The sequence below is a fragment of the Aedes aegypti genome, chromosome 1 (assembly GCF_002204515.2).
Source record: "Aedes aegypti strain LVP_AGWG chromosome 1, AaegL5.0 Primary Assembly, whole genome shotgun sequence".
NCBI lineage: Eukaryota > Metazoa > Arthropoda > Insecta > Diptera > Culicidae > Aedes > Aedes aegypti.
Window position 1 is genome coordinate 152,614,212 of NC_035107.1, and position 144,179 is coordinate 152,758,390.

Consider the following 144,179-nt stretch of genomic DNA (forward strand, 5'->3'; position numbering starts at 1 on the left):
TGAATATAAACATTATTGCCTAGTTCTTCAAACATGCATAATAAAAGTGTTAATAATGACAGCGAGTGCATAAAAATGGATCAAAGTGATTTTGTTTTACTGTAACTTTGTTGATAGTGCTAAATTGTAGTTTGAATAGTAATGACTCTACAGCAACAAAAATAACAACATTTAAATTGAATATCTTTTAATTACTTAGTAATGCTAACAGATGGTAAATACTAATAACAATGCATTTATATGAAAATGGTGTGATGTGAAAAGTGATATAATGGAAAGTATATCTGAAGTGTATTATAAAAGTTGATGAGTGATAATCGGTGGAATACGTGATAGTGTCGAAAATAAAAGTGACGATTGTGAGTGATGAAATGAAATGGGGAATGAGGACCTTTTAATAAAACTATTTCGTTCTTCACTTTAACCACTCTAGTAGCATTTCAGGCCTTATCATAGTTTGATAGTAGTCTAAAGTACTAGACTGCAAAACTACGGTAAGGGCTGATTGCTGCTAGGGTATACAGTGACCATTTGAGCAACATTGCTTAGGAACGTCTGTGTGATGAACGCAATAGAGGCTTATAAAAGCAAATGCTGGGAAGGAGCTTAGGGCAGATTAAGAGTGCCAGTACTACCCCTATAGCTACCGAAAAAAAAAAAATCATTTTGCAAATAGTTTTTCATCATAAGATCACTGATTTAATAAAATTTTAATGATTTTTGTGATCAATCCACATTAAATGCTATGATTTTACAGATAGCAACTCTGACATCACTGCGCTCAACGATCGCGATGATTATGCACACACGATTGACGCGTCCCGACGCATCGCACTGTGGAGCTTTTCAATTATTTTGGGTGGTCCAAATTGATAAACACTTGGTATGATTTTATGCTTCGTAGAGATGGTTTCTGTAATTTGAGAGAATCGAAAAACAAACAACTTATGAGTTTCAAGTTTCTATGCTTTGCCCAACCTTTCCGCACTGAAAATTGATACAACAGAAAAAAAGTTGGATATTTTAGACTATAAACACAGGCATGTCTCAGTGTGCGGTGGCGGCGTCTATTCGCAACAAGTGAAAACCATCGCCATAATAGTTTTGAGTGATGCGCTTGATAAAACTTTATAAATATTGAAATCCCGGTGGAAATGTGTTCCTTTAAGGAAAGTGAATAAAAGATTTGTTTAGTGGAAGTGTAGTGAACGCAGTATGGGATCCAAAACACAAATGCTTGCCGCTGAATTACAATCGAAAAGGTAAGCACCTTCTATTTACAGGTGTAGTTGTGTGAGGCAATGAAATGCGGCATGAAATCGGAGATTTTTTTTGAGAATATAAATCTCATGTATACTGTCGCTAAATTGATAATGCTGTATCTGAAAGTGTTGATTAAATATTGAAATACAACCTGAAGCATTTTTCTTCGCATAAATTATCCATTAAATCAGGTGATAAGCAGTTATATTTCATCGACGTTGCAAATACCAATACTATCATAACAATATGTTTATAATTTTGGAAGAAGCCATTTTGTGATGACGCACCAAAAGGCCTTAAACAATTTTGGCTGAAACCTCTGTATATAGGTGTTTATTCATATGCATACAAATTATTCATTAAATATGAAATATATCGAGGTACGTTCAATGTGAGTACAGTGGGAATGTAGTTTACAAACCTTGGAATGATTTTCAGATGATTTTAGTAATCTTTACTGCATTACATTAAACTTTCCTATTATATCATAGTTGCTACTTATGTATCTCTAAGTATCATTTATTTTCTATATGTTACATATTAAACCCGTTCACATCATGGCTAATGTTTGATATGTGCTTCTATGTTTAATTTTGAGTGTTCCAGGCAATTATATGAACACATCTTGTAGTATACATTAAGGGGTTTATTCGAAATCTCACATATAGCGTAATAAGATTAGGTTTTTTGCCATAAAGTTGTCAAATTTCAACTTAAGTATAAAGTTTTTTACATGTTTTCGGGCTAAAATTTTACAAGGAATCCGATTCTGTGCAATTATTAAACATATAAAGCGATTTGAAAAAGTTTATATAAGGAAGTATGGAAAATTTTGAGGTACGTTCAAAACTGAGGTTAGATCCGGAAGGTACGTCGTTTGTACATGCATTTTCCGAAAAAATCGGAACGGTTTGCCTAGATTTTCAAAAAATCGACCATCTATTCAGCAGGATCACAGATTTTGATGAAAACGTGAGGTACGTTCAAAATCCCGCGAGGTACGCTATGGTACGCAGTTGGTACACGCACGATACGGTATTAGTTTTCATTTTTGTGAAAAGTATCCTGCTGGATAGATTGACATTACACGACCTGATGATTTTCTTGATGGGACTGTATTGCGAGTATATATTTTTAGGGCGTATGTACTCAGTCTTAGACAAAAGAAAAACAAATGTGTGTCATATATCACTTTATTAATTTTTAAACACTTTTTTTTCTGGGACAAATCGAACGGAAATTTTATTTCCTTCAAAATTTTCTCCATCCATTATCACTTTAGCAGCATTAGCAGAAGTACGTTTCTTGTAATATATAAAACCATATTGCTTCGAGTTGCCGACTACGTCGCATATCAATGTAATTTTTTGAATGTCGCCAAACCTGGAAAAGCATAAATTAAGCATTAAAGCTCCACTGAAACGGATAAATGATTTTTGTAAATAAATTATTGTGTTTTTATAAATAAATTTAAATCAAATCCTCATAGGATTAAATGAGGCTATGAGCCTAAGCATGCTATAAAACGTTTCACTTCTACTGTGCACGCTGTTTTCGAATTTCTCGTGAGAGAGCAAGGCAGCATCTACACACGGCGCATAGTAAAAGACAAAAGAACAAAATAATGTATGGCTCGTGCAGGAAAAAAAGTTTCCGTCATTGATTTAAAAATTTTTAGAAGCTCTTTTTTTCGTCAAAAATTCAGAAACTCCACATGAAAATGTGTTCAATATATTCTATTCTCCAACCGAAACCAAGTAAACACATTTTCATCGAATAATTTTAAGTTTTGAACAGAAAAAACTACTTTAGAAGTTTAGATAATGATGATCATAATGACGGATTCTTGAACAAACCGAATTTAGTACTATACCATTTAATTCCACTAGAGTTTGACAGATACGCGTATTTCGAGACTCGACTTCGAGTCTAGTACGCGACACTGAAGACGGCCTTACAGTTGAGGTCGAAATACGCATATCTGTCAAAGGATACAAACTCTAGTGGAATTAAATGGTATAGTACTAAATTCGGTTTTTTCATCTACTTATAGATAGTCTACTAAACAGCTCAAAGATTTATTTTCATGGATTCTTGAACGTTAAACCTGGGAGGCGATTAAATATGGTGTAACTCCATTCAAATGCTCAGAAACAAGGAGCTACACACATGGTTACCAATGGCTTTTAGTGCGAGATCATAAGTTATGCCAGATTTGCCAGATTTGTTGGTAAAAGGATCGCATAGAAGCTTTCGTTCGTATGTACAGCGCCTTTACTCAGCATAAAGCCGTATGAAGAGGGAGTAGAGAATGTTTACATTTGCACTAAATGTTAGTTGGGTATCCAGCGCACTACTTCCGACATTAGATTTAACGTACAGGGAAGGCAGCCCTAGTAAAAAAGCGGAAGACGCTATTCGGTTTAGTGCTAGTAGGGGTATACCATCTTGTAAGTATCGGTCAGCCAATCGGGAGCGTCTTAGAGACTCCCCGACTCAACTGCCTCAGGGTCGGCACGCTCACCTAACCCGTATAAAATCTATTGTAATAATAAGGACTGGGCGGATGGGCCAAGAGAAAGACTCATTCTCAAGCAACTCAAAACGGAAAAATATGATTTATGAAATATTTCAGCTAATAACGCACTGAAACAAGCGTTGGAGTAATGAGAACCATGAACAAGTTTTTAAATTTACTATTCCAATCACGATTGAGCTATCAAAAACGCTTTTTATTTGCGTTTTGTTCCATATCGATCCAACCGCATCGATAGCCGAGCGGTAAGCGTTCGCGCTTGACAATCGAGAGATCCTCGGTTCGATACTTGCCTGCTGCAAGTTTTTAACCATGATATAGTAATTTTTACTGTCGATAGGGTGCCATGGTAAAATTGAATGCACAAAATATTTGAAATAAGTGCAAATTTAGTCTACACAAATCAAGTATCGTTGTGTATTTAATTTAATCCTCTAATATAGTATTTTCAACTGCAACGCTGTTCTCAGTGAGCTGATATTACTAAAATTATTATTTCATATTTTAGGGAACATATTATTCCACATAATTCATCACAATATACATTTTTAGAAATATTAATTTTTGTTTAATAAACTTGTATGTTGGACACTAGATAACATTTACAACATTTAATTTCTCCTGTGAAAAGTATCACGCATTTATTTTAACCTCTATCATTATATTAGTAGAAGGTTTAAAGTCTTTTAATTACACTTCACACGTATTTTCCGAACTCTACCGTGCACCCCCGCTAATTTGAAAGGTACCTCATGCAAACCATCGGTGTTTATTTTTAATTTGAACATCTACCCAAGTAACCAAAAGCATTATAACATTGCACGTATTCTACTGCATATCAACAACATTGATGTAACATTGCCTTTATTCGACATATTTCAAGAGCTGTCAAGCGATATAGCATTAACTCTACATTATAAATGTATCAATGCACTAATATCACTTTATAAATTGCACTGCTGCACTAATGTTACTTTACAAACTGCTTCATTGCTTTATCGTCGTTTTTGCATTAGTGCAACTGTAAAAGGGCTCTTTTCCACTTTTAAACTACTTTAATGGTAGGCTTACGGCAACGCAGCTACATTATATATGCAATGATATAATGCTCCATGGTTACTTGGGTAGTCACCCTAAAAACGTGTTTCTGGTTACCTCTTTCACTGTTTTATTTCACTTCACTCCGTTTTATGAGCAAAATGACGTTTGAACCATTTTTAATCTGAACGAAGTGCAAATTAGCGAGGTACAGATTAAAAAGTGTTCAGATTAAATGTGGTCAAACCAACGAGGGTACCCGGTATTTGATTTTTCCACAAACATTTAATTTTTTTTCGGTATGGTGTCTAAAACTTAAAAAATGGGGCTGAGATTGGGTCAAGCAAGACCGATAGTAAATGAAATTGCAAGTTTACTTTTTTGACATTTTACGGTTCCAGATGTTTTATTTTTTCATTAAGATGTGTTTATTCTTTTCAGAAACATCAAACAAGTCTACTTGAGTATTCCGTGCATTGAACAACAATGCAAAGCATTTTGACAACTTCTCAAACCAGCAACTGTGTTTCGTGCGCAGCACATCGTAAAATTTTATCAAATGTATTTTTTTTTATTTAATTATTCATCAGTGTTTTCATATTATAGAAACAAGTACAAATAAGTAGGATCGCTGAAATACTGGGATTATGACGTTAACATCTGCCTGAAATGTATTGATTGTGGAATGTCGCACCGAAATTTAACTATTTGCGAAGGTTTAAAATAATCACTGTTTCACCCAAGTAACCATAAGCACTAATAATAAGCCCTTAATCAGCATCAGTTTCCCCAAAAGTGTACTGCCCAAGTAATCAGTAAGCACGATAATGCGGCACGGTAACAGCATTATATTCGCATATAGGGTAATCATTTGATGCATGTCAGTTTTATATACGCATATAATGCTATTATAATGCCAGAAAAGGCGAAATAGCGTGCCATTATAGTGCCAAGATATAACCGTGCTTCTCTGCACCACTAATGCTGATATAAGACCATGTGAGAAACGTCAGTTGTTTACGCCAGGTTTCCAGGGCGAATATTTTGTGCTTTCGCGTACGCAGCCAGAGAGCTTTCGCGTATGCGGCTAAGCAACTGGTATACGAGGTAAATAAATGAATGAATGAAAACGAAAACCTCGAATAGTATGCAAAAAATGTAATAAAATGATACAGATAGTACTTCTCCGTATCAGACTTATTCATTTTGGTGGTTTTTATTCTTTTGAGGACTTGCAATTGCCACATTTTGATCCTCGTTTGATGATGAAATCCTCATTTTGAGCCTTGAACCTGCGACACCCGTATTGTTGAGTTGTTGAAGTCCTGCTCCTTTGCTCCTACGGCCACATAAGATTTATAGTATTGGAAAGAAAAGTGACCAATTTAAACCATCACTTTTCCCCGTCATAAAACCTGCAATTGTAGTAGTGAGAAGATTTATGTTTATCTCCCTCTTGTTGTGTTTCGGGATCAGCCGAAATAGTGAAAAACGTGGTTTTGACTAACTTAACCAGAGCTAATTTTATTACGTCTTCACTAATCTATGATTAACGGCAAAAGAGACCGAGATATGCTCGGGCAACGCGCAGGTTGCTGTGATTGAAAATTTGGTTGCTAATGGTTACCATTCAAAATTCAAATTTAGCCCGGTGTGCTACGATCACACCTAACATCTCCCCCCTTAGTTCAGGTAGTACGGCTCAAATCTCGCTGGTAGTCGTACGATGCGTCTCGGTCGGTTGTTGTTGTTTACAGTCGGTTGCGGTGCTGGTTCATCTTCGGGATCGGACTCCGAAAAGTATTCGGAATCGCCGGATTCTGGTGCGGATGCTGCGGAAACTGCTGTGCTACCTGGTTCTTGGACTGGACGACGGATCGGAGCGGTGTTGGATAGACCAAACTCATCCACAAAAATGGAAAGCGGCGAAGGACCATCTGTTCGCTCTGGATCACCTGAGCGCTTCTTGAGTTGGTTCGTGTGTGCCCGGATCAATCGTTGCTTGTCCACCAGGTAAACATTATAATTAACGTTCCCGATGCGCTCGATGACAGTGGCTGCTTCCCAATGCCAGGCGTTCCCTTGATGCACCTGTGCATAAACACAGTCACCGGGTTGAAAACTCTTCGCAATTGCACCATGCTTCCTATTAAATGATGCATTTTGTTTTTCAGTTTTCTTCGATGACGGATTGCGGCACTCCGGCTGTGGAAGCAAGAGCGATGAAATCGTTCGGATGGGCCTGCCGAACATTACTTCTGCCGGAGATTTCCCATCGAGGTCACTGGTCGGAGTCGTACGGTATACTTGCAAAAACGTTTGCAGTGCGCTGTCGAGAGTTTCTCCCCCCGAACGGATTTTTCGAAGACTCCTCTTGACCGTGTCAACGAAACGTTCCGCTAATCCGTTTGATTGCGGATGATATGGTGCTGTCCGAAGATGCTGTATTCCTTGACCTTGGCAGAACGTCTGGAATTCGTGACTGACGAACTGGGGACCGTTGTCCGACACGATGGTTTCCGGTATGCCAAAGGTAGCGAAGGATTCGGAAAGCAGTCTCACAGTGGTACTGGCTGTTGTAGTCCTGGTTGCGAAAACCTCCGGCCATTTCGAAAACGGATCCACCACGACCAACAGATACGTTCCATCGACAGGACCGGCGTAGTCGATGTGGATTCTCGACCATGGCTTCGACGGTGCAGGCCACGACTCGAGTGTCGTTTTGATTGGTGCTTTTCCGGCCACGCAACAAGGATTGCAGTTGCGGACGAAATCCTCGATTTGGTCGTCCATACTAGGCCAGTACACGAAACTGCGAGCGATTGCCTTCATGCGAACCACACCAGGGTGGCCCCGATGAAATTGCCTCAGGATTTTCCTCTGGAACTGATGAGGAACTACCACACGGTCGTGTAGCATCACGCAGCCATTAACGATGCTAAGCGAATCTCGCCGATTGAAATACGGCAGGACATCAGGGTTGGTGATCGATTTGGAATCTCGCGGCCAACCTTCATCGATGAACTTTGCCACCGATTGCAAAACGCTGTTCTTCTTCGTTGCGTCTTGTAACTCTGTGAAAGAGACTGGAAGTTTGTCTAGCGAGTCGTTAATTATACTCACCAGATCATCTTCCAGGTTGATTGCTGCTACGACGTATTCCTCTTCCGGCCGTGTGGTCCGATCGATCAGCCGAGACAGCATGTCGGCACAACCGAAATCGTTGGTGGAAATGTGCTGGATGTCGAAATCGCAGTTGAGCATTATCAACGCCCATCGCTGCAGTCGGTTGGCGGTGTGCAATGGAATGCCCTTCTTCGAACCGAAGATTGCCAAGAGCGGTTTGTGATCCGTTTGCAACGTGAAGTGGCGTCCCAAAAGGAATTTATGGAACTTCGTCACCGCGTAGACCAGAGCCAGTGCTTCCTTCTCCGGTTGTCCATAACCTTGCTCGGCGGGTGAGAGCGAACGAGAAGCATGCTGAACTGCCTTGATTTTGCCATCCGGGAATTTGTGCAGTATCACCGCACCAATGCCGGTGTTGGAGGCATCTGCTGCAACGATGATGGGTAGTGTCGGATCGTAGTGCGTCAACAATAGTTCCGACTGCAGAATCGCCTTGAATTTTTCGAACGCTTGCTGGCATTCGACGTTCCACAGCCACTTGACATCCTTCTTCAGTAGCTGGTCCATTGGGTGGCGAAGCTCGTGGATGTTGCGCACAAATCTGCCGTAGAAATTAACGGCACCGAAAAACGAGCGAAGTTCGGTCACGTTGGTTGGAGCTGGGATGTTGGCGATGGCTCGAAGCTTTTCTGGATCCGGACGAATACCATGGCGATCCACGATATGGCCCAGGTAACCAAGCTCGGTTTGGAAAAACTTGCACTTTTCCGCCTTGACGTGGAACCCGTACTGCTCCAGCCGAATCAGCAGTTTGCTGAGTGACTCTGCGTGTGCCTCCCAGGTGGGACCGAAGACTATGACGTCATCGATGAAGGAGCGAATGCCTGGGATGTCGGCAATCATGCCGTCGATCAGCCGTTGGAATGATCCTGGCGCGGATTTCACCCCTGGAGCGAGGCGGTTGAATTGGAACAGCCCCTTGTGCGTGTTGATGGTTAGTAGCTTCTTCGACTCGTCGTCCACTTCAACCTGCAGGTATGCGTCAGACAGGTCGATGATGCTGAAGACGCGACTACCGGCCAGCTGGGCGAAAATTTCCTCCGGCGTCGGCAGAGGGTAGTGATTCGCTTCTAACGCATCGTTGAGACCAGTCGAATAGTCCGCACAGATGCGGACCCGTCCATTTGGCTTGCGGACAGCGACGATCGGAGCGGCCCACTCCGAAAAATCGACTGGAGAGATGATTCCCAACGATTCGAGTCGATTGAGCTCGGTGTCCACCAACGGAATCGTGTTGAATGGTACCGGACGTTTTGGACAAAAAATAGGACGTGCGTTAGATTTAAGGAAAAGTTTTACCTTTGTCTTGGTGCAGTGGCCCAGCGAGTCGTCGAAAACGTTTGGATGTTCGCTTCGAAGCTTCTGGACCTCGTCATCGAACGCTGGCTTGGAAGTCGAAGCGATGCTGTTGCAGATCGAATCGAATGGCAGCGACCACAAATCGAACATATCGATCCAATCGATGCCGAAGACGTTGAGATTGGGGGACGACGTGACAAAACATTTGCCACGTTTCGTTGTTCCGTTGAGCGTGACGTCGCATTGGAACTCGCCTATAAGCCCCAGTGGTTCACCGGACGCGTTGACTGCTTCAATCGATGGTGGCATTGTTTCCGGTCTACCTAGCTGCTGCCAGGTTTGCTCGCAAATCACCGTGATGTCGCTGGCTGAGTCCAATTGCAACGACGTTGTGACGTTGTTGATGGCTGTCGTTACGAAGCGTCGCTTCTTGGAACGGTTTGCGATGTGGTTCACCACGGAGACTCCTCGAGTTTGGGAACTGTAAACACTTGATTTATTCTGCTTCTTCTTTGCAGGCTTCTTACCGGTCGAATGCGTTTGACTGGAATCGCCGGCGGTTGACTTCTTGATGCAGCCGCAGTAACCTTCCTTGTGGCCGACGCGATCGCAGGTTTTGCAACGATGGTCGGAAAATGGACAGTCCCGCACGTAGTGGACCTGACCACATTGCCAACATGGTGTGGATGGTAGCTGCTTACCTTTCGCTTTCGGTGGACGTTGTGACTGATTGTGAAGCCGTGCCCGAATGTCTGCGTAGCGGGATGCTTTGAGACCACAGACGAAAACCAAGCACTTGAAGTGGTCGATTTTAACTTTATCGAACTTGAACTCCTCACATGCCCGATTTACCTTCCCGCCGTAGCTGATGATGTCTTCTGCCTCATTTTTCACCAGCTGTAGGCAATGGAAGCGTTTGTTGAAAACGGACGTCGGTGTGCCGAAAATTTTTTTCAGCGTGGCTACCGTTTCGTCGAACTGGATGTCTCTGGGAAGCTGGGGCAGGATGTAATTCACATAGCGGCTGTGTGAAGCATGATCCAACTTCCGCAGGAGAAGACGTACCTTGGCCGCGTCGTCGAGATTCCGAGCGTCGTTGTCGAAAAGGTCCGAATAACGTGCAAACCACTTTTCAAATGTGATGCCGTTTTCGGGGTCGAACACAAATTCGCTGATGTTGGTGGAGAGATAACATGCAAATTAGCGCCACGTAACGACAAAATTGCAAATTAAACAGGGCTGCCTCAAATTGCTTCGCAGCTTCTGAACTACTTTTCGCAAGACACGAACTGTCTAAATGGTCGGGATCATGGGCTAGAACTTGCTATAATATAATCAAATACATCCACACAACCGCCACGTAGCGGCAAGATTGCAAATTAAACAAGGCTGCCTCAAATTGATTTCAAGGTTTTGAACAACTTTGTTGAAGACACGAACTTTCTAGGTGGTCAGGATCATGAGCTAGAGCATAATAAATTTGACCAAGTTACTTGCACACTATCGCCACGTAGCTGCAAAATTACGCATTAAAAGTTTTTCCAAATAAACGCCATAAAGTTGCTGAATAACTTTTCCGAAGACCGCAACTTTATAGGTAGTTAGGATTCCGAGATATTTATTGGAAGGAGCAACGATCAAGATGCTCTTACCGACAAGGGTGTGCTGTCAACTGTGACGCACATCAGGCAACACGCGAAAGCATCACCTACTGTGATGGCGAAAAGCTTGTTAAGCGCATCGAGCGCGCCATTCATCCCCACTCTCATTCATAAAGTGAAAGCGCCATTCAAGTGTGAACATCGTTCCTGAATTCATTCTCGTTTTATTTCCGTTTAATAAAGTTAGTTTGTTTCTACAGTATTTCCCGTATACTTGTTTCCACTTATTGAAAGACATTTTCCAATAGGTTATGGTCCCGGCAGTATACTGAGAACCAAGATATTTCTAAGAGAGGTACAACAATCTAAGCAGTCAATGGATGCGGGGTGTTAGAAACAGCGGGGTAAGGAAAATGACAGCTAGCGAATCAGCGAGCTGGCGAGTTTGTTGATGCAATTTTCCCCTCAAAGGTTGCTGTCGTTTCCATAGTGCCAAAATGTTTATTATCACGGATTGAAAATTCAAAAGGAATTGAAAATTTCTGGCAGACACTAACGACAGTTTCAGGATACAGGTATGTGCAGCATAAATGTGTGCCTTAAATTAGGTTTGAATCTGAGAGAGACTCGCGAAGAGGAAAAATATCAACGTCATATGCAGCCCAGATTCCCCTCTCACGAAACGTCAAATGCAGCCCACTGTTTTTATGGCTAGAAAAGTGAAAAGTATTGTGTTCAAAGTAAACTGTTATTGAAAACCTCAGTCGGCGGACCAGTTTTTTCCAAAGTTGCTGATAAATCTTAGCCGAAGATTAATTATTTCTGATGTCTGCTACGTTTGCTGGTATGAAATTTCACTCATATGGCTATTTATGATTCGATGTGATGCAAACTCAATCATTTTTTTGCTGAGAGGTTCATCTGAGGGTTTGAACAGCATGCGCATAATTGGTATAAACACAAAGTGGAATAAGAAAAAAACTCAGCAATCACAGAAAAAGAAGACCGTCTTCGCGAGTCTCGTCTCAGGTTTGAATTTAATTTCAGTTTTGTTTCAGGATGCCAATGAGAGCCAACAATGAGAAAACAATACTCAACTCATCAATCCGTAGCGTAGCTCAAGACCGCTGTGCTTTACTTCTTGTCTCGATAAGGACAGCTTCAGCTATCAACTATGTACAGCAGAAAACTAACATTTGTCAATTTCAGACCATTTTCACAATTTACGTTCCGAAGACAAAAAATGGATTAGACGAAATTTTGATGTCATGGAGGATTGTGATATTCCTGCGATATTCCACTGATGTTTCCAACACACATAATTGGGTAGATAATGTAAGAATAAATAATATATTCTGAGAGAATTAAAGCAGAAAATTCCGGAATTTTATGAAAGAGTACTCCTTTATTACATGTTCCCGAAGGCGATGGGTTGATAGAAGATCATTATTCTCTTTATGTTCTTTTTCACAGAAGATACGACGAAGGGACAGCTGTAAGAAGAGAGACAGCTATTGTCACCGTGGCCCATTATTTTTCTTAGTTTTTACGAGTCAACTGGTTCAAAAAAGTTTGGGTTCTTCTTTGGGTAAATATCATCATCGATTTTAAGCAATTGTTTAAATCTATTTGAGAGCATGAAGTTTTACACTTGGTTGTTGAATAACGTTTAAGAAACGAAATAAAAATTTAGGGGAAAAAGTTGCTAGGATCTCAAGGCTTGCTGATCCGATGGAGCAACACAAACTTGCCAGCTGTCAGATCCTTTCTCAATATGGCGGATTGCCCTAAATGACACATTGAATTACCTCCCTTTTAGATACCTTGCTGAGAACTGTAGAAGGGTATTTCCGGTGAAGTTGTGCTTCAATTTCGAAGATATTTTTCGGCTCGGTCGAGGCGTCGCGTGTGTGTGTGTGTGAAAAAAACATGGCGGACGTGAAGGTATCGTTCGAAAAGGTGAATGACAATAATTTCGCGGTGTGGAAATTCAAGATGGAACTTTTCCTGGTGAAAGAAGAGCTATTCGCGGTTGTGTTGGAAGACAAGCCTGACGAGCCGTCGGCCGACTGGATCCTAAAGGATGGAAAAGCTCGTGCTATGATCGGTTTGGCTGTAGAAGACACGCAACTGGTCCACATCATCAAGAAGACGACTGCGAAGGATATGTGGGACTCATTGAAGAAAATTCATGAGGAGTCTTCTCTTTCTTCGACTTTGCACGTGTTGCGGAAGTTGTGCTCGATGCGGTTAGCAGATGAAGACAACCTGCTGGAGCATCTGAATGGCATGACGGCATTGCACAACAAGCTGGAAGTGATGGGAGAGGGATTAAAGGACAGATTGTTCATGGCGTTAATTCTTCCGGCGAGATTGTCCGAAGTTGAAAGAAAAGTCGGACAAAGTGAAGAAAGATACTGGGAAAGTGAACATGGCCGCGGAAATTTCGAGCGGTGTAATGGAAATGTGTCTGGTAGCAGCAAGTCCGTGTGCCCCCGGAAAGTGGTATTTGGATTCCGGAGCGACGTTGCATATGCTTGGCCGATGGTACCCGCGCATCAAGTCCGGTGGTTCCGGAACCGGAAAAGTGGCATCGTTAACGGGAACGCGAATCCAGATGAACGTTACGCTCAACGATGTGTACCACGTGCCGTCCCTCGCTGGTAATCTGCTGTCCGTAGGTAAGATTTGTGATCTTGGATACAGCGTTGTATTCGAGAAATCCGGCTGCCGAGTCCTACGTGGCAAGGAAGTGATGCTGGTAGGCGAGCGAAGTGGGGGGTTATATCGTTTGAAGCAGTTCCCTGAGCAAGCACTGGCAACGACTGAGAACCATCCAGAATTTTGTGAGCATCTGTGGCATCGTCGGCTGGGTCATCGCGATCCGGAAGCAATAGCGAAAATAGTGCGACACGATTTTGGTTTCGGTCTGAAATTACAGAAATGTAATGTAAATTACGTGTGTGGAGTTTGTTTGAAAGGGAAGATGAGTCGGATTTCGTTTCCGAAGCGATCCGAAAGTAATTCGTCAGCGGTTGGCGATTTAGTGCATTCGGACGTTGGTGGACCGATGGAAGTTGCCACACCCAGCGGCAATCGGTTCTATGTGACTCTAGTGGACGATTTCAGTGGTTACACGGTGGTATACCTGCTGAAGGCGAAGTCGGAAGTTGAAAAAAAGTGCGCGAGTATTGTAGTTTAGTGAAGAATCAGTTCGGCCGGTATCCACGAATTATTCGTACGGATGGAGGAGGAGAATATTCGAGCACGGCGTTCAAACGTTTTTTGGCTGAAGGTGATATCGTCTTGCAACAAACGGCACCGTATTCTCCGCAACAAAACGGTAAAGCGGAGAGGAATAATCGGTACGAAGTTGAAATGGTTTGGTGTTTGCTTCTTGAGTCCGGTTTGAGCAAAAAATATTGGGGTGAAGCGTTGAACACGGCGAACTATTTGCAAAATCGTCTTCCGTCGTCGGGTAAGGAAAAGACACCGTACGAACTGTGGCACGGTAAGAAACCGTCGTATGTCCATATCCGTATTTTTGGTTCGGAGGCCTACGTTCATGTGCCGAAGGAGAAACGGAGAAAGTTGGATTCGAAGGCAGTGAAGCTGGTCTTCGTCGGGTACGCGGAAGGAAGGAAAGCATATCATTTCCTGAACCCTGAGAACGATACGATTTTGATAAGCCGTGATGCGAAGTTCGTTGAAGTGCGTGAAGAAGAGGTGCCCCGCGGGCGTCAGGAGGAGTTTCCTGGGGAAGAAAACGAAGCATCGGTAGTTCCTGAAAAGAAGAAAGAAGAAGTCGTTATATCGTTGGGGAAGAAGATTGAAGAAATCGATCCAGTACCTGAAGCAGAAGAAAGTAGCGTTGAAGAAGAAGAAGAAAACGTGGAAGAGTTGGACATTTCGGACTATTCAGTGGCATCAAGTGCAAGTTCGTTCCATGGTTTTCCAATGGAAGAAATCGCAAGAAGGTCTCGAAGGTCAACAAAAGGTGTACCTCCACGGCGGCTCATTGAGGAATGCCGAGGATGGAGCCGAGAACGCTACAGGAGGCTTTGAGCTGTGAAAAGAGTGCTGAGTGGAGAACAGCAATGGTTGAAGAGCTGCGATCTCACGAGGACAACGGAACGTGGGAGCTGGTAGACCCGCCTGCTGGGCGAAAACCAGTAGGCTGCAAGTGGGTGTACAAAATTAAGCGAAACGCTGCTGGAGAAGCAGTGAAATACAAAGCACGTCTGGTCGCCCAAGGATTCAACCAGAAGTATGGGCAAGATTATGATGAGGTGTTTGCGCCGGTTGTAAAGCAAACAACTTTGCGTACACTTCTGGCCATCGCTTCGAAACGGAACCTGGTATTGAAGCATTTCGATGTGACGACCGCATATTTGTACGGAAAGCTGGAAGAGGAGCTCTATATGCGGCAACCAAGTGGCTTCGTGCTTGAAGGCAAGGAGCAGCAGGTGTGTAAGCTGGTAAAAAGCATTTACGGGTTGAAGCAATCTGCTCGTTGTTGGAATCATCGTCTGCACGCTTTCCTCTAAAGTTTGAAGTTCAAACAGAGTCGAGCTGATCCGTGTCTTTACACGAAAGTGGTCAACGGGAAGCGATTGTATTTGCTGGTCTATGTCGACGATATTTTGCTGGGCTGCGAAAGCGAGGAGGAGATCGAAAAGATCTATGCTGCCCTGAGCAAGGAGTTCGAGATGGCCAACCTGGGAAATGCCAACTATTTCCTGGGAATGGAAATCCGGAAAGAAGGTGGTAAGTACGGTATTTCGCTGGAGAACTACATAGACCGCGTTGCTGGGAGATTTGGTTTGGTCGATGCCAAGTGCGCGAAAACCCCGATGGAAGATGGATTCGTCAAGACCAGGGAGGAGAGTCCACCACTGAAATCGAATGGCCAGTACAGGAGTCTAGTGGGAGCGTTGCTGTATATCGCCGTCTGTGCGAGGCCCGATATTGCTGTTGGTGTGTCGATTTTGGGACGATGCGTATGTGCACCGACTGAAGCCGATTGGGTGGCAGCCAAACGTGTGGTGCGCTACCTGAAAGGGACGAAGGATTGGCAGTTAAGATACGGAGACTCTGAAGGTAAGCTTGTTGGATACTCGGATGATTTGAAGTCTCGCAAGTCTACAAGTGGTTTCGTCACACTCTCGTCGATGGAATCGGAATACGTGGCGTTGAGCGAGGCGAGCCAAGAGGCTGTTTGGCTTTTGAATTTGTCCTCAATTCGGTGAGCCAACGTTCAAAACGGTGACACTCTGGGAAGATAACCAGAGCTGCATCAAGTTTGTCAGTTCGGAACGGACAACGAAACGATCGAGGCACATCGAGACTCGTCAGTGTTTCGTGAAGGAGCTGTGCGACGCAAGAGTTTTGGAGCTGCTTTACTGTTCCACAGAGGAGATGGTTGCGGATATACCCACCAAGGCACTTGGGCAAGTAAAGCTTCGGAAGTTCGCTAGTATGCTCGGCTTGGCCGGTGGTGATCGTTGAGGAGGAGTATTGGAAGGAGCAACGATCAAGATGCTCTTACCGGCAAGGTTGTGCTGTCAACTGTGACGCACATCAGGCAACACGCGAAAGCCATCACCTACTGTGATGGCGAAAAGCTTGTTAAGCGCATCGAGCGCACCATTCATCCTCACACTCATTCATAAAGTGAAAGCGCCATTCAAGTGTGAACATCGTTCCTGAATTCATTCTCGTTTTATTTCCGTTTAATAAAGTTAGTTTGTGTTTCTACAGTATTTCTCGTATACTTGTTTCCACTTATTGAAAGATATTTCCAATAATATTATCATCATAAATATTATTGTTTTAAGGTGATGCTGAACTTTTTGGAGGTGCTACAATATTCAACTGGGGTGTTGCAATACTAGGTGATGCGATTCTATACTTATGGCGGGTAGTGTAGTTTGAAGGCTTGATTCTTAATGAACTCCACTAGCGCTTGTCAGTATCTCATGGCTTAAGCCATGAGCTATGGACCGATGCACGAGTTCACTATTTGACGTTCTAGCGGTGCCGTGTTATTTAAGTGGCCATGGAAACCAGTGAATTCGGCACCTCTCAAACGTTTTTAATTTTTTTTATGCTATTGGATGATCTATGCACAGACAAACAGACGTAACAGCTAGAACAATTATCAATTTATAGCATAGTCACGTGAACATTTACGCCCAATGCTAAAAATACTTCATTTGGCCAACCGTGAACTAGGTGGCGGTAGTGAGCAAACGTCAAACTCTAACAAAAGTGATGCGAGCGCCACGAGTGGCCCGTCGGCCAACTACCAAATATTAGAATTGGGTGCTATTCTGCTGAACGATGAAAATAATTAGAGCACAGACAAACAGACGTCACACTCTCATCGCTGTCCATCGACGAACTTTTTAACGATCGATTCGAATATATTATGTATCCGGTAGAAATCAAGACCAACATTTATTTATAATTATTGTTTTCTCGGGCCCCGTGCGTCGCAGCTAATATGTGAATAGTGCGCTGTGTTCATAAAAATCGTAAGAATGCAGCGCCACACTAAAAACCTGATTTCAAAATCGCGCGAGTTGAGGCGCGTCGCGAGTCTCACTGGCGCGATCCGGTTTGGTGGCGGTGCGACAATATGGTAGGTGGTCAATGGACCACTCGTAGCGCTCGCGTCGTTTTTGTTCGTGTTTGACGTTTACACACTACCGCCACCTGTTGGTCCATCGGCCAACTACAGTGTTTTTAGCATTGGGTGTACATGTTTTCGCGACTATGATTTTGATCGCGATTTGTTTTAAGTGTTACGTCTGTTTCTCTGTGATTAAAGTGTTACGTCTGTTTGTCTGTGATCTATGGTTTGGTTGATCGATGTAAAAGATTGTTTTATTGAGCATTTTGCACCTTATTAGACTACTGTGCAGAAAATTTTTGCACAGTGAACATTTGCACACCTCGCACATTCACTCACATTACCGCTTGACAACGTGCTTGGATACTAACTTTTCTATTTTTGTTTTGATTTTGCGCGAACACCCACCTCCACTTTTTGTATTTTTTATAATAGGGCAAGTGTACCATTAGTGGTGCACCTAAGGGAAAACTGCTAAAACACGGTGTTAAGATCATGAAATATATGATTTTAACGTATCATTCGATAGATCTCCAATCCTTCTATCATTCAAATGTATAAAAATCACGATTCATTTGAAATTTTCCTGCAAAAAGCCTTGCACCAATAATGTTCCTTTAGTGGAGGTATATTTTAAGGATGGTTCCTTTAGTGGCGCAAACCATTGATTTCTTATGGGACCCTCCACTATGGGTACTGATGCACCACTATAGGTACAAAGGAGCAAAAAAATTTAGCAAAATAATTGTTGTAAATAGTTTTACGGTTAAATTTCATGAATATTATTCGATTACTTGTATCATTTTCGCATCGTACATAATACAAAAATATCACATAATCATTTATTAGCGCGAAACATGCCAAAACACACTACCTCCACTATTGGAGCTACCTCCACTAAGGGAGCGTTTGCCCTAACTGTAACATTTAGGGACACTTGCCGACCCCCATCACCGTTATGCTATTTGTAAATGGGCCCGAAGATCTTTCGTTAGGAGGAACACCAAATCGCTAATCGATTACGCCCTAAACTTGAAGGAAACAGATCTGATTCCGAAGAAGATTTTGATGATGATCATTCTGGATCCAGCAAACAATAGCTTCCCAAAGGAAAACTTCCCGATGAGCTAAACGGCTGCTGGCTATTGGTTGCCGTTCACGATTTCACGGAGCATTCGTCAGGAAAAGAAATTTTAGCGGGGTGTAGCTGGCAATACGGTGAATATTTTTATTGCTGGGTGCGTTTGAAATGCAAATATTAAATGCGGGAACACCAAACGCGTTAAGATTTTCCACAAGCAACCCGATGTCAAAGATAGCTTTTCATTGCTAGGTTGGCGGTGATATAAGTAATCGTTGCTAGGTGTCCTTTGATTGCTTTGTCTTACCGCATTTGAAGCTCGTTTAGTTGAGATTTGCACCTCAAATGCAAACAGCAATACTAAATGCTGGTCGCTTTCAAATAAACATAACAATAAAAAAGTTATGATGTAATCTGTTTGATTGCTTTGAAATACAGTGCCTTACCGATTTTGGCAACAAGGCATGATTTTTATGTTGCCAAAATGGGGATGTTGCCAAATTCGGGAATTTTGAAAACCTTATGTTTTTTATCATTCTAATCTCTAAAAGTATCAGCAAATGGATGACAACTACTACGAATGATGTGAAACACGTCTGGGAGCTTTCTTCAGTTCAGCTTTTGACTCAAAAGCAGAGACATCATGTACTGATGACATGCACCATTTGAAAAGCACACTTGTTGTACACAGTACACGCGTGGTATTATTTTCAGTGGCCATTTGCGACTGTTCTTCTTCTTCTTTTTGGCATTAACGTCCCCACTGGGACAGAGCCTGCTACTCAGCTTAGTGTTCTTATGAGCACTTCCACAGTTATTAACTGAGAGCTTTCTTTGCCTAAATTTGCCATTTTCGCATTCGTATATCGTGTGGCAGGTACGATGATATTCTTGCCCAGGAAAGTCAAGGAAACTTCCATTACGAAAAGATCCTGGACCGACCGGGAATCGAACCCAGGCACCTTCAGCATGGCTTTGCTTTGTAGCCGCGGACTCTAACCACTTGGCTAAGGAAGGCCCCAATGCGACTGTTCAAGAGAGCTAATAGGCAGCTTTAAAACCAGACCATATCGAAAGTAGCTGATTTCGAATACAGGTTCGGTTGATGATCCTTTCAGGTGGGTTAATTTTTGGGATTTCCTGCATAGAGCGCAATTGTGATTACCACACGTCTTAAAAGTGAACAAGGTTCTAAGTTGGGAACAGTGGCAGTTCTTATAAATTACTACGCTAAAATCAATGCTGATCAGATGTTATGTCAGAAATGAAACTACGATGCTATTTATCCAGACTGACGCCGCCAAGCACACATAAATAGAGTTAATGACGAGATGTAACCAAGCATTACATTCGTTTGCTGAGATTCAGAAATTATATTGCTGATAGTTGCAATTTTAAATCATTAGAAAATTGAAAGGATTTTTTTGAAAAAAAAAAAAATCCTGACAAGTAAGAAATGTGTGTCGGAATTGTTGAAACAACGTGAGGAGTAATATTCGAATTGAAAATGGTTGAAAGTTTTGCATTTGAAATTTGAATGTTCGTTCATTTTATTGCGTTTCTCATTTCACGTGAATACCGTTAGATTTTTTATACGAATTTTTGCAGAAATTGCCTGCAATAACAATACAATTTTCGATTTTATTTCTGCGGGATATTGTGTAACTTCCGAAAGATAAAACTGATAGCAGAAAAAATGTAGTTAAAATTTTGTGTAATCAGCGGAAAAAAATTGTAGTAGCATTGTTTCTTTTTTCTTCCTGTAGAATAATGTGTGAACTTTAAACATTATTTTTGATTACAGTAAACATTTTTTTGGTAAAATTTTCAATTGTGAAGGTGCTTAGAATAAGCAACAAAATATTCTTTTATACCACTCTCCAACTGTCACAAGGTTGTGGTCAGAAAAAATTTTGACTGCTGAAGAAGCAACAATATGGACTTGTTTGCAAGAAATAATTTCCAAATGCTAGAAATAATTTCTTAAGCAAGAGACTACACAAATTTAAAAATGTCCAAAGGATTTTAAACATGGACTCTATTTTTACTCGCTCTTATAATTCCTTCATAAATGTTTTTCAATGACTACGTCAAAACCCATTCTCAACATTTTCCCAAACTGTCATCTAGAGTTATTAACAAAGGTGCTCAATGTTTTCCTCAACAATTGTTACTGAAATGCCCACATTCTTCTTCTTTCTAGCGTTACGTCCCCACTGGGACACAGCCTGCTTCTCAGCTTAGTGTTCTTATGAGCACTTCCACAGTTATTAACTGAGAGCTTACTATGCCAATGACCATTTTTGCATGTGTATATCGTGTGGCAGGTACGAAGATACTCTATGCCCTGGGAAGTCGAGAAAATTTTCAACCCGAAAAGATCCTCGACCGGTGGGATTCGAACCCACGACGTTCAGCTTGGTCATGCTGAATAGCTGCGCGTTTACCGCTCACTTTCTGGGCCCCACATAAATATCTTATAGAAATTACACCAATTATTAAATAAAATCTAATCAATGATCACGAGATAAGCCACACACAATCCGATTGATATGCTAAAAAATGAAATCACAATAACAACAAAACATTTGTGATCAATACAGTAAAACAGATCGTCCTTACATTTGATGCTTTTATTACACTTGCTTTTATTGTCGATTACCATCCTATTCCGCCAACTTATGATGCCTATTGTGCAATTCAGCAATAGTTTATATAGCTTGCCTGATTCATAAGACTTCTCATATACGTTAAACAATAACTTTGAAATACCGTAATCCATGTTGAAAAAAATGTTTTAAGTGATTTTTTTATTTAGCTGATATGGGGTAACATTGATCACCTATGTAAACAACGTTCGGTAATATTGAAAATGTCGTTACCTTCTAAAATCATGGCCCCTGAAGCCGAATATGAAGGCCATATGCTTACAACTCATTTACTCTTTGAGTTATTTTAAAATTAAAAACATCTTGAACCACGGAATACGCCTAAAGGTAGGCAATTTCCTAAGGGAAAGATACATTCTTAACAGTAATTCGGTAATGTTGCCTAATTGAACATACTTATGAGAGTTTTGACAACGGAATCGTTTTCGGCGATGCCGTTTTTAGTTAGAACCGCATTTTCTTTGCTCATATCATTTACATAACTTATGTGAGACATGAATGTTTGGTAGTGTCATCCTTAACCATTGAAATCATTGTTTCGAAAAGTTGCCAAATTTACGCATAAGGTAAACGCAATTTTCGCAAAAATCTTCATTTTTATCAGCTGATGAATATAAGAAAGAGAAGCACCATTCATGATTTGGAAATGTTCCATCAATATATGATAATGCGAACTTTTTATGAGATGGGTCATTCCGATCAATGTTACCCCGCTGATCAATGATACCCCGGATTACGGTATACGATTTCTACTCATAAGAACGTTCCAGATTACCTTTCTTAGCTCACAATGTTCACTATCAGTTTCATTTTCACTCATTGTCACTTTGTTTGAACTCAAAATGTTAGGTTTCAGTGTCTTCTAATCAATTGAAAATATTTTTCAATGTGTTGCCAAAAACGGGAATGAATTGTTGCCAAAAACGGGTGTTGCTAAAATCGGGGGTAGACAAAATCGGGTGTTGCCAAAATCGGGAAGGCACTGTATTTTGAAGCGTCATAAACAGGTTTCAAAGCATACGCCTGCTGATGTCAGTGGGTGTACAAATTGTATCTTACCCTTGAATAATTTCATTAAGGCCGGTTAGCTACTGACAAGAAAAGGAATCGCCTATCTCGATGCGTGGAAAATTTCTCCCAAGAAATGGTCAAGAAAATCACTTTTTTCTGATCGCAGTACGCAGTTGAGAAGAAATGTCACTTCAAAGCGGGCTCTCTGCAGGAAATTTCTTGACACTTTCAGTCAAGGAATTTCTTTACTTTTCTTGAGCGAAACAGCATACTTAGCTTTAGAATCTAAAAATTTTGTGCAACGATCAATAATAGCAGCTCCACTTATTTTGCATCAGGTTGGCGTGTATAATAATATACAATATAGTTAATTTAATTAAAATGATTTGAAGTTATAATTATTACATAAACAAAAGGGGGAGAACGATTGTGCTGCTTGTGCATTACGAAACAATCTCATCTATATAAATAAAAATGGAATGGTGTTTGTATGTCACGAAATGGCTTACGAACGGGTCAACGGATCTGAATGATTCTTTCCCAGTTTTGTTCGTCAAGGGTTCCAACGTGTTTGTGTGTATAAAAATCCCAGGATATACACCGGGAAAGTTGAAAAAACAAGCACGAACGAAACTGTCATTTTATATGGGACGATCAAAAGCGTTTTTCAACAGCCTACTCCATGGCAAGACGAAGTTTGCCGGGTCCACTAGTAACTTAATACAATGCTTGTTGTTGGTTCTTTTCGAAAGATCAATATGTTAGGCTTAACGAATCTTATTTGAAATATTAAATAACAACACATCCAATTAAACAAGTATGTGATTACAGTTACAATTACAACTACATAAAAAAAACTATTTATAGCGAATCAAAATCCTCCTGAGAGAGATGATGTGGTGGACGCTCATTCTAATTAAAATTGTCGTTCAATTATGGGGATAAATTTAAATTGTTATAGTTCCATACATACTTATATATTATAATTATTTGTAAATATTGATACAGCAAGTATTTAAATATCAGATAACAAACATAGCTATATCCTCCAAAACTCACGAGAATGGTCTTTCACTCTTTGAACCGTTATTTAATTTGGATGTGCACCTGGATAAAGTTTTTTTTTTTTCAAAGAACCTTAGATTAGAAACATTCAAAATTATTTCAGGCACTTGTTTTTATCGTGGCTTACGACTATGATCAGCCGAGTGGTATCTCAGACAGATTTCTTGAAACAATAAATCATGATTTCTGTAAGAATATAAGTAGCCCAAGTAACCACAAGCATTATACCATTGCATTAATTTGGTCGAAAGTCAACATTTTTTGCATTAATAATGTTATCTTGCATTTATTCAATAACTGTCAAGCAATGATGCATTGATTAACATTGTAAATGCCTTGTAGCATTATTTTAATATAGCATTACGCTAAGCGTTTAGAGTGAATATACAGTTATGCTGTCATACAAGATTGCATAACCTCATTAAACGCACTCGAATCTGTAATAAATAAGTAAGACGATCGAGCACGTTCGCACGCGCTCATTACGTTTTGTGGGATATGGAAGAATAATGAAATGACTTTCTTTCATCTCGAACCCCCATTTCATGATCTAAGGATAGATGTATTCAATCAGAATTGTTGTATTTTATCTATGAGACTCTTTTACGCATAAGGAGCGAGAAGAAATGTCGATCAATTACTCTCCCCTGAAATCTTTTTAATGCGATAGGGCTTTGTTTTGTGGGTTATGTTCTGTTATTTCCTCTACGAGAAAGAATGATGATCAAATTCTTTCTATTGATGTTTCATTTGGTAAGGAAAGGAAATCAATCGCCGAAGAGAATTCTTCCTATTCGCAATAACTGGGCGAATAGTAATGTTAGCACACACAGTGGCTTCGTTTATAAGGAACTTTTATCCTACCTTATTACATCAACAGCTTTAGCACAGGACACCAACGCGCCAGGCATCCAGCACACCATCATCCTAGTTGTGGGTTCGAATCCTGATTCCAACAAAAAAAAAATCATTAAGCTGGTAAAGAAAACCATTGAAAGGTAGTCAATGGATTCATTGTTTTGTTTATTTTTAATGCAAGCCCTAAACATACATTATTTTAAGCTAATATACATCATACACCCTAAATATACAAACATAAATGCTAAAGTAGGGCTTGTGCATTAAAACTGCTTTACCAAGTATTGCATTAATTTTATTGTTGTGGGGCCCTTTCCCACTTTAATTATGCTTTATAAAGCTCTTAAAGGTTATGTCACTTTAAAACAAAATCTGATAGCACACTATAGAGCAAACATAAAGTATTCATATAGGGCTTCGTGGTTACTTGGGAGGGTTTCTTGAAGAGTGCTAGGAGGTTTTCCAAATAATTTCAGAGGAATTTTCGGATGAATTTGAGAGAAATTTGAAAGAGAAAGTTTCTTAACAGGATATTCGGGAGTATTTCCCAAGAATCCCAAGAATTTGCACGGAAGAAAATGAGGTGAAAGAGTAGATTTTTTTATTATAGTCTCAGGCGTCTTTCCGAGAGTATTCCAGATGAATCGGAATAATCTAAGACCTGTTTCTGGAAGAATCTCAGAGGGATATTCGAAGAAGTTTCATAGAGATTCACGGAAGAACTACTGAAGGATTTCCGGAAAAATATAAAAAGGATTTAAATAACAATTTCGAATGGATTTCCAGAAGAAATACCGAGGAATTTAGTAAGAATCCCCAGAATTATAATGAAATTTTACGGAAGAATCCTGAAAGGATATTGTGAAACCCTAGAGGGTTTTCCGAGATAATCCAATAGGAAGTCTCAAGGAGGTTATTGGAAGAATCACAGAGCGATCAGGTAAATAACTACATATAATAATTTCAGAAGGGTTTTCTGAAAGAATCTCAATAGATTTTCAAGAAGTCCTCTACCACCATAACTAATATATTAACATATTTGTAACCTATAGCATATATACGTTACGTACATGTATGATGAGCAATGCTCAATTCATAATTACAAATTGCGGGGAGCTGAGTGATTTGTACGCCATCCGGTTTGGGGCGGATCGACGGTATGGGGCCGTCCATTAATTACGTAAGGGTTTATGGGAGGAGGGGGGTTTGAGATTTCTTACGCGCCACACAATTTATTTTTTATTTCCATACAAAAAATCTTACCATGGTGGGAGGGGGATTGTAAAACCCCGAAAATTGTCTTACGTAACTAACGGACAGCCCCTATCGAAGTGGATTAAAAACAATTATAGGAGAGCGTGTGGAAAATAAGTATGAACTGCGCAGAGTACATCAGACTGATTTATCATTGCTGCACACTTCTAAAAGCATTTTATTTTTATCTATCTATATAAATAAAAATGGAATGGTGTTTGTATGTCACGCAATGACTTACGAACGGGTTAGCGGATTTGGATGATTCTTTCTCCATTTTGTTCGTCAAGGGTTCCGACGTGTTTGTGTGTATAAAAGTTCCAGGACATTCACCGGGAAAGCCGGAAAAACGACAGTGAACGGAACTGTCATTTTGTATGGGACAATTTGTAGCGGTTTTCATCAGCCTACTTGATGGCAAGACGAAGTTTGCCGGGACCACTAGTTAATAATATTTATTGTTTGCAATAATCAGTTGAGTATCCCCTACTGATTTGTTTTCAATCACAATTGTTATTTCTTTCCGTGCACGCGCTCGGGAAATGAATCTGGACATGGTGCAACAACCGCGCTACATTCAATGAATCCTATGCGACAAAAATTGTCGGCGCTATCCGTCAAATTCACTCACCAAAGCCATGTTGGTGAGTTTAACATCACAGCTATGTAACGTAAATAATTGACAACGCTCAAACGTCAACGACTGAACTCGTGCATTGGCCCATTGCTCAGCAATGCCTACTTCTTCACCCCCTCTCGATTGTGGAGTCCAATGGTTCAGCGTAGATTTTGAAATTTGACAATGTTCAAAGCTTTTGTAAAAATATCTGCTAACCGTCTGTCTGTGCAAACCGGTTTCACCCGAATGCGTCCGGCTGCAATGTGATCGTGAATAAAATGATGTTTATTATCAATATGCATTGCCCGTTTGCACTCCAGGTTTTGGGCCATCCCTATGCAAGATGACGAAGCCGGTAACCATCTATGAGGACAACCGTGGGTCCTCATAGATGGTTACCGGCTTCGTCATCTTTACTCCAAGGTCAGTTAACAGTCGTTTGTTTCTTGCTTGACCAGGAGATCGTATAGCCATAAACCTGGAACAAGAATCCACTCACCGATTTTATGTCCACTGTATCCGTCGCCCAGTCCGCATCAGCAAATCCGGCCAAAGGTTCCGCTTTCTTATTTCAAGAGTAATCTAAACATATGTTCTTGATCCCTTTCATGTATCGTACTACTCGTTTCAAAGCCGTCCAGTGTAGGTGTTCTGGCTGTTGCTGAAAACGTCGAAGAAATTCTCGATCATACCATGTTGAAAACACCAGTTCTCGTTCGATTACTGAAGTTAAGCAATATCGGGCGCGATTAGTACTTAAATAGGTGAACCATTGTCAACATCGATAGTGCGATTGTTTTTATCCGGGTTTTTTTTTAGTGAACAAAAATTGCGCACGGGATCGGCCATTATGTTGAGGAAGACCGCGTTGTGAAACACCCTTCGGTGAAAGCGTACCAGGAGCTTGAGTCAGCCGGCCAACCGGCGTTGAAGTGTTGTCAAGGGACCCGCGAAGGCGGAGGGCCAATCGATGTTCAGAGAGTTGTGAGATTCGTGGAAGACCCAGTCACCCAGTCACGGACTTCTTCTGCTTTACCGACTTGAAAAAAATAATCATTAAGGTTCAAGAACCCATCATTAAATCGTCAGCAATCATCAAAAATGAAAAATCAGTTTTTTTCATTCAAATTTGAAGATTTCTCCATGGGAATCTATCATTGCAATGCAGATAGTAAAAGCAATGCAATGATAGATTTTTATTTACATTGCTTCGGTTTTGAGCAAAAACAACTGGTTTTGGAAATTTGTAAAACGATGATGGTTATTTTCCTCTTAACCAAAAACATTTGTTGGGTTCCATGCGCCTTTTTGATTAGGAATTGAACTCTAATTGTTAGAGGAACAGCAAGCCGAATGACACTTATCAACTATGCCACACTATATCACATCCCTAAGGGTGGCAAGAGGCATTCATAAACAGGCCTCAAGAATGGCCAGCACTCTAGCAGCAGGTATGTTTCTTGCGCATACATATTTGCGATAATATCTACCAAATTAAGAGCATCCTTCTGGTTATGATATCTAAAATGCTTATCAGTAATGTTTCGGATCTGAAAGAAAAGATCGGAAGAATAAAATGCCCATCCAAACACAACGCTTTCTATATATATCCAATTGTTGCAAGTTCACTTTTACTTTGCTTGGAGAAGGTCTTTTCGGAGACAAATAGGTATCCGGACTATGGTGGACCAGAGCGGTATTCAACAGAACGGATCGAATGACTCGCAGTAGATTGCTTGCCAAGAAGTAGGTTTAAAAGAAGTATTGCTTTATTGAAAGGTTCTTACTTATATATGACTCGTACAATGTCTGCCTATCTATATTAACAGTAAGAGAAAAAGAGACGGCTGGAGAACCATTTACAAGACTGCAAAGTCAGAGAAATTTGGATGGCATTGCCCTTACTCGATAGTGCAATTTGAAACCCTTTTGTTCGAGTGCACCCGAGGACGGAGCCTACGCTGGAGGTGACGAGTGAAAGAATAGAACGATAGCTATTGCAGTGTCACATGTTTGTAATTGAGTTGTCTGTTATGCATATTGGATGCGAAGCATATTTTGAGGCGGATGGCCTTTGGGTTAATGTATGATTCTGTTATATATATATATATATATATATATATATATATATATATATATATATATATATATATATATATATATATATATATATATATATATATATATATATATATATATATATATATTTTATAATTTGGATAAAATTTTCAGGTTATAATCATATTTTCCTAATCCTATTTTTATTAACAATTGGATTTTCTTTAGTTATTGTACTTTCAATGGTAACATTTGGATGGTTTACTTCAACAACTGTATACTGCATCAAGCTTTCTACGATTTTCTTTCTTCAACCATATTGTTTCTCCTATCTGAACGTCTATTGGATTGCTTTCTGATACTTGTTTGTTGATGCTGTTTAATTTTGAATTTTATAATAATTCCCTTGTTTTCTTGATAGTTGACTGGATTCTGAATTTTAACTCTGTGAAACAGGAATCGTAATTGTAAATTGGATCTAATTTTGTATTGATTGTGGCATGTTAGGTTTTCTACCGTGTATTAATTCATATGGTGTATATTGATGTGTAGTATGTGGGGTTTTGTTGTAATTGAAAACGTAGTATTTTAACCAGGTATCCCAATCGTCGTGTTGTTCGCTTATAAATTGACGAAGGTATTCGTCGAAACAGCGGTGGTTTCTTTCCAATAAACTTCCCATAGTTTCGGGGTGATATGCTGTTGCAAATTTGTGCTCTATGTGTAAATACTCACACATGTTTGGACATATTTCATTTTTGTACTCGGTTCCCATGTCTGACTTAATTATCAAGGGACACCCATGTAAAAGGATAATATTTTCGACAAATGCTTTCGCAAGTGTTTGCGCTTGCTTATCAATAATAGGTACTACTATTATGAACTTTGTTAATTCGCATTGTGCAGTTAATGCGTAACGATTTCCACTTATGGATTTCGTGAAAGGTCCTATCGTATCGATGGACAAAATGCCGAATGGGTTGGTTGGTGTTGTGGTTTCGATAAACGTTTCTTTAAATTTTAGTGTGTTTTTATTTTGTATACATTTTGTGCATTTTTTAACATAATTGTTCATAGTTGCTTTCATGTTGTTCCAGTAAAATGAACTTCTTAATTTCTTTAGTAATCTTGATGTACCGACGTGTCCTCCCGTAGGGGTATCGTGGTTTTCCGCAATGATTTTATTTATTTCGTTTTTGCACGTAATAATTTGTGCTGGTTTATAAAGTATTATGTCGACATCTCTTGATATTTCGTTGCAAATTATTTTGAACATCTGTCTTTCTATTTGTTAGAATTACTTTTTTGGGCCAGCCTAATGTGGCCTTCTGGAGACTCAGGGTCGTACAAAATGACTCCGGTGAGGAAATTGGGTGATGGCGGAAAACCTTCCCTTTAAAAAAAACTGGCGAGGTGAATTATATACAAAAGATAGCGGACATCAAGGCTCAGCGGTTAGGAAATGATAGACAATAGAGGGCATTCAAATTAAATTTTTATCTATATATTCATAATTACGCCTTCATTGATGGAAAAAGGAAAGGAGAGGAAATTGTGCACTTTACCGGGCTACGAGTTGCGCCATCCGAGCCAAACAGCGGCGGGCATCTCTCATCTGGACCACTGGACTGTGTCTGGCCGGGCTTCTCTCCAATCCAGTGTTACGCCGAAGCCGGACGCTGGCTTCTTCGTCTGGTTGGCACTCCACTTCACTGGGTCTGGTCTGGCACATCGGCAGCTTCTGCTTCACACTTCCCGAAATGCTCTTTACGCGTCACTGCCGGGCCAATCGACTTCTGGAACCACAACGAAGTACACACGGCACTTTGGACTTTTCCGGACTGTCCTTTACACAAGGCGCTCACGATTTAAATTCGCGCACAGTTGCGATCTTGACGGTGTTTCACCTATTAGCTGTTGAAATTATGATGACAACCAGTTTTGTTGGTTCGTCGTCGTCATCTTCGTGCGTCAAACGACGAACGTATTGCCGACACCGATCGTTGGTGTCGTTGTGTGGGTGCGTTACGGTTGTATAGGGTATTGGGTAATAGGAAAGTTCAGGAGGAATGGAAATTCGATATTTTTTTTTTAATTTCATTTTAATTCTGTTTCATTTTTTTTAAATTCATTAATTCATTTATTTAAATACCTTATATTATCAAAACCGTGAGATCATAATAATAAACATAGAAAAAAAAAGTAATAATAAAAAAAAGGAAAATATATGTACAAAAATATATGCTGTTGCAAATTTGTGCTCTATGTGTAAATACTCACACATGTTTGGACATATTTCATTTTTGTACTCGGTTCCCATGTCTGACTTAATTATCAAGGGACACCCATGTAAAAGGATAATATTTTCGACAAATGCTTTCGCAAGTGTTTGCGCTTGCTTATCAATAATAGGTACTACTATTATGAACTTTGTTAATTCGCATTGTGCAGTTAATGCGTAACGATTTCCACTTATGGATTTCGTGAAAGGTCCTATCGTATCGATGGACAAAATGCCGAATGGGTTGGTTGGTGTTGTGGTTTCGATAAACGTTTCTTTAAATTTTAGTGTGTTTTTATTTTGTATACATTTTGTGCATTTTTTAACATAATTGTTCATAGTTGCTTTCATGTTGTTCCAGTAAAATGAACTTCTTAATTTCTTTAGTAATCTTGATGTACCGACGTGTCCTCCCGTAGGGGTATCGTGGTTTTCCGCAATGATTTTATTTATTTCGTTTTTGCACGTAATAATTTGTGCTGGTTTATAAAGTATTATGTCGACATCTCTTGATATTTCGTTGCAAATTATTTTGAACATCTGTCTTTCTATTTGTTAGAATTACTTTTTTGGGCCAGCCTAATGTGGCCTTCTGGAGACTCAGGGTCGTACAAAATGACTCCGGTGAGGAAATTGGGTGATGGCGGAAAACCTTCCCTTTAAAAAAAACTGGCGAGGTGAATTATATACAAAAGATAGCGGACATCAAGGCTCAGCGGTTAGGAAATGATAGACAATAGAGGGCATTCAAATTAAATTTTTATCTATATATTCATAATTACGCCTTCATTGATGGAAAAAGGAAAGGAGAGGAAATTGTGCACTTTACCGGGCTACGAGTTGCGCCATCCGAGCCAAACAGCGGCGGGCATCTCCCATCTGGACCACTGGACTGTGTCTGGCCGGGCTTCTCTCCAATCCAGTGTTACGCCGAAGCCGGACGCTGGCTTCTTCGTCTGGTTGGCACTCCACTTCACTGGGTCTGGTCTGGCACATCGGCAGCTTCTGCTTCACACTTCCCGAAATGCTCTTTACGCGTCACTGCCGGGCCAATCGACTTCTGGAACCACAACGAAGTACACACGGCACTTTGGACTTTTCCGGACTGTCCTTTACACAAGGCGCTCACGATTTAAATTCGCGCACAGTTGCGATCTTGACGGTGTTTCACCTATTAGCTGTTGAAATTATGATGACAACCAGTTTTGTTGGTTCGTCGTCGTCATCTTCGTGCGTCAAACGACGAACGTATTGCCGACACCGATCGTTGGTGTCGTTGTGTGGGTGCGTTACGGTTGTATAGGGTATTGGGTAATAGGAAAGTTCAGGAGGAATGGAAATTCGATATTTTTTTTTTAATTTCATTTTAATTCTGTTTCATTTTTTTTAAATTCATTAATTCATTTATTTAAATACCTTATATTATCAAAACCGTGAGATCATAATAATAAACATAGAAAAAAAAAGTAATAATAAAAAAAAGGAAAATATATGTACAAAAATATATACAAAGATAATGTAAATTTTTGAAGGTTACATTCATCCCTCGCTCCGATAAAAAAAAACCTGGTTTTTTTTTTGGTAGGTGGGATGGGGTTGGGGTTGTAAGGATTTTTGTGGCCCTCCTCTTATTGAATGTTCTTTGATTTAACGGAATGATTTTTCCATACAGAGGATCTCTTTCCCGCTAAATCGATAAACATTCAATAATAGAGACTGTCCACTGGGAAGGAAGTCGTTCAGGAAGTATGGGGTAAGTGTGGCCCTCCTCTTGTTAAGCGTTAGATTGATTTTGTGAAATGATTTTTCCATGGAGAGGAGCTCTATTTCACAAAATTACGTAACACTTAATAATAGAGTCTGTCCACTAGGAGAGGGTCGATTTAGGAGTTCTTGTCTTGGCAGCTCTCTTTCAGCTGACTGTTAATTTGATATAATTGGATGATTTTTCCGTGTAGAGAGGAGCTCTTTCCAACCAAATCACGTAACTTTCAGCCATAGAGTCTGGCTGCCAGTAGATTCCCACATCATATTAGGATAATTAGGTAGCGGTAAACCTTTTTCTTTTGTAGGTGACACCCAATCTGGAAAAGTGATTGTTCCCTCAATGGGAGCTCTTCTTTTCGAGATTAGTTGTCATCTCCAAGATTGAAGGAATTACCGGGAGAGGCTAACTTTCACGATCCATGATCGAACTGAAGAAATGGACGAATCAGTTCTTAAATTCGTGATAGATTCCCTGAAAGTTAGTTCTCCTACAGTGGCTCTCTACCCCTGCAGTTTAAGTTATAATTTCAAGCAATGATTGATCACTAGGGGAGGCTCTTTTCCTTCAAATTACATAAAACTGCAGCGCGAGCCTGACCACTATACTCCCTAATTATCATAAGCGAAAATAGGAGCTAAGTGTTTGAGTTGTATCGAAATAGTATATGAAATAGGAAAATTCAGCCTTATAGAAGAATGGTTCGTCAGAATAAATCGGATCTTGTCCATCCTCTTTCCATCAACATTAGAAATTAAACTTTATTTTTAAAACTAGCTACTACTACCCTTAAAACTAGCTTACAATTAGAAGAGAAAATAAACATTTTGAAACCTTCTTCTTCTTTCTGGCATTACGTCCCCACTGAGACAGAGCCTTTTTCTCAGCTTAGTGTTCTTTATGAGCACTTCCACAGTTATTAACTGAGAGCTTACTATGCCAATGACCATTTTTGCATGCGTATATCGTGTGGCAGGTACGATGATACTTTATGCCCTGGGAAGTCGAGAAAATTTCCAACCGGAAAAGTTTCTCGACCGGTGGGATTCGAACCCACGACCCTCAGCTTGGTCTTGCTGAATAGCTGCGCGTTTACCGCTACGGCTATCTGGGCCCCGATTTTGAAACCTCTTCATTTTGATTTCGAAAATCACCGAAAAATTGATTCGGGAAAAAAATATTCTTCACTCACACATCCATTTATTCCCCCAACATTCATACAAATTCATTCATTCACTCGTTACATTCATACAGTTGTCTGGCTTAAAACAAGATCCACCAGGAATAACATTTTTTTTCACGTACAAACGCAATTTATTATTTACACTACGACACATAATTTGTAATTTTAGGGATCCCTATTCTAATTATTTTTGGGCGTCTAGCTTCGGCGCAATAGACCCCTCGAACGTTACGATTTCGGAGGTAGGAATTTAACTATCTTGGGCAGCTTTTATTTTGCTGGTAAACAACCCCCTGAATTTGACTCTGGTAAAATCTCCCGGAAAATGTAAACAGAGAGTGGGAAAAAGGAGCTGATGAAAATGAGGAGGAGAAATCAAAACAACAGTTTATCTGACTACGACGAGGGCAAGGCAGGCATGAATTGAAACCAATTAACAATGAAATAATGTAAATAAACGGGTAAGCATTGAATGTTCTTCGGTAGTAATTGTCTTTTCAGGTGATTTGATGCAAAAGCGGTGAAGAGAGGGAGCAGTGTAAATGTTCCCCAAGATTTTGTGTTGTCCTTATCACCCGGGTTTCAGGTGAACAGCTGGCCAAATGCCCAAATTTTTCCCGTTTAGCTCCTCCAACTCGTATGAAGAAGAACCTATCTTTGCTTTAATTTTGCACGGTAAGTATTGTCGCCCCAACTTTGCATTGTAGTTGTCGACGGCCGACGATTGTTTCATGTTCTTTCGGTAGACTAGTTGCCCTACCGAGAAAGATTTTGCGAACGTTTGGTTCCGCAAATTGTAACGGTCCCGAGACACGTTATGGGCTTTTTCGAGGTTTCGGCGGACAATTTCGTGAATTTTGGTGAACATTTGCTTCTGCCTTTCTTCCCTCTCTTCCACAGACAGCTCTTTGCCATGACGGGCGAGGCGATGATCGGATCCCTGCTCCGCTAGCTCCGCGCCGTGAGTTATGAAATAGGTTGTGAACCCAGTGGAGGAATGGACACTTGTATTAAGCATCAGCTCAATTTCAGGAATTTTGGTGTCCCAAGCGCGCTGGTCCTCTTGGACGTATGTGCGGATTGCCGCATTTATTGTCCTATTGACACGCTCCACTGGGTTTGATTGGGAATGATAGCGGGAGTTCAACAAGTGTGTGATTTTGAAGTGGTCCAACAGTTCTTTGAACTCTTTGGAAACGAATGTGCTACCATTGTCCGTGATTATCGTTTCAGGGACAGAGTTCCTGTAGAACCACTGATTTTTCAAAATTACACACATGGTTGAACTATCCAGCTTCTTCACCGGATGGATCATTACCCATTTGGTAAAATAATCGCATATTACCAGAATATGCTGGTTTCCCCTCCGACTACGTGGCAGAGGACCCACAAAGTCCAGAGAAATTATCTGCCACGGTCAAGATGCACAGCGCATTTTGCCCATTTCCGAGGTCATCTGCACATACGACGGCTTGACCTCTTTGCAGATGGAGCAAGCCTGTATGTACACTTCAATGTCATTGGCCATTTTTGGCCAAAAGTAGCGTTGACGAACGCGAGCTAGCGTTTTTTCGTAGCCAGGATGAAATTGGTCATCGTGAACCGATTTCAAGATTTCGGGAATCTCGTCGGTGGAAAGGACTTGCTTCCATTCAAACCGCGAGTCAAAAGGTATATTTTTGGCCACTATGAATTTAAAAAGCCTACCATCTTCGACTTTGAAGTCGACGTAGTCGTCGGGGTTGTTCTTTACCTTCTCCATCAGGGAGGTATACCACGGTGAAGTCGATGAACCTTGAACCACAGCAATGTTCCGTGACAGAGCATCCGGGACGACATTTTCTTTGCCTTTTCGATGTACTACTGTCATATCGTATTGCTAAAAGTCCAAGCTCCATCGACTGCATCGTGATCCTACTTTCCACTTTGTTTTGAGGATGTGGGTCAGTGCCGACGAATCCGTCACTAAGGTGAAGTGGTATCCTTCAATATACCCCCGGAAAGCTTCGATTGAGAGCAGTGCGGCTAGGGCCTCCTTCTCAGCGGCGTGGTAATTCTTCTGAGGAGTGGTGAGCTTTCGGGAAAAATAAGAAATAACCCTCTCACCATCCTCTTGTTGCTGCGTGAGAGCTCCAGCAAACGCCACGTCGCTTGCGTCCGTCTGAATGACGAACTCTTTGGAGAAATCAGGGAACCCTAGAATAGGAGTGCTGATCAGCTGCTCCTTTATCAAGCAGAAAGCTCTCTCCGCGGCCTCGTTCCAACCAATTATTTTGGTTTTGGATTTGAGGAGATCCGACAGTGGTTCGCTAGTCTTGCTAAAGTTCGGGATGAACCGCCGGTAATAGTTCGCCATTCCTAGGAATCTTCTTAGCTTGGTAATCGTAGTGGGCCTCTCGTACTCGACTATTGGTCGAATTTTATCGGGATTTCCACGAAGGCCCTCTGGACTAAGAAGATATCCTAGGAAGTGAATTTCCGGCACCCCGAACTGAGACTTGTCAATGTTGATCATCAGGTTGGCTCTGTTCAGTCTACGCGCAATTTCCCGAAGCAACTGTACGTGATGCTCAAACGTCTCCGTCACCACGACGATATCGTCGAGATAGACGAAGACATAGGGTTCCAGTACACCATGGCCAAGTACCCGATCCATTAATCTCGCTAGAGTAGCGGGACTGTTCACTAGACCAAATGGCATCGTTGTGTACTGGAACAACCCCTTGCCCTGCACGCTGAAGGCCGTGTATTTCCGTGATGATTTTTCCAACGGAACTTGTAGGAAGGCTTCCGACAAATCTATTGTCGAAAGATATTTTGCCTTCGGAAGTTGGCCAAGTATACGGCAGGGGTGAGGCAAGGGGTAAGCATCACGAACAGTACGTTCGTTAATCTTACGCGCATCTAAACAGAGCCTAACCTTATGAGGTTTTATAACTGGCACGCAGTTCAACGACCAGTCCGAGTTAGTGGGCTCGATTATCCCAGCATCGAGCAATCTCTGAAGCTCCACCGACACTAATCCTTGCGTTTTAGGGGACATTACATATGGGAATTGTCGCACTGGAGGTTTCTTCCGCCATTCCTCGGCGATTTCTATTTTGTGCTCCGCCACTGGAGTAGTGGACAATTTCCCGGGGCGAGCTGCGACGAACAGTGTTTTAACATGATCGATCGTTTGCTGCTCAGAAGCCGTTAGCACAGAAGATGAGGATGGCAATTCAAGATTTGAATCGTCTCCTATGTTTTCAACCATAGCGCAACCGGTAATGGTAGGTTGGATGTGGAAGGCTTTCCAAAAGACCATTCCACAGATACAGTTGATTGCCAGGTTGGGAACCACTAGAGTGGGGACGATCTTGTTGAAAAACGAAGCAATCGTGAATCCTGTCTCAACAACCCTGCTACGTCCCTGACAACCGTATCCTGGAGTAGGTTGGACCTAGCAACTAAGGGTTGTTACACTTTTTTCTTATTCCTGTTTCAACCACCAATCGCATCAGACGTGTGTTTCAATAAACGTTATTGTTCCTGTTACATTCGTATCTTGTTCTTCGCCTCCAAAGTTCTGCAACATCAACAGGTTATGGGCGACCACCGTAAAGAAGCTGCGGTTCACGGAATTCAGCAATTCGTTGGTAAAGGTTACGATGTATGGCAATTCCGTGTTCAAACCTATTTGGAGTCGGTGAACGTATGGGACGCTATCGTAAAGGATGTACCCGTAACGGCTGCGGAAGCGGCAAAGTTCCACGAGACGGACAGGAAGGCCAAAGCGATTTTGGTGGGCTTCGTAGCAGACGAGTACCTAGGCTGCATTCGGGACAAGGGCACAGCAAAAGCAATGTGGAAAAGTCTCGAGGATACATTCGCGAAGAAATCAGCAGGTAGGCAGACCCTAATCAGGAAGCAAATTGCAAGATTGCACCTGAAAGATGGCGCCTCGGTTCGGACTCATCTGCTGGAGTTTGAAGATCTGATTCGTCAGTTACGCATGGCGGGATCGAAGTTGGAAGAAAGCGATGTTTGCTCGTCTCTGGCGTTAACGCTTCCGGAATCATACGACGCTCTGGTGACGGCTTTAGAGAATTTGCCGGAGAACGAACTTACCTACGAAGTGATGAAGACCCGTTTGATCGATGAAGAATCGAAACGAAACGATCGAAGCTATACTGTAGAAGACAAACCAGCAGCGTTCATTGGCGATAACCAGAAGAAAGGCAACCGGTTCAATGGAAAATGTCATTCCTGCGGAAAAAGAGGGCATATGAAGAAAGATTGCAAGAAAGCAAAAGGAAATGCAAATGTGGCAAATACTTTTAAACCAGTGGTGTTCATGGCGGACCGTGCAGTTACTAAGCGAGACAGCGTCGGGAAGATCGTGTTCAAGTTGGACTCTGGATCGAGTGACCATCTCGTGAACAAGAAAACGTATTTCAAATCCGTCAAATCAGTACAATCGCCAATTATCATCAACGTAGCTAAGGATGGCCAATTTCTTGAAGCCAAGCAGGTAGGAGAGATCTCAGGATCAAGTAATCTTGGAGTTCCGTTGCATGTGAAGGACGTTTTGTACGTGCCAAGTCTACGGGACAATTTGATGTCAGTAAAGAAATTGGCAAAAGCAGGAGTCGAAGTGGCGTTCAACAGCAAGGTGGCAACGTTGAAGCTAAACGGGAAAACCATTGCGACGGCCTATCTGCGAGGCAACTTGTATGAACTTGAAATTGAAGTCCCGGAGAAAGAAGCGAATTTGTGCAGTTCAGAGACAGCAAATCTGTGGCATAGACGACTAGGTCATCTGTCTGAGAATAGTATGAAGATGATGGTGCGGGAAGATTTAGCCAAAGGACTGAACTTTAAGCCTCAGAAGCTCCAATTTTGTGAAGCTTGCGTTCAAGGTAAGATGTGTCGAGAACCATTTGATGGAAAGCGCGAAAGAGCAACGAGACCACTCGGAAGAATCCATTCTGATGTCTGTGGACCTATAGAGCCCGCGTCATGGGATGGTCACCGTTATTTTGTCAGCTTTATCGACGACTATTCACACTTCGCGATGGTGTTCCTACTGAAGAAAAAGTCGCAAGTTTTTGAAAAATTTCAAGAGTACGAAGCGATGGTAACAGCTATGTTTGGAGCATCGATATCGAAGTTGACAGTAGATCAAGGTCGAGAATATTGCTCCGGAAATCAGATGAAATTCTACAAGGCTAAAGGTATTCAAATAGAAGCGACCGTTGCATATTCCCCTCAACAAAACGGGGTAGCGGAGCGGTTCAACCGAACCCTAGTGGAGAAAGTTCGAAGCATGCTTATTGACTCGAGGATGCCTAAATCGATGTGGGGAGAAGCAGTTCTAACAGGTACGTTTTTGATGAATAGGAGTCCCACTTCTGCTCTCCCGAGGAATCTTACCCCGACGGAATGCTGGACCAAACAGAAGCCGAACTTGGAGAAACTGAAAGTTTTTGGTTCTCAAGCATTTGCATGGATCCCCAACCAATATCGCAAGAAGTTAGATGCGAAGAGTCGAGAACTGGTGATGATCGGATACGCTTCAAATGGATATCGCTTATGGGACAGGAATTATCGGAAAATCGTTATTGCACGAGATGTGAAGTTTAATGAAGCTTGTTATCCGTATGCGTCCAATAGTAGCAAATCTGAAGATATTCCTTTGATGATCTTGACATCGTCCGATCAAGAGGGGGAAAGCAAGAATTACCTCGTATCTGGAGAAGAAAACGAAGCGCGAAATTCCGTTGAAATGATTGAAACTGAAGATAGCGAATACGATGATGAACTACCCACCGCGCTCCCTTCGCAACAAGAACGGGACAGCAATTCAGATGAATCGTCCACGAGGCGTAGCGAACGGGAGCGCAAGTTTCCGGGTAAGTTGCTGGAATATTTAACTGGTTTTGAAGCAACTGCTGTTGGCTCTCCACAATTCACAGATATACCTCAGTGTTTCAATGATATCGCAAAGAGTGATGACCGTGACCATTGGATGGAGGCTGTACTCGACGAGCTCAAATCGATGGAGGCCAATCGTGTGTGGCAACTGATGAAACGACCACCAGGTGTTAAGCCTTTGAAATCCAAATGGGTATTCCGATTGAAGGAAAACGAATGTGGACAAGCAATTCGACACAAAGCAAGGTTAGTGGTGAAAGGATTTCTGCAACGTCCTGGCATCGATTATGAAGAAACGTTTGCTCCTGTGGCTCGCTTGGCAACAGTACGTGTGGTGCTCGCTGTGGCCGTACGATATGGTTTCTATTTACACCAAATGGATGTGAAGACGGCCTTTCTCCATGGCAACCTGAAGGAAGAGCTGTACATGGAGGTACCGGATGGAGTGCAGGCAGCGCCAGGAACAGTATGCAAGCTACTGAAGTCTATTTACGGGCTGAAACAGTCTCCACGATGTTGGAATGAAAAACTCAATACGGTGTTGCTGAAGCTAGGTTTTTCAAGATCGAAAAGAGATTATTGCTTGTACACTTCAATAAAAGAGAACGACGAAATCTTTCTGGTGCTGTATGTAGACGATTTACTTATCATTGGCAGAAACATTCGAACCATCGAACACCTGAAGCAACAACTGTCCCGTGAGTTCAAAATGTCGGATTGCGGCGAGGCAAAGTTCTTCCTTGGCATTAAATTGGATTACGATCGTCAGAGAGGTATCCTAAAGTTGTCCCAAGGAAGCAATGCGCAAAAAATCCTGAAGAAATTCGGCATGATAGATTGCAACGCAGTGAAAACGCCTATGGAAAAAGGATTACAGTTGAGTCGAGCCGGAAGCAGAACGAATGAACCCTACAGAGAACTTCTAGGCAGTTTAATGTACCAGATGCTATGTGCTAGACCTGATATTTGTTTTACTGTAAGTTACCTTGGACGTTACCAACAGAATCCGGTGGATCATCATTGGCAGGCCTTGAAGCGCGTTGTGAGATACCTGAAAGGCACTAGCGAGCTTGGTTTGCTCTACAAGCGGAATGAATCTTCAGCTCCGTTGATTGGCTTTGTGGACTCAGATTGGGCATCAGATCAAGAAGATCGAAAATCCGTATCTGGCTTTGTCTTCAAGGTGTTCGGATCAACCGTATCGTGGGCAAGTAGAAAACAAGTAACCGTATCTACTTCATCTAGTGAAGCAGAATACGTTGCTCTCAGCTCTGCAGTAAGTGAAGCGATTTGGTTGGGCGGTCTCCTGGAAGATTTGAAATGCAAATCAAAGGCAGAAGCAATTCCAATATTTGAAGATAATCGTGGCTGTATTGGACTGGCAAGAAACATGGAATCAAAAAGAATCAAGCACATCGATATCAAACATCATTTTCTGAGGGACCATGTTGCTGCTGGAACCGTGACGATTGAGCCTATTGGAACTGCAGATCAAGAAGCCGACATCTTCACGAAATCATTGGATACTGTACGATTCCAAGATCTACGTTCAAGACTGGGAGTCACCGATTGAGAGGGGGTGTTGAAAAACGAAGCAATCGTGAATCCTATCTCAACAACCCTGCTACGTCCCTGACAACCGTATCCTGGAGTAGGTTGGACCTAGCAACTAAGGGTTGTTACACTTTTTTCTTATTCCTGTTTCAACCACCAATCGCATCAGACGTGTGTTTCAATAAACGTTATTGTTCCTGTTACATTCGTATCTTGTTCTTCGCCTCCAAAGTTCTGCAACATCAACAGATCTTGACCATGCCATTCCACAAAAATGGCAAATAAACCTGCCCGAGAACACTGAGTCTCTCTCCGCTCGCAGTGCGCAGATTGATTGGGTTTTGAAGCGGAAATATGCGCTTTGGTTTTATGGAATTGTAAACGGATTCATTGATCAGGGTGAGGTTGCTTCCACTGTCAAGAAGAGCCCGAAAGTTGACACCGTACACTTTCACTGACGTGTAGGGACGATTATCGTTAGGAAATGGATATGAAATCGTAAATGAAGCGGGAGACACCGGATAGAGATTTCTCGTAGCCGGTTCAAAACACGGTTAGGGAAATACGCCTAGAAGTTCGGATTCAGCGGGCGGCGGCTTTGGCTCGCTGCTATTGCGTTTTTTATGCAATAGGGGCAGTTGTTGGTTGGATACCCTCAAAATCCACAGTTCGCGCAAAGGACCCCCTTTGGAAGATCACAACGATCCATTCGATGCCCGAACTTACCGCAATTAAAGCAGTGTCGGCCAGATAGGGGCTGATGGGAATCGATAATTTCTTCCAAAGTGGTTGGTGGACGCGTTGGGACACGAGAGGGATTGGTTCCGGTTTGGGAACTGTTCTGTTGCTGACGAGATTGAGGAGGATTGGTGTTGCTTCTAGGTGGGAACTGCTGTGCTGTCGTCGAAGGTTTATTTTGTTTATCTTTCGAAAACCCCTTCTTCGACTTTGTGTCGGAATCTACTGACTCAACAGCGTTCACCGACCTTTCTGGTCCAAAAACCTTGTTGTAAACCGAGAAATTCACAGCATCGATTTTCTGACCGGCGGACACGAGGGTCGGGAGGTCGGATATCGGGAGAAAGTTGAGCTGTCTCTTATAGTCAAGCCTCATATTTTGCAGCAGAATTTGCACTTTTTCATATTCTGGCAATGGAGCACTCATAGTTCCAAAAAGTTCCTCTATGGCATGGTAGTATTGCAGGAAAGTTTCGTTTCTAGACTGGTGGCGCTGATAAACTTTCATTTTTATCAATGTATCTAAATCAGGAGCTCGAATACTAAATGCTGCCAGCTCATGAGACGATTCGAGGCACGCATGGTCATATACCATTGCATGGCCGACCCTTTAAAAAGATGAATCGCGGATTCGAATAATTCGTAATCTGAAACTTGTTCAGCCACCGACATAGCATGAACCATTCCCAAGAACTGATTCAACTTCAAACCCTGGTCTTCACCATCATACTTCGTTATCATCCACTTAGACACAGGTAAGGTGTGGCGCACCTGATTACCTGGACGAACGGAATTGAAGGGAGTGAATGATGGATTAGAACTAGGATTAGAAAATGGAATCGCAGTTCCGGCCCATGGATGGAACGCCTGTTGAAAGCCTGGAGCTAGGTTTCCTTGCCAAGGATTAGAATTCGGCGCATTGTAAACTGCGGAAGCACCATGCCATTGACCTAGAGGCGGTACACTTCCTGAAGATGGAATTCCCCATCCAGGGTTGCAAGTGTGTGCACTGCTAGACGGTTGAAACGAGGGATTTTTCAAAAAGTGATTTTGAAACGATGAAGAAGTTTGAGGCTGTGACGTTGAGTTGCTCTGCGGTAGTGAAAAAGTCACGCTAGTTACCGGCCTTGAAGGGATACCCATGCTAGCCGAGCTGATCGTTTGAGATTGCAGTGAACTTGAGGGGAGAGAAATGGGAACAAATGAAGAGAACTCATTATAAAGCTGTGAGTTCGCCGGCAACTGTTGGCTTCCACTTGGAAGCACAGATTCTCTATTCTGGGACTCTACATTGGGCTTGTCCCGTTTTGGAAATTCCACCGCAAGCTCGTTTATACGAGACAGCAAAGCTTCCAACACCGAAGTGGTGCTTTCTGGGCGCTCCGTGTTCGCTGCTTGGTTCCCACTTGCCTCATTTTGGTGCATTGGGGCCACAGGATCATCTTCAGGGCGAGACAGATCTAATAAGTCTTGATCCCCCAGTATCTCTCGAAGACCCGCTCCCAATGCCTCAGGTTCTGAATAAAAATAGTTATCTAATAGTCTCACCACGTCAATAAGCATCGCCTTCAAAAAACTTTCTGCTTCCCCTTCTGCACGCTTCAACAAAAGAACAATCCGATGACCGAAATGTAACAATTTTGCTTGACCTCTTGTTTTCAGGTTACGATCATTCTGCTGGAGACCCGCATAAATTTCCTCGTAATTTTGTCGGCAAAACCGAAGTGTGTCCTCCCAATCAACCTCAAGTTCTACCTCAATAATCGCTTTTTGCGATTTTTCAGCCTTTAAATGCTCACGTAGGCTCCTCCGTCTTCGCGAATAGGTTGGATCTTCCCTAATTACAATTGAGCGGATGTTGAGCTCAAAATCAAGCTCATCGGTCGACAAATGGTCCACCCTTAAATGGTGATACCATTCACGAATTCGTTCTACTGCGTGTGTGTACTCATCGCTACGTGCTTCAGCCATTTTCAAACAAAAAGGTTATTAAAATAGAAAAATATCAAGAAAAATATTCAGAAAAATTATCAACAAAAGAAATAAACTGTAATATAAACATAAAATTTAACAAAAACAAATAAATTAAAAAAAATAATAATGAAAGATAAAGATAATTATCTAAAGTATTAACTAAATTATATAAAAGAGCTTTTATTTCTTAAAAATATGCTAAAATAGGAAAAAAAGCATAATAAAAATTTTAAAGTTTACCCAAATAACACCTAATTAAACTAAAAAGTTAATATTCGCTTTAAATTATGCGGAAAAGTAGCCTTAATTAGGTATTCATAAATCAAGATAGCTAATAAATTTACAAAAAAAAAAATAAATGCAAAAAGGAATGGAAAGAGAACAAGAACTAGCTTATTCTAACATCCACTAAATTAAACACTAAATATAAAAAGAAAAAAATCACGAAAAAAAAAATTGTGAAAAAAAAATTATTGAAGCACTGTGTAATGAAAAATGAAACTAAGTCACTAAATATTTGTTTTAATCTGCTAATTCACTAATTTGATTTAGGCACTTTATCTAGAACAAAAGGTTAAAATTCTAAATCGGATTCAAAAGAACGAACTATAATAGCAATACCAGAAATTCTCATCATCCGAACACTTCCAATAGATTTTCACTTTCACTGAAAACAATACTAATTCGATACAATTCAATCTCTTTTCTTTAAAGAACAATTGGAAATAAAGGATTCCAATTCCTCCCGGAGCTTTCTTGAAAAGGGTTCCACTTTAAGAATAAAATGGAAACCTTTTCTTTTTACTTTTTAGTTGGGCGCCAATTGTTAGAATTACTTTTTTTGGGCAAGCCTAATGTGGCCTTCTGGAGACTCAGGGTCGTACAAAATGACTCCGGTGAGGAAATTGGGTGATGGCGGAAAACCTTCCCTTTAAAAAAAAACTGGCGAGGTGAATTATATACAAAAGATAGCGGACATCAAGGCTCAGCGGTTAGGGAATGATAGACAATAGAGGGCATTTAAATTAAATTTTAAAAGATCTGATTCATAATTACGCCTTCATTGATGGAAAAAGGAAAGGAGAGGAAATTGTGCACTTTACCGGGCTACGTGTTGCGCCATCCGAGCCAAACAGCGGCGGGCATCTCCCATCTGGACCACTGGACTGTGTCTGGCCGGGCTTCTCTCCAATCCAGTGTTGCGCCGAAGCCGGACGCTGGCTTCTTCGTCTGGTTGGCACTCCACTTCACTGGGTCTGGTCTGGCACATCGGCAGCTTCTGATTCACACTTCCCGAAATGTTCTTTACGCGTCACTGCCGGGCCAATCGACTTTTCCGGACTGTCCTTTACACAAGGCGCTCACTATTTTAGAAGAGAAAAACGATTTAAATTGGCACACAGTTGCGATCTTGACGGTGTTTCACCTATTAGCTGTTGAAATTATGATGACAACCAGTTTTGTTGGTTCGTCGTCGTCATCTTCGTGTGTCAGACGACGAACGTATTGCCGACACCGATCGTTGGTGTCGTTGTGTGGGTGCGTTACGGTTGGATAGGGTATTGGGTAATAGGGATGTTCAGGAGGAATGGAAATTCGATATTTTTTTTTAAAATTTCATTTTAATTCTGTTTCATTTTTTTTTAAATTCATAAATTCATTTATTTAAATACCTTATATTATCAAAACCGTGAGATCATAATAATAAACATAGAAAAAATAGTAATAATTAAAAAAAGGAAAATATATGTACAAAAATATATACAAAGATAATGTAACCTTTTGAAGGTTACATATTAAAGAGAATATTATTTTGTTGCTCGCAATTGCTTATTTTCTCATTCTTAGGTTTTTGGCCATTTCATTTGTTGTAACAATATATGTCTTCAAGTCAAAGTTTTTTAATGCATAAGGAAAATGCGCTAAAGCAAGATCCTTTTTCACATTTTTAGCCATTAGTTTTATGTATAGGTCGTTTTTCGAGATTGAAAACACTAACTTTGGTAACCCAAATGCGTCAATGTTATTTATCGAGTCATACGCTCTGAGGTGATCAGTCTCAATAGCTGGCTCATTGTTTTGAGGATTCGGTTTCTGTCTTGTCATAGACCTCGTTTGGACTGGCAAAGCGGTTATGTTTGAAAGTTACTCAGATTCTATAATGATACGTGATAAAGCGTCAGGCCCGACATTTTCTTTTCCTTTCACGTATTCTATATTGAAATGAAATTCTTCCAAATCAGTTCTCATCCTTGTCAGTTTTGAGGATGTTGATTTCAACTGCTTCTGTTAGTCCTTCACCGTGTCCACCACTCGAACATGCTTGATCAGTTTGCAAAGGAAAATTTGTAGCATTCATAGTGCAAAGGAAAATTAGTAGCCTTCCGCAACGATTCCTACAGGTTCTATTGCAGCTTCAGCAGAAAGTGTTCTGTCAGTTTCACTGCCCATACTCGCTTAAGAGTCCCATATGAATTTTCACTACTTTTGAGTTAGCTTCACAAATGATGTTTATTTTTAGTGTACTTTATTAAATCATACTCAAATTTATGTCTTTGTACGGACAAAATGCGGAAAAAATACCAAACTATGTGCGTCCCATATTGAAAGTACCCGCATAACAGTCCCATTCAATAATTACGGGGAAATTGAAGGAAACCTGTTCCTATTATAGTTTATGTTGTCTGTCACCGTGATTTTTATTTTATTAAAAAGATAATACAGTTAACTCTCCCTTACTCGATATTCCGTATCTCGATATCGAGTTAGAGAACCATAGTAAAATTTGGTTTTCATGGCTAACTCGATGGTCCCTTGGATTGCAGATGCACTGGTTTTGTGTTCTGTAAGTCGATACCTCCCTAACTCGATGGTCCCTTCAATATCGAGTAAGGGAGAGATGACTGTAATACAAATTGCAGTGTTTAAAACCATGTTTATTCACGTGAAATTCTTATTCTTGCTCGACATGAAAGTTTTCCCATCTATTGCAATAAGTGGTAGAACCACATCATGAAGTTTTTTCTTGCAAGCTTCTAAACAAAAATTAGCAAAACAACTTACCCTGAATCAATGTTACACTGATAAAAATCCACACGCTCGATCTGTGTGTTTAAAATTATGGATCGATTCATAAACGTCCATATCGATTTGCTATGATTTTCTTGCAAACTTCGTGTGTGTTACACATTAAATTCCTGTGTTTTGCTTCATGGATTGATTCATCAACCGACAACAGGGATTCCATATTTTTTCCACATAAGTTCCCGAAGCTGTCTCTTCAGATTCGTATGTGCCAACCTATGGACGCATAGATCATCACTCCAACACGGATTCAGTGTGTTTCGCTTATGGTTATCTTGTGTCATAATCTCTGGGAGTTAAATGAAAGTATAACCGACTTGGTTAATGGTCTAACGATAACTGAGAGTTTATTTCGAATTAACTTATACTCTAATTATTCCATGGCATGCTTGAATATCGCACTTGCACATGCGCCTACTTCAACACTCCTCCTCAAGGATGATGTTCTGCAGGCCGATCTCCTCCCGCATCTTCCTCAGTTTGATCCGGCTCAAGGGTTTTGTTAGCACGTCCGCCAACATATCCTCAGTCGGACAATACTTCACTTCAACGATCCCAGACGTAGCCAAATCCCGGACGAAGTTGTACCTGGTATCGATGTGCTTTGTCCGTCTGGTCCCACCTTCGGCGCTCAGCATACTGATGCAACTTTGGTTGTCCTCGTGGATGGTCACTGGGTGTTGGATGTCCAAGCCCAATCCTCGCATCAGCTTTAGCAGCCATAACAACTCCTTGCTGGCTTCGGCGAGTGCGACATATTCCGCTTCGGTGGAAGACAAAGTCACACACTCCTGCTTTCGAGCTGTCCAACTAATGGTTCCTTCTCCAAGTTTGAATAAAAATCCGGAATTGGACTTCCGGTCGGTTCGGTCGCCTGCCCAATCGGCGTCCGCATATCCCTTGAGATTGCCGCTTCCTCCTAGCTTCAACTTCTGTTTAGCGGTACCCTTCAAATACCGCAACGCTCGCTTTGCTTCCGTCCAATCGCTTTCCGTCGGTTTGCTGACTTTACGCCCAAGAATGGACGCTGTTATTGCCAGATCAGGCCGCGTGCAAACGGCAACGTAGAGTAAACCTCCCACCAGGCTCTGGTACTTTTCGGCGGTGGCCATTTTCTTCTCCTCCTTTTGCTCTGCGGTGACGTATCCTGGATCCATCGGAATTGGTGATGGTTTCGCTTGCTCCATTTCGAATTTGAAAAGCATTCTTTCGATGTAGCTTTCTTGACTGAGAAGAAAACTTCCATCCTCTTGCCGCTCGATGTGAATGCCAAGGTAATTCTTCACATTACCCAGACAACTAATTTTGAAATTTCTTTCCAGGTGCTTTCGTACTCGCTCATACTCCCTGTCCTCCTTGGTGACGATCAGCATGTCATCTACGTAGAGTAGGATGAACGATGATCCATCTGTCTTCGTGAAAAGGCAGTTGTCGGCTTCCGTGGCTTCATATCCCAACTCCTTCAAGACGTCGGTGATAGTCCGGTTCCAGACCCTTCCAGCTTGCTTCAAGCCATACAAGCTCCTCCTCAAATGGCATACATCGTCGGGATTTCCGGATTCGTATCCGGGCGGTTGACGCATGTAAATGGTCTCCGAAAGCTTGCCATTCAAATAAGCCGTCTTGATGTCGACATGCTTCACCTGCATCTTCTGGCGCGCTGCAATTGTCAAAAGTGCCCGCAACGTGGTGTGTTTGGCAACCGGTGCATAGACCTCGTCATAGTCGGTTCCATATTTTTGGCTGCATCCCTGGGCAACTAATCGAGCCTTGTATCTTGCTACCTTTCCGTGTTCGTCAAACTTCTTCTGGAAAACCCACCGGCAGCCTATTGGTTTGCGGTTAGCGGGGAGACGGACGATATCCCAGGTGGAGTTTTCTTGCTGTGCTGCATACTCCTCATCCATCGCGGTCTTCCATTGTTCCCGCTCTGCGCTCGCTAAAGCTTCTGCTAACGTCCTCGGCTCCATCGTACGCTGACTTGCTAGGCTGCTAGTTTCTCGGAAACGAAACGGTGGTACTCCTTTAGTTGCACGGCTTGACACACGAATCGGCGTACTCGTCGACAAAGGTCCTCTCGGTGCGTTGAGGGGACGTTCATTGGCCTCGGTGAGTGTAGTGTCTTCGTGTGACTCGATCGACGTATCATTTCGATCTCTGCCTTCTTCGTGATTCGATCGTTGATCCGACGCAAGTACCTCTTCCTCCTCGTCGTCTGCTAGCTCACCGAGAACGTCCCCTGCAACGACAGGAAAGGAATTAAGTTTGGAATTGTCGGTCGAAGGGAAGTGATATTCGATGATACTTCCATTAGTTTCTTCATCGGCTGGTGAACTTCGCGTCGGCAAGAAACGAGCATCTCGGCTGTTGATGACACACCCAGAGCTCCTATCCAAAAAACGAAATGCCTTCTGCTGTGTGGAATAACCGACGAAAGTCATCTTCTGGGCTGCTGCATCTAACTTCGTCCGGTTTTGCTTCGGAATCCAAACATACGCGTCAGTACCAAACGGCTGCACGTGGCTTAAATCCGGCTTTTCTCCCCACCATGCTTCGTATGGTGTGACCTCCAGTGATCTCGTGGGCAATCGATTTTGAAGGTAACTTGCGGTGTTCACAGCCTCCGCCCAGTACTTCGTCGGTAATCCTGCATCCAGAAGCATGCACCGCGCCATTTCGTTCAGCGTGCGGTTTTTGCGTTCTGCGATTCCATTTTGCTGAGGGGTGTGTGGTGTAGTGAACTGCTGCCTGATGCCTTCCTTCTTGAAGAACGTCTCTAACGACTTGTTCTTGAACTCACCACCGTTGTCGGAACGAATGACCTTCGGCGGCCTGCCGAACGTAGTCTTCACCTCCATCACAAAATGTTTCAGCTTCTCTTCAACGTCTGATTTCTCCCGCAGGAAAAACACGGTTGTGTAACGGGAATAGTCGTCGGTGACTGTGAGGTAGTACCGACATCCTCCTGGGGTGACATTTTTCATCGGACCGCACACATCCACATGGAGCAGATCCAACGGTTGTTTAGATCGATTCTTGCTTTGCTGCGGAAACGGGAGTCTTGGAAACTTCGCTTCTTGGCAGCACTCGCAAATGGACCGAATACCACAATCTTGAAGTGTTCCACCGGTCGCTAGCTTCTTCCTAAACAGCTCTTGGATGGCGTCGTTATCCCGGTGACCAAGCTTCCTGTGCCACACATGCTGACAGTTCCGCGTGTGCATCTTCTCGTCGATTTTCATGGCGTTGTGGGCGTTCTTGATGCAATACAATCCACCGGACACAACCGCCACCGCAGCAACCTGCTCACCCTTCATGATGCGACAGTCTTCGGTGTCAAAAATCACCTTTCCGCCCTTAGCAACGAGCTTGCGAACCGAAATTAAATTCGACTCCAAACCCGGCACGAACAAAGTATCCGAAAGTGTAATTGAACGTTTGTTACCTTCCAGATCGCAGCAATCCACTTCGCACGTACCTTTACCTTTCGCAGCTGTCATCGTCCCGTCGGCCAGAGTAACTTTTTCGTGTATGGATTCATCCAGGTTGAGAAAGGAGCACCGCTCGGAGCACATGTGCGATGTCGCCCCCGAGTCAACGATCCAGCTTCCGGTTCTCTGGGTCCCCTTCGCTGTAAAAGCGCAGCTGCCATTCGTCGTATCACGAACCACCTTCGCTTTGGATGAATTTTTTCGGTGTTTCTGGTCGCTCTTCGTTTCCAAATCTTGATCACTGGCTTGTTTGCGGCATTCCCGTTGCTTGTGACCCGGCTTTTTGCAATAGTGGCAAACAATTACCTTCTTACCGGATCCAGCCTTCAGAACGGATTCGCCGAAACTACCCTGCTTCGTCACTTCGTCGATCAGTTTGGTCTTAACGACGTCCAGCGTCAGCTCGTCGTCCGTTCGGCTTTCCAATGCGGTCGTCAGGGTGTTGAACGTTTTGGGAAGACTACTCAGCACCAGCGCAACCTGCAGCTGCCCGTCAAGTGCCAGTCCTGCCACGGAGAGACGGTCGAAAATATCTTCCATTTCGTTCACATGCTTCTCGATGTCGTCGCCTTCACAGTACCGCTTGGAAATCAAATTCCGCAGATACGATACCTTGGATGTCAGCGTCGGCTTCTCGAAATGGTCCATCAATCGTTCCCATGCTTCACGAGCCGTTTTCGTCTGCTTGATGAGGCCATGCTGGTTGCTGTCCATCAAGAGACCGATTGTCGCTCGAGCACGTTGATCTCCGGAATCCCAAGCATCGATAGCAGCAGCATTCCCCGGAGCGTTTTCCGTCGCAGCTACTTCTTCCGGTCGGGGCTTGGTGACAAACTTCCAAAGATCTTCTCGGATAAGCAGCAATTCGGTGCTGAACTTCCAGCTGCTATAATTTGATCCATTGAGCTTCGGGACTTGAACTTTCTCCATTTCGGCTTCAGCTTCAGAAAAAATTTTCACCTTGTTGATCGGTTACTACGGCAATGGATGCCCAAGCACTGGGCCCATAACCTCTGGGAGTTAAATGAAAGTATAACCGACTTGGTTAATGGTCTAACGATAACTGAGAGTTTATTTCGAATTAACTTATACTCTAATTATTCCATGGCATGCTTGAATATCGCACTTGCACATGCGCCTACTTCAACATAATCATCATGTTCATGTTGGTCGATTCATTGATTTGCGCAATGAGATTGTTATGATGAAATCCATGAGCTATGCTATCGATTTCCATGTTCAAAGCTTCTAAATTGTTTGTGATCAACCCATGGGATGCATAGTGAACTGAATTGCGGTTGGACCTCGTGTCGAACGACAGTCATCATCAGGCTTCCAAAGAGAAGAAGCAAATTTTGAAGCTGAAAGTGTTAGATGAAAATTTGTGAGTTCGATTTTTCTTTTATTAGTGAAGTTGACTGATATACGAGAGTTCTACCTTTCTATAAGAAAACATTGATAATAATGTATAGTTTAGTAGAAACATCGGATTGCACTAACAGATTTTCCTGGCTTTCAGTTTCGAAAAAAAATGGAATATGCTTATCCCTGGCTTCCCAAATTATGGATTTGCGGCGCCCCGCTTGTTGCTGGCTCACGGGTTTGAAAAAAATCAAGAGAGCTTGCGACAAGCAGAGGAGCCTCGGATCCATATTTTGGGGAGCAAAAGTTTTTCTACCAAATTTCTTCTTTCAGTCCCTTGACTTATGTTCTATCACACATGACTATCTAAAGCTACTACATTTCGAATTCAATAAGCAAATCAGTTGGTTTTCATGATTTAATATTTGGAAATTCATGTTTGTTTCACATGACAACCTAATGTTGATACACATGTTATTATACCGTGAAATCAATGATGAAATCCATATGGCTACCACACTCAAATCATGTGGTTTTCCTCATTGCGCAAATCTATAAGTAAAACACACGACCTTGACGTGTAGATTTTTCTCAGTGTACGGCTATCACTAATGTAATCCAAGTAGCAATCGGCTATTCTGGTCATTCCATCCATGCTGGGTGGCAATGCCTGTTGCATAGCAACCAACCCAACAAGGTCGTAGTAAGCTGCGACCCATATTCAAATTGTTCTTTCTCTTTCAATTTTGCACATCGTGCAGTATAGTCGCATTTGAATAAAGCTCCTTAATTGTTCTCGAAGTATCCGCGTTTTTCAATTCCGAGTTCCGGTAACGAAATCCCAATAGGACAGAAAGAGCTGGCGCACGGAATTCCGCAGTTCCGCGGGAATGGAAGCGAGTTCCAGAATTGGAGTTACCGGGTGAAACTTTTCATCGAAGCAGCTGGCGTGTCAGTGGTTCTCACCGGGGAAGCCCCGGAAGTAGAAGCTGATCGAGCGAAGTTCGTGGAAATGGACCGGAAGGCGAAATCACTGTTGGTGAGTTTCATTTCCGACGAGTGCTTGGAAGTCGTTCGGGAAAAGGCAACCGCAAAAGAAATGTGGGAGAGTCTGGAGGCAACGTACGCGAAAAAGTCCGTAGCCAACCAGACGTTGATAAGGAAGCAACTGGCACGGCTCCGGATGAAAGAAGGCAACGGTATGCGGAGTCATCTGGTGGAATTCGATGAGCTTGTACGAAAGCTCAAAACGGCCGGTGCAACCCTAGCGGAAGGGGATCTGGTGTCTCAACTTTTCCTGACGCTACCGGACTCGTACGACCCGTTGGTGACGGCGCTGGAAAACGTAAGCGAAGAGAATTTAACGCTCGATTTGGTGAAGCAACGGCTTTTGGCTGAGGAGTCAAAACGGTCGGATCGACAAGAAGATGCCAGCGAAGACAAGCCAGCCGCATTTTCCGGAAGCAGTCAACGCAAATTCGATGGTAAGTGCCACAAATGCAAGGGTGCACGTGGTAACGCCCATAGCAACGGGCGTGGAAAACGCGAAGCCAACTGCGTTAAAAGAAGCGCGGTGAGCTTCATGGCGGACGCATCGTTATCAAAACGTGACCGGACGAACACGGTGGCGTTCAAATTAGACTCTGGCTGCAGCGATCATTTGATGAGTCAAAAATCTTTTTTCTCGTCGTTCGAAACGCTAGTGCGCCCAATAGAAATAAAAGTGGCAAAAGAAGGTCAGGAGATGGTTGCCAGGACGATCGGTAAGATTGATGCAACGAGCAACAAGGGGGTCCTGTTCAACATGAAGGATGTCCTCTTTGTCCCGGACCTGAGAGAAAATTTGATGTCGGTGAAAAAGCTGGCACGAGCTGGCATCGATGTAGTGTTCTCCGACAACAAGGCTCTGTTGAAGAAACGTGGCGAAATTTTAGCGACCGGCAAGTTGGTAGGTAGCCTATACGAAATAGTGCTGACGTTGGAACACGTTTGCGCGAATGTCTGTGAGACAGATCCGGGCACGCTGTGGCATCGGCGGCTGGGTCATATCAGCCAACATGGAATGGACACCATGCTTAGAGAAGGTATGCTGCAAGTAATCAAGAAGCTACCAACGGTCGGTTTTTGTGAAGCTTGCGTGCAAGGGAAACAGTGTCGTGAGCCGTTCAATGGAACTAGAAGTCATGCAAGTCGCCCCCTCGAGCGCATTCACTCCGACGTGTGTGGCCCAATCGACCCGACAGCCTGGGACGGGTCAAAGTACATCGTTTCCTTCATCGACGACTACACACATTTTGCGATGATCTACCTGCTCAAGAAGAAATCCAACGTCTTTGAAAAATTTCGTGAGTATGAAGCCACAGTTTCCGCAGCATTTGGGTTGCAGATTTCGAAAATCACCGTTGACCAAGGGAGAGAATACTGTTCTAACGCCCAGAAACAGTATTACAAGCGAAAAGGCATCCAACTTGAAAGCACCGTTGCGTATACACCTCAACAAAACGGGGTTGCTGAGAGGTTCAACCGAACTCTCGTAGAAAGAATTCGTGCTGTTCTGATTGATTCTGGTGTACCGAAATATCTTTGGTCCGAAGCGGCGTTGGTGTGCGTGTACTTGTTGAACCGAAGCCCCACGGTTGCCCTACCGGTCGGTGTTTCTCCGGCTGAAAGATGGTTTGGTTCGAAGCCAAGTTTGGACAAGTTACGAGTATTTGGGTGTCGGTGTTTTGCATGGATTTCAAATTAGCAGCGCAAAAAGTTGGTTCCAAAGAGTCGTGAGATGATTATGATCGGCTACGCACCCAACGGATATCGGCTTTGGGACATGCAAGCGCGAAAGGTGAAAATTGCTCGTGACGTAAAATTCGACGAAGATACTTTTCCGTATGCTCAGCTGAAGCCTGTCGACGATGTTCCACTGGTGGTGAATTTCCCTTTCGAGCAAGAGGGGGAAAGCTCTGCAGATGAAGATCTTGGCATTGTGCCTAACGAAGCTGAAAGCGATTCTGATGGTGATGAGGCTGCTGGTGGCACTATTGAGGATGACGACATTTCAACGGACTACGAGGATTCAGCAGACGCGCTCCCTTCGCAAATTGAAAGACACGAAACTCCGAGTGAGCCGGTGTCGAGGCGTAGCGAACGGGAGCGCAGGCTTCCTGGTAAGTTGTTCGATTACTTTGTAAACTATAGAGCAACTTCTGGCGAATCGATTTCCACAGATGTACCCATGCGTTATGACGACATCATGCAACGTGACGACCGACAACAATGGCTTGGTGCCGTTAAGGACGAGCTGCATTCGATGGCTGCAAACAACGTGTGGCGTTTCGTCAAGTGCCCGGATGGCGTAAAACCCCTTAAGGCCAAATGGGTGTTCCGAGTCAAGCGACCGGCAAGTTGGTAGGTAGCCTATACGAAATAGTGCTGACGTTGGAACACGTTTGCGCGAATGTCTGTGAGACAGATCCGGGCACGCTGTGGCATCGGCGGCTGGGTCATATCAGCCAACATGGAATGGACACCATGCTTAGAGAAGGTATGCTGCAAGTAATCAAGAAGCTACCAACGGTCGGTTTTTGTGAAGCTTGCGTGCAAGGGAAACAGTGTCGTGAGCCGTTCAATGGAACTAGAAGTCATGCAAGTCGCCCCCTCGAGCGCATTCACTCCGACGTGTGTGGCCCAATCGACCCGACAGCCTGGGACGGGTCAAAGTACATCGTTTCCTTCATCGACGACTACACACATTTTGCGATGATCTACCTGCTCAAGAAGAAATCCAACGTCTTTGAAAAATTTCGTGAGTATGAAGCCACAGTTTCCGCAGCATTTGGGTTGCAGATTTTGAAAATCACCGTTGACCAAGGGAGAGAATACTGTTCTAACGCCCAGAAACAGTATTACAAGCGAAAAGGCATCCAACTTGAAAGCACCGTTGCGTATACACCTCAACAAAACGGGGTTGCTGAGAGGTTCAACCGAACTCTCGTAGAAAGAATTCGTGCTGTTCTGATTGATTCTGGTGTACCGAAATATCTTTGGTCCGAAGCGGCGTTGGTGTGCGTGTACTTGTTGAACCGAAGCCCCACGGTTGCCCTACCGGTCGGTGTTTCTCCGGCTGAAAGATGGTTTGGTTCGAAGCCAAGTTTGGACAAGTTACGAGTATTTGGGTGTCGGTGTTTTGCATGGATTTCATATCAGCAGCGCAAAAAGTTGGTTCCAAAGAGTCGTGAGATGATTATGATCGGCTACGCACCCAACGGATATCGGCTTTGGGACATGCAAGCGCGAAAGGTGAAAATTGCTCGTGACGTAAAATTCGACGAAGATACTTTTCCGTATGCTCAGCTGAAGCCTGTCGACGATGTTCCACTGGTGGTGAATTTCCCTCTCGAGCAAGAGGGGGAAAGCTCTGCAGATGAGGATCTTGGCATTGTGCCTAACGAAGCTGAAAGCGATTCTGATGGTGATGAGGCTGCTGGTGGCACTATTGAGGATGACGACATTTCAACGGACTACGAGGATTCAGCAGACGCGCTCCCTTCGCAAATTGAAAGACACGAAACTCCGAGTGAGCCGGTGTCGAGGCGTAGCGAACGGGAGCGCAGGCTTCCTGGTAAGTTGTTCGATTACTTTGTAAACTATAGAGCAACTTCTGGCGAATCGATTTCCACAGATGTACCCATGCGTTATGACGACATCATGCAACGTGACGACCGACAACAATGGCTTGGTGCCGTTAAGGACGAACTGCATTCGATGGCTGCAAACAACGTGTGGCGTTTCGTCAAGTGCCCGGATGGCGTAAAACCCCTTAAGGCCAAATGGGTGTTCCGAGTCAAGGACGATGTGAATGGAAATCCAGTGCGGTACAAGGCGCGACTTGTCGCCAAATGTTTTCTTCAAAAGGCTGGGCTGGATTATGAAGAGACGTTTGCCCCCGTGGCGAAGCTGGCCACAATTCGAACGATACTTGCAGCGGGCGTTCACCAAGGTTTTTCCTTTCACCACATGGACGTCAAGACAGCCTTCCTGTACGGTGAGTTGAAGGAAAACATCTACATGGCGGTCCCGGATGGAGTCAAAGCACCGTCGAACACAGTATGCCAACTTCTCAAGTCTCTCTATGGCTTGAAACAATCGCCAAGATGCTGGAATGAGAAATTCAATGAACAATTATTGAAATTGGGTTTCACACGCTCCCGGCATGATTACTGCCTCTATACTAGGATTCAGGATGGTAACGAAATCTATATCGTTCTGTATGTGGATGACCTGCTGATATGTGGAAGGAACCCAATGACCATCTTGAAGCTGAAAAGGCAATTAACCACGATGTTTGCGATGACCGATTGCGGGGAAGTCAGCCATTTCCTTGGCATGCGTTTGGACTACGATGTTAGGCGTGGAAGTTTACGTTTAACGCAAGAAGCTAACGTAGACAAACTTTTGGCGCGCTTCGATATGGTGGACTGTAATCCCGTGAAGACTCCAATGGAAAAAGGAATCCAATTAACTCGAACCGGGGAACCAACGGATCGTCCGTACAGAGAACTTCTTGGGTCGTTGATGTACGTGATGTTGTGCACGAGGCCGGACATCTGCTATTCCGTTGGATTCTTAGGACGATTTCAACAGAAGCCAACCACACAACATTGGCAGAGCTTGAAAAGGGTGGTCCGGTTCATCAAAGGAACCAAAACTAAATGTTTGGAGTACAAGCGAACCGAATCTGCCGAGCCATTGGTTGGTTACGTCGATGCGGACTGGGCTTCGGACGTCGAAGATCGTAAGTCGGTGAGTGGATTAATTTTCCTCGTTTTCGGTAATCTAGTCAGCTGGTCAAGTAAGAAGCAAACTACGGTGGCTACTTCATCCAGCGAGGCTGATTATATCGCCCTCAGCTCCGCGGTTTCCGAAGCAGTTTGGCTATCTGGTATCCTGGATGATCTGAAGTTGAAGAGCTCCAACATTCCAGTTACAATCTACGAGGACAACCAAGGTTGTATTGGAATGGCAAAGAACTGCGAATCAAAAAGGTCGAAGCATATAGATGTAAGGCATCATTTTGTTCGCGATCATATTTCCAACGGCAGTGTGAAGATTGAATATGTACGAACCGAAGATCAACTACCTTTTTACTAAGCCGATGGATGCCAGGCGATTGGCACAACTTGGACGTCGTCTCGGAATAGCGGATTGAGAGGGGGTGTAATCCAAGTAGCAATCGGCTATTCTGGTCATTCCATCCATGCTGGGTGGCAATGCTTGTTGCATAGCAACCAACCCAACAAGGTCGTAGTAAGCTGCGACCCATATTCAAATTGTTCTTTCTCTTTCAATTTTGCACATCGTGCAGTATAGTCGCATTTAAATAAAGCTCCTTAATTGTTCTCGAAGTATCCGCGTTTTTCAATTCCGAGTTCCGGTAACGAAATCCCAATAACTAATAATGTTCTCTGGTTAATTGTCAACGAATTCTCCAACAGGCTCATATTTCAACAGTATGAAGATTGAGGGTTTTGAAACCAGCGCTCATCGCCACTGGCATTGTTGATAAGGTTTCCATAGTCAAAGTTAACCTGAGGAAATCAAATGATTTCGGGCATAGCAAGATCATACACATATAGAGAATCGCCAACAGTTTTGCTGTCATCAGGGTAATCAGTTCTTACTCAGTTGTTACCAATAGTATGGTTCAAATCCAACATTTTCGTGATGCAGGAACTGTAAAATCAAATCCTTGAACATCTTCAAAACTATCATTTTCACCATTATATAGTTTGATAACTTCAAAGGCCATTTGAATTTGAGAGATGCGAGTACTAACATTTCCAAAAAGAAAAATGCCTTGGGAAATATGGACCGATGCACGAGTTCACTATCTGATGTTTGAGCGGTGCCGAATTTACTCGTTGCCATGGTCACGTAAATAACACGGCACCGCTCAAAAGTCAAAACGTGAACTCGTGCATCGGTCCATTGTAAACCTAAACGTAAATGTGTCAAGGTGCGCGATAACAAAGTAAGCGAGTCCCAAGTAATGGGACTGGTATGGACCGATGCACGAGTTCACTGTTTGACGTTTGAGCGGTGCCGAATTCACTGGTTTCCATGGTCACATAAACAACACGGCATCACTAAAACGTCAAATAATGAACTTGTGCATTGGTCTATTGGTCCATGGACCAATGCACGAGTTCACTAATTTGACGTTTGAGCGGTGCCGAATTCACTAGTTGCCATGGTCACGTAAATAACACGACACCGCTAAAACGTCAAATAATGAACCCTTGCATAGGTCCATATTTGTGTTTGGCAAGTGAAATACTCGGATAACGAGTCCCACTGGCTTGTATCTTATATTTTGACATGAAAAATAAATAATGGTTATTTTCGTTGTTAAAGGTATTTAAATTCTTCAAAGATATTGTGTTGAGTGAAGCTACCACGATTCACTACTTTCAGTAGCGGCAAAACGAGAAAATTTGAAAATATGTTTAGAAGCGTTTTTCTCGACATGCTGAATTTCCTAATGGGACTGTATTGCGAGTATGGGCAGCATTCACCAGCTACAAATTTGCCGAAGACCGTTTTCAAATCAGACTGCTCAACTAAACCAGGCTCTTTGATTCAAGTGAGAAAGCAATGAATGCCACCTATCGTGGTCAGTTGTTCCGAATTTGGGGGATTTAGGCAGAAGATTTTGAACTCCACTAGGGGAATCAAGGTTTCCTTCCAAATCGCAAAGAAAGGAGACTGTCGCGTTTTGCCGGAAACTCTTAAAGATCGCGAACTTCTTCTCAAACATCTTGAAGAGAAGAAGCACATTTTTTTTACTTATGACGACAAAACTGAACGTTTGTTCAAAGTTGTCTTGAAAGGTCTCTCAAGTGACTATAAGTCACCTGAAGAAATCAAAAATGAAATAAATGATTTACTTGGATTTTCCCCAGTCCAAATAATCATTATGAAAAAGAGAACCCAATCTGGCATTGTTCGGAAAGGGCTTTCTCAAGAATATTATTTAGTTCACTTTAACAAAAAAGAACTAATTAATATTAAAGCTTTAGAAAAAGCAAAACTTTTGTTCGATGTCCGTGTGACATGGGAACATTTCCAGAAACCTGGAGGAAATTACCAGAACCCACCTCAGTGCCGTCGGTGCCAAAAGTGGGGTCGTGGTACAAAAAATTGTCGCATGGATGCTAAATGCATGATTTGCGGAGGTTCTTCTCACGCCAAGGACGTCTGTCCAATGAAAGAAAGATACCACCAAGTTTATATGCTCGAATTGTGGGGCTAATCATAAGTCAAATTTTGGGGAAAGCCATTCACGCAAAAGAGTCATTGAGGCTCGTGCCAGGCAGATGAAAGATAATATCCGTTACGATAACGGTCGTTTCCGGAATTCGCCTGGTAGAGTATCGAACAATGCTCATTTTTCAGTTAACGATCGCTTGATTAGGAATCATACCCATCAGGAAGATCATAATCATGCTCATTGACAAACTAATTTTAATCCGTCGGGTAGCCGTTCGAATCTTTCAATTTCGAATGTATCTACCCACGGTAAATCCTTTGCCGATATCGTAGCAGGTAATTTGAACTTCTCCCCTATTCGTTCCATGAGTACCCATTCTACTTGTTTCAAATCAAATGGAAAAAAGTTGTGGTGTGTAATGTCTGTAATGCCGGGGTTGACGTAGAACGGTTTATGGACAAAAGGTCGAAAGACAAAACGTCGAAAGAACAAAAGGAACAACTATAACTGTGGAAGTGCTCATAAGAACACTAAGCTGAGAAGCAGGCTCTGTCCCAGTGAGAACGTTAATACTAGGAAGAAGAAGAAGAAGAATAATAAGAACTGTAATCTTTTGAATTATTCAAAATCTCTCTATTTGCAAAAAATTGCATAATTTTATTTTGAAAATATTTTGAAAACAATCAGTTTTACCGAAAAATGATGTTCTGCAAACTTGTGTGTCTTATCAAATTGCAAATTTTTGCAAAAGGACATATTGTTCTAAACATTTCTATTTAAAAATTATTTCTATTTAAAATTTTTGTCATTTTTATACAAAGTAAGGGATTGTTTCCGAGATACGATCGCCAAATTGACGTTTGATAACGTTAGCTTCTTTTATTTCCTGATTTAGGACCGTCACGAACTTATGAAAAATTTCTAGGCACTGACAAAAAATCTAATCAATTTTCAAACCATTTGTTGCATGTCAATTCTGATCTATTATGGACATTGAGTGTTATTATTTGGTTAGTTCGGTTAACACTTCAACACCGATAGAACCGGTCGGTGGAAGATGAAGCATGAGCGGTAACTTTTGCTCTCCAAACAAATATACCGTAAAACGGGGTAACTTTGATAGTTTTTTCGAAGAAAACATAAATATTTATGCATGCTGTTTCAAATATTTACAATTTATGTTTTTAAAACAAGTACTGGCATCCTAGCTATCGATTACAGTCGATAGATTGGCAAAAGATTTATTTTGAATGGATTTATAATTGTTCATATAATCGAAAGTTGGTTTTCTGTTTTGGGGTAACTTTGATAATGGAGTGTGATTCGAACAAAATTGAATAAATAACGAGCATTTGTAGGGCATTGCATACCTCTAGGCGAATCTATGACATTTGGTGGAAAGACATTTGGTCGAATGACATTTAGTCGAATGACGTTTGGTCGAAAGTACATTTGGTCGAACGGACATTTCGTCGAATGGACATTTGGTCAAAAAGGTTTAGTTGCAACAGTAAGCATAGAATATTTCTAGAGTAACATTTTGGCGCGAATACAAGAGTGATTGATTAATCGAAAAAGTATCAGCTATTTTACCAACAATCTCTATGCGATAAGTAACATTTTGTTATCCAATTTGATGGACGCCCTCCCAACATATTGATTCTTTTGGGTTTTTAATGATTCCTGTTGCTTTGTCGTTCAGGCATGTTCTGCGATTCGAGATAAGCTGATCCTAAATGGAAGCAAGCCGACTTTTGTCTCCTCAGTCAACTCGTATTACTCACCCAATACATAGAATTAACCCTTTTTCTCATTTTTAATAATACATAGCTTCTACAGCAAACTCTGTTTTTTACCCGAGGTCATCAACACTGCCAGCACAGCCATATATTTGCTTGAGGAAAGTTATTAAGCTGGAAGTCACAATAAGCCACTTGGCCATAAGTAGAGTTACCAACACCTAGCATTCACTTCGTCATTAAGGTTTTCCTTTAAGCATTTTTTTACTGACGTTTTAATCTTGATTTCCGCTTTCAAAAATCTTACCCAAGCTGCAAAACCCGTAATTCAATTCCCGAGCACTCTCTCTGAATCTTTCATCAAATTAACATCAGGTGTTCATTATTAAGAAAGTTGGCATTTCAAAAGAATAATAAATAATGAAAACATTATGTTCACATCGTTGGGTAATAAAATAAAAGCTTGTCGAGCAGTCGAAGAATGATGATATTTTCAAAGAATAATAAATTCACTAGAGCTAAATATTTCAGTCAATGTACAAAAAACTACTTCTAAAAAGTTTAAGTTCAGTTGAATAATCATCGAAATCTTAGATTTTTGGCATAATGATCAAATGATCTTTTGATAAACCATTTAAAAATAAGCTTTCAACAAAATTTTCGTTCAACTAAACGTCATTCGACCAAAATAAATGTTCCAAAGCAATTCGACCAAATGTTCATTCGACCAAATGTACTTTCGACGAAATGTCATTCGACGAAATGTCATTCGACGAAATGTCCTTTCGACCAAATGTACTTTCGACGAAATGTCATTCGACCAAACGTCATTCGACCAAATGTCATTCGACGAAATGCCCTAAAGCCCTCTAGGCGTTTAACGTTATATGGAAATTTCTGACTTAGATTACAAAAATGGTCCCAGTTTGTGAAAATGCTTTTCGCTAAGAGATTTGAGAAGGTATTCAAGTTCTATAATAACTAGGCTGTCAAAGATAAGTGGCCAACTATTCAAAACTACATCAAATAGTGATCGTAGAACAGATTGTTTGAAAGCGTTGCAAAAATGCTAAAATTGTGTATTTTTTTTTTAAATGTGTATAAAAAGCCTAAAATGTTCTTGATTTAAATGAAAACCGCTCTTACATGAATTGTCATGCTAATATTCTTTAGTTTTGCATTCGTTTTGCTTAACTGATAAACAGAAATTATGATATATCGTTTAGTATGTGGTGGGTTACACACTATCAAAGTTACCCGCATTATCAAAGTTACCCCGTTGTACGGTACCGGTTGAACGTTAGGTCCACGCATGATCCACTAATGGTGGTAAGCTCCATCGAAGTTAATACGCCAATCGCGTATTATCCTCGATTTTACTATAGTCTTACTTTAGTGGATTCCGAAGCCAGTTTGAGGTTGAGGTTCTTGTCCATGAAGTCCGCTAACTCTGTGTACTCCTCTTTGCTCAAATGGATGTTGAAGTTACCTGTCACGATGATTGGCATGGTCTCCTTTTGATACTCGAAGAAGTTCCGCGCCATGAAGAACTTCTTCTGCTTCATTGTGGTATCCGGAGAAATGTAGAGGCAAACCAGTAGTGACCGATAATTCATTATAGTGATCTCGGTAGCGCAAATTTCACCATAATCATCTGACAAGCCCAGCCAGTGCACAGTGGGCAAAAACCGACCCAAAATCGCACTTATTTCGTGCCGCTGATTTCAGGAGGTGGGAAGTAGCTATTTTCATTGAAAAACATGCGAGGAATCCAATGGCGCCATTTTCATTCACCGCACGCCATCGGAAGTACCTCATTTTGCCCCATTTTCCCCTTTCTGATATGAAAACTAGAGTTTTTAGTAGTTTATTTGCTTCTGCTGATTAAAATCGATGAATTATATAATTGAAAACCCATCGGCAAACCAAATATGTATATGAAAAATAATATTTTTGGACAAACTTGACCAATGTACCAGTTTACCCCTTTTTCCCCTATAATTTAGACATTTTGATAGTTTCAATAAATTCCTCAAAACTGACACTTGATTTACAATTCATAACTCGTAAATCCTTCCATTAAAAGTTTGCGAACTATGCGGACCACGACGAATAGCTCATTTTATCCCTTTTCCCCTAATATTTCTTCATATATGGCAGTTTTACGATATTTCATATTACTGCCGCCAGATTTTCAATTCAAACCGACAAATCCTATTGTAAAACAGTAGTATGTGAAAGCGACATATGCGTAAATCATGATTTACGAACCATGATAAATAGCTCATTTTGCCCCTTTTCCCCTATAATAAGCTTTACACGAAGGTTTTACTATATTTGTGAATACTGCAGTTAGATTTTAAACTTTAAACATATAATTTATTTTGTAAAATAGTATGGAAATTTGACAGATGCATATATCAAGCTTAGTGTACCACGGTGAATAGCCCATTTTACCCCTTTTCCCCTAATATTTCTTCATATATGGCAGTTTTACGATATTTCATATTACTGCCGCCAGATTTTCAACTTAAACTACCAAATCCTTTCGCAATACAGTAAGTAAAAGCAACATATGCGTGAATCATGATTTACGAACCATGGTAAATAGCTCATTTTGCCCCTTTTCCCCAATAATTAGCTTTATACAAAGATTTACTATTTTTCTGAATACTGCAGTTAGATTTTAAACTTTAAACATATAATTTATTTTGTAAAATAGTATGTGAATTTGACAGATGCATATATCGAGCTTAGCGTACCATGGTGAATAGCCCATTTTACCCCATTTCCCCTACACTTCGATACATATGGAAGTTTTACGATATTTCACATAACGGCCGCTAAATTTTCAACTCAAACTACCAAATCCTTTCGCAATACAGTAAGTAGAAGCAACATATGCGTAAATCATGGAACCATGGTAAATAGCTCATTTTTCCCCTTCTCCCCTATAATTAGCTATATACGAAGGTTTTACGGTTTTTCTGAATAGTGCAGTTCGATTTTAAACTTTAAACATACACTCCAACCTCTTTTTACGACCGTTTTTTTACCGACGGTTCTTTTTCCGACCACTTTTTTACGACCGAAATTCAGATTAACGACCGTTTTTATAAATGATCATTATCTTCAAAAGTATTCAAAATAGAGGATCATGATGTTCAGCAAAATTGTTCAGTAGTTCAAGGGCTAACATATGGTGGTCATTCAATTGCGGAATTCTGCCACTAGGCGGCGCTAGTGAGCATAGAACTTATGTTTTGCGTATAGCTCACGATCCTGACCACTTAGAGAGATGGCGTCTTTGGCAAAGTTGTTCAGTAGCTCAAGGCAGGGTTGGGAAAAAATCTGAAATTCACTCTACAGTAGCCGAGCAAAGCCAATCACAGTCAGCGAAGCCAGTGAAACTCACGCCCATCGCTGCTGTAGGCAAAATGCCTTGAAAATAGCAAAACACCCGTTGCTAAGGGCAACCCACAACTACTGTAGAAAAATGTTCTGTTTCCCGCTGCATTTCCCGCATTTAGAGCCTTCAATGACACTCACGATTTTGAAAATTCGTGCACCCACGTTTTTGAACTACTGTACTGGAGAGCCACGTTGCTACTACTATTACCATTCCCAGCACTGGCTCAAGGACTATCATTATAAATGCTATAAAGTTCAAAATTTTGCCACCAAGCGGCGCTAGTGAGCATGAAACTTTTGTTTTGCGGATATCTCAGGATCCTGGCTACTTAGAGAGATGGCGCCTTCGGTAAAGTTGTTCAGTAGCTCAAGGACTATCATTATAAAAGTTATGAGATTCGAAATTTTGCCACCAGGCGGCGATAGTGAGCATAAAATTTTTGTTTTGCGGATAGCTCAGGATCCTGGCCACTTAGAAGAATGGTGTCTTCGGCAAAGTTATTCAGTAGCTCAAGGACTATCATAATTCTAGCCAAGAGATTCGAGATTTGGCCACCAGGCGGTGCTAGTCAGCATAGATTTTTTATTTTCCGGATAGCTCAAGATCCTAACCACTTAGAAAGATGGCGTCTTCGGCAAAGTTATTCAGTAGCTCAAGGACTATCACTATTCTAGGCAAGAGATTCGAGATTTTGCCACCAGGCGGCGCTAGTGAGCATAGAATTTTTGTTTTCCCGATAGTTCAGAATCCTGACCACTTAGAGAGATGGCGTCTTCGACAAAGTTGTTCAGTAGCTCAAGCGCTACCATTATAAACGTTATGAGGTTCAAAATGTTGCCACCAGGCGGCGCTAGTGAGCATGTAACTTTTGTTTTGCGGATATTTCAGGATCCTGGCCACTTAGAAAGATGGTGCCTTCGGTAAAGTTGTTCAGTAGCTCAAGGACTTTTATTATAAAAGTTATGAGATTCGAAATTTTGCCACCAGGCGGCGCTAGTAAGCATAAAATTTTTGTTTTGCGGATATCTCAGGATCCTGGCCACTTAGAAGAATGGCGTCTTCGGCAAAGTTATTCAGTAGCTCAAGGACTATCAAAATTTCCTTGCGCGGCTGTTGCTGCCTCTAGGCGGGAATCTTTCGGCTTATTCAAACCTCGTCGGCAGAAAACAGAGAGATCAGGCATCTGTCCACTACAATCCTCGCGTTACAGAACTGTGTAGTGTTCGCCGGGTGCGGTCATATTCGGCCGAAGCGGTGAAGGTGGTTTCCGCGGTGATTCAGGAACCGTGAAGGAAGGGGGAGCGAAACCAGCGGAGCCCATTATGATGAATGAAAACATAAACAAAAATCATCTGGTCATGCCAGCTGATCTTAAATTCACCACAACGTGGTGGCAATACCATAGGGGAAAAAGGGGTCTGCATTTTTTCGAGGTGAAACAAATTGCAGGGGACCGAGGGGTGAACTAACGTGCCGCAAGTTTTTCATCGTTTTCTAATAGTTAAAGGCTCCAAAACATATCGGTTCCTTAGGAAAGTTTGTTCAGTAAATTGTCAGAAGGCTGTCCATAAAAAATTTTCACGGAAATGGTCTAGTACCTGTACTGCACAAAGAGTGCAGGCTACAAATATATACGAGATTAACACGTACCAATGTCAATGTAATATAATAAGACTATACTTAACACATATTTATCTTTATTTCATATGATCTTCAAAACATAATTAATAAATTGAATACAAAATTATTGTGAAATAAGATGATCGGAAAATTTTGAACAATAAACAGTTTGATTAGGGGCTGTCCATAAACCACGTGATTTTTATTATGGAGACCTCCCCTTCCCTCTCGTGGTTATTTGCACACCAGAATTTTAAAATTTATAAGTACCGTGGTCTTTGGCCACTCATAAAGCTCTTTTTCTGATGTAACACTCATTTTTGATTAGCCATTTGAATTATTTTGTTTCTTAACTGCGCTGAATTGCGGTACTTTACGATAAGTAGTTGTTCATAGGATAAAATAGCTTACTAGAATCATTAATGTGTTGGAAAACAACAAATCTTTGCCATCCCAAGAATTCTACGACCACGCAGTAATGCAGTATAAAACGTGGAGAAATAGAGATACACAAATTTTAACTCCACTTCGCGGTCTCTATTTTAGTTACATGGCATTCCAGGAACCTTTCTTAGCCGTGTGGTTAAAGCCCGCGGCTACAAAGCTAAGCCTGAAGGTGTCTGGGTTCGATTCCCGGTCGGTCCAGGATCATTTCGTAATGGAAATTTGCTTGGCTTCCCTGGGCAAAAAGTATCATCGTATGGGTTCATTCATTTATTTCATAACGCTGAAATTGGCCATTTTGGGCACCCACTCACCCCCTTGTAACGCTTTTTGTATGAATGCTATTCAATTTTTGTATGGGTCGTAACATCGCTAGGACACCCATCCACCCCTCTAGCGTTATGAAATTTGTGAATGGGCCCTATCCACCACACGATATACGATTGTGAAAATGACAAATTTGACAAAGAAAGCTCTCAGTTAATAACTGTGGAAGTGCTCATTGAACACTAAGGAGCAGGTTCTTTCCCAGTTGAGCATTGTGGAAAATCTGTATGGATACGTGCAGGTTTTCTTGAATGCTGGATAGATATTCATGTTTGCACAATATGCGTCCAGGATATCAGTCATAATTATTATCCAACAGTGGACCAAAAGCACTGACAAGAGAAAAAAAATGAAGAATGAGAAACTTATATTCGAATAACTTTTTTGATGGTATTTTGTGTGAACTCGCACTTAATGGGTTGATTTTTTTGAATAGGCAACGTTTGCGAATTGGACCAGACAAAAATTAAATTTGACAGTTCATTGATTAACTGGAAGGGGACTAATTTCCGAACTGTCAAATTTAAGTGCAAATTAATTTTAATAACCCAATTGAGACAGACCCTCAGTAGCTCAAGGACTATCATTATTCTAGCCAAGAGATTCGAGATTTTGCCACCAGGCGGCGCTAGTGAGCATAGAATTTTTGTTTTCCCGATAGCTCAGGATCCTGACTACTTAGAGAGATGGCGTCTTCGACGTTATGAGGTTCAAAATTTTGCCACCAGGCGGCGCTAGTGAGCATGAAACTTTTGTTTTGCGGATATCTCAGGATCCTGACCACTTAGAGAGATGGCGCCTTCGGTAAAGTTGTTCAGTAGCTCAAGGACTATCATTATAAAAGTTATGAGATTCGAAATTTTGCCACCAGGCGGCGCTAGTGCGCATAAAATTTTTGTTTTGCGGATATCTCAGGATCCTGGCCACTTAGAAGAATGGCGTCTTCGGCAAAGTTATTCAGTAGCTCAAGGACTATCATTACTCTAGCCAAGAGATTCGAGATTTTGCCACCAGGCGGCGCTAGTGAGCATAGAATTTTTGTTTTCCCGATAGCTCAGGATCCTGACCACTTAGAGAGATGGCGTCTTCGACAAAGTTGTTCAGTAGCTCAAGCGCTATTATTATAAACGCTATGAAGTTCAAAATGTTGCCACCAGGCGGCGCTAGTGAGCATGAAACTTTTGTTTTGCGGATATCTCAGGATCCTGACCACTTAGAAAGATGGCGTCTTCGGCAAAGTTGTTCAGCAGCTCAAGGACTATCATTATTTTAGCCAAGAGATTCGAGATTGTGCCACCAGCAGGCATTGCAAACTCATCTGAGCGTAGAGATCATCTTTGCATGTTGAAAAGATATTATCCCTAATCCAAGAGCACATTGAGATGATACAATCTTTCCATCTTGAACATAAATTGATTATCATTGACAGTTCATAAACGTACTTTTGTAAGACCAAGTGTATGGTGTCCCACATTTGTGGAATATGATTGTGGAAAAAAAAAAACATTTTGCTAGCTCAGTGAGGAGCTGGACCGGTCCTTGAACTTTTGTTAGTGATTTTCTCATATTCAAACAATGGTAGTAGATAGATACGGTCAGGCGAATTCATCTGCAGTCAAGATTCTTCTAGAACAATTGGCGATAGCAATGGTTATTTCTCAGCTGTCTTGTGACATATGAAAATGTTGTTTGTACATTTTTAACAAGCTTTTGCGCTAGCTAAAACAGTTTACTTGGCTGGGAACTGATTAAAAGGAATCGTATACTTCTTGTATCTTACACCTATGGATTCATATTGTGCTTCTCCTCAATTGGTTTTAAGCGAGATCAACAATGTAATTTGTTTTGTAAAAAATGAATTGAACGATTGTTTTAAATTTATGTATAGGCTTGTTTAATTAATGTAATTACTACTGAAGAATATGTGAAGGGAGCAACATCTCAAAAGCAAACGCATGTTGTAGAGATAAATTAAATGGGTTGAAACATAGAGAAATAATTGAATAATGCGTTTATAGCGGATTTCTAGCATGGGAATCTTTATTATTTGACGTCACGTTGATCCCACAGATGTTATACAACAATAATATTGAATAATCTTGTTAAATCGAAATTTTGGGAAAACAGTTCCTAACATTGGTATCCTGGTTGAACATGGGAAGAGGGTAATTTGGACAGAATGAACACGGAATGCCTTTACGGAAGTAGAGAGCTGCGTTACCCAATAATAAACGGAAATAATGTTTTGATCCATTTCAATATGAACAATTAACTAACACTCAAATAACCCACAATTAGTATTAATTCTTGATCCTGGCTTTGATTTGCATGATTAACAGTGTCACTGATTGGAAATTTGTTACGCATGGTTTGCTTAGGTTAAAAGATTTTATTGATGATCAAAAGAGTCAGAGATCTAGGGGAAAAATCGATCAAAGAGCTCAAAGATAATATCTTGTTATTCTATCCATATCCCACTCAGATGATCAAAAGATGAGATGAAATGTAATGCCTGGAAGAGGGTAATTTGGACAGAATGAACACGGAATGCCTTTACGGAAGTAGAGAGCTGCGTTACCCAATAATAAACGGAAATAATGTTTTGATCCATTTCAATATGAACAATTAACTAACACTCAAATAACCCACAATTAGTATTAATTCTTGATCCTGGCTTTGATTTGCATGATTAACAGTGTCACTGATTGGAAATTTGTTACGCATGGTTTGCTTAGGTTAAAAGATTTTATTGATGATCAAAAGAGTCAGAGATCTAGGGGAAAAATCGATCAAAGAGCTCAAAGATAATATCTTGTTATTCTATCCATATCCCACTCAGATGATCAAAAGATGAGATGAAATGTAATGCCTGGCCACCAGGCGGCGCTAGTGAGCATAGAATTTTTGTTTTCCCGATAGCTCACGATCCTGACCACCTAGAGAGATGGCGTCTTCGACAAAGTTGTTCAGTAGCTCAAGCGCTATCATTATAATGAGGTTCAAAATTTTGCCATCAGGCGGCGCTAGTGAGCATGAAACTTTTGTTTTGCGGATATCTCAGGATCCTGGCCACTTAGAAAGATGGCGCCTTCGGTAAAGTTGTTCAGTAGCTCAAGGACTATCATTATAAAAGTTATGAGATTCGAAATTTTGCCACCAGGCGGCGATAGTGAGCATAAAATTTTTGTTTTGCGGATAGCTCAGGATCCTGGCCACTTAGAAGAATGGTGTCTTCGGCAAAGTTATTCAGTAGCTCAAGGACTATCATAATTCTAGCCAAGAGATTCGAGATTTGGCCACCAGGCGGTGCTAGTCAGCTTAGATTTTTTATTTTCCGGATAGCTCAGGATCCTAACCACTTAGAAAGATGGCGTCTTCGGCAAAGTTATTCAGTAGCTCAAGGACTATCATTATTCTAGCCAAGAGATTCGAGATTTTGCCATCAGGCGGCGCTAGTGAGCATGAAACTTTTGTTTTCCCGATAGTTCAGGATCCTGACCACTTAGAGAGATGGTGCCTTCGGTAAAGTTGTTCAGTAGCTCAAGGACTATTATTATAAAAGTTATGAGATTTGAAATTTTGCCACCAGGCGGCGCTAGTAAGCATAAAATTTTTGTTTTGCGGATATCTCAGGATCCTGGCCACATATAGACGGGGTTGATGGTCTGTTGGCTACCGCTTCTGCTTCATATGCAGAAGGTCATGGGTTCAATCCCAGGCCCGTCCCTTTCCTCGTACTTTGTAGTTGTATATCTCTCACTTGCTTTTATCTTCCATTCTAAATATATCACACTCAAACTATTCGTTCATAGCAAACGCTAGAACCAGAGACGGACAATAAACCGTTTCCCTAACGCTTCCCACTTCCACGCGCACGCCTTCCTTACGCCTGATACATAGGCAGTCTGCTAACCACAAAAGCAAACCTCTCTGCCATGCCTTTCCCCCAATCCATACACTCCCGCATGAACTGGCGTAGATGCAGTGGAATATACGGTCTACGTGGGAGTCAGTTCAATGCATCATCAATTCCTCCCCCTTCCCCTCATTGGTCTGCATTCTGACGTGGCAGGTGCCATTGTTGCCTAAAAATAGAAGATCACCAGCACTTATACACTGAGGATGCCTGTTAGTCCCAAGCAGTCATTCGGTTGGTTCCTTGTGTAAGTGCAGCTGATCTGGCGATACTGGAGTAGCATCCACGGGCGGCCAATCAAGCTCAAGCTCAAGCTCAAGCTATCTCAGGATCCTGGCCACTTAGAAAGATGGCGTCTTCGGCAAAGTTATTCAGTAGCTCAAGGACTATCATTATTCTAGCCAAAAGATTCGAAATTTTGCCACCAGGCGGCGCTAGTGAGCATAAAATTTTTGTTTTGCGGATAGCTCAGGATCCTGGCCACTTAGAAAAATGGCGTCTTCGGCAAAGTTATTCAGTAGCTCAATGACTATCATTATTCTAGCCAAGAGATTCGAGATTTGGCCACCAGGCCATATACCCGATAGCTCAGGATCCTGACCACTTAGAGAGATGGCGTCTTCGACAAAGTTGTTCAGTAGCTCAAGCGCTATTATTATAAACGCTATGAGGTTCAAAATTTTGCCACCAGGCGGCACTAGTGAGCATAAAACTTTTGTTTTGCGGATATCTCAGGATCCTGGCCACTTAGAAAGATGGCGCCTTCGGTAAAGTTGATCAGTAGCTCAAGGACTATCATTATTAAAGTTATGAGATTCGAAATTTTGCCAACAGGCGGCGTTAGTGAGCATATAATTTTTGTTTTGCGGATAGCTCAGGATCCTGGCCACTTAGAGAGATGGCGTCTTCGGCAAAGTTATTCAGTAGCTCAAGGACTATCATAATTCTAGCCAAGAGATTCGAGATTTGGCCACCAGGCGGCGCTAGTGAACATAGATTTTTTGTTTTCCGGATAGCTCCGGATCCTGACCACTTAGGAAGATGGCGTCTTCGGCAAAGTTATTCAGTAGCTCAAGGACTATCATTATTCTAGCCAAGAGATTCGAGATTTTGCCACCAGGCGGCGCTAGTGAGCATATAATTTTTGTTTTCCCGATAGCTCACGATCCTCATTCCTTGTTGAGCTACCGTGCGAGACAGTCGATAGTTCTCGTGTGTCCGGGTTTACCCCCGTTTTTCCAAATCTTTGGTATTTCGACGCCTATTGCAAAGTGTTTTTAGTGCAGTGAAGAGCCTTAGTTCGGCTTGGAAGCGGAACACTTTTGGCGAAGCCATTGTGTTGCTGTTTTATCGAGTTTTGCGCAAAAGTATTGAACGTTTTCGCCATTGCGTGGTTATTTTCCGATCACGTGTATCGTAGAAGACAGCTTGCACCTCGTCCCGTGTGCTACCTGAGTGATCATCGTTTATTGGTGTGCGTATAACGTGAACAGCGGTGCGCTCTCCACGCCGACAGTGGTCACCATCGTTATCGACACCTGTGTTGGTTGGTGGTAGGCAGTGAGAGACCAACCACACATACACCGTACCAGCGACCTGCGAAGAATTGATGCAGGGTTGTGGTCGCTTCAAAAACCCTTCTCTCCCATCTGTCCCCATACTGGAATGCAAGCAATTTCATTCCGTATCCCTGGTGGGAGAAAAGAAGATCTATTCACATTCTGAATCCTTCTGTGTGACCTTTTCCAGATCTGCTTTGCCGAATTTTCTTGTAATCGGCAAACTTCGTTTACCTGTGCGGCTGTACGTACCGAAGGTAATAAATTGCACAAATTGCAAGCAGCTGGGCCATACTGCCCAGTATTGCTGCAATAAACCTCGCTGTGCTTCTTGCGGGGAGAGACATGTGGATGGTGCATGTAGTATACCGCCAAAATGCGTTTATTGCAACGAAAGTCCACCACATGCTCTCGAAAACTGCCCGACGTACGTACGTCGGCAGCAACATCAGCGACGATCATTTGTAGGAGATTTAAGTAGGCAATGAGGTATTATATAATTGAAGCAGGCTATGATTAGCAGAATAGGGACATTCAATGTTTTGTTATTCATTAATCCTCGAGACGCCAAATATACAAGACGAATCACTCAAAGCTCTCCACTGTGTTTCAATACTTCAATTCAGAAGTGGGATGATGATCACGCGGGGTTTTTTAAGACGAGGAGCTGATGATGAGAATTTTTCAACCGTCAAAGGCGTTTCGAATGAAAACCAAATGAAATTGTCAAACCCAAGAAATATAGACAGCGGTACTGCAGAGGATATAACGCGAGCCGAAACCGATTCAACGGTTGTTGGTGAACGCGGAGTTGTTACGAATGTTGTGAACAAGAATGGAGTTGGAAGTAATTCAAGATCGATGATCGGCAGTACGGGTACGAACAGCGTTCAACTATATTTACATCCTGAAGATGTTCGTAGTTTGATTCCTGAATTCACCCCGGAGAAGATCACTGTACAGAAATGGCTAAGAAAAATCGAAAATTTGAAGAATGTGTATAGCTGGGAAGAACGAGTGGCGCTTCATTATGCAACAATACGGCTGGGTACGGTTCCTCGGATTTGGTACGAAGGTGTTGAACAAGCTGTCGACGACTGGAATGATTTTAAACGAAGAATCGTACAGGCGTTTCCATCAAGAGTCGATGAAGTGGATATCCATAGTACTTTGATAAGAAGGGTGAAGCAACCGGAAGAAACATATGAGAAGTTTATTTATGACGTTGTGGCTATAGCAAGCATGGTGGACCTAACTGATGCAGTTATTATCAAGTACATTATCAATGGCATTCCGAACTCAAATTTGAGGCTGGCGTTGAGTACAGCTGGACATACATCTGTTAATACATTGTTGGAAGCAATTTTACGGTACGAAAATCAAACAAATATGCAATCAGCGGAAGATGTAAAATTTTCAAAACATTTTCAAGATCATGTGCGAATGAATAATAAAAATCGTTGCTGCTACAACTGTGGAGAACGTGGACATTTGGCAAGAACGTGCTTTTGGAAAAATGAACAACGATTTCAAGGAAGTGGCAGTAATTTTCGACAACGTTATGATGAAGATGCAAGATATAGAGCATCTTACACAAGCAACGATCAGCAAATTAATAGTTCAGGAGGAGCAGGTTCTCACGACGATCATGGTGAAGAAAAATTTAGAAACCAACAGTATAGGAGCGATGGGGAAAACCGACGAAAGCAAGAACGTTACACGATGAAGGAACCTAATTCGATTTCGGCCATAGGAGAAATTGATGCAGACCACCGAGGAATGAAAACTGATGATTTTGAGCGTTCTCGAGGTAGTATTGAGTTTAGAGGTAGGAATATTCTAGAAAAATCATTTTTCAATATTTTAGTTAGATTTTCAAGTTTTTATAAAGAATGTATAACTTTATTTGACACAGGGAGCCCCATTTGTTTGATAAAAAGTAGCGTTGTTCCAAGTAATTCTAAAATTTTTAAATATTCTGAACAAACATACTCCGGCCTAAATAATTCAAAGATTGATATTTTAGGAACATTTGATACAGAAATTGTTATTAATAATTATATTTACAAATTGCAGCTTAAAATTGTAAAAGACTCTACCATGGAACCGATGTGCATTTTGGGGTCGGACTTCGTAAAACGGAATAACTTGTTGGCTGAATATGACGGTAACGCGATAACTTTTGGTAAGAAAATGGAGAAAATAGGAAACTTTTGAACGTGGTTACAATAGAAGATGACATTCGTCCGGATATTTATGATGTGGAGGTAAGCTCAGGCACTTTCTTGAATACTGATTTGGATCATTTAGATATAGGAGATACAAGTATTCCTTTCAAATATGTTACAGATGTCAGATCTCTTTTTAACAACGTGTATAAAAACGGATTAAGACCAGTTAAACCTAAAAACTCGTATACTATGAAATTTGAATTGCAAAATAACAAAATTTTTAATTTTCCACCACGTCGGTTGTCTTATTCTCAGAAGTTAGAAGTAGAATCGCAAATAAATAAACTTTTACAGGAAGGAGTAATACAAGAAAGTAATTCACCTTACGCTAGTAGAATAGTATTGGTAAAAAAGAAAGATAATTCGTGGAGAATGTGTGTGGATTATAGAGAATTAAATAAAATTACGGTAAAAGATAGGTACCGCCGTGCGGGGTGACATTGGGCCTAGGGGGTGACTTTGACCGCCTCTTTCCATGAACCTCCTGGCTGGTATGAACGCCAAAAATCTAATCTATGACAATCAATTGGCTATTTGTAACGTATTCTTGAAGCTTGACACATTGTTCCCATTATTCTGGCATTAGTTTGCTGTAAAAATATTGGCCCAAAGTCACCCTTATGGACCAATGTCACCCCGCACGACGGTATCCAATTCCACACATTGAAGACCATTTAGATAGCCTGAGAAGTAAGAAATATTTTAGTACTTTAGATCTCAAAAGCGGGTATCATCATCTATTGATTGATGAAAGCTCTCAAAAGTATACAGCATTTGTAAGTCATATGGGTCAGTTTGAATATAAGAGAGTACCTTTCGGCCTTTGCAACGCACCTTCAGCATTTATGAGATTTATTAATACAATTTTCAAAGATTTAATTAAAAAAGGCGTGATAAGAATTTATATCGACGACATTATTATTGCAACTGAAACAATTGAGGAGCATTTCGTGGTACTCAAACAGGTATTCAAAATCTTAGTGGAAAACCATTTACAATTACAATTAACTAAATGTAAATTTTTGAAATCTAAAGTAGAGTATCTCGGATACAATATTGATTCGGAAGGAATAAGTCCAAGTGAGAAACATGTTGAATGCATAAAAAACTTTCCAGTTCCTAAAAATGTGCATGATGTTCATAAATTCATTGGATTAGCAAGTTACTTTAGAAAATTTATCCCAAATTTTTCAGTTATTGCAAAACCACTTTATGATTTAGTAAAAAAGGATAAAAAGGATTTTAGGTTTGCAAAAGAGGAAATGGCTTCCTTCGAAATCCTTCGAGAAAAACTTATTGCAGAACCAGTATTAAAAATTTATTCTCCTTTTGCTAGGACTGAACTGCACACAGATGCAAGTGCTCTTGGATTCGGTGGTGTTTTAATGCAGGAACAATCAGATGGAGTTTTACATCCAGTAATGTACTATAGCAAAAGAACAGATTCCCATGAATCAAAGCTACATTCTTTTGAACTTGAAACATTGGCAGTAGTAAACAGTATAAAGAGATTTTACATTTATTTACAGGGAATTAAATTTACCATAGTTACCGATTGTATTGCATTGAAAGAAACACTAAATAAATAGGACATTAATGCGAAGATTGCTCGATGGGAAATTTTTCTTTCTGAATACGACTATGATATAATTCACCGTAGTTCTTCAAATATGAAGCATGTAGATGCCTTATCACGTTTGCCAATTATTTGTGCATTAGGGAATGAAAATAATAGTTTTGAAAGAGCATTATTGGCTAGCCAGATGTTGGATTCTAAAATTGAAGAAGTTAGAGCTCAGTTAGAAAATAGCGAAGATAAAAATTATGATTTACGAGATGGAGTCGTGTATAGGAAAAGCAAAGATAATAAAATATTGTTCTATGTTCCACAAAATATGATAAGTCAAATTTTGAAAATGTATCACGATGATTTCGGCCATTTTGGTGCACAAAAAGTTTATGAACTTATCAACAAATCATACTGGTTTCCAAACATGAAAGAGCAAATTAAGAAGTATATAAATAATTGTTTAAAATGTATCGTATATTCTAAGAAAAATTTTAAGAAGGATGGCCCTTTGAATATAGTAGAGAAAGGAAATAGACCTTTTCATACGATACACATTGACCATTATGGACCAATAACGCTAAGAAATTGTAATTATAGATATATTTTTGTGGTAGTAGACGCCTTTACAAAATATTTAAAACTTTATCCTTGTAAAACAACAAACACGAGTGAAGTAATTAAGCATCTTAAACATTATTTTAGTGTATATTCAATACCTGATCAAATTATTTCTGATCGTGGAAGTTGTTTCACTTCAAATAGTTTTAGAGAATTTAATGTCGAATGTGAAATAAAACATATTTTAATAGCTACTGCATGTCCAAGAGCAAATGGTCAGGTAGAACGGTTTAACAGAGTTTTAACACCAGTAATAGCTAAACTTGTTGAAAGTTATCCTACAAGAGGTTTTGGTCCAATTTTGTCAGATGCTGAACATTTTATTAATAATACTTTCTGTCGGTCAATAGGTAATACCCCTTCGCAAGTACTATTTGGAATAAACCAAAAGAAATCAACTATTAGTATTATCGAGAGAAGTATTAATAAAAATAAAGACATTGAAAGAGATTTGATTAAAGTTAGAGAAAAAGCAATTGCCATAAATAGAGCAATTCAAATTTACAACAAAAAGAAATACGACTCCGAATGTAAGATTAACACAAAATATCAAGAAGGTGACCTAGTTTATATACCACATCATGTTATACCTGGGAGTTCATCTAAGTTACAAGCACAATTCAAAGGTCCTTATATTGTCAGAAAAACGCTTCCAAATAATCGTTATGTTGTTAGTGATGTTGATGGTATTCAGCTTACACGTGTACCCTTTACCGGAGTTTTTGATCCTGTAAATATGAAGTTATGGGATATGAAAAACGAATTAAATGCACATCGGGACGATGTGAATGTCAGGATGGCCGAGTTGTAGGAGATTTAAGTAGGCAATGAGGTATTATATAATTGAAGCAGGCTATGATTAGCAGAATAGGGACATTCAATGTTTTGTTATTCATTAATCCTCGAGACGCCAAATATACAAGACGGATCACTCAAAGCTCTCCACTGTGTTTCAATACTTCACATTAGAGCAGCGCTCTCGGCGTAGTTTTGCCGAGATGTTGTAAAAGGCTGCTCCGTCTGCTGAATCACAAAATATCTACTCTTCTCTGTCTCTTGATGATCAGGGCTCCGACTCTGAGGTTGGTGAAGGAATTTCCTTCGTTTTCAAGGGTTCATCGAGGAAGCGTGTGAGACTCCAGAGACCCACAAAAAAGCCTCGGAATCTGCCTAGCAGTGATGATTCACCAGCCATGAAAAATACTAAGCCTGTAGCGAAAGTCTCACAGCTTTTACCTCCTGGATTCAAACTCCAAGAGGAAAGAGACTTTCCGCCACTACCGGGAAAATCTAAAATCCCAAATATCCCAAAATTTCAAACTGCTCAGTCAAAAGAAAGTTCGCATTCGGAGCCCCTAGGGCAACCTCAGGGCGTTCCAATGTTTACGCTTTCTGGCATTGTAGATATCATCCTTAATTTCTTCAATGCTTCTGACCCAGTGAAGAACATTGTCAAAGGATTGCTTCCATGTGTGACTCCTCTTCTGAAGCAACTGGCTTCTAGAATGCCCCTCCTTGCGACGATCATATCTTTTGATGGATAAATTATCCACAGAGGTCGAAGATATGATTTCTGTTCTACACTGGAACTGTCGTAGTATTATGCCTAAATTAGATAGTTTAAAATTTTTAGTTAGTAATTTACAGTGCGATGTTTTTGCGTTATCAGAAACATGGCTAACACCTGATGTGACCCTTCCTTTCCATGATTTTAATATTATTCGCCTGGATCGATCCGACTCATATGGAGGAGTGCTTTTGGGGATCAAAAAGCATCACTCGTTCTACAGAGTCGATCTGCCGCAGATGTCAGGCATTGAAGTCGTTGCATGTCAGGTGACTATCCGAGGCAAATGCCTCAGTGTTGCCTCCATATATCTTCCTCCGAGATCGGCGATATCTCGCAGAGATCTCTCTCACATCTGCTCTGTTATGCCTGAACCACGGTTGTTCATTGGGGATTTCAACTCCCACGGAACAGGCTGGGGGGAACTGTATGACGACCACCGATCAACGTTGATATATGACCTCTGCGACGACTTCAATATGACAATTCTCAACACTGGGGAAGTTACACGAGTGGCACCTCCAGCTCAAGATGGAAGTCCTAGGGATAGCCGTTTAGACCTCTCAATATGTTCAAGCTCGTTATCGCTGGATTGTTCATGGAGGGTAATCCAGGATCCCCATGGTAGCGATCACTTGCCGATCGTAGTTTCAATTTCCAATGGAACACAACAGTCTTTATCCATCGATCTCGCCTACGACCTCACAAAGCACATACTCTGGGGAAAGTACGCGGAAACGATCATTGATGGAGAACAAGCGGTAGAAGTACTTCCTCCGTTGGAAGAGTATCGCTTTTTATCCGAGTTGATTCTCAACAGCGCTCTTCAAGCCCAACGCCGTCCTGTGCCTGGTCCGTCGGTTCGCAAGAAGCCTCCCAATCCGTGGTGGGATGAAGAGTGTAAGGCACTCTATCGCGAGAAATCCGCCGCGTTTAAAGACTTCCGGAAACGTGGTTCAATTGACAACTATGAGCGCTATTCTTCCCTTGAACGCAAGTTCAAAAGCTTGGTCAAAGCGAAGAAAAGCGGTTATTGGCGTCATTTTGTGGAAGGATTATCACGTGAGACCTCGTTGAGAACGCTTTGGACCGTCGGAAGAAGAATGCGTAATACATCGTCGGTTAATGAAGATCGAGAGAGCTCTCCTCGGTGGATTATCGATTTCGCTAAGAAAGTTTGTCCGGATTCCGTTCCTGTTGATCGCGTGCGACGAGATATTCCGGTGGATAGGGAGGTCATGGATAGACCTTTTTCGATGGTTGAATTCTCACTTGTTCTCCTTTCATGTAACAATTCCGCTCCAGGAATGGATCGAATCAAGTTCAATTTGCTTAAGGGCCTACCTGACGTCGCAAAGAGGCGCCTATTGAACTTGTTTAATCACTTTCTGGAGTGTAACATTGTTCCGGATGACTGGAGGCAGGTGAGAGTAATAGCCATCCAAAAACCCGGGAAACCCGCGTCGAACTATAATTCGTACCGCCCAATTGCGATGTTGTCGTGTATTCGCAAGTTGTTAGAGAAGATGATTCTCTTTCGGCTGGATAAATGGGTTGAATCGAATGGCATGCTGTCAGATACACAGTTTGGTTTTCGCAGAGCCAAAGGAACGAACGACTGTCTTGCGCTGCTTTCTTCAGAAATTCAACTTGCCTTTGCCCAAAAGGAACAGATGGGTTCAGTGTTTTTGGATATTAAGGGTGCTTTTGACTCAGTTTGTGTTGATGTCCTTTCAGACAAACTCCACGCAAGTGGCCTTTCATCAGTTTTGAACAATTTTTTGTACAATTTGTTGTCCGAGAAGCATATGAGTTTTACTCATGGCAACTTGTCAGTTTCACGAATTAGCTACATAGGTCTCCCCCAAGGATCATGTCTGAGTCCCCTTCTTTATAATTTTTATATGAGAGACATTGATGACTGTCTCATGGAAAATTGCTCGTTAAGACAGCTTGCAGACGACTGTGTTGTTTCTGTCACAGGACCAACAGCAGCCGAACTACAAGGACCCTTACAAGATACTCTGGACAATTTGTCTACTTGGGCCTTAAAGCTGGGTATCGAATTCTCTGCGGAGAAAACTGAGATGGTTGTCTTTTCAAAGAAACACAAACCTGCCAAGTTTCCGCTTACACTGATGGGTAAGACAATCACTCATAGCTTGTCTTCTAAATATCTCGAGGTCTGGTTCGACGCCAAATGCACCTGGGGAAAACACATTGTGTATCTGACACAGAAATGCCAAAAACGAATCAATTTCATGCGAACTATAACCGGAACATGGTGGGGAGCCCATCCGGAAGATCTGATCAAGCTGTACCAAACAACCATCTTGTCGGTCTTAGAGTACGGTAGCTTTTGCTTTCAATCCGCGGCGAAAACACATATGCTGAAGACACAGCGGATTCAATACCGCTGTCTTCGCATCGCGCTAGGCTGCATGAACTCGACTCACACAATGAGTTTAGAGGTACTTGCAGGAGTACAGCCCCTGACAGATCGTTTCGCGGAGTTAACACTCAGGTTCCTCATCCGTTGTGAGGTTCTCAATCCATTGGTTATTGAAAACTACGAAAAGCTGCTTGAACATAACCCTCAAACTCGTTTCATGAGTGTGTACTACTGGTACATGACGCTGGAGGTCAGCCCATCTTCGGTTAACACCAATCGTGATAACTTCCTAGAATTCGACTGTTCCTCTGTAGTATTTGATTTGTCCATGAAGCAAGATATCCATGGTATACCAGATCACTTTCGTTCAAAGTTTATCCCTCCCATGTTTGCAAGTAAATTCGGGCATGTCAGCGAGAACCGACAGTTCTTCACTGATGGGTCAAAAATGGATGATATCACTGGTTTCGGTGTTTACAACGTTTCTCATAGCGCCTCCTTCATGCTTCAAAAGCCATGTTCTGTATATGTTGCTGAACTAGCAGCTATACATTACACCTTAGAGTACATCAGTTCTCTCCCACCCGAGCACTTCTTCATTTTTTCCGACAGTTTAAGTTCTCTGGAGGCTGTTCGGTCAATGAAGCCGGTGAAGCACTCAGCGTACTTCCTGAATAGAATACGCCAGGCATTGAGTGCTTTGTCAATTCGCTCTTACACTATTACCCTAGCTTGGGTCCCTTCGCATTGCTCCATTCCTGGCAATGAAAAAGCGGACTCTCTGGCTAAGGTAGGCGCTAAAGAAGGCGATGTTTACGAGCGTCAAATCGCCTTCGAAGAATTTTTTGCATTGGCCCGTCGGGAGACCTTGATCAGCTGGCAACAGAAATGGAGAGACGGAGAAATGGGTAGATGGCTGCATTCCATATTTCCACAGGTGTCGAAAAAGCCATGGTTTAAGGGGTTGGGCATGAGCCGTGATTTCATTCGTGTCATGTGTCGGCTTATGTCCAATCACTATTCGTTAAGCGCGCATACCCACCGTATTGGGCTCTCAGAAAGCAATCTCTGTGTTTGCGGCGTGGCTTACCAGGATATCGAACATGTTGTGTGGGGATGCGGTGAGCATCGTGGCGTCAGATCTGAGCTGACTGAAACTCTCCGGATCCGAGGAAAACAGCAGAAACCTGTCAGGGAAGTGTTGGCGGGCCTTGATTTAGAATATATGAATTTAATCCATCTGTTTTTGAAGCGTATCAATATCCGAGTTTGATTGTGTTCGTTCCCTGTCTTTCTTTTTCCCCTTCAATTGTCCTCTTCTCGTCGTGTCTCCCACAAACCGTTTCTGTTTAGTTTCATTACAGATCTGGACATCCTGTCCCTTCAAGCTTCATCAGCTTAGTAGTCTAAGTAGCTTAAGAAATTCCAAAAAATCCTTTCCTTCCCTGTTACAAATGTATCCACTAACCTTAAAACTTCCGCAAACTAACATAGTTTTTAAAATAAGATCAAATTTCAAAATGTAAATAATGTAAAAAAAAAAAGAAAAGATTTCGGCTCTGTTACGCCCTACGGCGCCTGAGCCTGCCAAATAAACGAGATAAGTAAAAAAAAAATAGCTCACGATCCTGACCACATAGAGAGATGGCGTCTTCGACAAAGTTGTTCAGTAGCTCAAGCGCTATCATTATTTTGGCCAAGAGATTCGAGATTTGGCCACCAGGTGGCGCTAGTGAGCATAGAATTTTTGTGTTGCGGATAGCCTAGGATTCTGGCCACTTAGAAAGATGGTGTCTTCGGCAAAGTTGTTCAGTTACTCAAGGTTTATCATTATTCTAGCCAAGAAATTCAAGATTTTGCCACCAGGCGGCGCTAGTGAGCATAGATTTTTATTTTTCCCGATAGCTCAGGATCCTGACCACTTAGAGAGATGGCGTCTTCGACAAAGTTGTTCAGTAGCTCAAGCGCTATTATTATAAACGCTATGAAGTTCAAAATTTTGCCACCAGGCGGCGCTAGTGTGCATAAAATGTTTGTTTTGCGAATAGCTCAGGATCCTGACCACTTAGATAAATGGCGTCTTCGGCAAAGTTGTTCAGTAGCTCAAGCGCTATTATTATAAATGCTATGAGGTTCAAAATTTTGCCAATAGGTGGCGCTAGTGAGTATGAAACCTTTGTTTTGCAGATATCTCAGGATCGTGGCCACTTAGAACGATGGCGCCTTCGGCAAAGTTGTTCAGTAGCTCAAGCGCTATCATTATAAAAGTTATGAGATTCGAAATTTTGCCTTCAGGCAGCGCTAGTGAGCATACAATTTTTGTTTTTCGAATAGCTCAGGATCCTGACCACTTAGAGCGATGGCGCCTTCAGCAAAGTTGTTCAGTAGCTCAAGGGCTATCATTATAAAAGCTATGAGATTTAAAATTTTGCCACCAAACGGCGCTAGTGAGCATGGAACTTTTGTTTTGCGGATATCTCAGGATCCCGGCCACTTAAAAAGATGGTGCCTTCGGCAAAGTTGTTCAGTAGCTCAAGCGCTATCATTATAGAAGCTATGAGATTCAAAATTCCGCCACCAGGCGGCGCTAGTGAACATAGAACTTTTGTTTTACGGATAGCTCCGGATCCTAGCTACTTAGAAGGATAACGTCTTCGGCAGAGTTGTTCAGTAGCTCAAGGACTATCATTATAAAAGCTATGAGATTTGAATTTCCGCCTTCAGGCGGCGCTAGTGAGCACATAATTTTTGTTTTTCGGATAGCTCAGGATCCTGACCACTTAGAGATGGCGTCTTCGGAAAAGTTGTTCGGTAGCTCAAGCGCTATCATAACAGATGCTTTGAGATTCAAAGTTCCGCCACCAGGCGACGCTAGTGAGCATATAATTTTTGTTTTGTGGATAGCTCTGAATTATGACTATTCAGAAAGGTGGCGTCTTCGGCAAAGTTGTTCAGTAGCTCAAGCGCTATCATTATAAAAGCTATGATGTTCAAAATTCCGCCACCAGTCCCCTCTAGTGAGCATAGAATTTTTGTTTTGCGGATAGCTCTTGATTATGACTGTCTTGTGTCAAAATCTCGAATCTCTTGGCTAGAATAATGATAGTCTTTGAGCTACTGAACAACTTTGCTGAAGACGCCATCTCTCTAAGTGGTCAGGATCCTGATCTTTCCGGCAAACAAATAATCTTTGCTCACAAGCGCCGCCTGGTGGCCAAATCTCGAATCTCTTGGCTGGAATAATGAAATTCTTTGAGCTACTGAACAACTTTGTCGAAGACGCCACCTTTCTAAGTGGCCAGGATTCTGAGCTATCCGGCAAACAAATGATCTATGCTCACTAGCGCCGCCTGGTGACAAAATTTCGAATCTCATAGCTTTTATAATGATAGCGCTTGAGCTACTGAACAACTTTGCGGAAAGCGCCATCTTTCTAAGTGGATAGGATCCTAAGATAACCGTAAAACAAAAGTTTCATGCTCACTAGCGCCGCCTGGTGGCAAAACTTCAAATCTCATATTTTTTATAATGATAGCGCTTGAGCTACTGATCAACTTCGCCGAAGACGCCATCTTTCTAAGTGGCCAGGATCCTGAGCTATTCGCAAAACATACATTCTATGCTCGCTAGCGCCACCTGGTGGCAAAATTTTGAATCTCATAACATTTATAATGATAGCGCTTGAGCTACTGAACAACTTTGCCGACGACGCCATCTCTCTAAGTGGTCAGGATCCTGAGCTATCCGGCAAACAAACAATCTATGCTCCCTAGCGCCGCCTGGTGGCCAAATCTCGAATCACTTGGCTAGAATAATGATAGTCCTTGAGCTACTGAACAACTTTGCAGAAGACGCCATCTTTCTAAGTGGCCAGGATCCTGAGCTATCCGCAAAACAAAAATTCTATGCTCACTAGCGCCGCCTGATGGCAAAATTTCGAATCTCATAACTTTTATAATAATAGCGCTTGAGCTACAGAACAACTTTGCCGACGACGCCATCTCTCTAAGTGGTCAGGATCCTGAGCTATCCGGCAAACAAATAATCTATGCTCACTAGCGCCGCCTTGTGGCCAAATCTCGAATCTCTTGGCTAGAATTATGATAGTCCTTGAGCTACTGAACAACTTTGCCGAAGACGCCATGTTTCTAAGTGGCCAGGATCCTGAGCTATCCGCAAAACAAAAATTTATGCTCACTAGCGCCGCCTGGTGGCAAAATTTCGAATCTCATAACTTTTATAATGATAGCGATTGAGCAACTAAATAACTTTGCCGAAGGCGCCATCTTTCTAAGTGGCTAGGATCCTAAGATAACCGCATAACAAAAGTTTCATGCTCACTAGCGCCGCCTGGTGGCAAAATTTATAATGATAGTCCTTGAGCTACTGAACAACTTTGCCCAAGACGCCATCTTTCTAAGTGGCCAGGATCCTGAGCTATTCGCAAAACAAAAATTTTATGCTCGCTAGCGCCGCCTGGTGGCAAAATTTTGAATCTCATAACATTTATAATGATAGCGCTTGAGCTACTGAACAACTTTGCCGAAGACGCCATCTCTCTAAGTGGTCAGGATCCTGAGCTATCCGGCAAACAAAAAATCTATGCTCACTAGCGCCGCCTGGTGGCCAAATCTCGAATCACTTGGCTAGAATAATGATAGTCCTTGAGCTACTGAACAACTTTGCAGAAGACGCCATCTTTCTAAGTGGCCAGGATCCTGAGCTATCCGCAAAACAAAAATTCTATGCTCACTAGCGCCGCCTGAAGGCAAAATTTCGAATCTCATAACTTTTATAATAATAGCGCTTGAGCTACAGAACAACTTTGCCGAAGACGCCATCTCTCTAAGTGGTCAGGATCCTGAGCTAACCGGCAAACAAATAATCTATGCTCACTAGCGCCGCCTGGTGGCCAAATCTCGAATCTCTTGGCTAGAATTATGATAGTCCTTGAGCTACTGAAAAACTTTGCCGAAGATGCCATGTTTCGAAGTGGCCAGGATCCTGAGCTATCCGCAAAACAAAAATTCTATGCTCACTAGCGCCGCCTGGTGACGGAATTTCGAATCTCATAACTTTTATAATGATAGCGCTTGAGCCACTGAACAACTTTGCCGACGACGCCATCTTTCTAAGTGGCTAGGATCCTAAGATAATTGTAAAACAAAAGTTTCATGCTCACTAGCGCCGCCTGGTTGCAAAATTTTGAGTCTCCTAGCTTTTATAATGATAGTCCTTGAGCTACTGAACAACTTTGCCGAGGACGCCATCTTGCTAGGTGGCCAGGATCCTGAGCTATCCGCAAAACATACATTCTATGCTCACTAGCGCCGCCTGGTGGCAAAACTTCGAATCTTATAACTTTTATAATGATAGCGCTAGAGCTACTGATCGACTTCGCCGAAGACGCCATCTTTCTAAGTGGCCAGGATCCTGAGCTATTCGCAAAACAAAAATTTTATGCTCACTAGCGCCGCCTGGTGGCAAAATTTCGAATCTCATAACTTTTATAATGATAGCGCTTGAGCTACTGAACAACTTTGCCGACGACGCCATCTCTCTAAGTGGTCAGGATCCTGAGCTATCCGGCAAACAAAAAATCTATGCGCACTAGCGCCGCCTGGTGGCCAAATCTCGAATGTCTTGGCTAGAATAATGATAGTCCTTGAGCTACTGAACAACTTTGCCAAAGGCGCCATCTTTCTAAGTGGCCAGGATCCTGAGCTATCCGCAAAACAAAAATTTATGCTCACTAGCGCCGCCTGGTGGCAAAATTTCGAATCTCATAACTTTTATAATGATAGCGATTGAGCTACTCAATAACTTTGCCGAAGGCGCCATCTTTCTAAGTGGCTAGGATCCTAAGATAACCGCAAAACAAACATTCTATGCTCACTAGCGCCGTTTGGTGGCAAAATTTATAATGATAGTCCTTGAGCTACTGAACAACTTTGCCCAAGACGCCATCTTTCTAAGTGGCCAGGATCCTGAGCTATCCGCAAAACAAAAATTGTATGCTCACTAGCGCCGCCTGGTGGCAAAATTTCGAATCTCATAACATTTATAATGATAGCGCTTGAGCTACTGAACAACTTTGCCGACGACGCCATCTCTCTAAGTGATCAGGATCCTGAGCTATCCGGCAAACAAAAAATCTATGCGCACTAGCGCCGCCTGGTGGCCAAATCTCGAATCTCTTGGCTAGAATAATGATAGTCCTTGAGCTACTGAACAACTTTGCCAAAGGCGCCATCTTTCTAAGTGGCCAGGATCCTGAGCTATCCGCAAAACAAAAATTTATGCTCACTAGCGCCGCCTGGTGGCAAAATTGCGAATCTCATAACTTTTATAATGATAGCGATTGAGCTACTCAATAACTTTGCCGAAGGCGCACCTTCTAAGTGGCTAGGATCCTAAGATAACCGCAAAACAAACATTCTATGCTCACTAGCGCCGTCTGGTGGCAAAATTTATAATGATAGTCCTTGAGCTACTGAACAACTTTGCCCAAGACGCCATCTTTCTAAGTGGCCAGGATCCTGAGCTATCTGCAAAACAAACATTCTATGCTCACTAGCGCCGCCTGGTGGCAAAATTTTGAATCTCATAACATTTATAATGATAGCGCTTGAGCTACTGAACAACTTTGCCGAAGACGCCATCTCTCTAAGTGGCCAGGATCCTGAGCTATCCGGCAAACAAATAATCTATGCGCACTAGCGCCGCCTGGTGGCCAAATCTCGAATCTCTTGGCTAGAATAATGATAGTCCTTGAGCTACTGAACAACTTTGCCAAAGGCGCCATCTTTCTAAGTGGCCAGGATCCTGAGCTATCCGCAAAACAAAAACTCTATGCTCACTAGCGCCGCCTGGTGGCGGAATTTCGAATCTCATATCTTTTATAATGATACCGCTTGAGGTACTGAACAACTTTGCCGAAGACGCCATCTCTCTAAGTGGCTAGGATCCTAAGATAACCGCAAAACAAAAGTTTCATGCTCACTAGCGCCGCCTGGTGGCAAAATTTCGAATCTCATAACTTTTATAATGATAGCGCTTGAGCTACTGAACAACTTTGCCCAAGACGCCATCTTTCTAAGTGGCCAGGATCCTGAGCTATTCGCAAAACAAAAATTCTATGCTCACTAGCGCCGCCTGGTGGCAAAATTTCGAATCTCATAACTTTTATAATGATAGCGATTGAGCTACTCAACAACTTTGCCGAAGGCACCATCTTTCTAAGTAGCTAGGATCCTAAGATAACCGCAAAACAAAAGTTTCATGCTTACTAGCGCCGCCTGGTGGCAAAATTTCGAAACTCATAGCTTTTATAATGATAGTCCTTGAGCTACTGAACAACTTTGCCGAAGGCGCCATCTCTCTAAGTGACCAGGATCCTGAGATATCCGCAAAACGAAAATTTTATGCTCACTAGCGCCGCCTGGTGGCAAAATTTAGAATCTCACAGCTCTTATAATGATAGTCCTTGAGCTACTGAACAACTTTGTCGAAGACGCCATCTTTCTAAGTGGTCAGGATCCTGAGCTATCCGGAAAACAAAAATTCTACGCTCAGTAGGGCCGCCTGGTGGCAAAATCTCGCATCTTTTGGCTAGAATAATGATGGTCCTTGAGCTACTGAACAACTTTGCCGAAGACGCCATCTTTCTAAGTGGTCAGGATCCTGATATATACGCAAAACAATAGTTGCATGCACACTTGTACTGCCTGGTGGCGCAATTTCACTTAAGCAGTGTTGCCAGCTACGAAAAAAGTTTGAACCCTTCATGAAAAACTGGATTACAGCTGAAGAGTATTGCTATGTTGCTAAGCATTATATTTTTCTGTTCCGCTCAAGTTTGATGGTTTTGATCTCTATTTTATTCTTTTTAAACAGCGTTGCCAGTCACATGAACATTTGTGATTTGGCCGACTGTATGACACGCAACACTTCCTTCAACTTTGGTGAATATTCGGTATCGTTATCTTTAAATTGTTTGGTATTTGCATATCACACCCCCATAAAATTGGCTCTTTTGATAACAATCGAGCAGTGTTGCCATATTTTGCCAAAATATGAAAACCTGAACGGCCATTTTGGACCGATTTTTTTTACGACCCCCCGATAACGGTCGTAAAAAGAGGTTGGGGTGTATAATTTATTTTGTAAAATAGTATGGAAAATTGACAGATGCATATATAAAGCTTAGCGTACCATGGTGAATAGTCCATTTTCCCCTTTCTCCCCTATACTTCGGTATATATGAAAGTTATACGATATTTTACATTGTTGCCGCTAGATTTACAACTCTAACTACCAAATCCTTTCGTAATAAAATATGTGTACAGCAATCTAGCTACGGCGCTAAGGCCCAATCTTTTAAAATTCTAAGACTCAATCTTTTAAAATTCTCAATGTACAATTATAACCAATACCAAAAACGAAAGGTCAACTTGATTCAAACATCATAAGTTATGGGGCTCTGCGCAAAAATCATTTTCTCTCTTTCTCTCTCACATGAAATTAGTAAACAACAAGACCAGTAAACGTCAAAATCACATACAAAATCAAAACAGTGCAGAGCCCCATTTCCTGTGAAAACTAGATACATGATCTCCCATGTCAAGAAAGCCTATATCTATCTATCTTCTATCTATATAAAAAAAATGTGTTCGTATGTCAGGCAGCATCCATTTATTACGTAACACTAAAATTGGAAATTTTTGACCACCTCACCCCCCCCCCCCCCCCCCTCTGTAACGCTTTTTGTATGAAAAATTTCAAATTTTCGTATGAGCCGTAAGGCTTGAGCCTACTCCCCCCTCCCCCTAGAGCGTTACGTAATTTGTGGATGCCGCCTCACGAAATGGCTTACGAACGGGTTAACGGATTTGAACGATTATTTCTCCGTTTTCACTGGCAAAACTTCGAATCTTATAACTTTTATAATGATAGCGCTAGAGCTACTGATCGACTTCGCCGAAGACGCCATCTTTCTAAGTGGCCAGGATCCTGAGCTATTCGCAAAACAAAAATTTTATGCTCACTAGCGCCGCCTGGTGGCAAAATTTCGAATCTCATAACTTTTATAATGATAGCGCTTGAGCTACTGAACAACTTTGCCGACGACGCCATCTCTCTAAGTGGTCAGGATCCTGAGCTATCCGGCAAACAAAAAATCTATGCGCACTAGCGCCGCCTGGTGGCCAAATCTCGAATGTCTTGGCTAGAATAATGATAGTCCTTGAGCTACTGAACAACTTTGCCAAAGGCGCCATCTTTCTAAGTGGCCAGGATCCTGAGCTATCCGCAAAACAAAAATTTATGCTCACTAGCGCCGCCTGGTGGCAAAATTTCGAATCTCATAACTTTTATAATGATAGCGATTGAGCTACTCAATAACTTTGCCGAAGGCGCACCTTCTAAGTGGCTAGGATCCTAAGATAACCGCAAAACAAACATTCTATGCTCACTAGCGCCGTCTGGTGGCAAAATTTATAATGATAGTCCTTGAGCTACTGAACAACTTTGCCCAAGACGCCATCTTTCTAAGTGGCCAGGATCCTGAGCTATCTGCAAAACAAACATTCTATGCTCACTAGCGCCGCCTGGTGGCAAAATTTTGAATCTCATAACATTTATAATGATAGCGCTTGAGCTACTGAACAACTTTGCCGAAGACGCCATCTCTCTAAGTGGCCAGGATCCTGAGCTATCCGGCAAACAAATAATCTATGCGCACTAGCGCCGCCTGGTGGCCAAATCTCGAATCTCTTGGCTAGAATAATGATAGTCCTTGAGCTACTGAACAACTTTGCCAAAGGCGCCATCTTTCTAAGTGGCCAGGATCCTGAGCTATCCGCAAAACAAAAACTCTATGCTCACTAGCGCCGCCTGGTGGCGGAATTTCGAATCTCATATCTTTTATAATGATACCGCTTGAGGTACTGAACAACTTTGCCGAAGACGCCATCTCTCTAAGTGGCTAGGATCCTAAGATAACCGCAAAACAAAAGTTTCATAAGTAATTTGTGGATGCCGCCTCACGAAATGGCTTACGAACGGGTTAACGGATTTGAACGATTATTTCTCCGTTTTCACTGGCAAAACTTCGAATCTTATAACTTTTATAATGATAGCGCTAGAGCTACTGATCGACTTCGCCGAAGACGCCATCTTTCTAAGTGGCCAGGATCCTGAGCTATTCGCAAAACAAAAATTTTATGCTCACTAGCGCCGCCTGGTGGCAAAATTTCGAATCTCATAACTTTTATAATGATAGCGCTTGAGCTACTGAACAACTTTGCCGACGACGCCATCTCTCTAAGTGGTCAGGATCCTGAGCTATCCGGCAAACAAAAAATCTATGCGCACTAGCGCCGCCTGGTGGCCAAATCTCGAATGTCTTGGCTAGAATAATGATAGTCCTTGAGCTACTGAACAACTTTGCCAAAGGCGCCATCTTTCTAAGTGGCCAGGATCCTGAGCTATCCGCAAAACAAAAATTTATGCTCACTAGCGCCGCCTGGTGGCAAAATTTCGAATCTCATAACTTTTATAATGATAGCGATTGAGCTACTCAATAACTTTGCCGAAGGCGCCATCTTTCTAAGTGGCTAGGATCCTAAGATAACCGCAAAACAAACATTCTATGCTCACTAGCGCCGTTTGGTGGCAAAATTTATAATGATAGTCCTTGAGCTACTGAACAACTTTGCCCAAGACGCCATCTTTCTAAGTGGCCAGGATCCTGAGCTATCCGCAAAACAAAAATTGTATGCTCACTAGCGCCGCCTGGTGGCAAAATTTCGAATCTCATAACATTTATAATGATAGCGCTTGAGCTACTGAACAACTTTGCCGACGACGCCATCTCTCTAAGTGATCAGGATCCTGAGCTATCCGGCAAACAAAAAATCTATGCGCACTAGCGCCGCCTGGTGGCCAAATCTCGAATCTCTTGGCTAGAATAATGATAGTCCTTGAGCTACTGAACAACTTTGCCAAAGACGCCATCTTTCTAAGTGGCCAGGATCCTGAGCTATCCGCAAAACAAAAATTTATGCTCACTAGCGCCGCCTGGTGGCAAAATTGCGAATCTCATAACTTTTATAATGATAGCGATTGAGCTACTCAATAACTTTGCCGAAGGCGCACCTTCTAAGTGGCTAGGATCCTAAGATAACCGCAAAACAAACATTCTATGCTCACTAGCGCCGTCTGGTGGCAAAATTTATAATGATAGTCCTTGAGCTACTGAACAACTTTGCCCAAGACGCCATCTTTCTAAGTGGCCAGGATCCTGAGCTATCTGCAAAACAAACATTCTATGCTCACTAGCGCCGCCTGGTGGCAAAATTTTAAATCTCATAACATTTATAATGATAGCGCTTGAGCTACTGAACAACTTTGCCGAAGACGCCATCTCTCTAAGTGGCCAGGATCCTGAGCTATCCGGCAAACAAATAATCTATGCGCACTAGCGCCGCCTGGTGGCCAAATCTCGAATCTCTTGGCTAGAATAATGATAGTCCTTGAGCTACTGAACAACTTTGCCAAAGGCGCCATCTTTCTAAGTGGCCAGGATCCTGAGCTATCCGCAAAACAAAAACTCTATGCGCACTAGCGCCGCCTGGTGGCGGAATTTCGAATCTCATATCTTTTATAATGATACCGCTTGAGGTACTGAACAACTTTGCCGAAGACGCCATCTCTCTAAGTGGCTAGGATCCTAAGATAACCGCAAAACAAAAGTTTCATGCTCACTAGCGCCGCCTGGTGGCAAAATTTCGAATCTCATAACTTTTATAATGATAGCGCTTGAGCTACTGAACAACTTTGCCCAAGACGCCATCTTTCTAAGTGGCCAGGATCCTGAGCTATTCGCAAAACAAAAATTCTATGCTCACTAGCGCCGCCTGGTGGCAAAATTTCGAATCTCATAACTTTTATAATGATAGCGATTGAGCTACTCAACAACTTTGCCGAAGGCACCATCTTTCTAAGTAGCTAGGATCCTAAGATAACCGCAAAACAAAAGTTTCATGCTTACTAGCGCCGCCTGGTGGCAAAATTTCGAAACTCATAGCTTTTATAATGATAGTCCTTGAGCTACTGAACAACTTTGCCGAAGGCGCCATCTCTCTAAGTGACCAGGATCCTGAGATATCCGCAAAACGAAAATTTTATGCTCACTAGCGCCGCCTGGTGGCAAAATTTAGAATCTCACAGCTCTTATAATGATAGTCCTTGAGCTACTGAACAACTTTGCCGAAGACGCCATCTTTCTAAGTGGTCAGGATCCTGATATATACGCAAAACAATAGTTGCATGCACACTTGTACTGCCTGGTGGCGCAATTTCACTTAAGCAGTGTTGCCAGCTACGAAAAAAGTTTGAACCCTTCATGAAAAACTGGATTACAGCTGAAGAGTATTGCTATGTTGCTAAGCATTATATTTTTCTGTTCCGCTCAAGTTTGATGGTTTTGATCTCTATTTTATTCTTTTTAAACAGCGTTGCCAGTCACATGAACATTTGTGATTTGGCCGACTGTATGACACGCAACACTTCCTTCAACTTTGGTGAATATTCGGTATCGTTATCTTTAAATTGTTTGGTATTTGCATATCACACCCCCATAAAATTAGCTCTTTTGATAACAATCGAGCAGTGTTGCCATATTTTGCCAAAATATGAAAACCTGAACGGCCATTTTGGACCGATTTTTTTTACGACCCCCCGATAACGGTCGTAAAAAGAGGTTGGGGTGTATAATTTATTTTGTAAAATAGTATGGAAAATTGACAGATGCATATATAAAGCTTAGCGTACCATGGTGAATAGTCCATTTTCCCCTTTCTCCCCTATACTTCGGTATATATGAAAGTTATACGATATTTTACATTGTTGCCGCTAGATTTACAACTCTAACTACCAAATCCTTTCGTAATAAAATATGTGTACAGCAATCTAGCTACGGCGCTAAGGCCCAATCTTTTAAAATTCTAAGACTCAATCTTTTAAAATTCTCAATGTACAATTATAACCAATACCAAAAACGAAAGGTCAACTTGATTCAAACATCATACAATGGGGCTCTGCGCAAAAATCATTTTCTCTCTTTCTCTCTCACATGAAATTAGTAAACAACAAGACCAGTAAACGTCAAAATCACATACAAAATCAAAACAGTGCAGAGCCCCATTTCCTGTGAAAACTAGATACATGATCTCCCATGTCAAGAAAGCCTATATCTATCTATCTTCTATCTATATAAAAAAAATGTGTTCGTATGTCAGGCAGCATCCATTTATTACGTAACACTAAAATTGGAAATTTTTGACCACCTCACCCCCCCCCCCCCCCTCTGTAACGCTTTTTGTATGAAAAATTTCAAATTTTCGTATGAGCCGTAAGGCTTGAGCCTACTCCCCCCTCCCCCTAGAGCGTTACGTAATTTGTGGATGCCGCCTCACGAAATGGCTTACGAACGGGTTAACGGATTTGAACGATTATTTCTCCGTTTTGTTCGTCAGGGGTTCCGACGTGTTTGTGTGTATAAAAATCTCAGGATATTCACCGGGAAAGTCGGAAAAACGAGAGTGGACGAAACTGTCATTTTGTATGGGACGATCTATAGCGTATTCAACAGCCTACTTGATGGCAAGACGAAGTTTGCCGGGACCACTAGTTTCTTAATAAAGAGGGTAGTATGAACATAGCATCAAGCAAACTTTCACCGAATATTCTGCTAAAAGAATTACTTGGGTAGGCCTAAACGGAAAAGAATTTCTTTATGTTAACACTGCAATACAATTTTGCACAGTCTCCTAAAAATTTCATTAGGAGATTTTTCCTAATTGTAAAAATATTTTCATCATTATTCGCTACTCCTTTCGATTTTACTAGGTTTCGCTACAATATGGTCAAAAAATGTGAATTAGTCATAACTTTAGAGTGTTTAGGAGACTGTAGTCTTTTGAGGCAATTTCGTGAAATTTACAGCAATTTTAAAGGTACCACTCCTGAGCATCGCAAAATCAAGCACTCCACACTGAACTAAATAGAACTGGCGAACTCTTGTACTTGTCAGCAAACTTTGACAATTTTTAATTTTAAAATAATCGTCAACTTTCCCTCGTTGAATTGCAGTGTAAAAAGTTAGACCAGAAAGCCGTTTGAAGTGGGCTTCAACGTCATCGGACATCCATCATCATTATTTTTTTCACGCGTTTGTGCAAAATATGTTTACGCACTTGATTTTCTTTCGGCATCATTTCAAAAACTGCAACCGAATGCCAAACCGATATATTTTTAGACGTTCAAACACATTATGACCTTTCGTTTTTGGTATTGCCCAGGTAACCAGTAAGCACTGTTATAAGCGGTAAATGAGCTGTTCAACAGCATGTCAGTGCCAACTGGCAGCATATAACATTTTCAAATGCTTTTAGGCATTGTGTTCCACAAGCCCTGATATTAGCCGTATACGGGTATATAACGCTATGTTACAGGGCTTGTAAACCCTGTGCCTATTAGCAGTACACAAGGGCTGTGAATGCTTATAAACGGCTTGTGACATGACGTTTATGACAACAAAGTCGATACAGATTTCAATCAAAACAAATGTAGATTCGATGATCAAATTTGGTTAAAATGTATTTTGAACAGCAGAATGATTGCAGAAAGTAAACGATTCCGCAGCGGAAAAAGTCCATAGAAATTCATGAGTAGTGGAAACACTGAGGATTTGAATGCTTCCGATTTGCAACACTCCTGATAAAGAACTTTCCCATTCCGAACCATTGCAAGAGCAGCGAGAGGAAATACAAAATGAATCATGAAAGCGTTTTTGGGGTTATTTCACGAGATCATCGCATTGAAATCCTTCTTCGATTAGTTGTTTAGGGATTTAACTTCCACCATTATTGTATACTGCAATGAAGTCCGTGGCCTCTTCCATGAGTTTGCTAACAATCTTACCGAGGCTATCTGGACACCTAGGTAATCTCTTATGCTTTAAATACTATCCTGGGCAAACTAAACCATCAATGCATAGGTGGAGCAGTTGGAAAATCTAGGGAAAATCATGTAATAGGAGCCTCGGAAACATTAGTTCGAACCTGGATCACGTAACAAAAAAATCAACTTCGATTAGGAACATAAAAAGGTAGAAAAGGACGAAAAATAAACAAAGATTTTTTTTCCTTTTTCTTTGATCCATGTGCTATAAAATTTTGACACCTCTCGCTTCAGAGACTCGGAACGAGTAGGCCGTTTATCAGCCAAATAATTCGCCAAAAGTGGCTCTATAGCAGCCCTTAATTGCGATATAGTTCCAATAAGCCCTGATTGCCAAGCCTTTAAATCGACTATAGAACCAACTTGGTGCCGTTTTATACGGCTTAGTGGTTACTTGGGTGGTTATAATTGTACATTGAGAATTTTAAAAGATTGAGTCTTAGAATTTTAAAAGATTGGGCCTTAGCCCCGTGGCTAGATTGCTGTACACATATTTTATTACGAAAGGGTTTGGTAGTTTGAGTTGTAAATCTAGCGGCAACAATGTAAAATATCGTAAAACTTTCATGTATACCGAAGTATAGGGGAAAAGGGGAAAATGGACTATTTACCATGGTACGCTAAGCTTTATATATGCATCTGTTAAATTTCCATACTATTTTATAAAATAAATTATATGTTTAAAGTTTAAAATCTAACTGCAGTATTCAGAAAAATAGTAAATCTTCGTATAAAGCTAATTATAGGGGAAAAGGGGCAAAATGAGCTATTTACCATGGTTCGTAAATCATGATTCACGCATATGTTGCTTTTACTTACTGTATTGCGTAAGGATTTGGTAGTTTGAGTTGAAAATCTGGCGGCAGTAATATGAAATATCGTAAAACTGCATTATATGAAGAAATATTAGGGGAAATGGGGTAAAATGGGCTATTCACAGTGGTACGCTAAGCTTGATATATGCATCTGTCAAATTTCCATACTATTTTACAAAATAAATTATATGTTTAAAGTTTAAAATCTAACTGCAGTATTCAGAAATATAGTAAAACCTTCGTATAAAGCTAATTATAGGGGAAAAAGGGCAAAATGAGCTATTTATGATGGTTCGTAAACCATGATTCACGCATATGTCGCTTTCACATACTACTGTTTTACAATAGGGTTTGTCGGTTTGAATTGAAAATCTGGCGGCAGTAATATGAAATATCGTAAAACTGCCATATATGAAGAAATATTAGGGGAAAAGGGATGAAATGAGCTATTCGTCGTGGTCTACATAGTTCGATATATCCCTCAGTCCATTTCGCAAACTTTCAATGGAAGGGTTTGCGAGTTATGAATTGTAAATTAAGTGTTAGTTTTGAAAAATTTATTGAAACTATCAAAATGTCTAAATTATAGGGGAAAAGGGGTAAACTGGTACATTGATCAAGTTTGTCCAAAAATATTATTTTTCATATACATATTTGGTTTGCCGATGGGTTTTCAATTATATAATTCATCGATTTTAATCAGCAGAAGCAAATAAACTACTAAAAACTCTAGTTTTCATATCAGAAAGGGGAAAACGGGGCAAAATGAGGTACTTCCGATGGCGTGCGGTGAATGAAAATGGCGCCATTCGATTCCTCGCATGTTTTTTAATGAAAATAGCTACTTCCCACCTTCAGAAATCAGCGGCACGAAATAAGTGCGATTTTGGGTCGGTTTTTGTCCACTGTGCGGTGGTTTGAGCAAAATCAAACTCGTTTGATTTTGGCCGACCGATTCGTCAACCGTCAAATCGGTTTCACAAACTGTCAAATTGGTTCGTCAAACAGCACGGTCAAACATAGCACCAACTTGAGCATCAACCTGGGGGGCGGAGTCAATAGGCCTATTCACATGACGTCTCAAATCAGCTGATCGGGAAGCTCTTTGACAGTTCTTCTATGAAAATGACAGGCCCGTGTTAGCACCGGTCCTCCACCGATGTAAACAAATGCATAGCACTTTGACAGTTCTTCTTTGAAAATGACAGGCCCGTGTTAGCACCGGTCCTCCACCGATGTAAACAAATGCATAGACGGATTTGTCACATGAAAAGGCCTATGTTGGTCAAACCTAAAGAATCTAAATTATAAAGAGACGAAATCTGATCATATTCAAAATAAATCTGGACAAACATTTGAAAAGGGCACATCGACATTGGTAAACATTGGCTTTGCAAGACGCTGTTGAGCCCAATTCAACTCGATCACGCTCACCAATACCACTATCAGGAAGAGCTAACACCAATCTTTCTAATAGTGGTGTTAGTTTGCGTGGGCGGGCTGAGGAGGGCTCAACAACAACGTTTCTAAAAAAAGGCTCAAGACCTCTTGGGCCCTTTTCAAATGTTAGTCCAGAAATCTGCTAGCAACTATGCCTATTACGTAGCACTGTATGAACTAATCTACGATGACGTCACGCTGCAACTTCCAGCGGGAAGAAAACCATTACTGCGGGCCGTGTTTACAAAAAATGAACGATTTCGTTGTGCATTCATCCACTTCGTGTTCATCCTGTGAACATTCGTTGTCCGGATGTTGGTTCGGATGTCATTTAATGTAAACATTGCCCGCATTTAGAGCAGAAAAGAAAAAGAAAGTCGAGGATAAGAGAAGACCGTGGATAAGTCCATAATCTATTACGTAGCACTGCCAATGTTGAATCCCACGCTAAAAGTGAGTCACAGGTTTTATGTGTTGAGTTTTCACAGGTTTGGGTAACGAATGAAAAATTGACTGAATGTGTGGAAAACCAATGTAATGAGTAGAGCATTCTTTATGCAAAGCATGAAAATTGCAATCGACACTCAAGTATTCAGAAAATATGCTACTTCAGAAGAAGCAAAATTTTCGTGGGCGGTAACATTTTTGTGTGAGCCGTTTTCAGCAAGGGTGGAACTGGCGGCTCTTTACTGCTACCCCAACGTGTCGCTGGTTCTAAAAACTAAACAACCATACACTCAGGCAAATAAATTAACTAATTTCATAAATTTTCCCTTATGAAGCGTTGAAAAATCTATAAAAACCTATTTCAGAAGGCTAATATGGATTTCATACCGTTGAAATAATAATCATAATTGATAAAATAGTTAATTATAATGAACGTTCTCAAATTTCATTGCGCGCCTTATGATTTCCATTGCTGTCATTAGTCATTTCCTCAACACTCAGGCAAAAATACTATGAATATCCATTGTTTTCCCTTATGTTTATTTGCCACAAGAAATCGGTAAGTATTTCATTGATTCACCTTATGAATTTATCTGAATCATGCCAATGTGGTGTCTTGCTCATTTCATAAAACAGCCTTATGAACATTGATATGATAATTTCATTGAACTAATATGAAATCCATAATAGCCTTATGAATGATGGTATCATTCACTCAGGCAAATAAATTAACTAATTTCATAAATTTTCCCTTATGAAGCGTTGAAAAATCTATAAAAACCTATTTCAGAAGGCTAATATGGATTTCATACCGTTGAAATAATAATCATAATTGATAAAATAGTTAATTATAATGAACGTTCTCAAATTTCATTGCGCGCCTTATGATTTCCATTGCTGTCATTAGTCATTTCCTCAATGATACCATCATTCATAAGGCTATTATGGATTTCATATTAGTTCAATGAAAACCATAATTGCGAAGCATGTTATCCCTCATTAACGAATATCAATTTCATTGGGCCACCTTATGAAGCACATAGCTGTCGCTAGTGTGAAAAACTCATAAGGTTGTTATTATGAAAATTTGCAAATGGAAAAATAACTGGACGCGGATCCATTTACGGAAGCATCATAAATTTGTTCGAATATTTTCAAAGGTAATAAGTTGGTTTTTCTGATAATTTGAAATTAATACGGAATTGAATTTTCAGATAGAATTTTATAGGCAGGATCGTCATTCGACTGGAGAGCAGCATGAAATCACCGCCATCGTTGACATCCCGCATACTGCAGTCAACTTTTTTATAAGTCTGGTTATGGGGAAGGAAGTACAGCGATGGAAGATTGTAAAAATCGAAAAAAAAAACAAAAGAACAGATTAATAAAAAGAGAGTAATGGTTCAATTAATATCAATTTTGCCTTAGAAAAATGGCTTAACCAACGTTTAAAAATCGAATTTTCATTCTTCGTTGCGTTACAGTTCGATATGCAAACTTTACTGCATAATATGCAACAGCACGAGAAAGTAGGTGGAAATTTGATTTCTACACGTTAGGTAATTAATTACCTAATATTAAGAAAATGAAAGCATTGAAAATTCTGTAAATATTCAAAATGGAATGTATTGTCCATGAGGTATAAAAAACGAGTAAAGAAATAATAATAAGTGTTATAAAAAGTAATGTTGTTTATACTACTGAAAGAAGAAATTCTTAAATTATCATATCAATGTTCATAAGGCTGTTTTATGAAATGAGCAAGACACCACATTGGCATGATTCAGATAAATTCATAAGGTGAATCAATGAAATACTTACCGATTTCTTGTGGCAAATAAACATAAGGGAAAACAATGGATATTCATAGTATTTTTGCCTGAGTGTACAACATTTCTACCAAACAATGGTGAAGACTGCGATCAGAAAAAAAACTTTCTTGATCGATTCCTTGCAGGAATTTCCCATGCATCAAGATAGGCCGAGAAATTACTTGTCAGCAGCGAATCAGGCTTTAAGCCTCAAAACTGGTTCTGGACATAGGTTGGGGGCTTTTCAATTTTACTCCCATTTGACAGCCGCCCTTCACCCTTGGTTTTCAGCTTGTGTGAAAAAGTGTTTGACAAGTCTCCTACTCGATTGGAATGACATTGACAGTAAACTTGAAATTCCAATGGACCAATAGGCCTATTCATATGACGTCTCAAATCAGCTGATCGGGAAGCACTTTGACAGTTCTTCTATGAAAATGACAGGCCCGTGTTAGCACCGGTCCTCCACCGATGTAAACAAATGCATAGACGGATCTGTCACATGAAAAGGCCTATGCACGAGTTCGTTATTTGACGTTTGAGCGGTGCCGTGTTATTTGTGTGGCCATAGCAACGAGTGAATTCGGCACCGCTCAAATGTCAAATTCGTGAACTCGTGCATTGGTCCATTGGAACATTTCGCTTCTTTGCTTATAGTTTCTTTCGTTTCTTTAGTCAAACCGTCTGAGCGTCTGTGGGCTGCATTGGCTGCATTATACGGTGACATTGCTGTTTTGATGCGGTGAGTGCCGAAAGAGTTGTTTTCGGATTTCCCGAAGAGAAAAAAGCTATATTCTGATGACGTCACCGTGCAATGGGCAAAATGTATGAATTCCGATAGTCAAGTTTACTGCGTGTTTTTGAATGTTAGGTTGCATTTGTGCATATATTGTTTGCGCGTTGTGTATTTAATATGAGCGCCGTAATTATTCTGAAGCACGCTTTAATTTGCACATACTCACCTTGAAAATATTTGTGCAATTCGCTCTTCCGTGGCATTTGATGGCAATCCAAATATTCCAATAGAGCGATTATACAAAAGTTTTTTTTTTAGATTTGTGGAGAAATCCTGGCTTTCTGAATTTAGACCGCACATGTTAATGTTTCGTTCAACTTTTTTGATTTTGAAAATATTATTATTTATTAAAAAGGGCTTAGTAGCTAAAGATAATTGCATAGACTTTTCAGACTCAAAGTTTATATAAATCATATTATTTGTCGTTTTAAACATGTTTTGAATATCACCAATTTTTTGAAATTCATCATATAGCTCAGCCATTGATGTCTTACAAGAATTCTTATCATTAATATATACCACAATGCAAGTATCATAGGTCAGCAGATATCTTGAATAAGGCAAACTTAGTGGTAGAACTATTAATATCGTGTTGCCGAATTTTGAATTGTTTAAACACAAAGACTTGTCTACACTTTTTCTCGAACGATATCGAACAATTGCAGGTTTAACGTCGCAATGTGGTTTATTTGATTGCATATATATGTTACATGTTTCGCCGTATTCGGCAAATTTGACAACCACATCATTCTTTGATGCAAAGAATGGAATATTTCCTATATATATACAATATTTTTTGATGATATCAAATTCTGCATTGATCTCAGCATTTCTTTTTTTACACATTTGCACGACAAAAACAAAAATCAATATAAAACTTAGAAAACACTAATAAAATTTTCTTTGAAAAAGATCACATCTTTTTATGATTAACATTATTGCTGGACTGAGCTCCGTAGTCAATGTTCTTAGTTTGCTCAGGTGGAAAAATGGGAAAAATCATGTTGCGTGCCACTGTTCTCTCTTATTTTTACTCGATTATAGTGGTTATCACGCCCAATGGTATGGGTCAATGTGCTTTATTAGAGGTGAGGAGATGATTTTGTGTAATACACAACTGCTTGCATGTGTTAGTGGGTCGCTTAAATTTTCACACAGCAACCCATTGCATTCCACCACTGCGTGACGTCATACAGTTTGTTATCGATTTATTTCGAGGTATCGTTACTAGCAACCCTATCGTTACCAAGGTTGTCCTGTGTGCTGTTGTTCAAACAACAACATGAAAAAATTCGTCGCAGAAAGATGGCATTTCAGGTAATTCATGCGTTGTTTGCTTCATGCTAAGTTTTGCTTTATTTTAGGATGAAATCTATTATAAAACAGAGGAAATATAACAACGGAAGGCAACCCAAATATCATCAAAACTGATAATGTGCTGGAATAGGCTGAAATTGTTCTTTCTTCCAAAGGATATTTTGCGTAATTCATCCATAAATGTAGTGCTCAAATTGAATATAATTAGAAAAAAGTAAGAAAAGTGCTTTCTTTCATCCGTGAATATAGTGAAAAAACATAATTCCTGGAATCTACCCATTCGACTCTTTCATCTAGGTGTTAGTTGCAGATTTATACGGTGTGATCTTGATTTGTTCCACGATATGGAGTGTTTTACATCCACTCACAGCATTTCGTTGAAACGGTATGACGTCACTCATTTTCCCCTCAATGTTTGTTTTGATTTTTATTGTACTAATACAATCACACAATGACTTTCTCTTCACCTCTTATAGATCACATTGGGTATGGGTGCCCTAGATGTACACGCTAAGAACAGTCTACCCAAATATGGGTAAAGTTTGCCCATAATCGCCAAAAAGCGGGTTTACTCATAAATAGGTAAACTGACAATACCCATATTTGGGTATTCAAGCTTGGAAGCAATTATTCTAAAAAATACGCAAAAATGAGTAGTTTCATAGACTTTTCGACTAGCTTTTTTATTAAATTTCTTTATGACTATTTTGAATTAAATTGAATTTTGTCATTAACATACAAATGCAAACTTTATTGAGAAATAAAGATATATTATAAAATAGAGTAAAATTATTGTCAACCAAGAGTTGTGAAATATGTATATCGTGACAAATAAACGGAACGACATTCTTATTTGGAATTGCTGTCTCCCAATTTCGATTCAGTTTTGTAGTTGTTGCATCTTGGTTAGTACAGCACAATTTAACCAGCCCGAAATGTTCAGTTTTTTGTCGCCATGAAGAAAAACATTGGTGCACATCGATGAAGAAACTGGAATATATAACACCTAATAACAATGAATAAATGACTATACCTACTCACCTCCGATAGGAATCATCATTTTTCTTCTTGATCCTAAAACAATTTATTCAGTACTGCTGAAAAATGAATTTCCATCTTGAGCGCCGCACTCTGACTGACAACAATTCTAATTTTTCATCCAAATATGGGTAACCGCATCTACCCATATTTGGGTAAATCCAGTAAACTAATAATGTGGGTGAAATTTACCAATTTTTATTGGTATATTTTACCCATATGGGCTTATTTACAAATTTCATAACGCTGAAGGGGGTGGGTGGGTGTTTTGCTGGTGTTACGGCTCATACAAAATTTGTAGAATATTCATACAAAAAGCGTTACGAGCGTTACCTAAAACCTGATCATATTCAAAATAAATCAGCTAGCAACTGTGCCAAATCTATTACGCAGCACTGCCAATGTTGAATCCCACGCTAAAAGTGAGTCATAAGTTTTATGTGTTGAATTTTCACAGATTTGGGTAACGAATGAAAAATTGACTGAATGTGTGGAAAACCAATGTAATGAGTAGAGCATTCTTTATGCAAAGCATGAAAATTGCAACCGACACTCAAGTATTCAGAAAATATGCTACTTCAGAAGAAGCAAAATTTTCGTGGGCGGTAACATTTTTGTGTGAGCCGTTTTCAGCTTGTGTGAAAAAGTGCTTGACAAGTCTCCTGCTCGATTGGAATGACATTGACAGTAAACTTCACGCTAACTTGGAAGTACCCATTAAATGGGTTCCATGTACCCATTTTCCCAACCAGTACTGAATTGTCAGAAAGAGGGTATTTTTCAAATGTCATAAAAAGGGTACTTAATCCACATAAATAAGTTTCCATTCGTTTACTAATCATGGGTACATAATACGCACGATACTTTGACGAGCAGCATCGCCATTTTCAAGTTGACTTTGCGGTGGCGTTTTTTTGTTAACTAAAATTTAGTTTTGAATGTTTAATATTCTTTTTCGACTCTGAAACTATTCGTATATGGGTATGGATTCGGATCTACACCCTTCTAGCAAAAATATTTGAAATATCATTTCAAGGTAAGTAGTTTCTGGAGCGGTTTTTGTTCTGTTCAAATGGTAATTATTTTCATCGTTTTCATTCTAGATCGAACTGTGGCGCAACAACTTCCGAGGCCGATGGCCGATGTGCAAGGCTGCAATTGGCGGGGGAGAGTATCGGGATTCGGGAAAGTGTCCTGGAATTGGCTGGCTGCGGTGCATTGATTGATCTTTAGTGTCTAGTTTAAAAAGTGCATTTCACGCAATAAATAAAATTATGATTGTAATAATGTATAAACATAATATTTCAAATAAAATATATGCATTGTTTCATTTGCGTGCGTTTGATAATTTGGTTTAATAATTTAATGAAAACTCCACTTGAATAAAGAGCGAAATCGAAAAAAGATGAGGTTTATTTACCCATTTATTTGCAACCAATAAGTAGTTTCTGGAGCGGTTTTTGTTCTGTTCAAATGGTAATTATTTTCATCGTTTTCATTCTAGATCGAACTGTGGCGCAACAACTTCCGAGGCCGATGGCCGATGTGCAAGGCTGCAATTGGCGGGGGAGAGTATCGGGATTCGGGAAAGTGTCCTGGAATTGGTTGGCTGCGGTGCATTGATAGATCTTTAGTGTCTAGTTTAAAAAGTGCATTTCACGCAATAAATAAAATTATGATTGTAATAATGTATAAACATAATATTTCAAATAAAATATATGCATTGTTTCATTTGCGTGCGTTTGATAATTTGGTTTAATAATTTAATGAAAACTCCACTTGAATAAAGAGCGAAATCGAAAAAAGATGAGGTTTATTTACCCATTTATTTGCAACCAATCAAGAGTAAAAAATACCCATGTTTCGAAGTTGCCGCCGAATACTCTTTAATGAGTAAATCGCCTTTACTCATTTAATGAGTTAAACCACTTTAGTTGGAAATGGGTACGAACGTACCCATTAATGAGAAAACACGCTTACTTAAAAGTACCCTTTAAATGAGTACCATGTACACTCAGAAACACGGGAAGTCACAAAATGACTATATTGTAGTAATTTATGACTATAGGCCTATTCACAAGACGTTTCAAATCAGCTGATCGGGAAGCTCTTTGACAGTTCTTCTATGAAAATGACAGGCCCGTGTTAGCACCGGTCCTCCACCGATGTAAACAAATGCATAGACGGACCTGTCACATGAAAAGGCCTATTTTCTATCTGCCTCTCTTTTACACGCTAACTCGGAAATACCCATTAATGGGTACGTTCGTACCCATTTCCAACTAAAGTGGTTTAACTCATTAAATGAGTAAAGGCGATTTACTCATTAAAGAGTATTCGGCAGCAACTTCAAAACATGGGTATTTTTTACTCTTGATTGGTTGCAAATAAATGGGTAAAAAAACCTCATCTTTTTTCGATTTCGCTCTTTATTCAAGTGGAGTTTTCATTAAATTATTAAACCAAATTATCAAACGCACGCAAATGAAACAATGCATATATTTTATTTGAAATATTATGTTTATACATTATTACAATCATAATTTTATTTATTGCGTGAAATGCACTTTTTAAACTAGACACTAAAGATCAATCAATGCACCGCAGCCAACCAATTCCAGGACACTTTCCCGAATCCCGATACTCTCCCCCGCCAATTGCAGCCTTGCACATCGGCCATCGGCCTCGGAAGTTGTTGCGCCACAGTTCGATCTAGAATGAAAACGATGAAAATAATTACCATTTGAACAGAACAAAAACCGCTCCAGAAACTACTTACCTTGAAATGATATTTCAAATATTTTTGCTAGAAGGGTGTAGATCCGAATCCATACCCATATACGAATAGTTTCAGAGTCGAAAAAGAATATTAAACATTCAGAACTAAATTTTAGTTCACAAAAAAACGCCACCGCAAAGTCAACTTGAAAATGGCGATGCTGCTCGTCAAAGTATCGTGCGTATTATGTACCCATGATTAGTAAACGAATGGAAACTTCTTTATGTGGATTAAGTACCCTTTTTATGACATTTGAAAAATACCCTCTTTCTGACAATTCAGTACTGGTTGGGAAAATCGATTACTTTATCGATCCTACGTGTTTCGCAGATAAAATTCTACACGTTTCGCTCTGAACCAACTCGATTTTTCACTTTTAGAACGTTTAATTTCCAATTTACAAAACGACGAAAGTAAGATTTTCAACTTTCGCAACCAAACCACTACTTTCGCCGCCCCGCTGTATGGAGAGACAAAGTGACAACCACGAATCAAAACAAAACACTACTTGAGTCGATTTTACACTGGTAGAAAAACGTCGCAAGTAACTGAATGAAACGGCTTATCATTTTGTCATAAAATTCTTGTGTGAAATAAAAGGAACTCCATAGTTTTTGAACGCGAGCTCATTGTATTTAAAATCTGAGCAATGTACACGTCGAAAAAATGTTAAAAAGGTGATTCATTTTAAAACAGTTTTAGAAGACAGGTTGTGATTGTTCTGAATTAATTTTCTCAAAACCGTATGGAAGTTACTTACGTCGATTTGAAAAAGTAATCGAGATTTGTCAATTCACCTGATGCAGCGTGTACACGCTAAGATCAGATTACCCATAAATAGGTAGTTGATTTACCCATTTATAGGTTTTAGATATAAAACGTATAATATGGGTAAAATATATCAATAAAAATTGGTAAATTTCACCCACATTATTAGTTTACTGGATTTACCCAAATATGGGTAGATGCGGTTACCCATATTTGGATGAAAAAATAGAATTGTTGTCAGTCAGAGTGCGGCGCTCAAGATGGAATGAGCCTATGCATGCTATAAAACGTTTGACTTTTACTGTGCGCCCTGTTTTCAAGTTGCCCGTGAGAGAGAGCGAGACAGCACCAACATACGGCGCACAGTAAAAGTGCGCACTTTTACTGTGCGCCGTATGTTGGTGCTGTCTCGCTCTCTCTCACGGGCAACTTGAAAACAGGGCGCACAGTAAAAGTCAAACGTTTTATAGCATGCATAGGCTCATTCCATTTTTCAGCAGTACTGAATAAATTGTTTTAGGATCAAGAAGAAAAATGATGATTCCTATCGGAGGTGAGTAGGTTTAGTCATTTATTCATTGTTATTAGGTGTTATATATTCCAGTTTCTTCATCGATGTGCACCAATGTTTTTCTTCATGGCGACAAAAAACTGGAAATTTCGGGCTGGTTAAATTGTGCTGTACTAACTAAAGAAACTGTAAGCAAAGAAGCGAAATGTTCCAATTGGAATTCCAAGTTTACTGTCAATGTCATTCCAATCGAGCAGGAGACTTGTCAAACACTTTTTCACACAAGCTGAAAACGGCTCACACAAAAATGTTACCGCCCACGAAAATTTTGCTTCTTCTGAAGTAGCATATTTTCTGAATACTTGAGTGTCGGTTGCAATTTTCATGCTTTGCATAAAGAATGCTCTACTCATTACATTGGTTTTCCACACATTCAGTCAATTTTTCATTCGTTACCCAAACCTGTGAAAATTCAACACATAAAACCTGTGACTCACTTTTAGCGTGGGATTCAACATTGGCAGTGCTGCGTAATAGATTTGGCACAGTTGCTAGCTGATTTATTTTGAATATGATCAGATTTCGTCTCTTTATAATTTAGACTCTTTAGTACTAACCAAGATGCAACAACTACAAAACTGAATCGAAATTGGGAGACAGCAATTCCAAATAAGAATGTCGTTCCGTTTATTTGTCACGATATACATATTTCACAACTCTTGGTTGACAATAATTTTACTCTATTTTATAATATATCTTTATTTCTCAATAAAGTTTGCTAAGTATGCTGTTTCGCTCAAGACAAGTAAAGAAATTCCTTGACTGAATGGGTCAAGAAATTTCCTACAGAGAGCCCCCTTTGAAGTGACATTTCTTCTCAACTACGTACTGCGATCAGAAAAATGAGATTTTCTTGACCATTTCTTGGAAGAAATTCTCCACGCATCGAGATAGGCGATTCCTTTTCTTGTCAGTAGCAAACCAGTCTTAAGCTAAGTATGCTGTTTTGCTCAAGAAAAGTAAAGAAATTCCTTGACTGAAAAGGTCAAGAAATTTCCTACAGAGAGCCCCCTTTGAAGTGACATTTCTTCTCAACTGCGTATTGCGATCAGAAAACAGTGATTTTCTTGACCATTTCTTGAGAGAAATTTTCCACGCATCGAGATAGGCGATTCCTTTTCTTGTCAGTAGCAAACCGGCCTTTAATGACGAAATTCAATTTAATTCAAAATAGTCAATAATTTAATCAATTTAATAAAAAAGCTAGTCGAAAAGTCTATGAAACTACTCATTTTTGCGTACACTGATAAGAAAAACATAGTAACGGCAACCATGTCAAGGTTGAATTTAAAAATGTTGTACCACTTGATTTCAACGGAAAATGGAACATGATTGGTAGAACAATATCGTTGTGAAATTTACTATGTTTTGACAACCAATTTTAACGTAGTAAGCTTTACCATGTCTTTATTCATAATTACCATAGAACAATAGTAAAATTATCCACCGTTGTTGTTGTCGCATGGTAAATCGAAGTTGCATATAAAATGTCAACAATAAGAAATCAAACAGCAATTATGTTCAATTTATTTACTCCTCTTCAATACAGATGTGTTCTTACCATACATCATTTTGTTTTTTATCTATGAGATCTCCAATTTAATCACGTATTTTGTCACCAAAAGTCTTTCTGTTCAGCAAAAACATAACGGATTCCGCGCTGTTCCTGCTGGTTGGGATCGAACTCTATTTACCGATTGGCAACAACTTGGTCCACGACGATACGCTGCTGGAAGGTACAATACTCGGCAGGCCGTGGTCACTTTGGTACTAGCGTTGATCAGCAAAAATGCACCGGATGGAGTGAGTCGACAGCGTATCTTGCAGAAAGATTTCATTTTTGCCTGGAGAGCTACCGGAACGTCGAACAGTATACCCGCTCAGAGCGTGGATAACCTCGTCGATACACTCGACCTCTTCATAGTTATCAATCGTTTCCTTCGATCCATTGGCGACCACCACGGAAACATCCTCCGGGTTGAAGTGACTTGTCCAGTATGTGATAGATTTCGCCCACTCACTCCGGCAAATTTTCGTTTTTCGTTTCGTCACCTTGAGTTTATGAATAATATTCATCAACCTGTGAAATTTAGCAGAAATTAGTTTACATAGTTCCAACTAGGGTATCACTTACCGACATTATTTCGAGGCAAAGGTGCAAAAGTTGGTTGAAGAATTTGTTCTTACTGTTTCAGAAGCTGCAGTGGAAAATGGAGTATTTCGAAACACTTTAGCCAACTACGTTTCATAGTAATATTCACTATTTGAATTATCACCGATTCGTGGTTGTCTTTACTATATTTCGGTTCTTATAATTGTGTTCGTGGTTATGGTAACTATTTTTACAGAATAGTAAATATAAGAACGGCTTGATATTTAAACACACTATTATTTTTCTATCAGTGTATTTTTTAGAATAATTCAAGACCAACAATTGAAAAGGCCTCAAGTCCAAAATGTAAACAAATCGGTTTTCTGCTGATTTCAGTGTATAAGAGCCTATTCTTACTAAAACATACAATAGTCATTTAAAAATATGCATAAAAGTTGAAAAAATAACATTTTTCTAAAAGGCCCCATCTCATTTCCCGCTAACCAGGATATTCATCGCAAATGCGGCCTTTTCTCAAAAAGGCCCCATTTCTATATCTGACGGAAACTGAGTTGAGGCCTGTTAAACAAACATCAAAATTGCAATGTAGATTGCGAAAAACGTTCCAAATTCACTAAGTAGATGCAGGTTATACTACGGAACGACTGCTCCTTGTATTATTTTACACAGTGGTTGTCTAAACGGCGAACATTATCAAGTTTTCCGTCGGGTTCCGGTAGACTGATGTATTTTGTATCATACTACCAAATAATACCTGTGTCAGCCTGTTTGTATTTCACAACTTATCAACAAAAACACGATTTGGTTCCAATTGCATGAAAAATAACGTTCAATTGCAATATTATTTCAATTGAACCAATATTTCCATACATTTTCTCGACGACGAACTCGCGTACCACATACATAATGTTCATGGATGACGAAGGGTTCAATCAATCACACATTTATACGACCGCACGAATCTTCTCTTGCTGTAGGGATCTCCATGTACTTTACTTCACCACCTAACACTCTTCTACACTTCAAATTTCTTATTTCATCATCAATTTTGAATGATTTTCAAAAGGCCACATCAGAAGATGATGAAGAAACAAGCCACAACTAGAAGGCCTCAACACATTTTAGAGTAAACAAAGGCGTCAACTCACAGGCCTCATCAGCGTCGGCCGGCGTCTATGGGCACAAATGAAAAGGGCTGCACAGCTTTTGGTGAAATAAAAGCCTCATTTCCTTTGACTCGTTTTTTTAGCAGGATTTTTTGCTGAAATGATAGTAATGAATATTCATAGCTAAAAATCAGTTTATCCATCGACTTTCGGGACGATAAAATAACATACAATGCTTAAATTCATAATTTAAATTTGATTTATTGTTTGACAAAACAAGATTGCATTTTTCTCATTGTTTACTTTTTGGAGATGAGGCCTTTTGAATTGTTAGTCTTGAATTGCTTCCAAGCTTGAATACTAGACTGTTCTTAGCGTGTAGAGCTTAGTGACATTTTGAACACACGTACACTCTGGAAAAAATCTAAACTAAATAGTTTAAATGTCGCACTAAATCTCTATTCGCCTGGTTGACCCCAAGCTCCGTATTCAAGACGGTAAAACTGGCCTAGTATACTTAAGTTTACCGGAGGCATGTATAGCTTTGATTTATATGTGCCGAGATTATCTTTTTGTGATTGATTGTCCCTGAATTTATTCTCTTTATTCTGATTTGGTTCCCACTACGAAAAATCAAAACAAATGAAACACAAACGTTTATTTATTATAAAATTTTAGAAATCTTTCAAGAAAGTGCCATGCTTTTTTTTTCGCAAACCAAAAGTGGAGTTTCCGGGCCGCTAATGCCATACATTTAGATGCGAAGCATTATTGTTGCAAGCTGGAGATTCCGGAGACTCGCTAGTATTTCGTCTATCTGTCTGCCAACAGAATTGAGAAGAGTGCACTTTTTTGTTAATTTGTTACACATTATGCCTACATGACTACATAACTTACCGATCACTGGCGAAATTATAGCGAATCCATTGAAGGAAGCACAACGGAGTACCAGCGGGAAAAACATCTTGTTCAGAATGCGTGGTCTAATTTCCCCCTGCGAATGATGATGTACTGCTTTGGGTGGCATGGAAGCCGAATCGACGATGGTTTCTTCGTCAACTTATTGGAGTTTTAGGCCTTCCAAACACTATATTTAGGACTTTAAACACCACAATTCTGATCGGAATTAAGATAATGAATCGCAAACGTGATGACGAACGTAAACATTATTAACGAGACAAACGATCCAAAGCACTGACACAATACATCGCCATCATTATCTTAGCATCAGTCTAGTATAGTTTAAAATTTTAAACAAATGCAGATTATCCTCTAAACTGCGGCATGTATAAAGTTAACAAAAGTTAAAATATATTGAGTTTTAAACTATTGGCGTTTAGTATTATTTCAGAGTGTAGACTACACTGTATCACGGTGGTTTGCGAGTACCCTTTAATGAGTAAAAAAACACTCATTTTCAAATAGCAGAGAGATCTGTCATAAAAAGGGTAAATTCAGAATTCCAAAACGGGTAAATAAACACCCATTATTATAAGGCCGCTGCAGATTAAAAATGGGTGTTTTTAAACCCATTTATGGGTGAAAAAATAGTTCGCAGTCGTTTCATAGCATGAAGCTGGTGTTGTTCGGTGTAAATATATTTTGTTTAAATTGTTTTGATTTAACTTTTAGTATTTTTAGTGTATACAACATTCAAAGAAGTGGTAAGTTCTGCAGCATTGTCGACATGAATTTGTATTGATCGCAAAATATTTAGATTTTCCAGATTTATCTATTGTTTCTGCAGTCTGCAGCTGTTATCTGGTTCCAGCAAATATCGGCATAGAGGAGCAATAGTTTATGCAGAAACAAAATTAAGTATCAAATTGAAGTAGTATATTAAATAAAAATTACTATAGTAAAAACTATTGTTTGTGTTCGTTTCATTGCAAAGATTCCGATGTAGGTTTAGGTTAAAATTATTTACTTTCACCATCTACAAAATGGGTAAATTTTTACCCTTTTTTGGCCGCGAGACCGATTTACAAAACGGGTAAAAAAATTTGGGGTGGGTAATGTCTATTACATTACCGCGGGGTTGACGTAGAACTACGATGATTAATAATTTGATTTGTCATGTATATGAATTTGTAAGTGTACTATTTTTGTGTTGTTATTGATCGGATGAAGTTTTCAGAAGTTAACTCTTTTTGGACTCATTTTGGTAGTCCTGAAAAGAACCATTTGTCGTTCTGTGGTTTCGAGAACCAGTGTATGGTGTTCCAGGAATAATGCCAGATGTTTGAATTTGTTTGTTTGGTCGTTGCTTCCTTGTGTTGCTTGGTTGGGTGATCGGTTTCTGGCTCCAGCTGTAGTTCGCCAAACTCCTCCAGTAGATTAGATGTTTGATGGCTCGGGTGCTTCGATCGTGATAATCGATTGAATCGGTCCAGTGCTATGGTCTGTAGCAATATCCATTGCATCAGCATTTAGGCTCTGTACATTGATACTCATCAATATGCAGGTTGGGCCACTATGATCCAGTATTTCACGTCTCAAAGCGTCACTAATCGATGATTGCCTAAGCGCTGCAGCTCATTCCTCAAGTCAACCCTTGGAATTGCTGCCTTTGGCGTGATGGAACTGGGAAGAATTGGTAGAGTTTGTCAAAAATAGTCCTTGCAGTGAAGTAACCCGCGACAAACCAACATATACCAATTGCTGATCCTGACTTTTGTCATAGTCATCCAGACTTTTGTTGCTTTCAATTCTCCGCTTCGATCGCACCTCAGCAGGCAACAGATCGTCTTGCTCTGACCGGGCGTGCTTCTCAGGCACAGACATCGATAGCGAGGGACCTCCCCGTTTGTCTTGCTTCGCTCAAATCAAACTGTCGAGCGAGCGAGAGAAGATGCCGTCCGAAGCCAAAGTCATCACCGCTGCCGCCGCCAAGAAGAAGAAGAAGAAGAAGAAGAGGAAGCAGTCCACACACTGAGGCAAAAATACTTAGGTTTTCCATAAATCAAGACTTATGAACCAGCCAAATTATGGTTTCATTGCACGCTTAAACATTTCGAAAATGGGATCATAAGTTTCATAAGTGAGAGCTTTGAATTCTTTAACAACAATTACTTGAAATATTTATCATAGCAATCGCTAGAAGAACTACTCCGCTTTCGATGTTGGCTACAAGTTAATCAAAAACCAGATCACATGTTGTCAAAACATGTCGATTTTTGTGCACGCCTGAACTAAAAGGCTAACAACATTATCGATTGATAATACGATTTGAGTTAATACCATTGCGTTTATTACCGAATTTCATTGATTGACTTATGAAATTCATTACTGAAATTTTTCACCAAAATCATAAGTAAAACTTACAAATTTCAACAATAATCGTTGTGGCGCCAAATCATAATTATTCCTTAAGAAATTATTAAGTTTTTTTGCCTCAGTGCAGGAGAATTTGAGGTCGAACTGTAAACACGGTCGGGCAAGTCATTCTCGCTTTGTGGTTCATTGCTTGTTTGCGTTCACCCAGCCATCGTCATCGCCGCCATCATCAGATTTTGACTTAAGCCCGGTGATCTACTACCTGTTATTGTTGTGCGCCATCCACGTCACGAAACTTTCGGTTCGTCGTTTAAGCAAATAACTTGCTCAAATTTATACATTTGAGTTGAGGATTCCCCGTTTGACCATGGCAATCAACTGATAACATCCCGCAGTGTTATTTATCTGTAAGAGCATCAAAGCTAACAAAGTGTTGGAATAGCAATCCTGGCAACCCTACCACTACAACCTTACTGGTGTTGCTATGCGTACCTTTGTGTTTATTTGCTTTTAGACTTTGTTTTTCTACCACTGTATTATTAAAAGAGACGCCATTAAAGTAAAACGTGTTACAGAGTAATTCCTTCGAGTTTTCCGTTTTAATTCTGTCTTCTGCCCATCCGAAACCACAATAGGTTGTGGGCCCGGGTCGTTTCCGAAACGGTTTACGGGTTAACAGTGGAAGTAGTGTTCGCGATGGCCGAGGAAGACCGTGTGGAACGTTTTCACTTGCCGCTGTTCGACGGGTCGAATTTCGCGTCGTGGAAATTCCGAATGCAGGTGCTGTTAGAAGAGCACGACCTGCTGGAATGCTGACGTGGAGGCGCTAAAAGAAGAACCCGGTGATACGCAGGAAGTGAAGCAGCAGAAAGAACGGGATCGAGCCAAGTGGCTGAAGAAGGAAAAGAAGTGTAAAAGTTTGATCATTTCCCGAATCCACGACTCCCAGTTGGAGTTTGTGCAGGGAAAACGCACACCGAAAGAGATTTGGTCTGCGTTGAGTAGAGTGTTCGAGCGACGGAGCATCGCCAGCCGCATGCACCTGAAGCGGCAGATGCTGGCTCTGCGACACGACGGTGGTCCATTGCAGGATCATTTTCTTCGTTTCGACCGGTTAGTGCGTGAGTACCGCGGTACGGGAGCAGAGATGGAAGAACTAGATGTGATTTGCCATCTTTTGCTCACTTTGGGTCCTTCGTTCGATACCGTCGTCACCGCGTTGGAAACGATGCCAGAGGCGCATTTGAATATGGAATTCGTGAAATGCCGCCTCTTGGACGAAGAAACCAAGCGGAAGGGTATGTTTAGTGACCAGGGCGGTAAGGAATCAGCTGTTTTCGTGGGCTCAAAGCAGCCGAATAAAAAGTTCAAGTGCTTCGGTTGTAAGAAAGAGGGACATAAGTTGTCCGAGTGCCCCACGAAAAAGAAAGCGAAAAGTGATGAGAAATCTCGCGAGAAGTATTCCCCGAAAGCGCACTCAGCAGAGGCTGGGCCGAGCGGTGTTTGTTTTGCTGCTAGTAGTGGCGACAATGAACTGAGGGTGTTTCCCGAAGAATCCCGTGTACAGTGGTTCATCGATTCGGGATGCTCCGACCACATCGTGAATGACAGAGCATTGTTCGAAACTCTGAAGCCGCTAAAGTGTCCGGTCGAGATTGCGGTCGCGAAACATGGTGAATCGATAGTTGCCAAACATGTTGGTACCGTTAAGGTGGTGGCCAATGTTAACGATATGGGAGTGGAATGCACGGTGAAAAATGTGTTGTTCGTGCCTGAGTCGCGCTGTAACCTTTTCTCTGTGGTGAAGGTTGACGAAGCAGGGATGAGAGTAACTTATGAAAAGGGCCGAGTGGTGATTCATCGCGGATCGGAAGTTGTCGCGATGGGCTCGCGTTTCGGTAAGTTGTATCGTCTCGATTTTTACACGGACAAACGTAGTGCGAGTGACTCCTTGATGACGTGTGGACTGATCCCGAAGCGATTGGAATTATGGCATCGCAGATTCGGTCATTTGAACGCGCGAAGTCTCGAGAAACTGATTTCCGGCGGTATGGTTTCCGGACTCGAGCTGACCAGTGCAAAAATGGACAAAAGTGTTGTGTGCGAGCCGTGTGTCGCGGGAAAACAGACCCGGAAACCGTTTCCGGAGCGTAACGAGAAGCGATCGTCGCGTGTGCTGGAGTTAATCCATTCCGACGTTTGCGGGCCGGTAACTCCTGTCGGTGTTGGAGGAGTGAACTATTTTGTCACCTTTATCGATGACTGGAGTCATTTTACGATGACCTTCTTGATGAAGAACAAAAGTGAAGTGTTCGAACTGTTCCAACAATATGAAGCGTTGGTCACAGCGAAGTTCGGCGTGAAAGTGAGCCGTTTGCGGTGTGACAATGGGGGAGAGTACCGCAGCCGTGAGTTTGACGAATTCTGTCGGCGAAAGGGGATTGATGTTGAGTGGACGGTTCCGCATACACCCGAACAAAACGGGGTTAGCGAGCGGATGAACCGCACACTAGTGGAGCGTACGCGGTCAATGCTCGAGGACTCGGGAGTGGAAAAGCGTTTTGGGCGCCCGCGATTCAGACGGCAACGTACTTGGTTAACCGAAGCCCGTCTCGTGCCATTGGTGATGGTGTGACTCCTTACCTGCTGTGGGAGGGTAAGAAGCCGGACGTGTCGAAGCTACGAGCATTCGGGTGCACTGCTTACGTCCATGTACCGAAAGAGTTGAGGAAGAAGATCGACTCGAAGACCTGGAAGGGTGTTTTCGTTGGGTACGCCCATAATGGCTACCGTATATGGAACCCGAAATCGAAGAAGATTGTTCATGCTCGTGACGTGGATTTCGCGGAGGAGGAGAGCGGTCAAGTGAATGTGAAACCGAAGCAATCATCTAGTGTGGTCATGATGCCTCCAGTAGCCGCTGATGATGTGGCCGAAGAAGCTCCAGAAGAAGCTGTCGGTGAAGCAAGTGGTAGTTCAGCTGGAGGATCAGACGGAGCTGTTTCAGAAGAGTCTGATGAAGAGTTCGATAGTTTTCGCGAAGATGAAGAGGTCGTTCCGGCGGTGGATGCGGAATCCGGCAGACCGCAGCGACAGAGACGCCCTCCGGTTTGGCAGCAAGACTACGATGTAGATTACGCAGCGTATGCATACAATGCGGTAACCTACGTCCAGGATGTGCCGAGAACGCTTGCAGAGGCGAAGAAGAGAGGAGACTGGTGTCTGTGGAAGAAGGCCGTCGAAGAGGAGATGGCGTCAATGCAGAAGAACCAGACTTGGACTCTTGCGAAGCTGCCAGCAAACCGAACACCGATAACAAGTAAGTGGGTGTTTAAGATCAAGCGGGGAGTAAACGGTGATCCCGACCGTTATAAAGCTCGCTTAGTGGCTAGAGGATTTAGCCAGCGGTACGGATTCGACTACTGTGAAACATACTCACCAGTAGCGAAGCTCGATACTGTAAGGACGATGCTGGCTTTGGCGAACAGGGACAAGATGGTGACCCACCAGATGGACGTCAAAACGGCGTTCCTCAATGGGCAGCTCCAAGAGGAAATCTATATGGTTCAGCCTGAGGGATTCACCGATGGGACAAACCAAGTGTGCCGCCTGCAGAGGTCAATATATGGCCTAAAACAAGCATCGAAATCATGGAACGACCGTTTTCACGGGTTCATGGTGAATCGGCTGGGTTTCAGCAGTAGCCCGAATGATCCTTGCCTGTACTCTCGTAGGATCGGGACTGAGACTGTTATCGTTGTGCTTTACGTTGACGACGTCATTGTGGCCGGAACTTCCCTGAAGGTGGTGGAAACTGTGAAGCGTTGTTTTTCGTCAGAGTTCGAGATGACGGATGTTGGAGAGATCCACAGCTTCTTAGGGATCCGCATCGATCGAGATGTGGAAACAGGAGTTTTGCGTTTGAGTCAGCGACAGTACCTGGAGGACTTACTTCGGCGATTCCAGATGGACGAGTGCAAACCGATATCCACGCCTATGGAGTGTCGGTTGAAACTTCCGAGAGGTGAAGAGGAGAAGCGCACGGTGCAACCGTACCGCGAGCTCGTCGGTTGCCTGACATACGCATCACTTACAACGAGACCGGACTTATCGGCGGCAGTGAATTTCTTCAGCCAATTTCAGAGCTGCCCGACTGATGAGCACTGGTCGTACCTGAAACGTGTATTGAGGTACATAAAAGGGTCATTGGACATTGGACTGGAGTATCGTGCTGATTCGAAAGCGCCGTTACTTGAAGTATTCGCAGACGCGGACTGGGCCAATGATCCGGCGGATCGCCGATCAGTCAGTGGATGTTTGTTCAAGGTAGCTGGATGTTGTGTTGGCTGGATGACGCGGAAGCAACAGGTAGTATCGCTTTCTTCAACTGAAGCCGAGCTAAACGCGCTTTGTGCAGCGGCTTGTTTTGAGATTTGGCTGGTTAGACTTCTCAAGGATTTAGGAAAGGAGGCCAAACTGCCAGTATTCTTCTATGAAGATAACCAGTCGACAATAAGGATCGCGGAGGACAGCAAGAATCACGGTCGGCTCAAGCATGTCGACGTAAAATAGCACTTCCTACGTGATCTGGTGACGGATGGCCGAATTCGTATTCGGTACATTTCAACAGCGGACCAAGTGGCAGATATGATGACCAAAGGTCTCCCTGCGACGGCACTTCGTCGCCATCGTACGAAGGCGGGATTGGTAAGTTGCTGCGATTGAGGAGGGCTGTTGGAATAGCAATCCTGGCAACCCTACCACTACAACCTTACTGGTGTTGCTATGCGCACCTTTGTGTTTATTTGCTTTTAGACTTTGTTTTTCTACCACTGTATTATTAAAAGAGACGCCATTAAATTAAAACGTGTTACAGAGTAATTCCTTCGAGTTTTCCGTTTTAATTCTGTCTTCTGCCCATCCGAAACCACAATACAAAGCCATCGGCCCTTTTCAAGGCCATCAAATTAGTAGAAAAGAGTTAAAAGAGAAATATATCCGACTTTATTCATAACTTCTAATATTCCTAAATCAATTTCACGGCTTCATACAAAATTTCATTTGTCGTGAATAATTTATGACTCAACAATTTGTGACTGTATTCGCGGGCGCTGCTGCAGTGCCGTCGGGGTGAGTGCTCAACATTTCACAACAATTGTAAAATAGAGTGGCATTTCCAACAGCGTCTTTGATTAGCAAAATTATCACATGTAACAAAATTGCGACATATTAAGAATGCTTTTGAAAAGACATTCTCATTGAACAATTATAATAATTTTGGCACCCATGGATCAGAAATTTACCGTCATAATAAAGAAAACTATTGATTATTATTATCTCGTATTGAATATTTAGTTAATGTCAACCCTTCCAGCAATTCATGTTCGACCAATTTCTCACGCATTAGCATTCTCCGCAATTTTCAAGTAATTCTAAGCCCAACACATTATTGGCACATACCCATTTCCCAGATTGGTTGATCAGCGAAGAGCACAAAAGGGAGGAGCATCATCTGCTATTCTGAGGTTATAAAACATGCTTCCTTCGTCGGATTCAGTTTCATTCTAATTCCGCTTTCGAGCTGGTAAGAGCTCCTCTGAACTTGCTCAGCGAGAAGTACCTCGCTGCTAGAAATCTGCTGAGCTGTTATTCTTCAAGCTGCCAATCCAGTATCTGGTCTGTGAAATCGCTCAAGATTTCTAGGTTGACCGATCCGCGCTTCTAGATTTCGCCTCGTGGTAAACTCGTGGTCACAGCATCCAAGCTCAATCGGCCCTTTTCAGGGCCAACATACGTTCATAAAAGGGTTTATTGGATGATATTTACTGATTTATCTATAATGATCCAAATATCGCGGTATACTACAATTTGGTTCACATAATTTACCCCACATAATTACATGAATTTGAGAATTTACCACTGCAGCGCCGTCGGAACGTAATAACATCATGCTACTCAGCATTGTATGGTATTTCTAACAGCATCGTTGATTTATCATATAATGGGGGAACACTTCCTAAATTCTCGAGTAAGGTACCGTGGGGTAAGTGGATACAGAAAAATCAATAGTTAACTTCATTGTTATGTACAGCTAACGTGAATAATATAATTGAAACTTTTTTCTGAGGATAACAAATGAGGAACTGTTATTCTTCAAATCGTCATTTATTTCGATTTTTCTGATTGTTATGTATTTAGTATGAGAGACTTAAAAATTTGCGCCAAATGATCCACTTGCCCCACCATGGTGGGGTAAGTGGATCACCATTGAGAAAAATCTGTGCTCGAAAGAAATGTAGTGTGATTATGTTTAATAAGAATGATATTACCCTCGTTCTTGTTATTAGTGCTTGTTATGTTACATTTTAATACTTTAAAATTGAAAAGTATTTTTATTTAATCAAAATATAATAAAAAGTATCTTTATATTAGTTTATACTAAATTTAACAAAAAAAAAAAAAACAAACATTGTAACTAGAAAAAATTGGAGAAAATTCATCCATTTATACGCATAAGTCATACAGAAGGATTATAGGATTATTCCTAACGCTATTTTCGAAAAACACTCTTGGTTTAAAAATATTAGTTACATTTACTTTTGAATAACAAACTGAAATCCTTCTATTTTATTTATGAATATATGTGTATCATCTGTCTAGAACAATTTATATGGCCAAAAAAGGTACGATACTTTGCTTTCGATTGGAAAATTAGAATATTTTGCTCTTTTACAACTCAGCATAGATAAACCACGAAAAGTTTCGTGTGAATTTTGAAATTATTATTCTTTTTTATATTTTTTATACCAGAAAGGTTAAAAAAACTTTTAGGTGGATTAATTCAAATTTTCTATGGTCAATTTGACAAATTCAAGCTGGGAATTGAACAAAATAAAGGAAAACAACATTTGCGGATATAGAAGCTTATTAAAATTCTCGTAAGCAGCCTGCCAATAAATGATAATTATTCTTGATCCACTTACCCCACTTACCCCACTCCATTAAAAAGTAGGGGTAAGTGTACCATGTCCAATATATTTGTATTTATTTATAAAAATGACATATTTTTCATTGTGATTCATTCAATTAGAACTGAAATGCTCACCAAGTGTCGAAAAAAAAATAATAGAGTTCAATTTTAGACAGAGATACAATGGATTTTTGATTGATGGAAAACAATTTTCAAATTACTTACTTTTTGCAGCTAACAAGTTTGCTTGTGTTAGTGTACGTGTAGTACCAGTTTTGCAATAGTATCAGTGTGGGCGTAAGAATATAACCTAAAACGAAGCAAAACATTCAACATAGTCAAGTATTTATGCTTTATATTGACAAATGATCCACTTACCCCACTGATACACTTCCCCCACTGTACCTCATTAAATTGGAAAATGTATTAAAATTGCGACAGATTTTAAATACTGTTCAATAAACTGTTTCCTGACCAATTGTAATAAGCAACTATTGATCTGAAATTTTTCTACATGTTAGTCTATTGCGTTAATCTGAGAAATAGGCTATATGAAATTGATGTCTTGGCAAGGGATGTACAAGATGAGCATTATGTATTAATTTTCCAATTTCCGTACTCGAGAATTTTGGAAGCGGGGGCCGTGATGCTCGGGATGGATTGTCCTCCATGACTGGTCCTGGCTGGAAATATTCGTGGGGAGAAACTCGACCCTTTGCTGCAGGAATTTCATTAACAACTCTTTGGTAAAGCAGAAATTTCTGATAAAAGTGAACTTTTTCAAAACAACTCTTATTGATTGGAATATTTATCAACAACTCTTTGTTAAGTAAACTCATCCTTAATAACTCTTTGCTCCATCGCCAAACCAAACCATTTCATTGAATTCATCAAGTACAAGAATATGAATGGTAAGGAGAGGCAGATGGTGTATATTTTGCTGGCGTTACTTTCCAACAGGTCGCCGGTTGGCGCTGACTACTAATCAGTCCACTGAATGATTTTCAGTTGTTGCTTTCGCTTCGTTGCTCTCTGGTTCCGTTCGCTACTCGCACACTGCTGTGGCTTTCACGCACTCTTCTTTGCTGCTCCGCTGCTTGATCCGTTCGTTATGCCGTTCGATTTGTGAATGAGCTGGGAGCAGAACAACCAGTGGTTTTATTTGCTCGAGCTCCGTTCACCGATGGCGAGTGGTGGGGTTATCGCTTGGTTGTTTCGTCACTCCGTTCGCTACTCGCACGCGATTGGTTATTGCTTTCGCGCTATTTTCGTTGATGGTGTGATTCTTCGCTGAGAAATAAAAACTGAAACTCTTTTGATTTTTCATGCAAAATGACCAACTTTGATAAACTATATCTCAGTTATTTATGGACAGATTTGAATGAAATTTTAACAGAATATCAGACATAACTTAAATTTTAACATATGTTTTTGAGTGATTTTTCCAATCACACGTTGAAAAGCAGTAACGGTTTGACTAAAGTGATTTTTTTGACGATTTTTTATGATTGACATAACTAAACATATTGAAGGAATAGCTTCATGGTATCTTCAGAAAAGTTGGAGATTTTGACGAGATGAATAAGTTTGTTGAAGACATTTTTTGTGTAAGGCTATCAGATTTTAAGATAAAAAGTTTTGAATTTTTCGTCGAAAATTACAGTTTAGTAATCCGTTATTACTTATAAACTTGTGATTGGAAAAATTTTCAAAAATATATGTTAAAATTCGAGTTACATCTGATGTTCTGTGAATGTTTCATTCGAAAACATTTCCATAAATAACTGAGATCTAACTTACCAAAGTTGGTCATTTTGTATGGATAATCGAAAAAGTTGCAAATGCATGCGAATAAGTTGGGGCCTTCCTTAGCCGAGTGGTTAGAGTCCGCGGCTACAAAGCAAAGCCATGCTCGATTCCCGGTCGGTCCAGGATCTTTTCGTAATGGAAATTTTCTTGACTTCCCTGGGCATAGAGTATAATCGTACCTGCCACACGATATACGAATGCAAAAATGGAAACTTTGGCAACAAAAGCTCTCAGTTAATAACTGTGGAAGTGTCATAAGAACACCAAGCTGAGAAGCAGGCTCTGTCCCAGTGAGGACGTTAATGCCAAGAAGAAGAAGAATAAGAAGATGTGAATAAGTTCTCTGTTTATTCGACAAACAAGCTTAATATTTCATGGGTACACAACAGCAACAGAGTAGCGTACACAGGGATTTAGTTGAAATCTGGAAACGTAGCTCAATCTTGAAATCTTGAGCGATTTCACAAACCAGATTCTGGATTAACAGCTCAGCAGGCTCCTAGCAGCGAGGTACTTCTCGCTAAGCAAGTTCGGAGGAGCTCTTACCAGCTCGAAAGCGGGAATGGAATGAAACTGAATCCAACGAAGGCAGCATGTTTTTATAACATTGGAATAGCAAATGATGCTCCTCCCTTTTGTGCTCTTCGCTTTCTGATCGACTAATCTGGGAAATGGGTATGTGCCAATAATGTGTTTTGCTTGGAATTACTTGAAAATTGCGGAGAATACTAATACGTGAGAAATTGGTCGAACATGAATTGTTGGAATGATTGGCATTCCCTAAATATTCAATACGAGCTATTGATAATTAATAGTTTTCTTTACTATGACGGTAAATTCCTGATCCATGGGTGCCAAAATTATTACAATTGTTCAATGAGAATGTCTTTTCAAAAGCATTCTTAATATGTCGCAATTTTGTCACATGGGATAATTTTCCTAATCAAAGTGTTCCCATAAAATATGGAACATAAAAGGCGCTGTTGGAAAAGCCACTCTATTTTGCAATCGTTGTGAAATGATGAGCACTCACCCGACGGCACTGCAGCAGCGTCCGCGAGTACAATCCCAAATGGTTGAGTCATAAATTATTTACGACAAATGAAATTTTGTATGAGGCCGTGAAATTGATTTAGGAATACTAGAAGTTATAAATACAAAGCTGGTAGCAAAAATGGGCACCGAAAAAAGTTATTTTAGTGACCAGATTTGAGAAATAAGTGACTAAAAAGTGACTTTCGATTTTCGAAAAAGTGACTAAAAGTGACTTGAAAATCAAGTCGTAATCAATTTTATTTCAATTCTATTATACTGTTTTACGATCAATATCAATTCAATTCCAAAATTACAAGATATTGCCTACATTTGTTTTAAACTTCATTGTTAATATTTTCGTACATAATCCTTTTATAGCAGATTTTCAATCTTTTCAAAATTTTGTGTCTTTTATATTACCAAAGTATGTTATTTTGTAAATTTTAATAAGAATTTGGAACATTTGTAAAATTAGAATTTTTGTCATTTCACATTTCCATTAAAACTCCAGCTCTTCTACCTCATAAAATCAATATTTTTATGCATTAATCAATATTTCAAATAAAATATGATGACAGAAAATCGAATTTGAATGTAATACTGCTTAAAACCGCGTCCTTTAAACGACGACTAAGGAAGAACAAATGGTTGATATAAGCCTGGATGACAATGAAATTTTTCATCAGTAAGTTTAATGGGAGGTACGTGTGGTCGAATTCACATTCTAAGACTTCCTCGTGAAATTACGATACTTGCTCGTTTTGCCGTAAATTTCTTATTACCTTAAAACCGCGTCCTTTAAACGACGACTAAGGAAGAACAAATGGTTGACTTTGGAATTTTGTGTATTTTTTCGTAGCTCGGAAATTAAAATGATTTTATTTTTGGCTTAAACCTTGACTCATAACATGCATATGAGAAAAGTTTTTTATGATTTTTGAAACTTTTTTGTATTATTGAAAATTGTTTGAAAAATTGTATTCTTATATAACCTTCAAATGCCTGGGATTCATTTAACGTGTATTATAAAAAATCGTACCTTTCATATTTTTCTACGATCAACCTATCACAGAAGAAGAGCCTGATGGTATTGAAATGATTTCAAATCTGTTTTTCCGTTAGTTACACGGAAAATAAAAAATGTTCCAGAAAAAAATTGAAAAAATCATATTTTCAAAAGTATAGTAAAAACTCTAATTTTTATTATTGTCAAAAATCAGTAACCAGAAGAGGCTTCAAAAAAATTGAAAAGGATAGGGATGTTCAAAAATAAAAATAATAAAAATCAAAAACCAAAATTCATAAATTTGCGAAGAAAAATAAATCATTGCCCAAACCGTGTTTAGAATGATTTTAGACAACGAAAAATTATATTTAGATCGAAAACAAAAATTTGGGTATTAGAGGGTTAAATTATAACAGATTTTGTATCAATTTTGTTCAGTGTGGAAGGAATTGTATTATATTTTTTTGTTATTTTAACTACTAACCCGCCAAAATTATAACATATTTTGTTCGAAAAAATGCGCTAACTGAGTAACAAAATCTGTTACAACCCTTTTGCAATCCACTAGTTGGGTTGTCTTCAGGGAAATGCCAAGAAAAAAATAATATTTATTTGTGAAAAATTTTGAAAAATTTGCGAAGAATTTCTAAAAAAAATCCTAGTGTAATTTCTGATGAAACTTGTGTGAGTAATAATGATGAATACCTACGATGATCTCTGAAAGATCTCTTGGATTCTTGAAGAATATATTTATTGGTAAATTGTTATGATAATAAAAAATGCTGGAGAAATTTCTAGAGGAATCTAATGATGAATCCCAGATGCCATTAATCGAGGAATTCTTGGAAAAGATTTTATCCAATAATACCTTGAATTTGCTTAACTAGCTTGAGCAATTCCGCAGAGTAATTGTGGATGAATTTTTAGAGAATCCTTATAAAAATGCCTGGATTAAATATAAAAAGACGTAGGAATTATTATAGGGTTTCTTGTAAAAATGACGAATTTTTCGAAAACTCTGCAATAAACCTTTGGGGAAGAACTTTTGTAAGACCTGCGGAAAGAATCCTAGAAGTAACGCTTGGAGAAATCTGTGAAAGAATCAGTGGAAAGACATCTGGAGGAAATACTGAGATTTTTTCTTCAGAGTAATCTCTGTGCAAATTACTGGAGGTAGTAGCGTAGGAATGCTCTAAAATGTTTAGTACCAAATTCAGAAGAAATTCCTCTAAGCTTCTATTGAAAAACTGGTGGCGTTCCTGGAGTTCTTGAAATTATTCCAGAAGGAATCTCTGGATAAATAGTTACGTAATAGTCTCTGAAGGTTTCTCTGGAGCCTCTAGAATGTTGCACCAGAAATCACTGCAAGCAGATTAACTATCGCTTTCCGACGACTTCAATCGACAGTTTCTTTATGAAAAAGCATTTTTATAAAGAGTAATTCAATAAACAATGTTTCAAATAGTCTACTTTTTCAAAACCAGTTTAAAATTTTTTGGTTATTTTGCAACAGTAAATTGATTGGTTACCAATAGTTTTACAATTCAAAAAGTTAGTTGACTTTGGAAAATATAGAAATAATCTAATAGTATTCCTCTGGTTCGGTTTGCTTCAAGTTCGTCAAAAATTAATGGAGCTCTGGAGCTACCATGGGAAAGACAAGGTTAAGGCAAAAAAGTGACTGTAGATACCATATTGATTATAATATCTTTGGAGACCTTAACTAAAAATAAACACTTTTTAGAGATATGCATTGAACTAGTATCCAAGCCTTAAAAAGATCTGCTTTCCTGAAAATATACTATTTTTCGTACCTGTTGTAAGCTTTAATCTGTTCCTATAAAAAAATTTATTTCATGTGGAACTGAGAATCGTACTTGCCTTTTCCATTTTTGCAATTCTAAGTCCTGCTTCCTTATTTAAACAAGTCTTATTCGGAATAATAAAAATAACTAATAATTAATTGACTGAATATCTCAAGTAGTGGCGTAGCCAAAAGTTTTTTTAATTGAACAAATTTTGTTTACAAAAAGGACATATTCTGCCATAATAATTACTGGTTCAAAGTAATTTCCCTGCATATAGCCGGAATCTGTTGATAATTCTAGGTTGAATAAAATTCCCTGATAATTCCAGGTTTTACCGGGTAGTAGACACCCTGCTAACTTAAAACTTAGCTTAAATTAAACAGGTCGATTCATAATTTTCTCCCGAAAATGTAGCTCAAAATAGTGAAAAAAAGTGACTTTTTGACGAAAAAAGTGACTTTAGCTGAAATGGCTTCAAAAAAGAGACTTTAAAGTGACTGGCCTCAAAAAAGTGACCAAGTCACTAAAAAGTGACTCGCTACCAGCCTTGTAAATAAAGTCGGAAATAGTTCTCTTTTAACTCTTTTCCACAAATTGGATGGCTCTGAAAAGAACCGATGGCTTTGTTAGCTTCGATGTTGTTACGGATAAATAACACTGCTCGGACCAGCAAAACTCAGGGGGCTTCTGGTATTTGCTCCTAACGGGATTGCTTCTTGACCACCAATGATGATTTCATCACGAGTCGAAATTTTGAAGCGCGGGTCAACAGCTCCTCGGCCGATGAAATTTGCGGCGGCGATGACGATGGCTGGGTGAACGCAAACAAGCGGTGAACCACAAAGCGAGAAAGACTCGCCCGACCGTGTTCACAGTTCGACCGCAATTTCTCCTGTGGACTGCTTCTCTTCTTCTTCTAGGCGGTGGCAGCGGTGATGGCTTTAGCTTCGGACGGCATCTTCTCTCGCTCGCTCGACAGTTTGATTTGAGCGAAGCAAGACAAACGGGGGCGTCCTTCACTATCGATGTCTGTGCCTGAGAAGCACGCCCGGTCTGAACAAGCCGATCTGTCGCCTGCTGAGATGCGAGCCAATCGGAGAGTGAAAAGCAAATGACGTCAAATTTTCTCTAGTCACCCCTATTTATAGATTTGCTTGAAATCAACGTTCTCTTTTAAAACAGTTATTAAACTATTTGGACAGGTATGTGGGATTCAGTAAGTAAACGACATGAAGCTTTGATGTCTTGGCTTTCGATTGAGATGCTAATCAAAAAATTTCGTTAAGCCAGCAAAAAGTTATAAACGTTTAAAATATTTCATGCCAACGTAACGCTCTTGGTTTTGGTTTTCCAATTTCGCTCCTGTATAGAGAAGAGAGACGTACTTCTACGTCAAAATACCCATCCTTTGACATAAACTGCCTTTACTCTTGAATGAGTAAACGGGGTTTACTCATTAAATGTGGAGAGGCACTTCTAGCGGAAATGGGTATTTATTCACCCATTAAAGGGTATTCGCAAACGACCGTGTAAGGTCAAAGTACCCCCCGACCAACCAGTCTTCAGAATTCTTTATAGATCTTTGACCAACGATGGCGATCGCTAACGGTTCAAAACGAATCTATATCGATCGCTATCGAAAATCACTGACTGGTTGACCGGGCCTTTAAAGAGTAAAAAAGAACCCTCTTTGAGAGAAACTAGTTTAACTCATAAAAAGAGTAAAGGCCCTGTACCCATTAAAGAGTAAACGGCTTGTACGTCAGATCAACGAGTGAATTTTACCCACTATTCGAAAAACATGTTTTGATGAACAGAGTAAAATTTACTCTTTTTATATATGGGAATAGATTATGATTTGTATGGTATTCTCGTAGAAAAATCAAGAATGGAATCCTTTTAATATAAAAACATCAATTTATTCAATTAAAATTAACAATAAACAACAATTATGTTTGGTCTAATGCAAGGAATTATCAGCTAATTAAATACTCCTTATTTTGACGTTTCCATATATCAGAAAATAAATGGGTATTTTTCCCACATTAAAGAGTAATGTCGAGTTTACAGTGTAGCATACGCTCGTCATACACAGTTTGTTTTTGTTTTCCTCAAAGAAACTTGCACACGCTTTCCAGACTCACCAAAATGCATATGGAAATATTACCCAATTTGAAAAATTTAAACCCGTTTTCTGCGTGTTTTTCGAGACTGAGTGCATATTGTTTTCCTCTAAGGTTCACAACTACATCTACACTACACTGTAAACTCGGCATTACCCTTTAATGAGGGAAAAATACCCACTTTTCTCTGATATATGAAAATGTCAAAATAAAGGGTACTTTCAAATTTTTAATAAAGGGTACTTTTCTCCCATTTTGACGTTCAAAGCATTTACCCATTAAAGGGTGAAAATTTTCTTGGAGTTTCTCACTAATCATTTAGACTCAGCAATGAGAACTGTTTGTGTGGAACTAACATAATTGGAAACGGGTTTGGTAGTAAAGGTAAGTAAATGCAACTTGATCAGGAATATGTTTATTCTATCACTACTTCTTCATCGAAAATAAAATGATTTACAGAATGCGCTGCACAAAATGAATAAGAACCGAGGACCCCAGGTTGGAAAGAATACAAATCATCTGCTACCAAATGTGCTGCTGCTATGATTATTACAATACTAAACAATGAATAAAGCTATCTAATTAATTAAATATATGATTTTTCATTCAGTTTCATCCATGGATTCCTTTTTTTTTAATATAAATATAAAAAGAAAACAGAGTGAATTTTACCCATTTCGCCAAAATTTTTATTTGGAATAAAGGGTAAAATTTACTCGTTGTTTTGACGTACAAGGTGTTTACTCTTTAATGAGTAAAGGCCCTTTACTCTTTTTATGAGTTAAACTAGTTTCTCTCATAAAGGGTACTTTTTTACCCTTTAAAGGGTACTTTGGTCTTACAGTGTAGGGTACCCATACCATTCGAGTGTACGAAGGTACACGCTAAGAAAATATAATACTAGTTGGCTTAAATATCATACTAAAATCATATTCGATCTATTCACTCATTGTGATGCATATCGGCGTTATAAGCTTTGCTAGTATAAACGGGTTTTATTTCGGTCAATGTATTTTTGGATATTAATCAACCAATGTATAAAGCTCTATTATCCTATAAACTGTTTATAAATAGCCATTTTAGTGCGGTCGATGTAATCAAAAATAATCGGAAACTGTTTCTTATATTATAATCAACACATTTATTAGTTTTATAAGGAACTGGTCTATATTGCTACTATTTACAGCTGCTTTTTCAAATTTATTTTGCTTCCCGACATTGACTGATCCGGTCTCCTGCGCAATGCCACTTCGATCTCGCAAAATCCATCATGCTCGGTGAATTCAGTTCCAGAATAGTGTCCCGATTTTTTTCCGATTTCTTCACGATTATCGCGATGGGTTTCTTCCGCACAAAATCAACTGAAAAGGTTTCATATCACGTTTACTGAATGGTTTAAATATTATAGCCAGCCAACTTACCTTTCAACAGCTTTTTCGGCTGTAATTTGTACAGTTTTACGACACGCTGGAACTTCGGAAGATTTCCTTTATTTGAGGTTGGTTTGTTATTTTGTCTCCAAGAGTTTTCACATGCTGCTGAACAGGATGAAAACATACTCGGGGTATTTAGGCACCTTTTCGTGAATATTATGATATTTTTAATGAACGCGACGCGACTTACTTGAATAGCATGAATTAAGTAACCGAACAGAACGAGATTGATTTTGCAAAAGTCCAAAGAGTAGCATGGGTGGCTACATATGCATGGTAAAATATATAAAAGAAAAATGCATGACAAAGTATAAAATAAAATAATCCAGAGAATATTTTTTAAGTATCGCAACGATTAAATGAGGAAAATGTTTGAAAAATAATAATATGCATGCTAACTAGTATAATCGCTTTTCTCCGTGTACGGTGCTGCCATCTGGGAAAAGTTTGCTCGATGCGTGAAGCGTCGAAAATTTTACCCGGCAAGGTATACACTCAAGAAAATAGCTCCATTGAAATCATGAGGATTTGCACATACGTTGCTCAAATTTCCAAAATCATTAGTTTCATTTGTGCCACATACTAACTATGATAGTATTAAATACCTTATATTTGCAGCACATTTAAGTAATTTGAAACATTTTCAAAGTATGTGCAAGTTATACATTCTTCTGAAGCACATTGTGGAAACAAATATGGCATCCGTTAAAAGTTTCGCGGTAGTGATTTAGATAAACTGCATTTTTAAGTTGCATCTGAAGGTAATTTTGCAAAACAAAATCAATACTATGATATTGTTTTGACTTATATTTACTTCTATACAGATGGAGACACCGAAATTCATCAGAATAATGATACAGTAAAGGATAACTACCGATCGATGAACCGTCCACCTCGCTGCCCACAGAGATGCAATACAGACCAATATTGCCCAAAAAAGATGGTAATTTCTGGATCATTTGCTTCTACTGCTTTCTCTAATTCATTGTTTCATCCTACCAAAAATAAATATTGAGTCATGTCTATATCCATCTGTAAAAAAAACTTTTCTATATTTTCACTCATTATTGGATTTGGAAACAAGGAAATCCAAAAAGTTCATTAAAACAATTTGTTTGATAAATATACTTCATTGAAGCCGCCCATGTAAAGTATGTGTCTGGTTTATGGATTGGATATGAGGTAATCATACATTCAATGGAAATAAAGATTGGCGACAGTCCATTGATTTCGCACATAATTTCCATTTGCAAACCCACATTGCAAAAATCCATATGGGTTGGCACATCAATCAAATGAGGACGTTATCTTGAGTGTAGGAAGCGAAATTTCAAATGCTCATGTAAAATTAACTACAATAGTTATTTAAAACGCGACGCGTCTGCGAAGGTAATTACCACAGTTGACCCTATGCGTGAATCTCTGATGATTTTACATGGCAAAGCATAGGAAGTCAATTATCAAATGCTTCTAAAAAATTCAAAACACTTTTTAATTAAATTCTGCTAAGTGTACGGGGATAGACTATTGATCAACTATAGAATCAGCAGCATATTGAGAAAAATATATAAAACTCAAAATTATATGCCTATAATGTATCCCATCAAAAGTATATCAACATATACTGAAAAGATTTTAAATAACTATTGTAGTTAATTTTATATGAGCATTTGAAATTTCGCTTCCTATACCTTGCCGGGTAAAATTTTCGACGCTTCACGCATCGAGCAAACTTTTCCCAGATGGCAGCACCGTACCTTCGTACACTCGAATTGGGCGTGAAAACCACTATGACGAGCGTACACTGTAAGGTCAAAGTACCCTTTAAAGAGTAAAAAAGTACCCACTTTGAGAGAAACTAGTTTAACTCATAAAAAAAGTAAAGGCCCTGTACCCATTAATGGTTGGTATCCACTTCGTAAGTACTGTGCAAAAGGATAGGACCAGGGACGAAAATACTCAATCTACCCTCGCCTACATTGATACTTGCTGGGTAGAATCTTCGTTGATTTTATTTGTTTTTATCCTCGCCTTGACAACACAACAAAGATTGACAAAGCGCTTGCCGCAAGATTGTCAGTTTCCTCTTACCCTGCTGATACTCAACCGCATTATGATCATCGGAAGCAAAAAATGATATTCATTCTGGACAGCTTGACTTTTTTACATTCCGCTTCGGGAAGTTGTAATTTTTGCACAAAGCACAGTAAAGACGCGTCAACATCATCGATTCCGTGCATCGGATCGTTCATTACCCGTAAAGCAGCATATATTTTAATTAGTATGAACCTCAATGATAATCAATTTTCTAAAACTGACACTCTTCTGCTTCTGATAATCAAAAACACCAGCGACGTACGGGCATCGTTGTTTGTTTTTTCATCTACTTTTGTCCCATCTTCATTGGTGCAATCATTTTGGTGGTGGTGCGGTTACTTTGATGGTGGCATAAATGTCAGTGAATTGAGTATAATTTTTTTCGTCCCTGGATAGGACAAGTAATGGTCAAGAAATACTTCAGCTGTTCAAATTACTTGAGCTGTATCCATAGTTGACAAGTAGAGCTGATTTCGTAACATTGGTAACGCCTGCTGAACAAATCAAATGGAGCTGTCACTATTCCGTACGGAAAAGTGTGCCGCTCAATTATTCCGCAAGTAAAAGTGACACTTCGCTCATTCTGGATCAGCTGTCAAAATTACTTTGGTAATTAGCAACAAATTGTACTTGACCGCTCTACTTAGGATGTGGATACTAGGCTTAAAGAGTAAACGGCTTGTACGTCAGATCAACGAGTGAATTTTACCCACTATCCGAAAAACATGTTTTGAGGAACAGAGTAAAATTTACTCTTTTTTATGTTTGGGAATTGATTATGATTTGTATGTGTAGCCTCTCGGCTGCTCAGTAGGGAATAATGGGTATGAATTTTGTCGAGCACTGGGTCGTTTACTCAATTAGCATCGTTTCAACCCCTGCTTCACCAGTCACTTACCTTCAGTGGGAGCTTAACTGAAGCACACTGACAGCTGAATAGATAATAATCCACTCAAAGGACCAAAGCGGAAATGAATCGAAGGGAAGGTCAACTTTTATAGCAGACTTAAGAGAATGAGGCTTGGGAACCCCTTTTGGGTACGAAAAGCGAGGAAAGAGAGGTGTATATAAAAGTTTATAGGGAGTGCGGTGGCTAAATAATCCTACTCGCCAATTTAGCTTACATTACTAGATTTATTCACCCAATCTGGGCATATTGGTATAGTGGAGAGACGGTTACATGGTACTTGTGCTTTTGGTGGGTTGTTGGCGAGGCTTGATGGTGATGAACAGTGGCTAGCTTGGCTGGATGTCGGCGAATTGGGCGGGTTGTTGGCGAGAAAACGGGCGAAAGAGGGTCGGTATTCGGTCCTCGACCGAGGGCGTTAAGCTATTTCCCAGAGATGGCTGCTGAACGGACTATGGCCCACCAGCATGGCCTTCATCGACTGGATTCCGTGATTGCTGAATGGACTAGGGCCCACCAGCTGGGCTTCTTTCGAATCTGTTTCTTGCCGGTGTGGAAATGTAGGGTTGTTGGACGGATTGTGGCAATGTAGGGTTGCTGGACGGACTGTGGCCCACCAGCTGGGCTTCTTTCGTTCGGGTTCCTTGTCGGGATTGGTCTTAATCCGACTGACCGAACGTTGAAAGCGGGAAGGAAGCCGTAAAGATGTTGCAATGGCCGAAATTTCAAAATGGCGTCGATGCTATTGTTGGAACGGACGCTCCAAGATGGCGGGCGGAACTAAGCTGGTTATCGGCACACCAACCAACTTTCCTACACTCCAAACTGGTCCTTTGGCTTCACTGCGGATGAAAGAAGTTCCTCCGGGATAAACCACGCGAGGAAACGCAAAAAGAAAAGGCCCGATTTCGGACCTAACCCATATGGATTAGTACCAATACGTCTCTCACAATTTACCACCATTTTACACAAATGTTACAATCAATTACAATTTTTACAATAGATGCTTTACCTTTTCTTTGTTATAAGTTGGTAATTGTTATAGATGTTCGTTTTCGTGTTTAACTGCTTGTTCACAACTGTTTTAACATATTTTTAATTAGGAACTAACAAATTAATCGTATTTTAAACATTACTATGTACGGTACCGACGCCCGCCCCGGTACAATCTCGAGCGGCTGAAACAACCGGATGTCGCCAATGCGTACGCGCAGCATCTTGAGGCAGCGTTGCCGGATGAGGGCGAGCTCGATAGGGCCCCTCTTGAGGACTGCTGGAGGACAGTCAAAGCAGCCATTAACGACGCTGCCGAAAGCGTTGTCGGATATGTGGAACGGAGCTCAAGAAACGATTGGTTCGACGAGGAGTGCCTGGAGGTTTTAGAGGAGAAGAATGCAGCGCGGGCTGCAATGCTGCAGCATGGTACGCGGCAAAACGTGGAACGATACAGACTGAAGCGGAAACAGCAAACCCGCCTATTCCGGGACAAAAAGCGCCGCCTGGAAGAGGTGGAATGCCAAGAGATGGAGTTGCTGTACCGTTCTCAAGAAACGCGGAAGTTCTATCAGAAGCTCAACACATCCCGCAAAGGCTTCGTGCCGCGAGCTGAGATGTGCCGGGATAAGGATGGGAGCATCTTGACGGACGGACGCGAGGTGATCGAAAGGTGGAAGCAGCACTACGATGAACACCTGAATGGCGCAGAGAACACAGGCACAGAAGGTCAGGACAGCGAAAGCGATGGCTACGTCAGCACAGCGGACAGCGGAAATCAACCAGCTCCCACGATGGGGGAAGTTAAGGATGCCATTCAACAGCTCAAGAACAACAAAGCCGCTGGCAAGGATGGTATCGGAGCCGAACTCATCAAGATGGGCCCGGACAGGTTGGCCGCTTGTCTGCATCGGCTGATAGTCAGAATCTGGGAAACGGAACAGCTACCGGAGGAGTGGAAGCAAGGCGTTATATGCCCTATCTACAAAAAGGGCGACAAACTGGAGTGTGAAAATTATCGTGCAATCACCATCCTAAACGCCGCCTATAAAGTGCTATCCCAGATTCTCTTCCGTCGTCTATCACCTGTAGCAAACGAGTTCGTGGGAAGTTATCAAGCAGGTTTCATCGACGGCCGCTCGACAACGGACCAGATCTTTTTCGTGCGGCAAATCCTCCAGAAATGCCGTGAGTACCAGGTCCCTACGCACCATTTGTTCATCGATTTCAAGGCGGCATACGATAGTATCGACCGCCTAGAGCTATGGAAAATCATGGACGAGAACAGCTTTCCCGGGAAGCTCACAAGATTGATCAGAGCAACGATGGACGGTGTGCAAAACTGCGTGAAGATCTCGGGCGAACACTCCAGTTCGTTCGAGTCTCGGCGGGGACTACGACAGGGCGACGGACTTTCGTGCCTGTTGTTCAATATTGCGCTTGAAGGTGTCATGCGGAGAGCCGGACTTAACAGTCGAGGCACGATTTTCACGAGATCCGGACAATTTGTTTGCTTCGCGGACGACATGGATATTATTGGGAGAAAATTTGAAACGGTGGCAGATTTGTTCACCCGCCTGAAACGCGAAGCAACAAGAGTCGGGCTAATGGTGAATGCGTCGAAAACAAAGTACATGCTGGTTGGCGGAACTGAGCGCGACAGGGCCCGCCTAGGAAGCAGTGTTACAATAGACGGGGATACCTTCGAGGTGGTGGACGAGTTCGTCTACCTCGGATCTTTGTTGACGGCTGATAACAATGTTAGTCGGGAAATACGAAGGCACATCATCAGCGGAAGTCGTGCCTACTATGGGCTCCAGAAGAAACTGCGGTCAAGAAAGATTCACCCCCGCACCAAATGCACGATGTACAAAACGCTCATAAGACCGGTAGTCCTCTATGGGCATGAGGCGTGGACTATGCTCGAGGAGGACTTGCAAGCTCTTGGGGTTTTCGAACGCCGAGTGCTAAGGACGATCTTCGGCGGCGTGCAGGAGAACGGCGTGTGGCGGCGAAGGATGAACCACGAGCTCGCTCAACTCTACGGCGAACCCAGTATCGTGAAGGTAGCTAAAGCTGGAAGGATACGCTGGGCAGGGCATGTTGCAAGAATGCCGGACAACAACCCTGTAAAGATGGTGTTCGCCACGAATCCGGTCGGAACAAGAAGGCGTGGGGCGCAGCGAGCTAGGTGGATTGACCAGGTACACCAGGACCTGGAGAGCGTGGGTCACAGTCGAGGATGGAGAGAAGCGGCCATGAACCGAGGGAATTGGCGAAATATTGTTGGCGAGGCTTTATCAAGATAATTGATGTAAAGCCAAATAAGTAAGTAAGTAAACATTACTAACCGTACTAACACTTTTATACCACTAATTTGAACTACTAACATTCGATACTAATCGTAATTTAGGGCAAACTAGAAAAAAAAGCACAAACTATTATATACACCACATGGTTACTATAATTTGTAACCTTACTTTTTTTTAGCTAGGACACTTTACGGCGCGCACTACTATTTTCTTCAAAAGTCAAACGCAACCCGGGAGCACCATGACAGCTGCAGTACAACGTCAATGTACCGAAAAATTTTGGTCCGTGGTACTGTCAAACTCAATGAAATCATGGAGTGTGCTCAAAATAGGGCGTAAACTAGAATTATGCTTGATGGACATAAAAAAAGTTTTACATTTTTTGTTTGGCATTTATAACATCATTATAAACGAGTGATCACCAAATAGCGATTCTCTAAAAGGATTTGTACGGTCATCGGGATGATTTTGTATGGCCCACGAGCGAGTTTTGAATAGTGGTGTGATGTGGTCCGCATGCTGTAAGTTGCTTATAGTAACCGTTCCTTTGTTTACGAAATTATTGTTTGACCACTTGGCAATTCAAAGCAAGACAAATTTGTAAGGGGTCTTTCAAATATCACGTAACACAACAAGGGGAGGTAAGGGATATTTTGTAGTGTTTCGGTCCATACAATAAATTGAAATTTTCCATATAAAACCTTTTACTTCAGGGAGGGAGGGGGTTTAAATTGGCAAATTTCTTCGTTACGTAATATTTGAATCATCCCTTAGATATTTACGATTATCATTAATTTATGGGAAATTGACTGTTATAAGCTTGAAATGCGGATTTGAACACTTTTTTTCTCATACTCACCACCAGATGTCTAAGTTTCAATCATATAAGCTTATTGGATGAAGTATCCCGCTTTTACGAACGCTAATATCACCAAAAATTAGCCCTCTTCTACAAAAAGGGATCTAGTGATCTGGCGTTTGACTTGGGTCGCTTGATATGGACTTATCCACCGGTGCACTAAATTTACTCAGTCCAAAAATTTTGACACTTGACCGAAACACGTGGGAAGCATCTACGTGACCCACTAAAGTGTCAAAATTCTTTAACCGAATGAATTTATCACACCGGTGGACAAGTCAATTGACCGGACCAAAGCCAAACGTCAATATGTTGGATCCCTACCAGAAAGTAAGCCAACTTTTGGCGGCCATTACCGCTTTTAAAAAGCTGGATAGTTCATCCAATGGACTTATCAACGGTCTTCTTTTCTTGTTGATTTTTTCCGATCTAAATATGTTCGCATAAAATGACATCCACGCCAACACGAATGTTCACCGGATGAACAATGCGTGGATGAATGTGCAACGAAATCGTTTATTTTTCTGTATACAACGCCCGCTGTAAAGGTTTTCTTCACGCTGAAAGTTGCAGCGTGACGTCATCGTATATTAGTTCATAGGCTTAATTGATTGGAACTTAGACCTCTGGTGGTGAGTATGAGAAAAAGTGTTCTAATCCGCATAGAAAAAAACTGCAAATAAAAAAAACATCACTTTTCGACTTGATTCGATCTCAAATAAAAAGATAAGGACACCGTCTTCAGCCATTTAGCTGCACGGAATGTAACTTAACACTAGACAATGGATAAGGATGCTCCAGTGGCACAGTTGAGAAACATTCCTGACGAAAAGTTGCAATGGCTGAAGCGGGAATCGAACTCACACACAATGGCACGATGCGCTTAAATGCCTAACGGCCTAACGACACTAACCGCACGGCCACGAGGCCCACAATATTTTATTTTATTTTATGTTACGGCCAGCGCTTTCCTTTGAGGGCATAAAAGCGATCCACAAATCAGTTAGGCTGTATTGTAAGTAATTTCTTAAAGATTATTTTTCCGCAAAACAAAGCACTAACACGTCATTTAATATTTTCACCGAACGAATTGGTACGCTCTTAAGTTCATTTGGTTCTTAAACTTGGTGATTTTATTAAATTTATTTCCATTGGCAGGCGAAATTTTCAGACTCGCCCTTATTTCATTTCATTCCATTCGTTGTTTTGCACCCGTCAACAACGAAACAAAATTCCGATCTGCCATAGTGAAAAATTGTGCCGGCAGCGGTGGATGGCCCCATTGTTTACGTTGAAAGTAGGTACGTGAAAATTGCGTTATCTGTCACTTCGCGGGGGGGTTGGTCAAACGGCAAAGAAGAACGAATCCCCTTGATTCGTCTTATATTACCACCACTCGATCTAATAAGAACGATGACGAAGTGCCGAAGTTTGACACTTCGTCGGATTGTCAATTATTCTGCGCAGGGTAGCAATTGGGCCGACACAACTCGTAACGGTTGTCGGACTTACTCAAACCACTGTCAGAAAATACCAGTTAGAAAGATTGTTACATATGCTAATTGAGGAAATGACGTTGTCGGATCTTTTTAAGCATGGACAGCTAGGTTTACCGTGCCAGTAAGGCTGTCCATATGTTTTTGGGAGAGTTGGAATTGGATATAGGGGCTTACTGGCAGGTTCGGACAGACCTGGGGAAATTGTGGCAGCGCCAACAAGCTGCAAATTGGGACCTACGGTTACAAATACCCCTCCATCCCAGTAAAAAAATGAATGGAAACATTCATTTTTACTAAGCATGGGGTTTAACAATACAATGAAATAATCAACATAATATTTATTTTGAATGTACAAAGTAAATTATGTCGCATACATGAAATCGGCAACACTGCCAACGCGTTACTCTTTCCCATTTGAAGGAAGGATAGCGATATGGAGTCTATCACCAATACAAAAGCACAAGAACTGTCAAACTGAATAAGTGAGCAAAACAAAACACGAATTGAATTGAGAAAGTGAAAGTGCAGACAATCGTGAAAATAGTGAAAATTACTGTTGGTACGTAGTGAAAAAATATAGCTAACTAGTGAATGTTTTCATTCCCTGTTTGTTCCGTCTGTTATTGCGCGCGACTAACAGGAGCTGCTCTAATTGTCAGTTATGTTATGTGTTATGTCAATGTTTATATTTTGTTTTACAGCCTGCATGGAGGAACACCCAGAGAAGGAAGCTATTCGGGGTTTACAAAGGTAAGTGATCTACGAAATTGAAATCATTGATCGAAAGGAGTTGGCTTTTGATTGCAGAGACTAATTAATTGATTTTGTTACAGGTGTAAGTGGAGGATGTTTCAGCTTCGGCCGCAACTAAACAGAAGGAAGTTTTTGTCGATACGTATCATAAAATGTTAAGTTAATGAGTGCATTTGTTTTCTTCTCAGGTTTCAACAGGTTTCAAATCTGCAGCAGAGAAAACTCCAATTGAATTCCCCTTTTCATCTGCCAGCTCGTAAGCAGAGGTTCCCACACGAGCTATCACGGTGCAAGGAAGATAGCATGGACCTAACTTGGCGTTATATTTGTGAACTGCTGACGATTGACGAAAGTTTCGTTTGTAAACTTTTTGGCCAACAGTGTAAACAGGTGAGAATGTTTTATGACGCAAGTTGTAATTTTGTGAATAGACCATTTCCGTTAGATCTAACCCCAAGTTTTTGTATTTTTCTTCGAAAGACAATCATTTTTAATGAATATTAACGCTTTCAGATTTTGTTTATATGCACTCCCGATTTTCTTACAAATTTTTGAAAACATGGATACTCACCACATTTTGAAAAATAATTCGAGATGCGGCACAGTTTGTTCAACCCTATGGGTATCAGCGTGGTGATTTGGAACAGTTTTTCAATTCCACCCCTGCATTGGGATGCTTGTTTACATTTGCAAACGTCAAATCAGGTTCGCGCTCAAACTGACCGTGATCCCGGTCAGGGCGCCCCAAACAGGAGCGCCACCGAAACTACGCATACAAACTTTTTTAAACCAGGTTGGAACTGGCGCAACCCGTTCTGAATCACAGTTCCAACTCCAACCCGATTCAAGTCTTCCTTTAGGAATATTTTCCTCCACAGATACAAAATTCAAAACCACCCCCTAACAACAAATCTCTCATCCACCCAGCAGTTACGGTACCGCTAGTTCTATTAGAGGCTATTTTTTACTATTCATGCCGACAAATACCTTCATCTATCTGTTGGCTGTTGATCCGGAAGATTTCCGCCTTAAGGCAGCAACAGCCGCGCAAGGAAATTTTGAGCGGCTGTTGCTACCTCTAGGCGGGAATCTTCCGGCATATTCAATCCCTTCAATCCTCGTCGGCACAAAGCAGAGAGATCAGCCATCTGACGACTACAATCCTTGCGTTACAGAACCGTGTAGTGTTCGCCGGGTGCGGTCATAACCGGCCGAAGCGGTGAAGGTGGTTTCCGCGGTGATTACGGAGACTTCAGGAGCCGTGAAGGAAGGAGGGAGCGAAACCGCAACGGAGCCCATTATGATGAATGAAAACATAAACAAAAATCATCTGGTCATGCCAGCTGATCGTAAATTCACCACAACGTGGTGGCAAAACCATAGGGGAAAAAGGGGTCTGCATTTTTTTCGAGGTGAAGCAAATTGTAGGGGACTGAGGGGTGCACTAACGTGCCGCAAGTTTTTCATTGTTTTCTTACAGTTAAAGGCTCCGAACATATCGGTTCCTTAGGAAAGTTTGTTCAGTAAATTGACAGAAAGCATATAAGCCAATAAAATTTTTTCACGGAAATGGTCTATTCTTATCGAATTGTTTTTTCAGGTTTTTGTGAACAAGTTCGTGAATAAACTGGTCAATTTGAAGCTTCTTTTCAATTCTTTCACCATCCGAAAGGATCTCGGTGTCTCGGTCGACCCGATGCTCATCTCCCCGGCTCACAATTTCGTGACCAAATAGTACACGATACGGAGTAAATCCGGTGGCTCCATGGGGAGTATTGTTAAGAGCGTACTCAATTTCAAAAACCCTAGTGTCCCATAGTTGTTGATTAGTCCTAGCATAAGATCGTATTCACGCATTGATGGTGCGATTGAGACGCTCCACCGGAATAGCTTGGCTATGGTGTCGAGGGTTTGTCCAGTGTTGCACCTGGAACTTTTGCAAGAGCTCTTTGAAATTAGACGACAGAAAAGTTGATGCGTTGTCGGATATGAGGCACTCTGGAGTAGAATACCGCCGAAACCAGCAGTTTTCCAGAATATCACAGACTTGGGGAGCTGTTATCTTTCGTACCGGAAAGAGCAAGCAAAACTTCGAAAAGAGATCCAATATGACTAGTAAATGAGTAGGTTAGTAAATAATAATAAAGAACGATTTTACCTGGATGTAATGTGGGGGTTGAGGGGTGGTGGGTTGGTGTTTGAGGGGGGGGGGGGTGAGAGCTGAGGCTCCCGGGTAGGGTCACTTTACAGGGCCCCGAGGATGGCCTCTTCACTGGCCGCACACTAATCTCTCCAAAGGGTAAATAATCTGTGGGCTTGGGCCCCTTTCCACAGCACTAAACAATCTTCCGGAATCGTCCGGAAGATTTTTCTTCTTCGTGGGCCCACTTGCGGAGTACCCACGCTAACCGCACTTTTGTAGGTTTACACTGCCCTTAGTTTTCTTTCACTCTTTTTCACTTTTCCGCCGTTTTCACTGGCCCCGTGGGGCACTTTTGGCCTTCCCCACCCTCAGGCGAGGAAAGGCAAGGTCCGGGGTGGCCCCGGCCACGTCCCGGATACACTCCCCGGCAATCTTTTTTCCTCCTGCTTTTTTCACTCACTGCGGGAATCGCAAACAATGGGTGACTTTCACATTCACTTTTTCCGGCTCAAATCCGCGATTCCGAACCCCCGCACATCGTCTCCTATGTTCGGCCAATAATACTTTTTCTTCACTTTAGCAATGGTTTTGTCGGTCCCTAGATGAAGTGCATCATCATGCTCTTCGACCAGTATGTTTTCTCACATTTCTTTTGGAACACAGATTTTCCACTCAAAATGGTAATCTAAAGCCTCTCCTTGTGTGGATACAAATTTCTTGAGAACACCATTCTCTACCCGAAAATCCTTATATTTTTCAGGCTCATCGTTTACCTTGCCGATCATTTTCGTGTACCAATCTTGGTTTTGTCGATTTAGCCCTAGGACTTCCACGGATCGTGACAGGGTATCAGGCACCACGTTGTCGATACCGCGGCGATGCTTGATAATCATGTCATGCCGTTGTAGTTCTATGCTCCATCGACACAAACGTGAAGAGGTACGCCAACTACTTCTCAGAATGTATGTGAGGGCAGAAGCATCGGTAATAATCGCGAACTTCGATCCTTCAACGTAGCATCTAAATTTTTCAACGGACTTCAGGACAGCTAGGGCCTCCTTCTCCGTGGCAAAGTATCGTTGCTCGGGGCTTGTTAATTTCTGCGAGAAATAGGCAATGGGTTGTTCAACGCCTTCCAAATCTTGTGTTAAGACTCCGGCGATGGCCGTGTCACTTGCATCGCAATGGATACTAAAGGGTTTGTTGAAGTCAGGGTTGGCAAGAAGCGGGGCACTTATAAGCAGTTCTTTAATCTTCACAAAGGACTTTTCCGCTGAATCGTTCCAACGAATCGACTTGGGCTTATCCTTCAGCAAGTCTGTAAGTGCCCGTACTACCTCGCTATAGTTGGCTATAAAACGACGGTAGTAATTACACATACCCAAAAACCGTCTTAAGGCTCGGATGGTGGTAGGGCGTTCGATATTAATGATCGCTTCCACTCGGTCTGGATTAGGTTTTAGGCCCTTGTTTGTCAATATATATCCTAAATAAGGAAGCTCGGTAACACAAAATTTAGATTTCTGTATATTGATCGATAAATTCGCTCTACTCAGTCGACTGGCGACATCTCTGAGTAACGTGAGGTGCTCCTCAAACGTTTCACTCAGGACGATTATATCGTCTAAGTACACGAAGACTTTAGGTTCAAGTTCACCCGCACCCAGGACTCGGTCCATAAGCCGGGATAGTGTTGCTGGGCTATTGACCAATCCGAATGGCATACGAGTGAACTGGAATAGCCCTCGACCTAGAACGGAAAACGCCGTGAATTTCTTAGATTTGGGGTGTAAGGGGATTTGCAAAAAGGCTTTCGACAAATCGATTGTCGAAATATATTTGCATGGTCCCACTCTGCTGAGAATTCTATCTGCGTGGGGCAGTGGATAAGAATCTCGTAAGGTCCTCTCGTTTAATTTTCGAGCGTCGAGACACAAACGTACTGTCCCATCG

At 40.9% G+C, this 144,179-nt stretch overlaps 1 protein-coding gene and 4 long non-coding RNA genes across 6 annotated transcripts; 2 read left to right on the forward strand and 3 right to left on the reverse strand.

Annotated features, from left to right (window-relative positions):
- Positions 1 to 2,429: 2,429 nt before the first annotated feature.
- LOC110678376 (RNA-binding protein rsd1-like) lies at positions 2,430 to 103,956 on the reverse strand. 2 transcript variants are annotated; one of them, XR_002501548.1, is made up of 3 exons: positions 103,870 to 103,956; positions 101,678 to 103,818; positions 2,454 to 2,646 (listed from the first exon to the last, which is right to left on the reverse strand). XR_002501548.1 is itself a non-coding variant. In XM_021851185.1 (2 exons), exons 1-2 carry the CDS (start codon positions 102,355 to 102,357, stop codon positions 2,460 to 2,462), a joined length of 867 nt encoding a protein of 288 aa, XP_021706877.1. In that variant the 5' UTR covers positions 102,358 to 102,460; the 3' UTR covers positions 2,430 to 2,459. The 2 variants fall into 2 exon arrangements, 1 of the variants encoding a protein (XP_021706877.1); XM_021851185.1 differs by lacking the exon at positions 103,870 to 103,956 and having other exon boundaries at positions 2,430 to 2,646; positions 101,678 to 102,460.
- Positions 103,957 to 104,555: 599 nt separating this feature from the next.
- Positions 104,556 to 105,615, forward strand: LOC110674521. Its single transcript, XR_002498947.1, has 2 exons — positions 104,556 to 104,902; positions 104,970 to 105,615. It is a non-coding gene; the product is annotated as an uncharacterized LOC110674521 (long non-coding RNA).
- Positions 105,616 to 106,333: 718 nt separating this feature from the next.
- On the reverse strand, positions 106,334 to 107,026 carry LOC110674522. Its single transcript, XR_002498948.1, has 2 exons — positions 106,646 to 107,026; positions 106,334 to 106,578 (listed from the first exon to the last, which is right to left on the reverse strand). It is a non-coding gene; the product is annotated as an uncharacterized LOC110674522 (long non-coding RNA).
- A 22,441-nt stretch (positions 107,027 to 129,467) lies between these two features.
- LOC110674523 lies at positions 129,468 to 129,773 on the forward strand. Its single transcript, XR_002498949.1, has 2 exons — positions 129,468 to 129,614; positions 129,690 to 129,773. It is a non-coding gene; the product is annotated as an uncharacterized LOC110674523 (long non-coding RNA).
- A 4,185-nt stretch (positions 129,774 to 133,958) lies between these two features.
- Positions 133,959 to 137,163, reverse strand: LOC110678379. Its single transcript, XR_002501549.1, has 3 exons — positions 137,012 to 137,163; positions 134,680 to 134,746; positions 133,959 to 134,581 (listed from the first exon to the last, which is right to left on the reverse strand). It is a non-coding gene; the product is annotated as an uncharacterized LOC110678379 (long non-coding RNA).
- Positions 137,164 to 144,179: the final 7,016 nt, after the last annotated feature.

Coding starts and splice junctions, on each gene's coding strand:
- LOC110678376 (XM_021851185.1), bottom strand. CDS start 102,357: ATGTGTAAAAAAAGAAATGCTGAGATCAATGCAGAATTTGATATCATC. Junction 2,647..101,677: donor ATTGCACAAATATTTTCAAG/GTGAGTATGTGC, acceptor ATGCTTTTCCAG/GTTTGGCGACATTCAAAAAA.